At 38.8% G+C, this 133,456-nt stretch overlaps 4 protein-coding genes and 1 long non-coding RNA gene across 8 annotated transcripts; 2 read left to right on the top strand and 3 right to left on the bottom strand.

The window, feature by feature from the left end:
* Nucleotides 1–3,380: 3,380 nt before the first annotated feature.
* LOC139150324 (thrombospondin-1-like) lies at nt 3,381–49,005 on the bottom strand. 2 transcript variants are annotated; one of them, XM_070722625.1, is made up of 22 exons: nt 48,440–49,005; nt 18,533–18,701; nt 17,496–18,055; nt 17,128–17,218; nt 12,111–12,268; nt 11,797–11,925; nt 11,572–11,665; nt 11,144–11,314; nt 10,730–10,903; nt 10,145–10,318; nt 9,888–10,015; nt 9,403–9,555; nt 9,157–9,261; nt 8,826–8,942; nt 8,545–8,652; nt 7,838–8,255; nt 7,505–7,600; nt 7,121–7,348; nt 6,596–6,792; nt 5,991–6,163; nt 5,628–5,778; nt 3,381–5,133 (listed from the first exon to the last, which is right to left on the bottom strand). In XM_070722625.1, the coding sequence occupies exons 2-21, from the start codon at nt 18,612–18,614 to the stop codon at nt 5,634–5,636; spliced, it is 3,501 nt and encodes a 1,166-aa protein (XP_070578726.1). In that variant the 5' UTR covers nt 18,615–18,701; nt 48,440–49,005; the 3' UTR covers nt 3,381–5,133; nt 5,628–5,633. The 2 variants fall into 2 exon arrangements, with proteins under 2 accessions (XP_070578726.1, XP_070578725.1); XM_070722624.1 differs by lacking the exon at nt 48,440–49,005 and adding an exon at nt 18,825–19,031.
* Nucleotides 49,006–60,665: 11,660 nt separating this feature from the next.
* On the bottom strand, nt 60,666–119,673 carry LOC139150321 (WD repeat-containing protein 27-like). 3 transcript variants are annotated; one of them, XM_070722620.1, is made up of 23 exons: nt 119,469–119,673; nt 116,679–116,876; nt 115,297–115,438; nt 114,869–114,993; nt 114,453–114,566; nt 113,123–113,174; nt 112,606–112,800; nt 111,348–111,549; nt 110,975–111,078; nt 110,486–110,580; nt 108,697–108,914; nt 107,718–107,900; nt 107,278–107,358; nt 106,760–106,865; nt 106,451–106,540; nt 105,516–105,694; nt 104,639–104,775; nt 104,297–104,394; nt 103,428–103,549; nt 102,409–102,506; nt 101,453–101,555; nt 73,526–73,624; nt 60,666–61,642 (listed from the first exon to the last, which is right to left on the bottom strand). In XM_070722620.1, exons 2-15 carry the CDS (start codon nt 116,817–116,819, stop codon nt 106,517–106,519), a joined length of 1,782 nt encoding a protein of 593 aa, XP_070578721.1. In that variant the 5' UTR covers nt 116,820–116,876; nt 119,469–119,673; the 3' UTR covers nt 60,666–61,642; nt 73,526–73,624; nt 101,453–101,555; nt 102,409–102,506; nt 103,428–103,549; nt 104,297–104,394; nt 104,639–104,775; nt 105,516–105,694; nt 106,451–106,516. The 3 variants fall into 3 exon arrangements, with proteins under 3 accessions (XP_070578721.1, XP_070578722.1, XP_070578723.1); XM_070722621.1 differs by having other exon boundaries at nt 104,639–104,800; nt 105,463–105,694; nt 119,469–119,672; XM_070722622.1 differs by having other exon boundaries at nt 112,615–112,800; nt 119,469–119,635.
* Nucleotides 68,719–96,386, top strand: LOC139150323 (uncharacterized). The gene is made up of 3 exons (XR_011556220.1): nt 68,719–68,806; nt 96,011–96,066; nt 96,251–96,386. It is a non-coding gene; the product is annotated as an uncharacterized lncRNA (long non-coding RNA).
* Nucleotides 119,674–119,739: 66 nt separating the features above from the next.
* Nucleotides 119,740–128,149, top strand: LOC139150322 (katanin p80 WD40 repeat-containing subunit B1-like). The gene is made up of 10 exons (XM_070722623.1): nt 119,740–119,895; nt 120,149–120,288; nt 120,818–120,882; nt 121,114–121,180; nt 122,208–122,414; nt 122,894–123,060; nt 123,368–123,466; nt 123,717–123,833; nt 124,201–124,294; nt 125,010–128,149. The coding sequence occupies exons 2-10, from the start codon at nt 120,151–120,153 to the stop codon at nt 125,037–125,039; spliced, it is 984 nt and encodes a 327-aa protein (XP_070578724.1). The 5' UTR covers nt 119,740–119,895; nt 120,149–120,150; the 3' UTR covers nt 125,040–128,149.
* A 6-nt stretch (nt 128,150–128,155) lies between these two features.
* LOC139148844 (palmitoyltransferase ZDHHC22-like) lies at nt 128,156–128,881 on the bottom strand. The gene has a single exon (XM_070720274.1). The coding sequence runs from the start codon at nt 128,879–128,881 to the stop codon at nt 128,156–128,158; it is 726 nt and encodes a 241-aa protein (XP_070576375.1).
* Nucleotides 128,882–133,456: the final 4,575 nt, after the last annotated feature.

Here is a 133,456-nt window from a genome sequence, read left to right as displayed (position 1 = left end):
GAACCCAGTAGAAACGAGGTACTGGGCTTGTTTATCATTTGTTACTTGCAAATTTGTTCTTTCAAGTAAATTATCCTGACACAACAGTAAGAAAGAATTAATTGTATATTTTTAATTTATGGTAGGTGGTGTTTGAGAGACCTCCAATTTTGAAACATTAAATCTTTATAACATTTATCATACATTCCAGGCTGTGTCTTTAATTTACGTTCGACCTCAACATCACATCTCCCGCCCCTTACAACTAGCCTGTATTTGGTGACCGTTTTAAACAGCAAAGATATCTTCATTAAACATCTTTTTTGCAAGATATGAAACATGTCAGCTTTGTTGAGATAAGAAATGGCCGTAAGATGCAATATAGAAGATAACGACAATGAATTATAGTCCCACTAAACTTCCCAATGGTCAATAAAAGATATCGAACTGCAATTCGGTCACTGACCGGAATACTGACATGTAAAATGCCCAATTTACATATGTCAGCATCCACTCAATTATTTTTTGCTCTTTGACTGCCTTTCCATAAATCAAAACCTGGGTGCTGTATCAAATATTACTCGAGTCAAGATGAAATTGAAGGGCTGTATCAAATATTACTCGAGTCAAGATGAAATTGAAGGGCTACGATAGTACCATAATTACTTTCGCCTTTTGGTAAACAAAGCGCACAGCCCAGCATAAAATATTATGTAATTATTCCTTTAGCGTAATTCAATACAGGTATTTTTCGAGATTCTTCCGACTAATTCTCGTTTTCTCTTTTCGTTGCTTTTTACCGTCTTTATATTCACATGACAGTGGTTCCAAAATGACTAAATTTCAATCTTAAAGAGAGGACAATCTTATTTGTACCCTGCAAGTATTGTTTTTGATTGGTCCCCAAGTCTACATGCCTTTTATTATGGTAGAGCTACTCAAATCTTCGTTTGGAAAGACTGACTCATTCACCCTGTAGTTCTATTAAAAATCATGATTCGAGACAGCGTTCTCCTCAACGTCATCATGTCACCAGGATACCATACAAATATAATGATCTTTTATCGTACCAAATTATCACCAACAAGCCATGGTATCGCGGAAACACGATTGCTGACAAATTAAGAACTTAGCTCTGCCAACGATCCGAATGTAATAGACTCAAAACCAGAGGCATGCTTGCTAAAACGTCAATATATTTGACTTCAAATCTCGAACGAAGGGTTTTACAAACGGACTCATCCTTGACGCGTAGAGTATGAAGTACCAAGCCAACAAAGATGATTCATGAACGAGGTCAGACTCATGCGGTGAAAGTCATAAAAATTCAACAGATGAAAGAAAACGATTAAAGGAACAAACGGAATTAAACTTATTTTTGATGATAAAGTTTATTATTATAGTTTCACATGAGTGGCGTCCTTGTTAAGACACACGTAAACATTATATGTAATTCAGTAACATGCCTTAGGGCAATGTGGTTAGTCGGTGGTGAACATATTCCTAAATTCTAGTTTTCGCGCACTGCAGCCTTACTAAACCTGTAAAATTAACTGAGTTTACGGGCTGCGTTTAACATGTGACAAAAGTTTAAGGTAGATGGGAATAGGGTGCGTAGATTTACCCTAAACGTACGTATTTTGTATTTATTCTAGTAAACTGTTTTTCAATATTCAACACAGATCATATCGTCGAAATCATAGCTTGTTTTGCCGGTAAAGAACAGATTTATGGGTATTTACAAAAAGTTTTTTTTTTTCAGCGGAATGAATTATGTCTCTACCCGGTAGAGGAAGCGAAACTAACATAAACGATGTCTGGCACATGTAGGGTCTCCTATAGATGCACAGAATATTCTACACCTTATTTGCTCAAATTATCGATGATGTTTGCCCTTATCATGGCAACAACATGCTCTTTACAGGAATTGTTCATCATGTGTTGACAATGTCTTTGTCACGCAGGGAAATGAGTATCAAGTTGTACCGTTCCTTATTTGAATTATACGCGAAGCGAATGAAACAGCTATAACAAACTAAATAAAGTTTCCAGTAAGGCAAACTTTGACAGTTGGAGCTAAGTTCACAGATAAGTTTTCATAAGTTTCAACAGTACAGGAAACCGTGATGTATTAATGTTTTGAGAAATATTTGCTGGTAGATAGTAGCCGCCGTCTGGTATTCTAGCCCAGTGTAAGACAAGTCTGTCAACATCGTGGCGGGAACACACTTGTTTGAAAATTGCATCAGCTTTAACTTTTGATTATTCCCCCTATCCAATGTTCTTTTTTGTTTGAAAATACAATTTTTGTTCTACTGCCAAAATAATGTCAAAATACCTAGTATTGAACTAATAAACACAGCCTTTGCGTGCAATGCCAGCTGCTATTGTTGACAAATTGGATTTTACTTCCTATCGGACTAGAATTCATTTGTCAACAACAAAATCGCATATTGCATTCAAAGAGTTTTGTTAAGGTAGCATACGCCTCGAAAGTGAAAGACTTAAACTTTCCTCAATTAAACATTCAACCATTCTCTTAGCTAGCAAAGAATAAAAATCAGGAGGGTCACCGTGCAAAGTTTGGTACTAGAGAAACTAATTGACTAATATTAACCGATATTTGAAATTCAAAATGGCCGCCATCTCTATGTCAACTCTATGAGGAAAAGTAGAATCCTTTTGAAAAAACCAAGACGGTGACAATGTTTTTCACTTCAAGAGCTTTAACATGAGCCACAAACGGTAGACCACAAAGGTGCATAACAATTTGAGAGTCCGAATATCTGTCCCCACGGCGCATCCTACCTTAACAAGGCTAAATAATTGTAGTTCAACATGCTTTAGGGAAAAGAAGCTGTATTTGGATAAAAAATGATGACACAATTATCAAAAGCTGCCGCTACTACTTAATTACGTATACAGAATATCAGTGAATGAGGTTTTGTTTGATTTGAACACATTTGATAGCAGCTTTCGTTGATTTAATCAAATCCCAAGAAATTGGAAGAAATCATCAAACACAATTAAAAGTGAATAATTGGTTTAAATGCAAATGACCCCACTTCTAAGCAAATGTTTGAAGTTTTTACAATGATTCTTTTTGGATTATTTGGACAGATCATGATCGACAAAATATTAATGACAAAATCTTAATCTTAATGGAGTTGGAGTCAGTCAGTGGATCTGCGCTGTCTTATTACTATTACCTTTGACCCCTATGTCTGCATTCAACTCTAACATTTTATAATCAGTATCTTGACGTATTTAAGATGGCACTCAGGATCCCGCAACTATGGTAACACGGTTGCCTGACAACTATTCCTTCTCGCCCAATCAAACTTGAACACGTACTTCCCATCACACGCAATTGGAATTGTACACACTTTTCACGCAATCTGTTATATATTTCATGACTTTTATTCAACTTGAAGTTAAATGAACATCTTGTATTTCTTGAAATAGGCAGTGTCACGTGAAATGAACACAAAATATTTTTTCACAAAAAAAAAAAATGTTTGAAAGGAAGAAAAAATGTTCTCAAGTCTAATGTAGTAACATTACCAATTAGCACCATGCACAATATACAGAGATTCTAGTAAATTTAGACACGACAGAGATTTGTGATCGAAATATACAACTAAATTTATGTAAACGAGTATTTTCGAACAACGGCTATGTTTGGGCTGGCTCTGTGACGAGGAGTTATTTTCATTCCATGCAGGTGTCGATGAAGTCAACGCCTATGCTAAATGATTAATAAATACAAGATCATGGTGCTGGCGAATCTCGACTATCTCGTCGAAGCCGATGAACGCTACATAAATACAATACCCTTGTTGGTGGAAACATATTCTGTCTTGGAAAATACATGTTTGTTTTGAAAAGATGAAATGGACGAAATCGGAATCATAATGAAATCGAACATAATTATGTCTTGCTAAATTTAGCACCATATAATACAACTACGCTGCGACATTATGGTAAATGATTTTTTCTCAAAATTCAAAAAAAATATATATTTTTAAATCAATTGCAAAGTTCTCACTCTTCATGGACTTACTCATATAAGATTAGGATACCCTGTTTGTTAAGGCAACGTCAGAGTGGAAAGCAAATTTAAACAGCTCTTCCAAGATTACAAATAATAAATGCAGCAAAAAAAATTTAAAATAGTACTCGTATAATCACTTTCGCTTACTCAATGCTCCAATCAACGATATCAGTTGCTTCGCTTGGGGTCTACGTCACATCAAAGCTGCGCATGTGCAGTACAAATGCAAAGAAATAAAATAAGATAAAAACAAAAACGGAACAAAGAAATTGACAAAAGCCCCACATGGCAACAGAAAAACCGCAGAACCACCAGGAAGCCAAACTGGTAAATTTCAGTATTTCATCACAATAGCGATTGCAAAGATAGACGGAGAAACAGACAACAAACATTGACACTTAGCTAAACTAACACTCATTCGAAACTCCACCTCTCTTTTGGAGGAGTAGTTCACACATCCAACAGATATAAATAAATAAGTTCTTTAAGTCTCGGAGGAGAAAAATTTATACAGCTCAAGTAATCTTTAGAACTCCGCCAATCACGAAGAGAGTCGAGTTTATAGAGATTGTAATCGAAACGAAGTTTTTAAATTTTTTTTAAGATTCATCTGAACATTGCAAAATATATAAACGTTTAAGATGTGATGAATCAAACATGTGTTTCGACAGAGAGATAATATTATATTAATAACAATGACAATAATAATAATAATAATTATCCAAGCTCTGGTATACATACTTTTTAAAGTTCATAATAAATAAGTATAGTTTTCGTTTCGTTTCTTTGTCCGTATTTTAGTCTCTAGTTGGTGACGATAAGCCTGTAATATAATACAAAAATAAATATCTTCCCATTCCGCTCCATGGCTGTGCTTGTTTAAAGCCGCTGTGCTCTTTTTGATAAGTTTGTACATCGACGCTCAGAAGCCCGCGGACGGCCGACGAATGAATACATACATAGTTGACAGGCGTTCTTCTCTCGCAGATAATGCTTTATATGGTACGAGACGACACATCACAACTACTCTTTGGTTATGCCCTTGGTAGTACTTTATTTTTACACGCAAAGTATCGATAAATCATCTAGTACAAGGATGGCTGCAAGAAAAATGGAAATAAAAAACCCATGAGTCGTTTTTATTTAACAGTGGGAGTTTGGAGGTGACTCAACTCATTTTTGCCATAGGCAGATTAAATTCCGTTTCGTCACCTGCCATGCTATACTTCATACAAGATTTATAAGTGCACCTTACTTTTGATGATATAAATTACATGTTGCTTGAAATTGAAATGAACAATATACAAACTGTGTCATATTTCGCCCGAATTACTGTTTTTAATTGGTCGCGTCTCCCTCGCGTGCAGAGTACGAGTCAATTTCCTTTATTGCTAAATTACGATTCAGTAATTAGGGTATCCGATTTAGGGCATTCGATTTAGGGCATTCGATTTAAGATATGCGATTTAGGCATAATTTGGTGAAATTAATGAGAGAAAAGTAGTGGGTAAAGTTATTAATTTACAATGTAAAGTCTAAATGGGTAATGTGACGGTATTATTCGTTGTCATGGCGACAGGTAAACAACACTCACCCGAACTTATGATATACATTCGTATTTCAGATCGGAGAAGAAGACCATCTCTTGAGAGAAGACGAAAAGTCCGAGTCTACCGCCACTCAGTGTCATATCATGGAGAGGTCCGGAGTCAGACATGACCTCACTGCCTTCGTACATTACAACCCTGCTCGTGAAAATAAGGAGAAAAAACCTTAGCAACCTAGTTTACATTTCTGAGACAGAATTAGCTCAACAACTTTGCAAAGCTTCTGAAATCCGAGGAATGTTCGCACAGTACACTTTCAGCTGTTATTCTATATGGCACCTAATCGGAAAGAGACAGAAGTCAATTCGACATACGATATCAAACGAGGCGGAAAATAGGCTATAGCTTACCTTATGAAACCTGTTGATGGTACGTGCGTCAGCTGCCATCTGTAAGCTGTGTAATCCTTCCATCCGACCTCTTTGGGGTCATGCCAGAGCAATTTCACTTGGCCAGCGGTATCTCCAGTGTGCCACAGAGCATTGCGAAGAGCCTCGCCGGGTCCTGTCGTGGAATTAACCAACTGTAATAGCAAAAGGGAATACACTATTAAAATTTGTGTAAAACAAGAATTATTAGGGCTGCCATCATGTGCTTGTGTACATGAACTAGTTTTCGATGTACATTATTGTACATTTTATTTAACGGTTGGAAATTTCCATTAGTCATCGAAGAACTGCCATAAACTAAACATTTATATCAGCAACGAAATAGAAAGTGAAATACTACATTAAAATTAGCCTCATGAAAATTATTAAGACTATTTTTATCCTGTTTCAGTTTTTAATATGTCTACATTACATCCGGAATAGTTCTGAAATTTATACTTCAATTACGTTCCGTAGGTGGCTTTCGCATAAGCTTGTAAGACCTGTGCCGGTGATATTGCATATTAGTGTTAGTTTACTGATCAGAAGAATCGAGCTATATTAGGTGATGTGATCAGGCGACATACCTTGATCTGGAGACCGGCATGACCAATTGCCTTTGTTGGTTTCTGGACAATGTATGGCTGGTAGATTTGCTTCCACATGACAACGTAGAATTGACTGCTCGACTGGAATCCGAAAACGAACCCGGCGTAGTCGTCGTCTCTCTCGGTGTTCACGTAGAAGGTACCGCTGAACTTCACGGCGTCGAAACTGTCATAGCCTGGAGTAAGAGAATATCAGAAAAGATTAATGTATTATGTTTCCCAACATGGAAGAGTATTCTTGCCTTCAGCATATTTTGAACTTATTTAACAAAGCAAACAAACTAATTTCGATAGCAGGAAATTTCTTTCTTTTATCGATACCTTGTTCAAATTCGATACGCCATTGAAATTTTAGAAGTCACGGTACAACTTCAAGCGACGTCTGTGACAGGCCTGACAACAAGTACTGCATCAAAAATGCCGAATCTTCGCAGAAAATCGGAGACTGTTTGACAGTTCCGTCGACAACTGTCCGTAAGGAGAAAACAAAATTCAAAAACTCACCAACAGCGAGACCTGGATCACTGTTCACTGATTGCACGAGCTCTTTTCCTCTGTTTCTGACTATCCAGTGAGGGTCGGTCTGGGCCATGCCAGAGGGGTCTAGCGAGATGGTCTGGAACTCCGTGAAATCTGTCTGACGAATCCACTTGTGTTCTGGGCATGCGTCGAGTCTGTTCTCAATGCCATCACCGTCAAAGTCGTTGAAGCAGGCGTCGCCGATACCGTCATCTTTAACACAAACAGGGAACAGAGAGATAGCATCGTTTAGTCCTTCCGGTCAATAACTTTAATGTTAGAAATACACTGCGCTCTTTGGCTGAGAAATATTTCAAACGAAGACAGAGAAATGGTCAAAGACTGAGAAACAAGAATTCCACTACCTACCATCTGAATCGGCTTGGTCAGCGTTTGCAACCAATCGACAGTTGTCTAATTCGTCGGGGATACCATCATTGTCGTCGTCATCATCGCATGCATCACCTAAAACAGGAAAAGAGATCAATTTTATTTAAATATTGTCATTCCAATCGGGCTTCTGTTGCATTTGTCTGTGCAAAAACAATGTAATAACAGTGACCCCGTACCATTTGCTGGAATCTAGCGGGTTGGTGTAAGTCGGGTTACAGAATAGCTATTGACAAGTATTGTTCTTTTCAACTGATATGAACTTATTTTATTAACGCACGTTCTATGTTGAATACTAATTTTGAAACTCACCAATGCCATCTTCGTCTGTGTCAAGTTGACTGGCGTTCGGAACATCCGGGCAGTTATCGATATCGTCCTGTCTGCCGTCGGAGTCTTTATCTTTGTTGGTGTCGCACTCGTCACCGACGCCGTCGTGGTCTTTGTCGTTCTGGCCCGGGTTGTATGTGCTCGGGCAGTTATCGCAGATGTCGCCCACACCGTCCCTGTCGGAATCCACCTGGTCGATGTTAGCTTTGTACTGGCAGTTGTCGTTGTAGTTCAGGATACCGTCGTCATCGATGTCTTCGTCGCAGGCGTCTCCCTTGCCGTCGTCGTCTGTGTCTCTCTGGTACACGTTAGCGTCGTAGACGCAGTTGTCGCAATAATCTCCCACGCCATCATAGTCGTAGTCTTGCTGGTATGGGTTGGCAACTCTGGGACAGTTGTCCTGGTGAAGAGAAGTGAGAAGAAAATCAGCAATCATACAAACATATATATAGCCAAAAAAACAACATGGAAATCCACAAAAGGATAATCTGTCACTGCACGACTTGGTCCTCTTTGTATCATCTACTATATATGTCATCAAATATGCAAATATAGTCAACATACACACTGAATATCTACAAAATAGAAGCTTTTGATTACACAACCATGCTTTATATCTGCATAAATATTTTTTTTACCTTTGCCAACGTGTCTTATAGTAGATATTTTAAAACATCATGGGAACTTACATAATCATCATCATATCCATCGTTGTCACTATCAGTGTCGCACGCATCACCAATATTGTCATTATCCATGTCTTCTTGCCCGCTGTTTGGCAGAGATGGACAGTTGTCCTGTAAAAGAGGGGGAGCAAGGAACGTGTCAAAATGGATAAATGTATTCTCTCTCTCTCTCTCTCTCTCTCTCTCTCTCTCTCTCTCTCTCTCTTGGTCTCGAGTGAATTATTTGAAAACAAGTACCCTCATGTCCCATAAATAAAGGTTTTTAATGTTCGAAGTGACAATACCTTTATGCAGTGTGTGGTCTCATCGACTTCAAGGCAGTTCAGCGACTGATCAGGCCAACCATCCAAGTCACTGTCCCGGCCACATTCGTATCCGTCACCAGCGTAGCCTGTTTTGCACTGTCGAGATAAACGAAATACGTCCAAAAGTTATCGCCGTGTTAATTACCTCGGTGAAAAGCTAGGCTAAATAGCAAAATGACTTCAAAAAATGTTTACTACATTTTTTTCGGAAATCACAGAGAGTGGTATATTTTATGACAAGGCATGCATTGATGCTGAACACAGAAAGTTTGACCGTCGGCCCATGAAGTTATACGGTATATTGACTGACCTTGCATCCAAATGGAGGCTGCGAACTTGGTCCATAATAGATACATTCGGCATTTTCGTCACAGTTATGGGTGCCATCCTCACATGGATTAATTGGATTACATTCCTGGTAATCGAAAAAATACACAACTTCTCATTAAATATCTGAACTTTGCTGATCAAATCGGTGCAAATGAACAAAGAAAGTTTCTCGCATTTTTTCCTTAAAATACTTCAGAAATGTAAAATTGGGTAAGTTTTGCTTTACCTGCTTGTTGTTTTCGGCATAATCCACTCCCGATCCATGAGGCTGGTTGCCCCGGTAACCAACCGGACAGGGTTGGCAGTGATAACCGCCCTCGTAGTTTTCACACAGGTGTTGTCCACCATAGGAGAAACAGGCGTCAGGGACAAGACGACACTGAGAGGAAAAATGGAGAATTAGGACCAGGTTTAGAATCTATCAAAATTCCTAAACAATCCAAATACATCGCTAAAAAAGCAACTTCATCGACCGATGGACCGAAGACGGAGATGGACCATTGGATAATGGGACGGGTTGTAAGGATGCTGACATGTACATGTTTTTTGATTTTTTTTCGCCTTTTGAAATTGAAAAACCTCAGTATTTTAGAAATTTTTGTTTCGTAGATTTATTCCCCATTTGCATTTTCGACCACTTCCGCCTATGATCATCAAATGATGCAGTCCCAAACAGACATGCAAAGGAGCTCTTCAAATTTGTAACCTCACCTCATCAATGTCGCGACAAACATGGCCATTACCACTGTAGCCAGTTGGACACCTTCCACATGTGTACGTTCCATCATCAGCGCTTGTACACTCCACATCCTGGAAGCAAGGGTTGGACAAACAGCCGTCTGGTGGGAAATGCATGATCCGTGTCATTACATGCAAAACTGGTAGATTTCATCTTCACATTTCTGTACTTATTCATCGTAGCAAAATATGTTTAAATCGAGTAAAATAATGGAGAAGTATTTACTTACCAATCGGACAGGCGTGCAGGTTACATTTCCTGGTAGCATGTTCGCGTCCTTTGCAGTCTCGGCCACCGTGAGCTGGAGCGGGGTTGTTGCACATACGGCTGTGTTCCTGGGTTCCACCACCACAACTAACAGTGCATGCACTCCAAGGAGACCATTCACCCCAACCACCATCAACTGATACAAAAAAGGTCAGAAATAAAGTTCGTTAAACTTGCCAACCTCGGACAGTATGTCACCTTGTCTTTATATCTTACAAAAGCACTTTTATGGTTTTCCCTATCGGCACTCGAATTTATTTTTTTAAGACAGCCTAGTTTATTTTTCAAGCAATTTACGTCGGCGTCGAGGGTTTCTTCTGAGCAGACCTGGAGAAGCATTGCGCACGCTAAAATGCTACCTGCTCCCAAAGAAATAACCACAATACAATGAAACTGTTCAACTGGTAATCAAGACGACCCGAGTAGTTTACTTTGACTGCCAGTCTCATGTGGTTTTACATAAACTACAGTATACTTCAGGGACGACCATCTCTAGTCGGCGCTGGGTGATGTAAATTTTTGGAATACTTCTTGACTTTGTTCTTACCTGGACATGGGTCCCTGCTGCACGGTCGGTTTTCACGGTTAAGTCCTTCGCACTCGGCACCTCCGTTCTGGGGCAGCGGGGAGTTGCAGGAACGAACGCGAGTCTCGTATCCTTCACCACAAGTCACGCTGCAGGTCCATGGAGACCACAAGCTCCAACCGCCATCGACTTGCACTGAAACGAACAAAGAAATTGGATCCCGTTATTGCCTTGTTTTAAGCGCACCTTGCACACACTCGGCTTCAGATGGTGTCAAAAGATATGTTCCCACGAGTTCTCATCATTACGTCTGCTCGAAAGTTAATTGCATATTAATTATAACAAATGTCGGATGAGCAGTATGACTCATGAATTAATGCAACGGCTGTTAGCTTTATAGCTCCCCTGCGACCAAAAAAAAGAGTCACAGCTAACCTTTGTTGTCACAATCTTTTTCGTAGCAAACTTTGGTCTCGATGCTACTTTCTTCGCAGGGATAGTTCACTCTATCACATGATCGTCCACGCTGTTGAGTTCCGACTCCACAGGTTACTGAGCACGGGGTCCAATCCGACCATGCACTCCAGCCATCGGATACGTCATTGGCTGGTGTAAAATTAATACGAATATCAGTTAGATTGGAACAAATGTTTTACCTGCCTATCTTTCAAAATATACTCCGCTTAATTGAAAACACCAGGTTACATGCACTCTTGCAAATTGAAATGGTGAATAAATTATTTTTAGCACAAACTCGTCACTCCTCTCTCGTGATAACGTTCGTGCTCCTCAGCAAGCGAATACGATAGTCTCAAAACAAAAGAAACGAAGGAAAGGAATTCAACGTGAAATTTTCTACTTACGATTGCAGGTTGGGCAGCATGCGTCAGGTAACTGTACAGGTTCTTTGCAAGGCAACACTGGGCACTGAATCGTACTGCAGATTACTTTAGATTTCTGTAAGAGAATGACAATTGCAATTTATCATCTAGAAAGTCACGTCTCTTTTCCACCTCATGTTATATACATCAGTTTGATCGCATTTTACTATTTTCCTACACAACGTAAACTAGTTTTTGATAACTCACCTTGCATTCGCATCGTTTACATTTGTTCACGATCCAGTCGGTGTTGTTGCTGTGGTAACGGCCGTCGTCGAAACACCCGCCGTCTGGGGGCGCTCCGATCAAATCTTTCAACTCTTTGTTTTCGCTTGACTGTTGAAGAAATCCAAGAAAAATATTTAAAAAAGATTCAAACTATAGTTTACGGTTGTCTCGGAAAGCAATCCCAGAAGATTATATGACAATGTTTGGACTGATCAATATTATGTTGGAAATCAACCTCAAGTTATTGTGGTTTCGACACTCCTCATCTTAATAAGAAATGAGCGAATACTTACCAGGTTGCCTATTCTCATCTCTAACTCGTCAGTGGTTGCTTTCAAATGATTGAACCCATCAATTATGTTCACCATCTGATTACAGGTAAACTGACATTCGCCCTTGTAACCCTCATCTACACGCTTGTCCGTCACGATAATATTTGATTCAGTCGGCACTGAAAAAACCAAAGAAAAAATATAATTGACATTATACTCTCAAACTTTACATGCGGATGCCGGGGCTTTCCAGGTCCAACTTTTATTTCGTTCACAAGATGCAAACTTTGGAAATTTGTGAATTTATCCGACAATGACAGAGTTGTCAATTAATATCACTAAATATATGATTTCTTTGCGAATGAGTAAACAAGGATTGGGAAACCACCGCGTACAACATATAAAGGCCTGCGCCATGCGAGAAGTACGTCGCTATGATAAAAATAATCGATAAAACTAAAAAAAATCTCAAAATAATGTCGGTTCGTTGCTAGTCCGAACAACTTTTAACCGCCGGTTTACGACAAACATGAGGAATTGCGTATGCTACGTGCTAGTCGTTGGATGAGGGTCCGATGGACTCGCTGTAGCAAGGGGCGTGCACCTAATTGACATATTAGTGTGCGTGTTCTTAGTCTGAAATACGTGTGAAACGGATCGACTGTTAGGTTAAGCGGTTTGAGTTCGCCTCTCATTAAGACAGATAATTGAAAAGTCATGTAATCGGTTTTCTGAATTGCCCTATAATATTCAGAGGCCACCTGCACTTTTAGAAACACATTTCACAGACATACATCTCTACGATTGACACTCAAGGAAGTCAAATGGAGCTGTCTCCCTGCCCCTTTTTCTGCCAAAAATATTCTGAAAAACACATCTTCAGGGCGTGCGTTTTCGGGTAAATTAGCCGTTCCCTAGAAAATAGCGGTCACACAGCTAGATGGGGTTGTCAGTCATGTGATCGACGCATGGTCTCATTGGGTTATGAAACAATTGTTCACGCCCTCTTTGCTCCTGCTATTACATCTTAATGTTCGGAGTTCGCATTACCGCTGAGATTCTTGCACATTCTTCCGTCAAATAATTCCTCCATCGCTTTGTCCGGGCGGCCCTGGTCTAGTCTATGAACTAAAAAAGATAGCGACGTTCGAATGTAAACGGTGATCGATCCAAAGTGTCGAACAATAAGCTATTTTGATATCATGGAAGTGAGGACTCACAAGTTCGTCATTTTTACCTCCTTGGGCCTACTAGCCATTTCGCTCAAGTTGCCTGCTTATTTGTACCCCCAGTCTGTACTCCTCTCCGCGTTTGGAGTGGCAGCCAGCGTGCAAACCCTCTATACTTGGCCATTAACTGCACAAAATAGCATTGAAAGTCTAATCGGCCCCTGAAACGAACAAGCAGCACAATACTTTACCTAGTCATATATTTTCTGCCTATTAAATGACAGCTAGGAGTTTTTTAACAGCCATCATTGTAACAGGAAACGCGTGAGTAGAATAGAAATTCGATTTCAATGAAGAATGGCGATTGGCCGATACAGCGCGTGACATAGGGTAATCAGCTCAAGGAAAAATTAATTTGGTTTTCAAAGACAGTTATGCGCCATACATTCAACGCGTTCGATCATAACAGAATAAATAAAAGTGCGTCAGCGTTTTAAACAATGGGACTGAATCTGTTTTGGATTTCATACATGGACGTTACGAGTCGCATTCAGTACCGAGGAAAAAAACCGCCACAGATATTCTTTTGAACTGTCGTTCTAGTTGAATGTCACCTTTTATATTCGAATTATATCATCGAGAATTAATAGCAATCTGCAGTATGCTACAACGCTTGGCTGCCATCATCCGACAATCACAGCAGACAAAGTACGGGACGAGGATTTATCGTGACGTGGGGATACGCGAAGCCCTACATCATCAAATCACGGCAAGGTTTCAACTCATAAGATTGTGTCACTAAGTAAGTTCAACTTTGAAAAGTAAGTTAGCTAATAAGTTTTTGCAGTAACGAAGAAACTTCGACACGAACTCCTCCGACGCTTTTGGGAAAATGGAAAATGTGTTTAAATTTAAACATCATGTTCGCGTAATAGGACAAACCCTTGCTGTATATATAATTTACCACGTTTCCGATAAATATTCACATTGGTTATTTTCTTTGCTCTGCCCATAACTGAAGTAAGGCGGATAGAATATTAATGATTCTTCGTTCTGGTTTACTCTGTAGAGTGCCACAACATTTTAAAAAGATCTGCGCTGTGGGCTGTACAGTTTTGTCGGGTTATGGTAGTTTACTGACTCGGTCACAAAGTAGGGCGATTTTCGCAAGAGAACTTGGTGTAAATAATTGTTGATTCAGATTTCTTGCCAGACCCCCAACAGTTAAGCTGCTTGCAGGTATTTTTCAACCAACAACGGACTGCAGTGGGGACAGATGACTGTGGTTCCTCTGCTGACGGAATTCCAACTGTTTCGGAACCGAAAAATGTATGTCGCCAGGGGGAGGGAAAAGGAGGCATACAAAAACATCCGCTCTGGCGAACTCATAGCGGGCAATTCGGGTCAAGAGATCTCCTAATTGATGGCATCTGCGTTTTGGAGAATTAGCCGTGGTACTCATGCAAGGGCGCGATTTTTGGCATTTTTGCCATGTCATGGCGTCGCATTTTTGCATCGGCAGGGCACAAGATCGCAGGCCGCAAAACACAACCACTTGCCGGTAGCGATATTTGAGGTATTTCCGAATATCCTAGTCGAATGGAATAACAAGTGGTCTCTACATGACCAGAAACCTTCAGCCGGTTAAGGTCTCGCCACATTTTCAGAGCAATGTGAAATCACAAGTTTGATGGATTTCGCGAGCTCTTTTCTGGTGGAGTCTATAGTTTTTTCAGTATCCGGTTTCAGTTGTTTTGTAACATTAACTTTTCATTCATTTTCATGTATGATTCCCTTCAGACTGGATACTCATCAACACTAATATATCCTGACAGCGTTGCATGGTGCGAAATGATGTGAACATTAAGCATCCCCCGTACTTTCACTGTGTCTATGGCAACAGCGGACGTACAGACACTATGCTCCCTGACATTTGGTATTCTCTAAGCGTTAGTTGTACAGCTGCAATGCTTCTCTTTAGACTAATTCTGTTTCAGTAAGATATCGGGTCTAACGCCAAACTACACCCAGAGTGTGGATAACATTTGCTGAGAACAGATAAAAAGGTGTCGGGTCAAAACGTGTGGACATGTTGGTCCACTATATATATTTCAGCTTGGGGGCAAATTTTACCGGTCATAGAAAAACTGGAATGCAGCCGCAATTATTCACTCTGCTATTTCGAGAGGTTTAGCATATTACATGGGAACTTAAAGGGGGAAGCGGAGAGCTTTTAGGTGTCGGTTATCGAATTCGAAGCTTGAGTTGTCTTTGGAATCACACGGGACAATTGTGCGGGGTACCGGGAGACAAAGTTCGCTCTCACCGTGGTCATAACGACTCGCTCGGTTTGACTTCCCATCGTGTGTCTGTCTTTGATAACGCAAAGCCGCCCGACAGACAGAAACCTTTTCAAATTCGTGCATGTAAGCATAGCTGCGTCTTCACGTCGACTTTTGCTATCCAATATTGCGCTACCAGTTCCAGTGAACCATGGTGCATATTTCGTCGACCGGTTTGAGAAGCTCATACACTACACCTTTTTCAGCGCAGACGCAGAGCCCACTAGTTTATGATAATCTCAGTATCTAAAGTAAAAGTGTTTTCCCAGGGCAAGTCTGAGTTACGTTTAACTGAAAAATCGAGTCGAGAAACACCTGTGGATTTCCTCAGTGTTGCACTTAATTTGTGTGCCTGACGAGACTACTGTTAACCATTGATTGTTCTGACAGATTTCAACTATCTTTGCCAATTGTGTCAGATTGTTAAAATAGCTTGGTCTAGACTGCTGAGTTCAAACTAATTGAAGATAACAGAGTATTTGTCCCTCTTGTCCGCTGAACTTCCTGATGCGGTTGCCGACGGCATTGTTTGGTTGCCAGGCACAACTGGCGAGGACACTGGCAAAAAATCCAGGCCAAAAATTCAATCGAGTTTGAGAAAAAACTGCGACACGGTTTATTTATCGGAGATAATGAATTATTTGAATCATCACTTCCTCGAGTAAACATAGAGGGAAATGCCTCGGCTAACATTTTGCATGCCGTATTTGGAGGTTTGGATCGGGGTCACTCTTATTTTGTCGGAGTCGCGTACGGAGGATGACATAAAAGCCGTTGGAGTTTGACGATGATCCCCAGAGGGAAAGCTGCTGTTGATTCTCCAGGTGATTTCGTAAATGGGTTTATTCAGAAAGTTAAGACTGCATTGTCCCAGTAATTTGTCCACTTTGGACTTATCGCATTTCGTAAACCTGTCATCAAGTGGGCTGGACTCGGGGGGTCACTTCTCTTGTCGCACTAGGGTACAGTATAGTTGTCACGCGCCAAATGATCTCAGTGATAGTTTACGTAGCGACAGTTGCATGGGTTTTGTTCGATGTGTGAAATCATATCATTGACAAACCGAAAAAAGAATACTATCTCCAGGACACCAAATACACCCAAAACAGGAGCGCCCGCTCGGTAAAGGCGGACCCCTCGGACCACTCAACGTACATTGTAAAACTAGAAGCCAGTCGCGCGTTTCTGGAATCAAGCCCAGTTCTTTACACACCCACCTCTCCACACAAGCATCCGTCTTTCCCTTTGAGTTTTCGATTTCAATGCCTGAAACGTGGAGCTAAATTACCTTCCACTCCAAAAGTTAGAAATACAACACAAACGACTTTTGAACCAACGTCTCACAAGAGACGCCACTTAGGGCACCACTCGTTTAATTTTGTTTCTCAAAGATGATCTCATGTGTTGTTACCACCGTGCTATTGTCTGCCGATGTTGACAGACTATGTGCATTGTGTAGATGTCTTGAAGATGAAATGTGTGATGCGTCGACCTAGTTTATCTCTTTTAAACTACACATGTACTCACCTACTGGTTCCAGCTCTGGGGGGCATCCATTCTGGGACAGGAAATCGCCGAATGAGACATCAGTGAGAAACCTCATATTCTGAAGCAGTCCCTGAAATTGCAACCAACAAATAAAATGGTAAAAAGTTCGCTTTTAGATCGTCCCTGGGAAAGACAGTAACTTTAAAGAAAGCATTCAAAGAAGACAGTGTTACGATTTTATGGCGCAGAGACGTGCTAATGCCTTGTATATAAGTTTGCCTAAGGGCTAGACTAAATTTTCTACGTGCACCGACTATCTAAGTTGACGGACGACCATGTATTCGCCCAGGGCTCGACCATGCAGCCGGTACGTATCAGTTTTAAATCAGCCACGACTTTCCACTCACTTTGAAATTCCTGACGATTGAGCGGTCCGCTGTTCCCTGTACGATCTGCAGTTTGTTTCCTTCAGCCGTCAAATCCATGTAAAAAGGCGTCTGCAGCCGAAGAAGTCCCCTTTTTTGGCAGTCCACGTGCAAAACGACTATCGATTCAGTCACAACCACAGACATGTTGTGCCATGACCCGTCTGCAATGCCCACGTCTTCGAAAGTACCCTTCATATCAACAACCTCGCCGTTGTCATCTTCTACCGTGTAATAGAATTCCACTTTGTCGGTTTTGGCAATACTGTGCAGTCCGAATAAACGCCGACTCCCGGTCTTGGAATCAATGGAGACCAGGCTACCCCTGTTTCCACCATCTTGCTTGAGGGAGGTTGAAAATACAAATCCATTGTCAGTTTGTATCGCGTGGATAAAGTGTTTCAGCACTTCATCGTCGGCTGCCAGGTTTACCGGTGTCTTTAGACTAAATTTTAGCGCCAGTGATGACGGGTCTGGACCGTGAACTTTCTTCACACCGTTTGTGTTCCTATCAACGCCAACTGCTTCGAATAAATCGATTTCTGGAAAAGGAAAGCATAGGAATGAAAGGGAATTCAACGGTGAGTGAACAAAATAAACGGATAAAAACTAAAGTTTGCTATAGATATGAAACGTTGCAGTACGCAGGTAGGCTCGTATACTGCCACTTGTTGAGAGAATTCACTCTCAACTGTAGGGCATATGTTGTATGCTGGACTGTGAAAATATTTGTTCGCTTTAAACACGCTAGCTTTCTTTCAATCGCACTTTCTTTACTAAATGCTATAGAGAGAATAGTAATTCTAACTGAAGTGTCTTGTTCATTGAAATGGTTTTCATTCAAATTGCAACGCGTACCAAACCCATAATAAAACCAACTACGAAGCGTTGGCGGCCCAGGCAACTACAGTGCGGCTGCCACCACAGTCTGGAGCGCGCAATTTTTCTGAAAATTTCATTTGCGATTCAAAAGTTGCAAAAAACTTGTGTAGATCTTCAAAGGGAATGCCAATACTCACCACCTGAATGGCAGGCTCCGAGGAGGAATGCAAGGTAAAGTAACGTTGCCGGTAAAAACCGCGCAAATCCTGTGGCTCTCATGATCACCTTGTGTCTTTAGCGATCCCGGTAGTGCAGAGCCTATGTGGTAAACTTTGGTACACAATATGACCTCACAAAACAGCTAATCTGAAAGCATAAGCAAAAAGAAAAAAGTTCCGATAAGACTAGGATTTTGTAGACCGAGTGAGTCTGTCGGCAGTCTCCAATAAAAGCGAAAGTTATGGCAGTGACGGTCACGCGTTCACTCACTTGGTCCCAGTTTCCAGTCAAATTATAAGGTAAGTTAAGCCAAAATGGTCCACTGTAATTCTGCTGTCTACAAATAGTGTCTCTTGGCTCAGATAGCACAGAACTGGCTTGCGATAGTACTCAGTGCTGTTTATATAGAAAAATACGAGCTGTTTGCGTGACTGATGTCAATCATAACGTTAAGGAAGTGCATATTTGACTATGAATGCGAGGCGAACGAGGAGTCAGTCTGATCCCTGGGGGCACTGAATCATGTTACACGCCTTGGTCGACACCAGTTCCTGTCAGTACATCCGCCTTTCTGACACATTGCAATCTCATCGGCCAATTGTTGGCCGCTACCCGCTATCCTCTTTCACCAATTTTCAGTTACAAGAGGCGGCGCTTGGCAAAATACCAGACATTCCACGCATCTCTGTACGACCGCATAGTCACTCGTAGGAAATAGGCGGTCCTTAAGGGGCGGGGTCATCTTGACTCTTCTAGCCAATCAGCGTCCAACCTGGTCCCCTATCAGCGCACACCTACGCTCTCCGTACGTAGCCTCGTCAGGCGACATGTTTATCGCCTGTCTATAGTACACGTTGTGCATGCCAACTACCTTTGTATCAACATTTTCCTTCAGTGGACGTGTCCGTTTGCCTTAATAGGGCCTCAGTTGTTTTACTGTACTTAACATAATTTAAACGTTGGAATTCCACACATGATGATGTCACAGGCTGCTACATGTGTTGTTTATTAAACTTCAAATACACCCAAAATAACGCACTAATTGCTCATTGTTTCTCACTAATTCATTCTAAATTTACCCACAGTTATTGGACTTTAAGAGTTGCACCTCTTCACACTGTCGCCGGCTGGGAAGGTGCTTTTTCACAGATCTGTCCGCTGCAAAGAAGCTAGGCGATTATTTGCACACTGAGTAGAACAAGCCATTACCTAAAGCGCATATAGGTAACTTTCTGTGAACGGAGATCACCTCAGGACGTTAGACTTATTTGTATTATCAAAAGTTTTAATCTTTTTAATTCTATATAATCTTATTGATTTGTTCAGTTGCTCGTTGTTTTTATCGAGTTTTGCATCACGGGGTTCAATATAGCTTTGTCGCAAACAAGAATATTATTGGTCGGAACTGTTCCCATTCATACAAGTTTGTTCACAACCGACCGACGGGAGACCGCACGTTAAAATATTCACCGGAATTCCGGTAACATTTTTCCTTCTTTTAGGGGGGCAGTCTATCAGTATCATAGAGGTCGGTGTTGTGAGAATGCACTCACACAGAAAACGCAGGGCAGACCCAGACTTAGCGAGGACACCGGAGAAAGGACTTCCCGGGTCGCGACCCTTCTTCTTGTAGCGAGGTGCGTAGGCGTAAATCTCTAGGACTACAAGCTCAAAAGTCGAGTGCAAAGCCTCGCCTGCTATTAACATGAGAAAGGAATGCGACAGTTCTTGGCGTAACGGCCGGCGAATAGGGTCATTGAGGACATGGCATTCAGTCTTCTATTTCTGAAGGTCCCTGACACTATTGAACATGGAGGCAGAAGCGGAGCCTACCTAAATTGTGTGAAACGGGGACTGTTTCACAATCAAGAAATATCGCTAGATGCCTGCGATAGCCCAACCAAACAGCCGTTGCTACAAACTTTTTCGGAAATAGGTCAGCTTCATTCTCTCTTGGCAGTCTTGGGCGGCTCTACGTGTAAATCACTAACCTACTAGTATTACCCTGTAGGGGAAATCGTTGCTTTTAATGGTGCTCTTTTAATGCGCGATGGTAGACAAGACAAGTCTGACTTCTGACGCGTGGTGATGGTCAGCTATTTTTATTAGGTGTCAAGTAGGTCCTAAAGAGGAACAAAAATAAACAAGATAAAGAGATTTTAACAACACTCGTAGGGCGAACTTGATAGTTGAAGTTTAAACACGCGTAATGCAGGTAGCGATCCTCTTCAAGTCTGTCAGGAAACCGCACAAGTTATTTGCAAACAATTCTTCACTGCAGAATGAATTTTATTTCAGAGCCGGACAAGTTACCTATATTCTTATTCAATACATTTAAACGCTAATTTGTCGTTAGAGGGAAGATCTCCCACTATGATAACCCTGTGATGGAACAAGTGAGTGTCCAGACACGAGTTTTCGCAAATATTGTCTATGGCCGAGACGTTATTTTTGGTTTATGGTTTGGTCGTTGCGTTGCTAACGGATGCGAGGTGGGCTTAAGGTAAAGTGTTTATTTGACAAGCTGCTTTCAACTGTTTGATTTGAGGAGGACATCGGAAGTGGTCTGGTCGATCGTCGTCCGGTGGAATACCACGCAAAACTAGAAAAACAAGCACGTTCGGCCCGTGGCTTCGGCCGTAAACATTTTCTGGAGTGTTGTATTTCTAAGGCCATGAAGCAATGTCATTGTGTTTATTTTAAATAAGACGTTCTGGTTTACCGTTGTTGAATGTAAAGAGACAAGTCTACCACTGAATTTACAATAGCGGGAGTTGGGCCGCAATAAATATAAAAGCAGCTGCAAAAAAGAAGTCCAAATGTTGTATAACTAGCATTCGTCGCAGTCAAAAAATCACCGATAACCATCGCTACTAAAGTCTCTTTGACATAAATTTTCGCACATTTTCGTATGTTATCATGTTTTCTGATAACTTCGGAAATTTGGTGACGCTTGAAACGGCATCACATAATCGCCGTCCGGAGACCTTGAAACACCCATAATTGTCCGTAACAAAATAATTCCCTGCCTTACATGCTATGATATTTCACGACGAAGAACTGGATTTTTGAACAAAAAAAGGGCACAAATATTATAAAAAATGACAGCCATTATCATTATCTTTGTTATTACGTGGTAATGTTGAATCAAATCATCCATAGATGAAACTTATATAAGATAGGCCAGCAATACGACTGTCATAACACATGTATGTACATTTCGCGAAAAGACGTGACGTCACAAAGCGGTTATCGAAGTGGCCTCTGGGATGTTCCTAAGTAAAGCTGAGATTGAGTTGCTCGCCGAAACGGCTGGTTTGGTTTCCTGAACGTTTTCTTTGCGCTATCTCACATGTTCATTTAGGGTAGAATTTGTGCGCGTTTCACGAGTATATATTGTGGTCATTTTTAGGTTTCTGACTTTTCTATGAGATACGCTTCAAATATTTCCCACTACATATGATGGTATTAATGCCTACCCTTGCGACTAAAGTGAACACTTTCTTTATTATTCAGCTGTTTTCAGTACAATAAAGACTTACGACCTTGTAGAGGAACTCAGAATATTTGAAAATGTAGCAGTTGCGTTCATTAAATGATTTTGTGTCGGATTTCTCAAGAATGAAGAAGATAAAATAATTTTCTTACACTATGAATGCCACCGTCCATATAAGTGCGTGTCACGTGATCGGCAGTCACCAAAGCTCGTATTTGTGTACAGACAACGAGCGGAGACTTCGGAATGTCAAATATGTTTATTTTTTCCTGTGGCTTTGTTGTTTATATTTTTCTTACTTTCATTCAAAACAAAAATTATTATGTCAACGACCGTCTGTTATTCTGAACAAAATAAGGGCTTACACTCGATTACACTGAAGGACACGTATAAGTTTAATTTTACTGAATAATATCAACGGGTTGAGTGGGAAATGTGGAAACCAGAGTTCCGATACGATCTAGGGTCATGTTTCCTAAACACGATCAAAAACAACGTTTACTTTTCTATTTCTTTGTTCACTCATTATGTTATTGACAATTACACGGAAGGCTCCCATGACAGAAACGACAGCGAGTGGGAAAACCACGCTTGTCGTCTGCGCCCTGCACAATAGCGACCAGCGACAAAGCTGGGCATTACCCGTTACGCTTTACGCTCATAGGGATGGTCGGGGCGAACAACGTAAATTGCTTCCGGTTACTCACCGTACGCGACGCAAGCTACCCCATGCTACGAGAAAGCTATCGCTTTTTGCTCCTGAACTTTCACAGACTTAGAAAACAGAAGGTTATTGTGATCACAAAAGCGTATGCCACACACAAACTCTTTTTGTTGAACTGTGCTATGTGTAATACGCACGCTGCAGACACTGGGTGGCCCGGCAGACAAAAAGCGCTGAAACCCCGCCGATATTTTTTTGTCAATGCCATGGTAGCTAAGCCATGGTTGACCGGTACAAGGCCGGAGATCGTTACTGGGCGCTCGGTGAGGAATGCAAGTATCTCCGGGAAGCGACTGAACCGCTTCGGATCAAAACATCCCATCAACAGGTGTCAGCGAGTTCACCGACTACGGTGACAGTCGGAAGTCCCAGCCACCGAGAATTAGATAGCTCCGGTTTCTTTCCTTTTTGGAGCTTCTCCTTTGGTTTACCATAATAATTGATAGATAATTGCTACTTCCAGTTGTTGCGGAAATTTTAGGTCGATGCCACAGTCCCTCCACCCACATGATGGAGAGACTATGCTTGTGCGCTCTCTTGGGCGGTGAACTCCCGAGGCAAAGAGTTAAACTTTACACGGATCGAGTTTCAGGGATGCGCCCAGGCGACCAACTCACGTCAACAACCGCAGTGACGACGAGAGAAACAAAGTCAAATAAATGATAGTAGGGTTAATTCCTAAAATACAAAAATAAGGAGTTTTTGCACAGATTAAATTACTAACTAATTCTGGGTAATTTTACACATCTCTCATAATTGGAAGTGTTGGGTGATAACCGAAATATCTATTCTATTACATATTCTGTGAGAGAAGAACTTGTCAGAAAAAATGAAAAATGTCCACTTTTATTATTCTAATTTGAAATTTTCAATTAAGGTACAAACGATTACACGAAAAATTCTTGATAAATTCATACTACTCGTTAATCAAAACCCACGTGTGAAATCTACAATCCCATGTGTACATTTGGTAACATAGAAACCATTGCAAGCGTTAATTGGCTATGAATCAAGAAACCAAGCAAATGATGTCTTGCTATCAGACCTGAACAGGCCCTGCATTAAATCAAGTTATAATTTCCGGAAAGGATGCGGACTTCTAATACTTGCAAAGTGTCTGAGATCACGGACTATAGGAACGTGATATACGGAAGCACCGGGCCCGATACTCGGTCGTAAGTAAAGACTCGGCGGCCATTAAGTGATATAGTACGTTTGATCGTGTCGATAGCTACGAATACCGTTCGCACCCTGGACAAAAAATTACGCACCTGCAGGGCGGAAGTAGCGATCGTCAAGCGCGGTTTCAAAAGTGAGATTACAAACTTCCTACTTAAAGCGAATCCTAAACCACACTAAGTACCGTGGTATCATTTAAGAAGGATAAAAACATAAACTTGAACGTTTAGAGCGTGAGTCACACGCATGTGTACGTCACCCTTTCACGCAATTAAAGACAGGTACTCTCGTATGGACCTGGAGTCGTTCCGATCCCTCCTCGGATTGATTTAGTGATAAAAAGGTTCAAAATTGATTATTTGAGATAATCCTATCTAAAAAAATTTTGTTTTGCTAGTCTGCTTTGAGAACTGCCAAACGGTTACATGAAACAGTTGATCTTCAAACGCTAATCAGTTGAGCTTTTATGTCTTTATTTGTGTAGTTGGTCGATCGATCAATTGAATCATATTTCCTATCACAACACACTTTGTTTGTTTGTTTGTTTGTTTGTTTGTTTGTTTTCCTTTTACTTTTCAAAAATGCTTGCATTTTGCCGCTTGCTGTTCTGTGTCTATTTCTTTTCTACTATACCACTTGTGTGGGTTCATTTTAAAGCTCTTAGTGTAAGAAAACTTTTCACCAGCTTATTTTTTTGAAATTCGAAATTTTTTTTATTTTTCTCCATTGAGTTAACACAGAGATGACTGCCATTTTGAATTTAAAATATCGGTAAAACTTGGGTTATTTGTTTCTCTTGTTCCAAAATTTGCACGGTGACCCCCGATTTTTATTCTTGATTTTGAAAGAGAATGGTTAAAAGATTCCTTAAGGAAAGTTTGAGCAAAAGTTTAAGTCTTTCACTTTCGAGGCGCCCACAACTTTTTATATAAGTGAATTTTTTGATAAAACCATGGACGTTTCATGGATTGCTTTTGTATTTCGTCATCGATGCTGTCGAAAAGTTCCGTCCGCACGATTGAATTCGCTATCAACTCTCAAGTCAAAGTTATGACGTCATCATTCAACCCTGGTGACTTTTTCTCGCCACCGGGGAAGGGGACTGTGTAACTTTCTGACAGTCGAGACATGCTGTCATCATTTAAGAGTTGTACGTAAATTGGATTCTGATAACTAACCGATATATGAATTTTATATTTGAACATGCCAACGTTCTTAGCGACGTCAACAGTTTAATTCAGTCTCCAAATTGCAAAATGTTTTCATATGACAAACTTCCTACATCTTAATGTCAAACGTCAAAGAATTTAATGTTAGCTCACACATTACACAGGCACAGACCACTAGACGTGGGCGTCAGCAAAGAGACCGAGTTAGGTGTTTTTCTTTGTCTAAAACATAAAATAAAACAACTTAAAAATAAAATTCGTACAATAACGTACTTCCACTTGTGTGCAGACAAGTCAAACAAAGTGTAGGAGCGTTTAAAATTTACAACCGACGAAGAAAACGGTCCGAGAAAGAATGCACTATGCCCGTTTTTACACATAGCTTGGGGAGATTTTGACACGTCTTTTTGAGTGAACGGTATTTCACCTCAACCGCTAGCCAACGAACGGCAAACAATATCGTATACCCACATGGTTGCCAATTGTTTCTTGTCTGAGCTGACAGCTCTGGCGACACAACAACACAGTGCATTGCTTTTTAAGTTGACGTCGTCGGCTTGTGAGTACACAGGTAGCTTGAAACCTATTGCGCCGTCGGATTTTAGAACAACGGAGGTCTGTGAATTGTAGTGAATGAGTCTTGTGTGAGGTGCAACGCGACGTGTGTAGAGTTCAACTTGCCGATACATTTTCAACAAACAACGAAAACCTGATGTAAGAAAATAAAAGTTCGAAGAGCTGACGTGATTTGTTTGTTTTTGTTCCCACTTGTTTTTTTATATCTGTTTGCGTAGTGACCCTTGAGACGTGGCATGGCCTGTCCGTAAAGACCGGGCCGAGATGGGTCACAAACGTCGAAGGGGTGGCATTCTCGGATGAATGAAATCGAATTAACGCCTAACTTTCGGCATATTCACAGTAAACAAATAACTACGAAGGTACAACTATATATGATGACGTGGGTGAAATGCTAACATCGGTAGAAAGAAATTTGCCTCAGGTACATGTTGTTCTAAGTCGTCCTTATATCCCTGACAACCCAAATGCACTAAGATGGGATATCTTTCCTTCACTATGTTATGATGACGTAATCCATTTTCAGTGTCGATACTTTTGTTTTGATTTTCCATCGTGTCCGCTATTTGCTTGAAATGTTCTGTTGTCAACTGTAAGAACGTCTCTTCATTATTTGATTCCTGCCCTTTTTTTTGCTTCTTTTTCTCAACTTTGATTCCTAATCGGTCAGGCCAATCTCTGTACGCACACTCAAATTGTGCACCTTGGATTGATTCCATGGAGATGTGACTTAGAGAATTGGAGAAATGGTGGAGTTACTATCAACCCTTTGAGACGGACTACTTCAACTCGTGAAATTTCCACGATCTGTACATATCCACGATCGACAAACGGTTACTCAGGTAACCAGCATGTTCCGCATCCTCTGGGGAGAGAGAACTTGGTCCGAAGTGAGGACAAGGTGTGACCTTTCAGAAATAAGGGGTCATTCACTCTGTGGGAATGAAGTCCCACGTCAATAACATACCTACGGGTTTACAGAATACAGTGATTTTGGATTTCGTTGCGTAAAAGGGCTTTACGTTTTTCTACTCGACTTTCCCTCATTAGTCGGGTCCCACACTTTGTCAACAAGGAATTCGCCGCATGCGATGTAAACATCGAGCGATGCACGGGCATCGCAACGTACACACTCAGACGCACAGCTCACCTTGCCGTCCAAATAACTCACGTTTGCGTAGCGATTCATTTCGAATTGGACAAACATGAAAATGATGACCATATTAATTTATTTTAAGTCTATTTGTTCCCTCTACACAATGATCCTGAGAAGCTTATGTCCCTTGACGAATTAATAAAAAAAAGGCAAGAATAAGATGTACAAAAGCTGGTGATGCGGCACGTATGAGTGTTTTGTTTGCCCAGCTGAAAGGATCAAATGATTTTGACAAGCAGTTAAGAAAGAAAAAAAAAGAAAGATTTGTTTAGGAAGAACTGACATGCTATTATTCTAGTTCTGCTCGCCTTTCGTTGACGTCACCAGGTAAGGTAACAATGCCTCTCCTTGTTTCATCCCCGACAACTTTCAAACTTTTAAGGGATGGATCAGAGATATAGAACTCGTAAGGAGAAAAAGTACCCAAGGATTGCTTTCAACATCTCTTTGTAAGGCACATGCGCAAGCTGCGACAGATTTCTGTACTCTGCGAGTAAATCCGCCATGTCTTAACCTGGACAACTTTCTGTTGGCAGAAAACAGCCTTCTTGTGGCGCCTGAAGTACTTTTTAAACTGGGGTGACCGCCAGCCAGCCAGCAACGCCAGTTCACTGATCACGAAAAAAGAGTGGCGCCCCCGGGGGACTAAACCACTCTGTGACGATATGCCTGTTAAAACGAATGGCAGGTTTCAAACAAACAAAGACACTGTTGGAATATCTTCATGTTAGGATTCTCTAAGGGAAGTTTTGCTTAAACTGATGAATGACGTCGTTATGCTCAAAGAAGAAAAAGTAATTTTCTTTAATAAAGTAAGTCAATTATCATTTTGAGCATTTACCCTGGGCGCTGACAATAATTATTTTTTCAACTATAATATAAGTTAACATTCTTGAAAATGCAGTGAAGAGTACTAAAGCAGCGGAAAGTATCCCGCACATTCGCTGACGATATTTTAAATGTCATATTCATGTTTTCCCGCCAAACCTAGATTAAATCATCTCGTCTATAAATACAGCTTTCACGTTATACCTCCGGGGTAATTTCGTCAAATCCATTGAATTAATATTCTTTCACGGAACACAAACTTGGGGAAAGGCAGTTCAATATTTGAGTAGGTTGTCTATTTTAAGAGTGCATAAAACAATCCAGTCATCTGCATAATCATAAATGGTAAAGGCGTTAAAATTCGGTTTTTGCTGACGTAGAATAATATAATGTTTGGAATACTCCGTGCATGAGAGAGACGCCTCCACGCAGAAATCTCTACCCGGACTTCTTTTGTATTTTGATATTGGTTCAGAAGGCATTTCTTTCCATATTTGAAGCATTCCGTTAACATCCGTTTTGTGGAAAGTGACGCAATACATTTACCGATCCGCAAAATTGCTATTAAAAAGTTTGAAAGAACACCCAAAACAGGATGTACTAGGCAAAGTGAGGTGAGTTTTGGGGGAGCAAATTACAAGATGTAGTGGTAAACATCAGAGTTACATTTCCAGTGGAAAGGTGTTGGATTCAAAAGATTTAATTGAGTAAACTGGTAAACACTTGAAAAGACATTGACGCTGACTGATTTCTTTTATGGACTGGGAGAAAATAGGTATTCTCTGTCCCTGTACCCAGTGGAATGCGCGGTGGCGGATGCACTGGCCTTAACCGAAAACAAAATCCATCCCCTTCAGCATAGCGCGAGTACAGGTTGTTTAGAATACACATTTAGTTGGGCCTCGGGGAAGTACTTACGCACAGCGGGTATAGCCTGGAATCCGCCGCCGGTTAGAAGCGGCTAACAAAACCTTGTTTGGCTTGCAGTTTTCACTTCAGGTAGTGTTTCATGAAAAAAAGAGAGTTTGGAACCCCGGTTGTTATGAGCTGTGTAAACAAGCTTGGCTTCTCAGTCAAGCATGAAGTCTGTACATGGAACAGTTACAGATCGTGTAAATGGTGTGTAGCTATTGCTATGATCGATAAAAAGTTAATCTCTGAAGAAGTTTACCTGCTTTGCTCACCATTCTTAAAAAAATAAAGGTATATAAACTTGAAGGAGATTAAACAGCGTTCGTGTACGTTCTCTCCGCCAGGGGATGAATAAGTCGGTCTCTCTTGAGTCGTTGACATTTCAGACACCCTCACAAGACTGTCCTTCATTTTATTCGTTTTAATAAAAGAAAGAACGCCATCCCGAACATAAAAGTCGTGTGGGGCCGAAAAGACGAAACGAAAGTCCTTTGTACACACTCTGTGAAAAATAATCTGGCTTATGTTTTCTTCTGTCTATCCAAGCATGGCGGGTTTTGTCCGTGTCAAAAGTAAACGTATATTCCTACTCCAGTCAATGTCAGGAAATTATATCAGCATTCTGTGGCAATTATAGTGACGAGGGGCTCGTTGTGACGTCACACGTTGGGCGACATTTATTTAATAATCGAACGTTTATGGAATAGAGAAGCAATCTTAGAGTAAGTGATGTCACCCGAACGGTCGACTACCTTTCAAAAGCCTGTCAGATGCTTGTCTGTCACACGGTGCACATTGTTGTCCGGTGTTTATCATTGTTACCCTTTCATGGTTCCACCCTCAGCGTACCTTTTGGGTGTACATAATTTGAGCAACTGTTCGAACCCCACAAACCCTGTAACTTTCCCGACTGTAAGGGTACGCTTAATCGTTTCTTGTCTTAGACAGTGCTGTTCTTTCTGAAATGGTTTTTCAAGTTTCCTGTTCATTCGAGTTAGACATGTGGACTCGACCTGTCAGAGAGATCACGTTACTAGGAAACAAGCGGCTGGGAGTTTAGAAAATAGACCGGTGAACGCAATAGCCCAGTTAAGGAATATAACCATTCGCCGCCTTTGCTTGGTGAACACTATGCCCTTCAGTCAGTTGTGCTGGCACACCGTTCAAAAATGGTGATTACATAGGCTAAGGTACATGCCATGTAATTGATCGCAGATGATAAAGGATTTCACGCGTAATGTTACAGTATTCGTCATCCTTTGATAAATTTAAAGGTTTTCAATTTCCAGACGGCTCATTTAACCGTTTTCATGATGATCATTGTATACTTGTAGGACAAATTTGATTCCGTTTTTTGTTATTATCTATTTGAAATTTGACTCTCACTGTCATCACTTCCCTGAAAGTAAGAAAATGAAAATATGGTATTCTTTACACGGCACTGAACATTGACTAAATCAATCAGCTTATGGAGACAGTGACGAGATACGGGAGGTGGAGGGTGTGGCATGAAGACTTGGCGGGCGCGCATTCGCACAGATTTTTTTAACGAAAATCTTTTAGGGTGGGGTGTATCTTGAGAAGAGAAATCTGTCGGTTTTTGAATCGCGCTATTTGCTTCTCTGGTCCTTGTGGTCAGTATTTTTAGTGGCAACAGGTACCCTTGGTGTATAGATAATTTGGGGAAAGTCGATCCTATTTCTTCGAGATGACTTGCTAACATCATGACTAAACTAGGCTCGTAGTAATAACCACCCTTTGTCAATACTTTAAGGGTCACGGGATGGCCATTTGCCTCAAAAACTTCCTGTCATGAATAAATTTGATAAAATACGCAGTCCCCCCTCCCCACGTTTCATGAAACGGAGGAGTTTCCAAGGATACTGACGAGTTCTCTGGTAAAGTTTTACAAAAAATGTGACGATTAAACCTGTCGAAAAACACGGCTTTATTTCTATGGGCTTTGAAGCTGATCGTGGAGTTGTCCCGTGTTCAGCCCCTATCCTCTGTAAAGGGATTATTTTGTAAACAGGGGGTGGGGAGTGACGCTGCTTTGTTATGTGTCTGTATTTCTCACTTCGGTGAGGTCTCTTCTTGTGTTGTCCTCACCCGATACCTGTGTAGCCAGGTGGAACGCTATTACCAAAGACCGAAGTTTATAAACAACGTAAGAATTCAAGACCCCCGAAGGCAGATGAAGCAATCAAGATCAATCGCTATTTGTTCGCTTTCCCCCGCTGTATATATCTCACTTCGCGATCTGCAATTTGTCAGTGTCCGGGGCAGAGAGAGGGCATTCCGTCAGAAAAGACCTCGCATACAGGGTTGCCTGATTTGGAAACCTGATCTCTTTCTGGTTTATTATCACGAAGTGCACCTTTTACAGCCATTGCTCGGTCCTGTCAACCTTAATCTGACGTCGTATTGACAGGTTTTCAAAAAAACAGCTATAGTCCAAGGTACAGGCTTGTAGAGGTTTTTTTTTGCTGGACCGGTCATTCTCTGCGGAAAGTCCGAATAAGTTTCCGTGCATGATCAATTAACGGTGAACCGCCTTCTCTCTAAAAAGACTGAAGAGGGAAATGGGTATTCGTAAGAAGGGTTCGAAAAGCAAACGGTCATAGAAATACCTGAAAATATGAAATGCCAGACTTATGGGAGGTATTTGGAATTTTGGTCATTACCAACAAACAGTTAGAAGACCTCTTTGAGCAGTTTAACGGGCATTCCTGTATGAATAAACGCCCCGAACCTACATTGAAATCCAGTGTTCGGCTATTGTTCACGAAACAATGAATTGTCTGGACGCTCTGTGCCATCGCAACCATGTACTTTTGCAATACTTCAAAAATATGTTTTGTTCCGAAGGTATTTGCTTTCTTGTAAGACTCTGAAGATAAAAATAAGAAATCAACTGAGATGCACCCTGAAAGACAATAAGTGGCTGACTGAACGCCTTGTAAGTCGAATACTGGGCGACTGTTGCGAACCAACATACAGTGGAATGATTGACTAGACGAGGACACATTTTGAGACTCTCTTTTTTCGCCAGTCTTTAAATAAATTTAACTTTTTAATCGGGATACAGAGATTGGGCTGGCAGAATAATGTCCCTGATAAAACTTACACGAGCAAAGTGGCCTTAAACACAAAGGAAATGACGGGACCACACAATACCGATTGCCTTTTGTGTACGGCTGCCTGTAGGTATGTGCCACGTTATACAATTTCATAACAACTTTTCAAGTAATGTTTGCACCCCTGGCTTGTTGACAAATATTTTGTCTCTCAGAGTTTATTCTCCCGCCGACCTCTGACCTTATCTATGGGTTTCCAAGTGGCCTCTCCTAATGTGATCACGGTAGTTAGTCTTCCACACGTCTTTGCCTCACTGAAATTGACAATTGATGCACTCAATCGAAACGTGACGGACACACGGACTTTTGTGGACCGTGCACGTTAGATGCCAACGCTGTTCCATATCTTCTCCTCCCCCCTGTAGACATTTTTTTCTGTTGTCACTTTCCCCTATTCGCGTAATGGTGCGTTATAGGGATTAAGAATTTGTTTCTATACGGACCCTACGGCTAGAAATTCCCCATTTCAACTCCTCAAAATACCTCTGCCACAAAGTGCAAGCCGGAACGGACGACATAACACACATTACCTAAGTTTCTTTGTAAGCTCCACGTGTTCGTCTGTTCTTTGACATGTCTCATGAATACCTGTAGTGCACGTTGATAATATCTCTATCACTGGACTCATAAAAGACCAATTTATGTGCATGTTCAGAGAGGGAAAAGTTATTCCAAACTAACGCATTGAGTTACCGCTTAAAATTCGATGGATGGTTCACTGAGGATACAGAGAGCATAGGTAAGATTTCTGACACCACGTCATCCGTAAAACGATGAGAAAATGAGGTGAGCCCTTCTTCTGGGCTTATTGTACCTCTCGACATGGTTGGCGTTGAAGCTTCCAGGCGCGACGAGAGAAAGTGCCTTTCCAAGGTTGGCTAATCAAGGGCGTAGAGAGCGGCTCTAGTCCCCAGCACGGCGGCACAGTAGCACGAATCTTGGGGAGTCCAAAGGGGGAATTAAAAGTAGCGGTTTTGTAAGTAGTAATGTATTTCTCTTTAATTCGCTGAGTAGCCGATGATAGATTTCTGATAGTATGATAGTGGTTACACAAGCACGAAATGAGAACTATACAAGCTTTTGCAGGCTTATATGTTCTAAGAAATGCCATGAATTTCCAATTCCCAGACACACTGGGGACAAACGGGTCATGGGGGACTTAAAGAAGGAGCCACGACTTCTGGTAGAATGAAGTGCACGGTCTAGTGGAAACTTTTGAAAAGGGAGCTAAGAAGCATAAAAAAATTCTTGGTAAGGCGTGTAACGTATAGAAATCAGGGCTGGCATTCCCCACCCCTATTTACGGTACTGAAAGATTTGAAATTTTGACGTTTCAATATCTCTATAAATTACTGGCGGCAGCGGGTGTCGGGTCAATGAATGGTCCCTATGCTCCGAAGATGAATTGCAGACTATTTCGTTTCAAAATGATCAAGAAAAGAGACACGTGACTTCATTAGGCAACCAGTTGACTTGGTCATCTCTGATGTACATCTCTGCTCGTGTACGAATGACATTTGTCTATCTGATGTTGTAAAACTATAGAAAATACGCAGCTTTGATAATTTACCGTCAAAAAAGCCTGTCGTAGGTAGTCAGATGAGTCAATTTTCTCCCTGGGTATATGACTCGACGCAGCTCTTAAAAAGCAGAGATAGAAACCATGGAGACGAAGAAGGGATATGGTGTTCTGAGTTAGGTTGACAATGAAGAAACGGACACGGAATCTGAGCTTACTTGACCTCTGGCAAGAAAAGACCGGAGCGAGACCGGCTATTGATGATAGCCTGGTCCGAATGAGTCTGTAGGGGGCTCCCTTCGGACATACAGTTTAAGAGAATCGCTTAAGAAATTGTTGCTAATATTTGAGGTTTAAATAAACATCCCTTCGTTAAGGACGAAATACGCTCTGAAATGACGTTTGCGTCATCAGTAAAGCTATTACGAAATAAGTGTTCCTCATCTCCATTAGGATTGAGCGTGTGACGGTCAAATGCGTCAAAAAGTCTCACCAACATTTCAGCGTAGATTTCATTATAACCGTGTTCCACTTTAAGCCGGCCGCACACGAGAGAAATTAGCTGAGCAAAAATCCTCGCGAGGAAAATTGCTCAGCAAACTTCTCTCCGTGTGCGGTCGATTTTTTGCGCGTTGCATCACTCTTTTGCGCGTTGAGTAAAATATCCAACATGTTTGATATTTTTTCCTCGCGAGGAAAATTACTCACCGTGTGCGCTCGACTGAGTAATTTTACTCACGACTTTCTACCTACGCGCATGCGTGGAATCACATGACAGTACAAAATGGCTGCCCCAATGGAAAACGATAGTTATATTAATGATGCAGTTATTGAGGATAAATTAGTTGAAATTAATTTTCAGGGTAAATTTCCCTTTAATTATTGTACACACCAATTGGTTTCTGATTCAAATTGACATTTCGGCCAATTGTTTAAAAAATTATTTTTTATTAAAATGAGAGAAGCCATAACTAATTTATAAAAGTAAAATATACTTCCTGCAAACATGCTTTTCCTTCTCTCCACCCACCCTTACTTGATAAATCAAAAAGGCGAAACATTCAGATTTTATCCTGATCTTTATGAGATAAATATAAAAAAAGATTATATGCTAAAATTCATGATTGGTTTTTTTCCTATTTCTTTTTCTGTTTATGTTCCCCTTTTTCTGAAAATCACATAATTGCCTATGAATGCCACAGTATCGAAATGAAAGGCGCCATACAACAATAAGATATAGGCCCCATTTAGCATTTTTGTAACAGGTGACAAAGTGCTTCGCCGCCATAATAAAATTAAAAAGAAAAAGTGACACCTCCCCACCGAAGATACTTACCTGCCCCTTATGCTAATTACCAAGTCGCTGTGCCTTTATTATTATTCAAATTATTTTGTGACGGTCTTCGCATCAGCTTATAAGTTTCGTCGAGCGGCGCACGCTTCGTGAGGGTGTCCCCCTTGTTGAAAACATATTCCAAGATGCCTCACTAAATCAGTGGCCTTTCTGTACGCAAAAACAAACTTGCCAAAACTAACACGCAATAAAAAGATCCATTAATCTAATTTAAATACCTGCTAAATATTGAAAAGGGATTACATTATGTTAAAATCACATTGATCGTGATTTTCGTGTATTTAGCCCGCGGTTACTCTGATCGCTACGTGCATACTTGGGAATCTACACACAACCGTACACAGATTTTCGACACATTGATATATATAAACGGGGTTGCATAGAGTAAGGTTGGACAGTTACTATCTCACCCCGATAGAAACCGAGAAGTTCTAGGTGTACTAAAATAGATGTTTATCAACATAAAAGTCGCGCAAGTGCGGCACGACGAGACTAACAAATGAGGGAATTTTTAGGGGAGAGGAACTCTCAATCTCCGGAGCGGAGTTATATGTTTGACTTGAAAGAACACAAATATGCGGATCTCCCATTTTTACCTATTTTTCCAAGCTTCGTCCCTATCGCTACAAGTGCATGTTCTTTTTTGTCCCTATTCTTAAAATCGGGTGATCTAAAGTCGTATAAGGCGGGATAACTTGACCAGATTTCAACTAATTTATCCTCACTATCGTTTTCCATTGAGGTAGCCATTTTGTACTGTCATGTGATTCCACGCATGCGCGTAGGTAGAAAGTCGTGAGTAAAATTACTCAGTCGAGCGCACACGGTGAGTAATTTTCCTCGCGAGGAAAAAAATATCAAACATGTTGGATATTTTACTCAACGCGCAAAAGAGTGATGCAACGCGCAAAAATCGACCGCACACGGAGAGAAGTTTGCTGAGCAATTTTCCTCGCGAGGATTTTTGCTCAGCTAATTTCTCTCGTGTGCGGCCGGCTTTAACGATCGGCCATGAAAAGAAATGTACATTATTACATGATTGGAACGCTGCAACAATTTGCTCAGGGGTTTATTTTATGCGCCAGTCTTCATCCCGAGCTCTGAGATTCTTTGACTCGTTGTTATGGAAACATCAATGTATTTTACATAGTTTTTGTCACGAATTTCTCTAAATGAAAACCGTTCACTTGAAGTGACAGTACCGGTCAAATAGCAAAGTATTCGATAATCACGCACCGTGGAGAGTTTTTACAATTTCGGCGTGCATGGTGCTTCTCTCAAGTATTGCGTGTTTTTATCTTCCGTTATATGACATCTTATGACGTACTCTTATGTGCGCAAATAGCCAATGGTATCACTACTGCACTATTATAGCGTTCATATTCAGTAAATGAAAAAATGCCATGGTTACGGAGAGTAATGATTAGTGGCATCAGTGTCTTTCAAGTTTGTTTGTGTTTAAGAGCTTTCCGAAGGAAATTTTACTGGTTGGCAAGGTGCTTCGATTTTATTAGATTCTGATTAAAACTAAAAGTCAAAGTTTCCGTTTCCGGAATTATGCGAATCAACTACTCACACACATGCGTAAATTAATGTTCATTGTAAAGCTATAATCCATAATTAAATACTTTGACATTTACCAACCTTCTGACTTTTCCCATCTAGAGCGATAGACCTATAGCAGATGTAAAATACATACATACATACATACATACATACATACATACATACATACATACATACATACATACATACATACATACATACATACATACATACATACATACATACATACATACAGACAGACAGACAGACAGACAGACAGACAGACAGACAGACAGACAAAGACGGACAGACATACATACATACATTCATGCACACAAGCTTATAGATGTGGAGTGAATCTGTCTCGATTTGTGGAACAAAATGTCAAATGTTGAATTAGTTCTTGAACTTTGATCATTTTGATCACATAAGCAAGAAAGTCGATAGCACTTCCGACCCAGCTCTGTGAAACCAACAGACGAGGAGTGTAACACGGTGACGGTACCATTACTTAAAAGGTGTCGTGTGTATGACACTGAACAAGGGTACTAAATATTGCACAAGCTTTTACTAGGAACCGAACCGGTACACAGGTCAACATGTTAAAAGTTCTGCATTCTGTACACGAAGATCCAGGTACCCTGGCACTGAAACCCGAGGGAGCTAGTCTTATGTCAACCGAATTCCTAATTAACGATATCAAGTTGCCAGCGCCGGACTTAAGTGGTCCCAGCGATACAGACAATTATGATGGCTCAATAAAATATGACCCACAGGGTAACATTCAGCTCTTATTTGATGTGCTACGGATGAGAGATTCGAAATAGCACTCTCCAGGTAAACACTTTTGTGTTATCTACCGCTCAACCTCCGTTGAGTGCTAAAAATTGTTTTTCATGTGTATACATGTGTGCCATAGGGAGCGTAACAAGTCCCCTCCCTTCTGATTGGTGCAGAGGATCACATGTGTCAAAGCGGAGTTTGAACATTTAAGGAAAGGCTCTGTAGTATCGCGCCAAAATCATATAAATGCAGATCCCGCATTTATTGTTGGCCATGTGAAATGTGTATGCCCAACTCGCGTTCACCCGTTTGCTGTTTTAAAACTCTCTAAGGGAGCTTTGAAAGTTTGAGAACAACGTTGCAGAATGGGTCGTAATTTACATTTTGTGTAAAATATTTTATAAATGTATGGTATTTTATAAGTATGACTACAAGTAGATGACAGGGATACGACAAGATACCTAACTATTTGACTCAAAGTGTCTATACATAAATATGTCAGCAGACAGCACCATATCCAACACCCGAACGTCGGCACAAGAATCCCATACAGGCCTATGATGTTAAGCCATCTTGCATTACCATTGAAGCAGCAAGACTACTTTGACCAAAGCCTGATCGAATTTATAGCTAAATGTATCCATTGACGACCTACTTTGATTTATTCGGCAACTACCGCTGAATTATTTGACTTGTTTGCTATTCAGGCTTATCTAAACAGTAAAGATGTGGCATCCTCTAAACCGTTAATCCACCTGCTTGTCACGTGACAGTATATTAAGTTGTTATTGTGATATCGTTTTCATGCTAAACAACGCCGCCTATATACCTCATAATCTTTAATACGCTCAAAGTCAACCTATCAATTTTTTTTCGGGACCAGGTCCTTTTCTGGACATCAGCCTTTGACCCATTACATCGAAGTATATCGCTGTTTTAAATCTGTCTGCCGACAGAACTACAGAGACACACAGACAGTTTGGCGACCCAGGCACCTCAGTGTCTGCGACACAAAGTATCTAACGTCTCCGAACAGGGCGTTGAATGCGGCTAGACTTTCGTACCCGAAAAAAGAAAAAGGCATGATCATCTTAGAGGTACTTGTCGCTGGAAACGCTATACGCCGAAGTTATACCTACTCTCAATCTTTCCTCGCGTTATTTGAAAGGTCTTACTACACAAGTTTTGAGTCCTATCCATCTAACACTCAAATTTAGAGGTAAATGTAGACTCCGACGTCATTGTTCCTAAATGTTCTCTCTCGGACGTCGTTATTGATCCGACGACAGAGCAGTCTTGTCGTGATTAAAGTGCAAAAGGATACCATCAACATACCGATATGTCAGCACGTAGTAACTAAACTTGTTTGATTTTTATCTCGATGCTTCAACAATCCTTTTGAGTGTTCCCTTCTACGATAAAGTGTTGGCAACGTGTCTCCAGGAAGCAAATTTTCCATAAATTGTTCAACAAAATCGGGACAATATAAGTCAAGAACCACTTCAAAGAGTACCGACTAACTCTGCCTGTCCATCACAGCCGTTAAGGAATACCAGAGAATGGTGAAATAAAGAATCAAATTGATCAGAAACGTGTTTCGATAAATGCCCGATCACGTCTTCACGCTGCGGTAATTTGGACCGCTAGCCAAGGTACACTATATCAGCTGCTCACGAACGGTTCTTGAAAGTACACTTGGCATTGGCTTTCAATCACCAATTATCGCAAGTTACTTGTTAAGTAGTACACCGCTTACGCCTAACACCAATGCTTTAGGCCACATCACGCATGCTCTAAATTTGCAGCCAACGTCAGAGTTTACATTCTGAGAGCTACAGAGCATCAGATAATCACCATCCTTGGCGTGAGTATAAAGTCGCGCCTCTTCTGAATGGGTGTCGTCACATCCATTGTCCACCTTCCCCTCAAGCGGACCAGCAGAAAAGTAGGGAACATTTTGAGACTACTTGACTTTGGCGGTTACCACCTGTAGTCTATAGTGCGACGAAAAGGAGGTCAGATGCCCTCTCTACTCGTTTTTGCTTCACTATTGCAGATCAGGCGCGACTCAAAACACTAGGAAGAGTCAAGAGTGCTTGACTTGCACTGTTAAACCATCTGCCAATCAAATCGAGCCGGAGCGGCAGAGGTGCGATGTGTGCAAATTATATAGTATTTGGATATTCCGTTAGTCTTTCATTAAAGCACGGGTGACCTCAATGATAAGTCATTTATTCTCAACACACTTTTATACTAGGTATACATGTCTGCCAAACACCTAGGAAACCCCAGTCTTGCGGAATAACCTAATAAGTACATCGAGTGATTCAGACAACGACACAGGTAAATGTTCCCATTCCCGACTGTGTTGTGTTTAATTCTAGGGCGACATGACAGGTATGCAGGCAAATGAAACAATATGCCATCGGGCCCTGGTTTCAACGCTGACCTTCCAATACAATGTGTGAAGAAGGTCAGATGTGAGGTGGAAAGTTATAATTAAAAGTGAATGCAACCTGGTTTTTTTAAATGCCATGTAGGACAGCGGTGCCTCAAACTTTAACCCGTATAAAGCCTGGTGGGTAAAGCGAAATGCAGAAAAGCTGTGCGCTAAGGGAAGTTTTAGGGCAATCAGACCCTTTTACTGAAACACTTGTCATGACGTCACATTACCGGTACCACTCTCTGAGGTGGAAGCCTAAACCACGGTTTAACTCTACGTGCTGCGCAAACTACAGGCGCATGTCACATTTCTGGAATGATGACCTTTTTTGAGTCATACGATTTATACATAATTTTGTTAAATAAAAGATCAACTCTCATACATTGACACGTTGGTGTCCAGAAACATTTAGCTGCAGCGATATCGGCCAGCGCGTAGCCGACGTGCAGTTTGACACATCCATACGAAAACTCACGGAACACCGCACTTACGCTACGCGCTGACCGAATTTCGCGCGCAGTGCGTCACGCATGCAGGAGGTGCATTGTTTTGAACATCAGCAGGGTGGTATATCAGAGATAATCTTTATTTAATAGAGTTACCTATGAAATCGTATAATGATATAATAATACGCTTCCATATAGTCTGCACCTGTGGCGCATAAAACTAGGAAGAGTGAAAGATAGATAAGATTTTTTCGAATCATTCTAAAGAGGCTACCTTTTCTGAAAATCCAGACCTTGGAAACGATATCAAGCACGCCCTCCCCCAGATGACAGGTATCGCGTTTTTTGCACCTGCGGGATTTTACCCTGTTAGCGTGAAATGTGGACGTATGGGAAAATTTATGATGATTTGCTTGGAACAGACGAGAAGACGTGGGCGGACAGTGTTCTTTGCGATAAGGAACGCTAACGTATAAGTAGCGGTATCGTGTTCGAGCATTCGGGCGGACTATAGTAGTTATCTTATCGAAAAATTCCGTCTCATAAATCCCGTTGCCTCAAGCAATACCAAAATATCCAGATGTTGGCGCAGTCGATACAAAAACAGACATATCGCGAACAAGCAAGAAAGCGGTGCCTTACTTTACTTCTTTCGTAGTTATCAAGAAGCTATCCGTAAAAATCCAGACACTTGCGGGAGGGATTACCATACTCCAAAATCATATCTACGGTAGTGGCAAACTGTCAATCAAGTTCAAATGTTAGAATTACTAACAACATTCCCCATGTATACAGATGACGAATTGACTCAGTCAATTTTGGCGAAAAATGATTATTTACATTTATCTCATTCATATATCAGTAATGTCATGGAGTGTTATGTCGTCGAAGGCCGACTTCCTTTGAAGGTTAAAGTGACTTGGACATTTGATTTCATCGCGTAAGGGTGCCTTCACAAACACTTCTTGAGGGGTGGGAGACTCTAGAAAATATTTTTCTCCGATTTTTAAAAATACCCCTAAGAACCTCAGAATTCAAGTAACCCCCTTCAAACGCATGATTATTGTCAAGCCTCCCCCAAATAAATTATATCTGCAGTCTGCAGAGGCGGTGGCGGTTCGCAAAATACATGTTCTTATGAAAGCAGTAAAATTGATAACAAGAAAAGAATGGAAACTAGGTGACCTAACCTGTCGAAAATAGTGTACATGATCAATATAAACAAAAACTATATCTAGTCTGATATTTGAATGCAGGGTTTTCTTACTAAAATATTGTGTATAGATGGCAAAGGGAGACAATTAGGCAGCCAGTTCACTTTTAGCTGGGGAGGGGGTATTCCCTCTCTAAGATGCTTTATCTGAAACTGTAACATAGCATGGGGCAATTTCATTCATTTCTATACCTTGGAAACTGAAAAAGATAACTTTGTTTGCAAGTGATGATTAACATGGCCATGGGCGATGATAAACGGAATAACATACTTTCCAAAAAGGCTGAAGGAATAGAAAATACATTACTTCAGTCTAACTGTAGTGTAGGGGTTTGCAGAACCTGAAAACACTGGATAATTTCTAAAAGTCATTTACATTAGATGAAACAGTCCTCTAATTTATTTTCAATTCCTCTCAACCCCCCTCCCTTCAGAAGTGTTTGTGAACGCACCCTTTATAGGTGGCTCTCAAGGGACGTTCAAAGAAAAGTTTCTATAAGCCGCATGACTGTAACTATAGTTTATTCATTGATTTGTAGATTGATTGACGGATTGACGTCATCTGTGACAAGCTCAGTTGAGTTCCCATATAATGTAGAGATACAAATCAATGATGTAACAGATGGCCGGAAAGTGCAAGCATCCATTCTGACACGTTATAAAGTTACGCAGACAAATATTTCTACACATTTATTCAACTTCATTAAACGTGTTTGTCAGGTCTCTTGTGAAGGGCTCCCCGAGTCAAATACTGGTTTTGGACAAGTATGCTATGTGTTTAAGTATCCTCCCGAAGACGAGTAAATCGGCGGTATTTCCAAATCAGTATCCCCGGGGTCGCTAGATTTTATTTCGTATGACCAATTACAGTCAGATAGACTTCCAACAGATAAAAAGACGAAATAAGTTGGTACAGTGTTAACGACGTGCGATTTCATCATTCTGAGATGCTGAATAGTCAAAACGTTGTCGCAAAATATGGACCTACGCCCCGGTAAAACATTCAGTATCCCTTACACTCTCTGATTTACATGTATCTTTGAGTTACACATTTTCTATCTTACCATCTATTTTGGAAAAAATTAGTAAAACCTTAATTTTCTGAGACACCATCGTTTAGTATGCTAGAAGTAAATGACACCATGGAAAGCCGTCTGAATAAGTCGGAAAAGTCGAGGCAACCAACTTAGTTTCAGTTCAAAAGGGTTAGTTCATGCCAAAGGCTGCAATATTCATGTGTACACATTTGAATGAATTGTCTGCTTTAATACTTAAATGTTGTCCTTCTCTTCTTTGAAAACAAACACATCGCATCGACGTCCGTTTCTTTTTGCACGTTTTTATTTCTTCCGTTTCTTTTTGCACGTTTTTATTTCTTGCGCACTCGAAAAGTAGTTGGAAGTACATGTACTGCTATCGGTGCATGTACGTCAGTGAACATGCCAAGGGTGAAACGTAATCACTGCTTGGACACTGAAACGAGGGGTTTGACCTGACGGACCAATCACAGCTCTTGTTATTGGAGGATACAGGTATGTATGACTACACGTTATTGATAAAGGTCAAGAATAACAGCTCTAGTGGGTTGCTCAGCCTTGGAAATGATTTCATTTCTAAAACACCTTGCTTCCACAAAAATTGCAACCCCTAAAGTATTTGACCATGAAGCAGATAACAGCTTGCCACTAGCCTATCGCAGAAGTCGGTCACATTTCATTCACACACAATATAGAGAAACGCTCCTTCTTAATTTTATATCTTTATCTATACACTGAGATAAAGTTGTATTTTCACTCTGCAGAGAAAGGGTCTTCACCTTTCAGGAATTTGGCACTTGTGCAAGTCACTCTGGTCAGTTTGGCCCACTTTTGAGGTCATTTCTCCATTTGCTGTGCTGAACTATGTACTCCGTCTGATTAATGTCGCCACTGGGATTATTAAAGTATTATTTGCTATTGACTGCAATTTAAAAAAAAAACTCCTGGGGTCACATGAAAAGCGAGATGCCAGTCAACGCCAAATAATTGGTTAATTATTCAACACGGTTTCCTAGGGTGTTATGTGTAATGCCTTACTGCTTGCCCACGGAGTAGATTAGGTTTAAAATATTTCTGGAGCAGTAAATTACTTTTATCATGTACCATGTCTTTAAGATGAGTCGGGCTGATTCGTAAATTACCACAACAGTTTCAGCTTACGACGGAGTCACCGCGTACCGGTAACTTAAGACAACCATACTAAGGGGCATTAAAATATATCGCGTAACTTTTGATAATCGGAGTAACATTTAGTCGCGTTTTGACGGAGCACTCGAACCAAATAGCTCTTTGTTAAAACTATTAACTTTTATTACTTTTTTGAATACCAAAACCAAAATATCATGAAGGAGTGAGGACTTCCACCGTCTACCCAATGATCGCTTACTTTTAAGTTGTAATCCATCGAATGTAGTTTGATATAAGGCCAGGAAAAATAGTTAAGTTGTTCCTAGGCATCGCCACTTCTACTTTAGCAAATTTGGAAATATTTGTTTTTGAAATTACGGCAAATATATTCTTCTGCGTTGCAATTATTTGTTGTGCATATTTGTACTGTTTCCTATTTTTTTTCTGGGAGTGTGTGGTAATGCTCAGAATTTCTTCTGTCAACACTGCCAGTATATGTAATGCCTCTATTATTGTTAACAATTTGTGAAATCTAGACTCCAAGTCATCAGTAACAATGTTACTGGTGGGAGATTTTTGCTTGTTCAAAAATAAAAATTAAAAAATTCCGCTTTCCGCTCTTATAGCTATGCTAAGAAAATCCGAAGAACAATAATTTCTCTCTCTCTCTCTCTCTCTCTCTCTCTCTCTCTCTCTCTCTCTCTCTCTCTCTCTCTCTCTCTCTCTCTCTCTCTCTTATCGTGTTTCTTCGGTGTGAGATTTAAAAATGGAACATAATGCAAGTTTTCCTCATAATCCCTTCAAATCAAGCTCTTACACACAAAAATGTGAAAATAAGACACGGCGAAAGTGCCACCAGAGGCTTAGTGAATCACAAAATCCCAGGCAGACATGTAATATACTTCAGAAAAGATGCATCCGTTGCAATCAATATCAATTATAGTGGTCAAGACTAGGGGTACAATTTCATTCAGTTTCTCGGCCCGACGCACGATGCATATCTCTCCGTGCACGTCGCTAGTGTTCTAGCTTCGAAATTGAAAGCACTAAACGTGAAGACGACTAAACACTTTTGATGACGTCATGGAAGGCAAGGTTATCCTTCCTATCTGACCAAAAAAATAACTTCTAAAAGGTCGTTATATCTTTAATTAGCTGAGGAAAGCATGGACGACAGCTGACGTCATCGACACTCGACATTTCTGATAGGTAAGGAAGAGCGCTGATGCAAGATCACGTGACGTCTGCGACACCAATTAGCGATACAGGTGACACCGTACCGAAAGTCAAATATCCAAGGTCAAAACTTTCCTTTCTCACGCGCTGCACCAAAGGTATAGTTTTTACATGAAAGATTTTTTTCCAGTGTGTAATTTTTGTCCTCTTGAATACGCAGACATTGTTGTGCTAAAACATTGGCATTAATGTCGCCAAATGATGCAATGACGAGAAAGTTATTATCATAGCATTATTTCAACCGTGCCATTGCGAAAGAAAATCCTTAAAACTCTTAAACCGTAACCAAGATCAAGAAGATTGGGTATGTGTTTACAGCAATGTTGCTGAACATAGCACATCAGTATTGGGAATCATCTCAGTTTACGCGGAGAAGACGCAGTCTTTCTCTTGTAATCATTCACTGATTAATTCATCTTGGCAGCTGAACTGTAGATGTCGGGAAAATATTTGGCTAAGTTGATGGAATTATGTTTATAAATGACCACTTGGGTGTTGTGATGTACATGATGCCAGAAGTATCCTGTGTCGTTGTGAAGCCTGTACAAATGAAATAAAATAAATGTTTGTTTGATGGTTATTTTACAACTGGATGGTGTTAGGACTTATTTGTTGCCGGCCGGCAAGAAAGTCGTTGTCTCCCGATCTCTCAACTTTAAGGTTTCGTAGACCGTTTCATTCCACACGGAAGGAGTATGAGCCACTGCCCTAATCTGCAACTTTGTCGTTGACTTCACCGGAGAGATCTCACGTCGTTGAATGTTTGTTGCGGTTTTCGCCCACCTTTTTCTGTTATAGGAATGCAAAGTGTTTGAAGCTATTGACGCCATAGATGTGTTTGGTTCTCTAATGGCGTTGGATACACGTACAACGGAAAAGAAAGGAACCAATACTAAATGGTATACTCCTGTAATCGGAATTTCAGGTTACGCTCTGGTGTTCTCAAGTCAAGGCCTCCCAAATACACTGTTTCCGAGCAACTTTTCTTCTGTGTTTACACAACCTGACCCAGGGGGTGTGACACCTATGGTCGTAATGCGCTGGTCTGTGCCAATGTCTCCGGGCCAAGCTGACACGAAAAATGCAACATTCTTATTGACTGTTTGTACTTTTCAATGGCACGGCAAATCGTTGACATCGCTTGGAAATCGTCCAAAATGTGTCTTCATTCCTCTTAGATTAAAATAATAAGATAGGCGCTGGGATTCGTTTGACGTGTTAAGTGTTTCAAATTGCCGAGGGAAGAATATCTGGCATATGCGAGTCAGTGTATGTCAACCATATATGTATTTGACAATATGCTTATATATATATATATATATATATATATATATATATATATATATATATATATATATATATATATATATATATATATATACTATCTTCATAATTTCGACGATTCAACGATTTCTACGATTTCCATTTTGAACAGGCAAAACACTGCAAAACCTTTGCTCCTTCTGTTCACTGACGCAAGGCTTATGCAATCCCGGGATGCAATCATGGTTTCACGGCTTCAAATTAAGAGATTTGGACAAAGTGTGACGCGTCTCTGAATATGTGCCCCTTTCTTTTGAAGTGTTCTCCTTGATCGTTAAGATGGAAAAATAGTTGAACACAGTTAATCTGTTGTACAAACATTGAGCACAGAGTTACTCCCTTTAACCTGTGCAGTGGAGCGACTGCGGTCTGCTAAATTATCAAACTGAGCGTACATTATCAGGTCATATCCAATTAAAGTCTGTAATTTGCTGACACGCAGTCTTGTTATTCTCTCTCTCTCTCTCTCTCTCTCTCTCTCTCTCTCTCTCTCTCTCTCTCTCTCTCTCTCTCTCTCTCTCTCTCTCTCTCTCTCTCTCTCTCATATTCTCATTCTGTTGCTGTCTTTGGTTACACTAAAAGCCGGCCCCCACTTATGACAAAATTTCTAGTTTCTACAAGCGAGCACAGTAAGAATCGCTTTACCAAAGTGTAAACTTACATACATCAACATTATTTGAGCGGGTTATTAGCAATTGTATTTCATTTTATGTACTTTTTCGGACACTAAGAGCATAAAAAGAGCGACTTTCCCCCCGACTTTAGCAAACAGAGTTACAGTCAGTCATTCAACTTTGATTATCGCTGAGCAACAGCGTTGTTTTAATCGTTTCCAACACTGCCGAGGGAATCATTTATTTTTATCTGGAAAAAAATGGAAACCTTGCAGCAAACACACCCATTCTTTCTTCTGAATGAATATTTGTCAAAACAGTGCCGGTCCATTTGTTTATCTCCTCGTGTATTCGATTTTGTTCTCTCGCAGCGACATTGTAGAGGTCTCTCTGAAGTGTGTACACTGTTATGACCACACCAAGCGTGGTTGTTTAGCAAAAGCAAGGTTATAAAAACTGGTCATGAAAGCTTGTAGTCTATATTACAACAAAGACATTTTCTAAAGGTTATTCGAAGTGAAAAGTCTTAAACATTGGAACCAGAGACACAGAGAATAATCCCATTCATAGCCTCTTCTGATATGCAGTATTTTATGGGAATTTTAGAGCGACACTAAAAATTTGTTGCTATTTTTTAATGTTCAATCGACGGTAAAATGTACATTTCATTGTCCGTAGTGCTCTCTCTGGCTGGTTTTCTTAGAGAGAAAAAAATGCACAGTGCAGAATGCACAAAGTATATTCCAACGCATGCTGGGTGTGGCTTTCGGCTGTCCTTGATCAAACACCTTGCTCACCTTTGCAACGACCACTGCGTATCTCTGTCCTTTTCAAATGTGAAGGACTTTGGGTAGAATAGGTGTCCTCTATCGGCTGATCATGGGCGGTCCAGAAAAGACTACAAAATTTGAATTAGTATCGGAAAAAAATTTATGCACGGTATGAAAAAAACTGTGTGTGATTTTTCGATTTATCTTTAATATGGTAAAGACTCTCGGGCATGAAGTCTCGTCTATAACAATTTTTTAGTTCATTTCTCAAGTTTCGTGTCGCCGGTAGTCAAACCATCTAAGTGCGGTCGCCCCAGATGTTTGTACTAGTTTTGTCGAATATGTTAATGGCGAGACACCTGATTGGCTGAAACTGTTAGATTTTACACAAGAAATATGCAACCAGTTCGTTATGTATGCAAATCATGACGCACAATTTTTGAGCGCGCAAAATGCCAGACGTTCAGTCTCTGTACTTTCCTTTTAAAGCCAGGGAAAGCCGGCCAAAAGCCACGGGGTGCGAGCGAAATGTTGCAACGCTGTTATAATACAATTTGTGGAAAACAAGCCCATACAGTGTTAGTGATGTCATAAGCAGGTAGTAAAAATCGCGCAATCAGATTCCTCAAATTCCTTGACTAAATATACGCGATAGCACAGAGAGCGCGCATGCTGAGCATGAGCAGTGCCAGCCTATTAAAATCAAACTGCAATATCGAACTATGGACATTCTTATACATGGAACCTTTAACCTAGGAATGTCACTTTCACACCGTGACGTCATAAGGGGGACGTATATTGTTAAGTTTCTGAAATATTTGTTCCCATTCCACTTCGGTATTACATCTGACGGTCAAAAGTGTATATTACACGGCCTGAGCGAAATCTCGCCAGAGCGATGGCGATAGATTGCGCGGACAAACTAAAAGAAGTCGTTTCATGTGGTTAGATATGTTGCAATTAACATGCCTACCCTGGCGATGACAAATTTGTCATCCCCCATTGCGGTCTATGGGGTTGTAATGATAGGTGCAAAAGCTGGAGCTGGTGATCGTCTGTCTGATGTAAAATGACTACCTTTAGCTGGCATCAGGATTGTGGCTTAGTTTATATCAAAACCAACGGAGAGCAATACCACAGGTAAAGCAGAGATTTAGCAAAGCTTGGGAAAAAGTGTATGCAAGAGGGCATTGTGTAAACATGGGACTGTTCCCTTTACACTTTGGCCAAGAACCAAGCAACTGATCCTTGAGGCAGACATACTTTGATCTAGAAAAGCTTAATCGGTATTTTTTACCTTCAAATTGGCTTCCGTTTTTACGCTCAGCAAACAAGTTCTCTTCCGCGTCTTGAGGCAAGAAAATATTTTTCTTCTCGAGAGAAAAGTCCAGAGAATTTGCGAAGTTGATAAACAGCTTCAGGCCGGGCCAGGGTCGGTGAAAGTCGTCGAGTTGTCTTCAGAGTCGCTGCCACTCGAAAAACCACTTCAGGAAGAAAATGTTGCTCCACTTCACTAGCCCTTGGGGCGGAGATGCTATCGACAATTCTGATGCCTGCGCAGCTCCGCCGCGGAGAGTCGTGTCTCATAGATGCGATTTAAGAGCAAGGACGCGATTGGCTGGATCGTATCGCTTTTGTGCTCTGTCATTGTGTCAACTGAACTTTTCCAAGTTGGTTGACCAGTGCTCTAAAATGACATCGCCGTTGCCATGCCTGGACACTTACAAGGACATTCATTTGAGATTGCATCAATGTTTCCCACCTTGAGGGCGAGTCACGACGCTTCGTGCATAGGACAGCGTCCAACTTATGTGTATTCGCTATAACTTTACTTCATACACAAACTCTGGCTGTTCAGTGACTATGCTTTCCATCAGTTATACGCGTCGCTGAGAAAATGTTTTGTCGCTTCGTCAATCTTTGGAATGTATAAAAACAAATATAAGATGCATGGCTATTTTAAGAACAAAACTGATAACCTATGACTAATATTTGAAGAAGTTGTTATTAACTGTGCATCATCGCAAGACAGAACCCAATGTGGTCATGTTGCTAATATTCCAGGAACAATTTGGCGTTACATTTGCATAACAAAGGTCGTACACATTGCTATATTGCCATCAATTTATGAAAAAAAGGAGTTATTCGCTCAAATGCCGCGAAATCGAAAGTTATTCAACTTTATCAGCGAGGGGGGTCTTTTAAATTTTTTCCTTAGAAAGTTATTTATACGCGGGGTTCTCTATTTTGATATTTACAGAGCAAGTGGTTGTCAGCCGCTAAAAGGTGTATATAAGCGTCGAAGTCATGCACGTAAATGTGTATGTAGGCGTCATACGTTATGTTTCTTTCGGCGGCACTGTGTAATGAAATCGATACCATTGGAAATGAACAAATAACATTATAACATGTATTGTAAATTTGCCGAAGCAATTTTCAGACCGTTCTTCACTAACTGAGTGGTGTAAGCGGCGGATATTGTTTTGAATCAAGAACTGGATCTGATTGCTTGCACTTATAGAAGAAAATACGAGCAAATATGAACTCAAACATTGCCGTCGAAATGGTGTTTTAACATCAAATTAACTCTCAGTTTGTCGCGAAATATGGTTCAACAACCCATGAATGACCGGACAGCCTAAAAGCATAGACCACCCAGATTTTTTGCCCAATTATAAATCACACCTCTACAAGTCAATGTCAATACATTGTATTTATCTATCAACTCGAGGTCGTGAACTTGATTGATATACACTAGGGACGTATCCTTGAACGACTGAGAGTGACATCCTAACTATATTCAGTTTGCATCGAATTGCGTCCAGGGACTTTTTTCTCTCTGTAGCAATGGCTTTTCCTCAACTGTTGATGTTGCCATGGACACCGGAAGGAGAAAGTAATTCCGAACACTTGATGAGCTTGCATATTAAAATGAAAATCGTAACTTTTATGAGATATTCGCTGTCTGGGTGCAGGTTTAATGTCACTGGAAATCCATCGAAAGATTTGTGATTTTATCGTTGCTTTGTAGAGGTCGAAAAACATTTACAGTAGACACGGAAGCGTTTAACAAGCTCTTGCAAGGTAAATGAATTGGACATTAACTGGGGACAATCGAAGGTTTACAATCACTCATTGATAAGCAAGGCAAGGTTCAACCTCAGTCAATGTCAAGTATAAGTGGTGCAGAACTTGACAGGCAGCGTCGAGGACTCGTACACTGTAGACAATCACGTGCTGTCACCAGTATGGACTGTGTTGAGGTCAAACGTTCAGGTGAGCTCAAATGCCTTGGGCATTCAATTATATAATTGGAAATAAAGTTATTATTATCATCGTTACTCTTTATTAGAACGCTGGCTAATTAATTTCGGAAACGTTTAAGAGGTTGTCGTGGTATTTATACCTTTTACATTAAGTTTTACAGACCTGAATGACATCAAGGGGCCGCAGTTCGGCGTAGCTTATGGCGAGAGGGAGTCAGGACGCACAAAGAAACATATCACCGCGGCCAGGGCCATAATTAGCATATTGCTCAATCAAAGGCTCTCTCATGGGATCTTACTAATGGATGATTTCACGTTACTGCCGAGATCACCTTACAGAGATCTGTTATCTGTAGTTCACCGCGTCGCAGTTTTAGGGTTAACCGTATAGAATTCCACTGAAGATCGCACCGTTTGTTAAAGGCTTTACACTTTACAGGGAGCATTCTGTTGTTGTAGCGGTGGGAGGCCAATAAAATCCGGGGGGGGGGGGGTCATCCGAAATGAAAAGACTTCAAAGGGTAGGGGAGGGGGTCATATCTTTTCACAAATTACAGAGGGGGCTTTTGATTTTTTAATATATCAACCCTGTCAAAAAGCCTTATTTCAGGGTACAAAAGTAATCTGCGAAACAGAATGGAAATAATTGGTTCCTGACTGCGGTTAAAGAAGCCACTTGTCGAAGCTGGATGTTGTATTATAGTTTTCTTTAAATGGTTGATATATTGCGATACGTATTTCAGGTGGTACAACGGTGCAATTTTTCCAAGAGAAAATGCATCCATGTGAAAATGCAAAGTTTTGCTTGAATGTGGGTGCCTTTTATATAAAACTTAGTGAACATGGTTGGGGTTTTCAGATATACACCGAGAAAAACAACAAAACTTATATGTGCTGAACTAACGAAAGAACGAAAGCAGGGAAACAGAGAGAAATATCTCAAATAACTTCGAAACTGTACAAAACAGTAACAGTGACATATCTGAACCAGAGACAAAGATGGTTACGACACCGTAATGACAAAGTCATCAACATTTCTCTAGCAATTGCATTCGAGTTAGGGTCATGACATTTGTATCATGTTGTAGACGGGGTCATCAACTTTTTTTCAGTTGGACAGGGGAATTCACTATTTTTAACTAAGGCACAAGAAAAATTTGCCGGCCCACCCGTTCATAGTAACTGAGCGCTTCCTTAGCAAAATGAGTTTCCGAGTTCCCGTAGTTTGGTTGTAATTAACCACTGAGAAGCACTGCAAAATGTTACGTATTAAAAATTAAATCAAAAGTTCGTCATTTTAAAAAAGAAAATATCTGAAGCCTGGAAACGTTAGGATGTATTACGCGACTATTATGACTCATCAGTGAAGTAGATTTAACTGGGCGATGAAGTTTGACATGAAGTGCAATCTTGCAAGGTACAGTGAAGTGTTTTCATTTCCGACGAGATGATTATGAAACGTTTTACGAATGTCACGTTTCTTTCCATCACATCATGCCTTTTTCTTGCGCATTTTGCGCGTTTTAAATTAATTGAGCAATTTGAGTCTCGTTCTTCAAACATGCCTCACACACCATCCAACAATTCAAGCTTGTTTTATTCCAGCAGAATTGTAAAAGTCGGCCTTTCTGCATAGATGGACAAATTTCACACGCTGTCATTTTGGCAGTTGAATTGACGATTCTGCTAACCTCGCTATTCAATATTTCTTTTTACTTTCACCAAATAAAAAAAAGCTCTTGCCATGGAAAGTCAGAAAACAACAGAACTTTGATACATTTGTATTTTATTTGTCTGCACGTTTTATCCTTGAGCACCTTGAACGCGCATGCGCAGTTAGTAGACTGCGTTGATAGAGAGCGAGATTCTTCGGTGGAGCCTTAAAGTGATAATGGTTCAGAGGGTCCCTAGGGCAAATGATAGGGCATTTAATTATAGTAAATGGAACAGGTAAACATTAGCTTTTGACCTTTCCGTTAGACCATTGCATTGGTGGACGAATATCGATTAGGTGACGATTTATGTGTAAATTTCAAGGCACGAGCTGTGTAAGCTTATTACTTACACTCTTTATTGTATACTTTTTACAAATGTTGCACGATATTTTCCGGTAATATCTGGAGAAAGCGATTAGAGAGGAAAAAGCACACACCTATTCGATGATTTGCTGAATTATGTTACTTGTTTCCCATCTCAGTTTCATTCTGTCCGGCCCTTCTTTTTTCGAAAACATTTACAAAAAGAACCAGTTTATTACCAGTTCTGTATTTTTCACAACTGACTGGTTTCTTTACTTCGAACTTCACCATTTACATTTAGAATGTCAACTTGTGCAGTTTTTGCTCACACGACCGCGATGTGGTGGAATTTCAATGCTGGCTACGTTTGGGGTTGTTGAAGTTTCATTACGCTGTTTGCAAAGTAAACAATGCCAGCAGCTATTCGTGTACGCGCCACTTGACGGCCACAATAAGAGATCTGTATAAAGTATTTTTCTGACGTGAAATCGCAAAACACCTCCTTCCTAAACTATGACAACATGTGTTGCAGTAAAGTGTTTCGTCAACATGCGCTGGGGAATACCTCTTTTTAAAAACGTTTCCATCAAATCCTAATATATTTTTATATCATAAACATGAGGCAAAGTTTGGTTTCATCGCATGGGACAATCTACCTTTCTACCCCCAACACAAGGTTTGACAATATACAAAGAAATCAGCAAAGAACACGCATTAAAAGTCAATTATTTGATGTAAGAGGAGACTCAAAGTACCATAAACAATATAATTATTAAAACATAGAAAAGTCTCGATCAAATAAAAAATGGACAGTAATGGCATTCTGCTTTCTACTATTCTTATTGTCCAACATACAATTATACTGCTTGTGAACGAAGCAAATGATACATGTGCCGCAATTTTATTTCTGTGTGGCCTTTCAAACCTCACGGGAAATGATGGTGAATGCAAAACAATTTTCTCCGAACACTTAATGTGGCGTATCGCAACCGAATACGCGCCACTGTGACAGAAACTGTGTTTTTTCGAGTTACCATGACAGCACGGAAAACTTCTACTTCCGTGAATTAGGTACGAATGTAGCGCTAGACGTGGCTGTTTCCTTTACATTGATTACAGGAGTTAAATTGGTCACCAATGCACATGCTCAGAAGGTTCGCTTGGCGCACTTCCATTCAGATTGTGACGTCATTTGTTAATAGTTCATTTCTTGAAGTTGTGAAGTCGAAGAGTCTTATTCACTTTGGAGATGTAGAATGCTGAAGTAGCGTCAAAGAGCAAGAAATATCAGTTTTGCCAACCTGTCAAAAATTTGACATTACATGATTGGAGCAAGGTTTTTACATCATCACGGTTTTAATACAAACATACGTCATCGCACTGTTTGTGCCGAACAAGGGCAAGGATCGAAAACATTCATACCGAATATCATCAACGCTTTAATATTACCTTGAACAAAATTCTATTTCGTTCACATACATGTACTATGCGTCTTTCGTATCTCTGATTCAGAGGGAAGATGTGTCGATAATTTTGAAAGCAAGCACGCCACGTCAAATGACTCACGCACAGTTTGTAAGAATATACGCACTACTGTACGATTCGTGGTGAGCAGCCATTGACATATCACGTTCAGCCTTCAATGTTCTTGCATCACAGTGTTTCGTGTCAAATCTTTCCAGAAGTCACCACAGAAGCGTTTTAGATTTGTATCTTTTTCTCTCTAATGGACTCGCCACTTTTAAATTGAATTCACTAGGTATCGCTTATTGACGTCAAGCTATCTCTGCAAAGGCAGTATGTTTTAATTGGACGCCGCTTTTGACAATAATTGTTATCACGTGATCAAAGTTTACGCATGAAGTTACCTATAACGCAAATACTATTCATAGCATTTGACCTCTCCATCAATTTTCCAAAATGCGTCGTGACCAGTCCGTCATGCATAGATACAATGTGAACCGCAAATATAAACGTTTTCATTTTATTCATAGCTACCGTACCGCTGGAGAATAACAACTGAAAATGGCTGTTTGGTTATATTTGAAATGATTTCTTCTTTGTTATAAAATGAAGTTTATCGATTACTGTTGACATAAACCTCCATAATTTCTCAATACTTTAACTGTAATGCCGACAAGGTGAAATGTTTGTGGTACTGCAAGGAAAGCTTGGGAAATCTGAACTTCCTAAATATTCACATCCAGAGACGACTATGGGCAGAGCAGTGTCAACAAATTCCGTTTACTTGAAATGCGGAAACTAGAAATGAAAGGAAGTGCTGTAGTGATATCGTCCTTTTCTTCAAACTTTCAAGAAAGAGGTGGTCAGAGAAGTGATGTATTCAAACAGCTATAAGACATTCTCTATTTCCCGATAGAATGGACAATAAGTTTGTCTCCCCTTTGGCTCTGTAAGAACATGACTAAAATGCTGACTCGGCGATTTTAACAATATTTTCAGAGATGTGATGGTTTTATCTTCACTACCAAGCTACTAGCGCATTTTTTAAATTTGTGTGAAAATCACTGATATTGGAGTGTTTAGACGGTTTCGACAAAAGAAATTGACATTGTTTGTATCTCTGCCCGTTTTGTGAACTTTGAAGGCTGGAATTTGTCATTTAACCATGTCAATTTCATATCAAAGATATTTTTGAGAACTGGGCTGTATAAGCTATTTTTGCAATATTTTTTTCTTGTCCACTCAACATATCGATGACAATGCTCTTGATTTTGCACTGTTCTCCATGATTCATGACTTTATGATGTAAAAAACAAGGGGGTTAAATGGTCGCAAATAGGAGCTGAAACTCAACCTATACTCTTAGCATGCGTAGAACAGTACAGTGCATGTGATATTGAGAATGGGCCACGGGCTAGGACCACAGCGAAGACTCCGCACATACGCGTTACACAGGATGTAACACTGTGGCTCCAGGGCGAGAAAAGTGCACGGCAATGCGAAGGTTGCAATCTAACACCGCCGGGCCAGCAAGGCTCTCCGAAACCTGTTGTATGAGCGCTTCACTGGGTGGGGCTGTTGACGCTAGGGCTGTTTAATCAGGAACACATGTCGGGCACACTTGTTCGACACGAAGCAATTTGACATTTAAACGTTGCAAGTGCATAGAAAACATACTGGCAAACTCTAACAGATGTCATTGCTATTTAATATTTGTTCCATAGCGCCAAACAATCAGTTGATGTGAGCCTGCCCGCAAAGGCTTTTCGTTTTCTCTTGTGCTGAAAAAGTTTTGAAATCAAACTTCACAACTTCGTGCTTGGGTCTGGATGGAAAACTCTATTCAGCAGACCGTAGAAACCATATCTGCTATAAACTTCCTCAACAATTTCTTAATGTGTGGTAAACTCCACATTCACCGAGGAAAGTTTCACCCGACCACAATTCCATGCTGCTAATGCCAGACCTTTATCTTCGAGGTAATTCTCATCTTTCAACGAGTGATTTTCATTCACCTTTCGCGGTAGGCTGTCTGACTTTTTAAAATCCCATGTGTGTACATTAACAGCTGCGGCGATTACGGTAACTTGGTTCATACTCGGCCCATTAATGCCGTTGAAATGTTTCCAACACCACGGCTATTCGAAGTATTTAACGAACGAAATTAGGCACAGCGTACTGACTTGGAGATTTTGCGAAAATTCCTTGACCGCTTATTAAATTCCCATTTTAATTGGTGATAGGCGTTCTGTTTTGTTTCAGATTTTCCTGACAGCGCTGAATTCAGGCGACGTCTAATGTGAGCAGACTGGCCATTTTTCTGGCACTTAATAACTTTTCGGCGTCAGTAGATGCGCGCATCGGTTTTCCGGCGCACACACTGTCCTTGTTTGTGTATGTATGTATGTACATATACATACATACATACATACATACATACATACATACATACATACATACATACATACATACATACATACATATATATATATATATATATATATATATATATATATATATATATATATATGATTACTTTCTTGGCTTTCGGCGATTCACCTTCATTTGCATAAAAATTTGCATAAGTGCCATGTCATTTATGACTGCACGTCCGAAGATCACAGCCTTGTAATGTGACTGCTCTTCATACGAGACACTTGAGGTCAACTGGGAAGGCAAAAACCACGACACTCGATAGAAATACTGGCCTCTCCTAATTAATAGGAGTACATGTTGAAGGTGGAGCGTGTGAGGAGCCAGTAAAAGCATTCACTTTTGACCTTTTGGTGTAGAAGTGGACTGCGACACACTAATGGGTTTACATTTCAAACGTTAAGTCTGTCAAGGGTTTGCGTTCACAGGATAATTATTACGACATTATTGATATCCATTTTGTCATGAACTCAAATACACCGTTGTTCCTCATCCCCGGTAGCGTACATCAGTGATTGCGGGTAATCGCTTCATCGTGAGAAACTCGCCAACTTTTATCGAGTCACAGATCGGTGAGCCTTGAGGAAAGCATTGGACACGGCTAATCGTACTTAAGTTGTAACCAATTCGTTCTGGTCAAGTTCACTCCAAGGCGAGACGGCTGTAAATAAATGGCGGTGAACCGTGGTGACAAGTGCCCGGCAGAATGGAATTCTATCCCACACTTAAATAACCAGCCATGTTTACTTGGCATTCATCGGCCTTCGCCGACTAATCCTATTACTTGGATGGTACATACAATGTGAAGGTCTGTATCCAAGTACCTGAAGGAGATGTCCAACTATTAGTATTATTTTCACGTCACTAAAAACCCAGATAACGTTTCAAATGTAAACTTTTACAAGTTCAAATATTCTACTATTATTACTCACCTTTGTGAACTATGTTTGTCAAGAACATTGGCAGGAAACTCAACGATCTGTTCAAGAAATAGAATGGTTTACAAAGAGTTGTAGGCTCTAAAAATCATTCTTGTCAGTATGGGCTGAAATCTAGGGAAATTGCCGAAGCAGGGTATACTATTACAACACCATGACAAAACGCGTCATTATTTACACACTTCAAGTAATTTCGTTTTGTTTTATAACCTTTGCATGCATTCCACGAGACAGTTCACCGTTGATGATACACATAACGGGTACGTGCAAAGAATCTCCATACTGTCAAAACGCCAAGACTGGCAAATATGTAAATCCTTTCCGATGGCATCGTGCCACTGATAACAGTCACAAATCCGTATAGCCGACCAAATTTTCGGAGGATTTTAGAACCGAACATAAAGCCGGTCCAAATAATTCCGGTTTCGGTCTTAAGGTACCGTTCAGTTTTACGGCCGGGGGGGGGCCGGCAAAATCCAGGGGGGGGGTCATCAAAATTTTGGAATCCGCAAAGGGGGGGTCATCGCTTTTTCACTGGTAAGAAAGGGGGGGTCACCACATTTTCATAAACATAATACCAACAATAAAGTTCACTTTATGCCATTGCCATGATCGACCCTCTTTACCGCGGGCCGCCTTCGGCGGCCCACTACAATAAATATACATTATGTATTACCCATGACCCTCTTAACAGGCAGACGCCTTTGGCGGCCCACTCCAATTAGGTTTACTTCATGCAATGGCCATGATCACCCTCTTTACCGGCGGGCCGCCTGCGGCGGCCCACTCCAATAAATTGACTTTATGTAATACCCCACGGCAATCTTAATGGCCGTGCGCCTTCAGCAGCCCTGTCCAGTAAAGTCTACTTTATGCAATAGCCATGATTGACCCTCTTTACCGGTAGTACCGGTGGCCCACTAGAATAAAGTTGACTTTACGTAATGGCCCATGACCCTCTTAACCGGAGGGCTGCCTTTGGCGAACCACTCCAATAAGGTTTACTTTATACAATGTCCATGGACATGAGTTGTCTATTGAAATGAAGTTAAAAATTGCCTTACAGTCGTCCTAATTAACAGACGTTTCAATGGATGTGGCTGAGAAGTTTGTGCACTGGCATCTCTGCTACACGAATAAAGTGCGCGGCGTACCGGAGTTCAAATCAAAACCATGCGGGTAAATTTGACGTATGGGTTTTAGTTATTTTTAAGCGGGGGGGGGGGGGGTCATCAATTTTTTTCGTCTGACAAAGGGGGGTCATCTTTTTTTCACGAAAAATGCAGGGGGGGGTCTATATTTTTTGAACACCGGCGACAAGATTTTGCCGGCCCCCCCCCCCCAGCCGTAAAAACTGAACGCTCCCTAAGTCCTTTTCAGAGATATGATTCTGTGGTGACAAGGACTAGGTGTCTGGAGCAATGTCGGGAATATGGTGACTTTCGCGTTATCAAATTTTTGTCCGGCGCAGATCTGTTAACGATTATGTGTTAAATTCTTTAGTTCTATTAGGTAGGGGCAACCTTCGATCTGGCGGATTTCCATGGGTCACGGCTCCTGAAATAGCAATGAAACCCTTTAATTTACGGTGTGCATATTCTCTTCCCGAGACTCTGACTTGAAACATTTGTGGAATTCTGTAATTCGACGCGTATTGGCGCTATTCACAAGGTAACAGTCATAAATCCCCCACAGCTCCCGCACTTGGGAACCATCAACCTTGAGCTTGAACTTCAGTCTGTCATTGTGTCCCTTCAACCCGAGGTCTTCCCTGACTCTCTAAGGAATGCAAGTTCAAATGCAGGACATATGTCTTCTGTGAATGAAGGCTCTTTAATTTCTCAATGTCTGGAGTAAATTGCCATTGAGTATTATTCCTGAGCTCTGGCAGTTTGACATTCCTGTGACAATAGCACTGTTCATTCTTCAATATATTGAGTGTATATTCATGAGCTGTATTGGACATCTTATCAATACTTGTCTGTTTCGGGAAATAATCGTCATCACAAACTTGTTTTCTGTTTTCGATCCATATCAGGAAAATTCCTTAACTTATTAATGTATGCATACACTTTGAATACCATGTAGAGTTCACAACTAATTGAATCTACATGGCAATGTTTTCAAACCAATTGGGTTGTAAATGTTATCTTCCGAGATATTCAACCTATTTGTCAAGAAATTGAAATCCATTCATTTCCTATTTTGCACAATAGGTTTAACCCCGAATATGACTGGACCACTGTACACGCATATAACCACATGCACAAACGCCAACAGAAATAGGTGTATTCATATTGTATGTGGGTTTGTTTGTACCACCATCATGAGATTTCCTGGGCGAACTGAGTCTGCTAAAAACCGTGTATCCTTTAGAACAATTGATGAAGGCATTCCCTTGCAGCCTTGACAAATTTAGTACTGTTGCTGTGTAAGGTTGATTAAGTTTTTGGCATCGACCATTGAATTTTGACAAAACAAACTTCAGAAAGATAATTTATGAATGCTTATCAAATATAAGAATCAAGTGTTTATAGGCGGCTTCATGTTGGTTTCTTCAACAGATTGTCTACTACCATTGTTAATTATAAAAAGGCACTTCAGAGCTGGGAGCCTGGGAAGTGGAGTTACTTATACATGTCACTATTTGAAAAGGCACTGAACCCCTTGGGAAGGTAGGGGACCTTTACCTGTTTTCAATAATTCAAATTGTTCTAAAGTACAATACCTTGACCTGGCTGATTTGGTAGATAAATTTTAATTGAGAATGAAGATGGTCACACTTCCTCACTTTCATTTGCATACAATGATATGCTGACTTGCCACTTTTGAATTGAACCGTCATTTAATGATGTGAGAGCCCCATGGGTCATTCCACTGAGCTCTCAAGATGTCTCTTAATTCTTGTACATTTCAACAGGTCTTCCTTTGACAGACTCTCCTGTGAGTTGTGAGAACACTTAGCTTTTGGAGAGTGCTTTGGTGTATTTACTCTTCGAAATCTAAGGACATGTGCAAGACCTGATGCATCCCATGTACTGTAGCAACTTTCTCAGCCAGAGCCCTGGAAGGAACAGTGGCAGTTCATTGTTTGAAAAGTCAAATCATCAATCCTGAATTCACTGTGATACACTTAATGCTTCCATTGGATCAGATCGCACGACCCTTGGTGGCAACTAACCCAGATTATGCTAATAATAGGGAAGGTTGTCAAACATCTTATCCTGGAATGGTAAATTGACCAGGAAGCATGAGGCAAAGCACGCTGACTAAATTCAGCATGGAATGCTCTGTTTGTACAAAAAAGCTTCCAGGTACGAATTTGGAACATTGTACTGGCTAAGGAAAAAGACAGGAAAACCGCAAATCTAAATGATGACAAAATATGAACTTCACAAAAAATGTCTTGAAAACAATATTCTAGTTTATTTTTATTTGGTGATCAAATGTCAAATCACATTTAATGTGCTCTCTTAAGCTACAGTTTACAAAAATATATACATACAAAAGACAAGGCATATGGAATGTTTCAAAATGTACAGTTTCTCTATTAAAACACCGTTGTATGATCATTACTATATACAATTTGCCCTTGCTATGCAGATGGCACAGTAAACACAACCCTTTACATAATTGAAAAGATTATTCAACTTTCAAAAGTAAACATTAAGGAAACAGACAAGAGCAGATTTCTTTATTTTGAAATGCAATTCTGTGTAGTATTTCTCTTGAATGTACCAAGTCCTGACGATGAATTCTCTTCAATAGCCTCAACAGTGATAGCTTTCATCATGTCCATGTGGTTCATTTGACTCTTCTGTTAATTACACCATGTTTTGACAGCAAATATACTTTTTTGATCAGCAGAGGGAAGAACTAGCAGAATTCAAAGTCAAGACAGAAGAGTGTTCTCAGTGTTTCTATAGTCACCATTTCACACATTTCCACAATGTATACCCTGTGCACACTAAAAATATCCTGTCCACAAACATTTCATTCCAGGAGGTCCACTGATGTTGAAGGCTGTTGTACACACGCCTTTGCAGCACTGTCCTGCCTGTGAACTGTTGGATGCTATTACTGTTCACTTCATCTTGTGGTACTGCAGTGGAGAGATCACACAGGGGTGGACTGGAAAAACAGCCAACGCCGACTTAGGATTTGCGTTTGTTGATACGGATAACGGTTAAAATAGAGATAACGCATTTTAGGTGTGGTCAACATGGGTGTGTGTATTTCTCACATCCAATGCTCAGTAACCAATGTCTCTAACACAATCACTTCATAGAGGTTAGCAACAGATTCAGGGAGAGGTAGGCACTTGTTGCTATCATCTGTCACTGTAAAGTCTTATCTTCCCATCAAGGGATGCCGTCACCAACTGCAATAGAACAGAATATTCCAACAAAAGCTGTATTTAGTATTGGCACTTCACCATGACCTCAAGGAGCAATCCACATGATTTGCACTACTAGACATGACAGAGCTACCTCCGCTTTCAATGTTGGCTTTAAACTACTTGAGGCGGACTAAATCAGGTAAATGCAAATTTACGATTAACTGCCGGAAGTTCAAATGTAAACATACATCATGAAGAAAACAACCCCCCATGTCATCAAATACGTGCCAAATCCTAAGAATTTCATGTGAAAAATTCCAAACTCTTAAAAAAGTTTGAATATATCATTGATTTCAAAGTCAGATGTCATTTAGAAGTATTTACAATGTGCCCTCAGAGAGCGTGTGAGGAATATACATGAGTTCAAAAGGTCATGAAAGAAGTGTGGCCTCCCCGAAATAAACAACTTTAATCACGATTTGTCTCTTGTGCAGGCCTTTCGTTTTCTTTCATTGACCATTTACTGAATATTTTGTTTGTTTTATATATGTCTACACTATAAATACATGACAACTTAAGTTTACATGTAAATGGGTATTCAAATGACAAATCTTTGTGACCTGTGACCTCATTGATGAAAAAAGATGTGTTTTGAAAAGTGTACAAACAATCTCTGTTCTTTATTGGTGTACCAAGACATAATTCAGTTGATGAATTTGCCAGAAGGACAAAACCTTTCTAAGAGTTCTACTGCAGCGTAGTGCAAAAGTCTCTTTTAATATTTTCAAATTCTAAATTCCCCTTGACTTTTGTCTAATCAGTTTTAACAGATTATGAAATACGTGAATGAAGGTTTTAGTGTTAGACTGTGAATGTTTTTGGACGGAAATTGCTGACTCAGGTTTAAAATTCAGGGTCCTGTGAGTATGCACTTATTCCGTACCCGCAAAGGTTCACTGAACCAGGTAAGGGTTAGGGGGGGGGGAGACTATTTATTTACATACCTGTCAAAGTTTCAGCCTTTGAACAGTTATCGGAAAAGACTTAAGTGTTTACAAGATTGAAATTATGATTGCGAATACTTGGTTGATGTGAAATGCCATTCCATGCAATTCTCTGTAATGTAGGCAAATAAACCTCCCTTAACGGCTATCACCTTTTCGGTCATGATAGCATTCAGCACATTTTACAACTTTACAGGCCTCAGTTTGCATGTTATGTCTTTCATGTTTCAAACAACGTTCAAAGTTTCACTTTATTGTCACCTCTGCATTCCACAAAACGTATCCAACGGTGAGATGTTGTGGTGATGACTATTTTGTGTAAAAAAACTATCAATTTGTAACCAGAGAGGAAATGTTGGACAAAACAAGCTTAAAAAATAAATTGAAGTGTTTTCAACCGTGCAGTGGTTGGGGTGGCTTTATACTAAGTGACCTTGCCGTGACCTCCTTGAGAGAGAGGATTTATTAATGGCCAGTAATCTATGATTTTGTTGATTCCAGCTCATACCGAAGTTGTTTTGGAAAAAAAAGGCTGGTTTGCCACTGTTTTACTCCAGACCAAAGCCTTTGGTACTAATCTGCTCTCCAGAATAATTTATTAGGCGTCCCAGCTCATAACTTTTATCGGACAGTCCTGATGGGACGGGTGGGGTCAAAAAACACCATGTCATATAATGACACAGGTTGAATAGTGTGTGCACCATTACAGAGAAGATACAAAATTTTGTTTCCACCGATGATTTTGCAGTTGCACTTGAACATGACCAGAGCAGGCTGAGTGAACATGAAGTCTCCGTGCCTTTCAGATGTTCACCATTGGCAGGATACAAACACCAATGTGGTAGATGTATCCATGACAGGTGTCCTTCATTGGAATTCCTGATCATTGTCCCTTGCAGATAAAACAGGCATACAATCTGCATCCTGGTATATCCACATAACAGAACCACATTTCTGTCACTTAGTAAACATCTACTAACAGCACAGTTCCACATATTTTCCAGCCGAATGATTAACACGCAAGTAAATTTCACCTCTCTCTTTGTCACATTCATTTTGTCATCAGTAACATTCCACGGCAAGAACTGAATGTAACAACTGGTTTAATTTCCCCGATCAAAACTTCACAAGATAGCATGAATCTGTGAAACACACAGCTGCATAGAATGAATGTAAAGTGCAAAGGCAAAATCGCCAGTCTTTGTGGTCTTGCAATGGTCCACAAAGCAGTTTATATGTTTCCTGAATGGCGTCTTAACTGTAAACTATATCTGGAAGAGTTCTTAAGTGGCTGACTTTAAGCTTAGGTGTGGCTTTATGGCTGGAATTCACATCACTGTGAAGCAGAAACCACAAACAAGAATCCAGCCATTACTGTCTGATATGCCTTTCAAAAATAGTTTTTATAATGTCAGTTCTCAACAACAAGTATTTCATCCAATAATATAGTCTTGCAGCAGTTCACAGTGACACTACACATACAAAACATGGCGTAACTCATGGAATTTATAGTCAGCAGTGAGATACAAGCCATAACTCAGCATTTAGATATAGGGAACCACTTTCTTTTCAACAGCAGAGTTCTTCCAAGATAGAGACCAGCCATACAAGGACACTGACAGTTTTCAAGTTTAACTTTCCAGTAACTGTTGGACTGAGTTTTTTGTCTTGCATGGATTTTTGATATTTCCTTGTTCATAATTATATGCAAATGTTAGTGCACACATTCTGAGCTGAAACTTGAAACAATTTTTCCTCCTAAAACCTGTTCAAAAACCAACTGTTTCAACTGTTACAACTGATCAGGGAAGATGCTTTGATGTTTGGGCACAGTGGTTGAGGGCCTGTGGTTCAGATAAGTCTCTAGTACGTTAAGAAATACAAGGTATTTCTATGCGGTATGTTGTGATCACAAAAGGTAAAAGTCTAATTACACATATTGACCTCTGTCAACAGCTGATGTATTGATAAAACCACCAAGGGGCCTGCTGGAATGTAACTCATTACGTACGCTATAAACACAAAGAGAAATTTACTGGTCTTTTATCAATTAACAGAAGCACTAAATCACAGATCTGTTTTGGCTCAACCTGACTGGGGGAGGTAGTGGGTGAAAATTTAGATTGTGGTTGCTCGTTGTTATAATGGTTATGATCTTTTGACAGGCACTGGAATGAGATTCACACAAAACTGTTCATTATTACTCAAGTACGTACATATATTGGTTACTTAAATGTAACATACCGTCAAGTGGTCCACATACCAAAGATACATGCACCCATAATGCATTGCAAACAGTAGGAACCATGTCAACTGTACTGGTGAATAAACTTGTATGTGTAAATCTAGTTCATTGGTTCATATTTTCTGGTTTCACATAAGATGTGTGGTATCTGCTATTCTAGTTGATGTCATATAATATGACATTGTGTGAGGACATGTGAGGTCAGGTCAGGTCAGATTAGGTTTTGAAGTGGTGGTGTAATGTTGCATGATATATATGTCATATTGAGGTGGAATATCAATTACAGCTAGAGATAAATTTGATGCATTTGGATGTGTGTAGAGTCAATGCCAAGTTCAAGAAAGTGATATGGTATGTTGCGGTGCAGCATGATGTTAGATGGCACACTGCGTGGTTGAAGGTGAGGTGATGTGGAATGTTGTGGTGTGTTATCATCAAAGGAGGTGCAATTTCATGAAGCATTATAACATCGAATACAATGAGTTTCTGTAATGGTGTGCAATGCAGTATGCAAGCATCATAGGAAGAGTGTTATCACTGTGATGTAATGTGTTGTGCTGTGATGCAATTAAGCAATAAAGCACACCCAGCGATGGTATACCACGAGATTTTGACCATTTCTCGACATATATGCACGAGCGATAGCGAGTGCATATATGAAGTGAACTGGTCAAAACCAAGTGGTATACCGTCGCTGGGTGTAATTTATTGCTATTATATCATAACAGTATATTGGAATTCTGACATAAAACGCCAAAAAAGGACTTTTACTCTTGCCGAGAGCTCGAGTGTGTGCCAGCTGTGGTATATACCATGGTTCTTTTTGTGTCTCGACCAATAAAATCGCTGTATTTGTACCATCAATACACTGGTATGATATAATATATGACATGACAAAGAGCACACAGAGAAAATATTACAATGTGAACTTGACATCATGCAATGGCATCTTCACTCTTATACAATGCAATACGGTGAAATGGATCATTACATGTAGAACATGTGATACCGACTAGGTTGTACAAAGACGCTATGCCATGAGAGATGTGTCATTTGATGTCATGCAATATTAGTTCATGTCATGTTTAATGGTGGCTATCAAATTTCATGAAAGACTTTGACAGTATGAGAATATCAGACTATTTATATATTTCTGAATATGATATGTTAGTACACAAATTGGTGGATTTTTGTGAATTAATGACACACGGTATCTGTATTGACACTGGATGACTCTACAGACAACAAAGTGACAGGGAGATGTTGAAATCCAGTGTTCAAATTTGATGTGATTAGTAATATGTTAACATAGAAATTACATCCTAAGCTGTGTGTTTAATGCATTATAAGTGCAGTAATATGCTAACGACACACACACATACAATTGGAGGAAAAAATCATTTATCTTTATACATGTACGTGCACCCGATACCATGTCTTTGGCTCAGTATGGTAAATAAACCTCAATCATAGCTTTTCAAACCATAACTGTTATCTTTGGTCTAAAAAATTCTCACACAAAAAATAGCAATATCATTTCACAGTACAAAAATATGGCCCTGTGACTGATTTTTACCACCCGGGGAGAAGACCCAGAGCCCCCTAGACTTTATACACTCTTCATCACTGTGCACTATATCATCATAGATTTCTCACTTGTACTTAAAACAATCTCTGAGTATTGTTTGCCTGAGGGATTCCCCTTGGTGATCAAATCACCACTAAAGCAAGTAAAACTCTGGGTCAGTCTCAAAACAAAATATCTGTCATCAGAGCTGACTGTTTGGCTTGCTGTTCAAAACACTCCAAGCGTGCCGGAGCAAAATGTCAGCCATCCCGCGGTGCGTCCAGGGATTGAAATCCCATGGCTATTTTTGGCCAGCAGTCCGTCTATAAATAAGCTATTATCTCCAAGTATGAGAGACACTTTTGATGCTGTAATTTAAAAACACTAGAAAATGAGATTAAATATTTCAGTGGTTATTTAGAGATCGGCGTGATGTGAGCCTTCAGTTGAGACCTGGGCAACAAGATGGACAAGTGCAGGATTGGTGTAGAGTTACACTGTTTATCACAATGAGGTAAGTTTAAACTTGTACAGTGGATCGTTTGCTCTTTGGAGTTACATTTGTTGGCAGAACTTGAGACTGGCTGTTGAGATGGTTTTTAGCTGATAATAGTGTTTGATAGAAATGTTCTTCTGAGCAGTGACGTTGCGTATATGTATGTATTCAAATTTGGCATTTTCTAAGTGCAGTACTTGTCTATTATCCTTTAAATGGGAAAACGTCTGCAACTTTTCACAATATTTCATCATTTTTGTTCTACGGAACCTAATCATTATTCACCTAGACTGCTGCTCAAGGTATTTTGAAGTACAATGCATTAGCCTGGCCAACGCGACGCATTGTCTACAATATGCAATGTTGTTTTTGAGAAACGAATTGTAGTCTGGATTCAACTTCAGTTGGCGGAAAGAACATTGGATATTATATACATATCCCCAGGTTGTGTTAACAAGTTGAAAAGCAAACGGTTCAAAATGCTTTGTTTGCAAAAAGAAATATAATAAAACTATATTTTACAAACATAGCAAATATATTAGAAAATCTAACATTTACTGCTAAATGCATATTTAGGTTTGGTTAACTGACCATGGTGAGCTCGTCAAGATTCAAGATGAGCAACCTGCAACCTTACAGAACACAAAGTTATCATCTGAATGTTGTTTTCAATCCCACTACACATAGATTGGTACAGGCCTGCAGCATTTGATTCTGTCACTGGCCCAGAACACAGGAAACTGGCAAGGGATCAGAAGAGGTTAACCGCTGATATTAATTAAACGACTAGTTTGTCTGTAAAATCACAAATGCAGTAAGGAAACGAAACTCTAATAACAGCTGTATTTTTCTAGCAATATGGAAAAACCCCTTTAATTGAGGATCTCATAGAATATGGACAGCAGAACTGTCGGATATGGAATTTGCATAATTCAATGTTTGATTATGTATGCTCATGTGAACACACGGAATAAATTCTTGTTTCAGAGTATCTGCATTCATAACATTTGGCCATACTATCGTCTTTATGTCTTGGTTCACATGCTTTTAAATTGTCAACTATGTTTACTACATCACACTATCGCCGTGACAGTCTGCAATCTTGCTTTTCAAGTAGGCTACGTGAAAAAACTTGGCCAACGTGCTCCTTTCCTAGTCCCGGGCTCTTGTTTCAGACTGTTTGCCAAGTGCAACAAATGAGAAGAACTTGTCAAGTGGTGTGTGCAACTATGCAATTGTATAGTACTTTTCACAGACAGAGGCAAAACAAATCCACTATATGGAACCTACAAAAATCAAAATTTCATATGTTTGTTTGTGTGTATATGTGTATGTGGGGGAGACTGATGAACAACTCATGACTTTTGCTGGTTCCTATCATACAGAGGGTTCATGCAATACCAAACTGCTACAAAGAGTCAAGAGGTGAAAATTAAAGAAAATTGCTGAAGTCTCTTATAGCGAAATTACAGTGTGCTGGATGAAATTGCAGACAGTGTGTTGATTTTTCCCGGAGGCAAAGCTAACGCCAGCCTATATATTGTGCATAAGTTTACACCGAGTTTGACAAGGTAAGCCATGTGAGGTCAGCTTCTCTTCAGTCGGAATAAGTGAAACAGTAGTGTAGCATGATTTGTGTCTGCTCTGCTGTATATTAAGCTGACAGACACACACATGCACACCACATCCAAGCAATACATCTGCTATCAAGTTTAGTTTAGTGCATGATAGTGCACGCGGTGCTACATACAGGTAATAAATTAAAACACGGCAGTGTCTGCGACCTCTGTCAATCCATACTGACACACAAAACCATGGAACAGCAGTGGATATGGTGTGGACATAATGAGTCTAGGAGTGGATATCTGATGAGACTGTTGCCATCACAGACATGGTGGGTCATATTCTAAGTGGTTAGAAGTGTTTTTTCAATATCATATCCCCTGGAGCTATCGACGACATGGTGGGTTGTATTTTCAGTTATAAGGAAGAATGTGCCTCAGGGACAGATATTCAGACTTTGGAACTACAGTACTTTGCTGGTATGCTACTTGTCTGGACCCATTTATCAAGTTTGTTTTTGTGAAAATTGAAATTTTAATCACTCACCTTGGAATTAAAATATCAACACATTATAGGTGATATGTTTGTCTCGTACCAAAATTTGCATGGTAAGTTTTTTATGAAAGAGAATAATTATATAAAATTTCTTCACGGAAAGTTTGAACATCCATTTTATTATATCTCTGGTACCTTACAAAATTAACTTTTGGGCTGTATGTATGCCTTTCTTCAAAGAACACTGCAGAATGCTTTATTTCCTAGTTTTTTTATTATCACAATTTTCATCTGTTTTTGCTACGCTTCCACTGATTTCTATTTTCAAAACAGGCTAGAAAAGTATGCATCGATTAAATGGAAGAAATATTTCTCTTGTACTTTGCTTTCAAAGTTCAATCATTAGCACCATACGATACCAGAAGCTGTGAAAAAAAATCCCCTAAAAATAAAGATGACACAGTATGGAGTTAATATATCTGGGATCCTATAATGCCACATGATATAGAAAGCCATGATGTCACGAGGCAATACTCTAAGGGTGTCAGGTTATTTTATACACCATCCAGATTGCAAAGCTGTAGTTGCCCTCACAGCTAAGCTATGCCTGGTCATAAATACCAAGAATAACAATACCCAACCAGAATTACACACTGACAACTGTGCATGATGGGTCTTAAGTTGGGAGTCAGCACATAATTTTCTTTCATAAATATCAATAGAGCAAGCTGTGATCGGTCACACGCACACACGTACACATGCTTAAAGAGATCATAGCAGTAATTGACAACGATACTACGCTATTATTAAAGTCAGATATATTTGATGGATCAGAATGTAGCAAGACAATCAGTGTTGTATAAACACCATCTGTTTCTATGACAATGCTACCAGGCGGTTTCAATGAGGATCTGACATAGACCATTTATAAGCATCTGTTTCTACCTGTAGGTTGGAAATAATCGATTCTAACTTCGTAAGGTATTGAACTCCAAGAATGCCTGCAGCAACTATGTTGGCTTATCAGTTGAAATTCTTCTGGCATTCCAGCAGGTGTCAAAATATGCAACATGTGTCTTATCGCAAGAATATTACCGATACAAAAATATGTGTAAAAATGTGTGTGTTGCCATGATACAACTTACATAATCAGGTCAAAGTATGCCATTCTTTGTGAGTGCTAATTTTGGATGCTGTCCAGGAATCATATAGATTGTAAGATATTGATTTGGTTGACTTTGAATATGGATTTCCTAGTAGAGACTTTGTTTACAGATTTCTCAACCATTTTTGGAAAATATGGTTTAAAGAGAAAACTTGTGATGTACTGCAGGAGTACACAAGCTGTCTGCAGACTTTATGTCAGCAACAATACTGATGTGTTGAATTTGCAGGGGACACACAGAAACAGCAGCTACTGCACCAGAAGAGGTGGTTGAGAATTACTGTGAAGTGCCTGGCACTAGGGAGTCAGCTATTGTCAGCTACCTTCAACTTTCAATGGTGGCTTTCCTTCACTTCTCAGCGGAGAATTCCAAACTCTGGTGCTAGATAGCAACACTGTCATGTCTCACAAAGAAAATTTACCTCCTGCAAAAAATAATGGCCTAACAAAGCCCCCTGGGAAGACAGGAAAGCTATGATCAAATTATAAGGTCACTTGTTAGGCAAGTGTGATATATGTTGGTCTGTGATCTGAGCATTGTTGTTTGATTAACAGTCTCTCCCAGCAGTGTTATACTTCCACGCCAACTGCCAAACACAATAAGATATGAGTTCCTTGACCTTTGTGACCTGGCAGTCTAGCCTTCGTCTCAAGGTTACATGCTTCCCCTGAGATTTTAACTGCCCTATATATAATGAATTGCATACCATCATGTCATATGTACCTCAAAGTGTTCAATTTTAGTGCCCACCCAAAGCTTCTCAATCAATCTAAACACCTTTATAGTGTCTTTATCAATTCATACAGCTCTGATGCCATGACAAGTTTTGCTATCATGACCAGTATCTGACACATGCTGTAAAACTTCAAACTGTTGAACAAGCAGAAACAGACTTTCATGGCAATCAAAACTGCAAGGATGTACAATTAGTTTTAATAAACTTAAAGTTTTTTGAGACAATGAATATATGTAGTCATCAAAAAGCTAGCCATACTCAGAATATCAAAAGCTGAAATCAATGGGTAAGTTTTCTAATTTCTACCTTAAAAACCATTTTGAGTTAAACATTCATACTCAAATCTGACTGCTGTAGTAATTGACAACAGGTAAATGTCATGTTTCTTCATTGCACACTTGTTGATTACCCAGACAGAGGGACTGTTTTTATCTTTGTATGACCTTTGAACCTCAATCATGTCTGCACTGCATTGGGAGACTCATGCACAATAACATTTACATGTCTTCAGTCAGAATAACAAGACACACAGTATCTATGCTTCTTTGAGGTTTCATACAAATGCTGGGTGGCAGAAGATTAAATGGAATACACAAACTGGAGTGAAAGAATGATAGAAAGTGAAAGAAACGAATGACAGACTTTCTGTGAAAGGTCAATGACATCCAGAAAAGAGAAAAACACTGACTAGCAAGTAACAATGATGAAACCTTCAAGAACCTAAATACCTTTAATGATGTATGTCAAAGAAACCACAATACCGGTACTTTCAAATATTCACTAAAATGTTGTTTTTCATTCAAACTTCAGAGAGAACGATTGATCAAGGAAGTGTTATGGGGGCACACATGAAAGGAACAAAAAAAAGACCATTTCAACATAGTGATCTATTTGTAAAGTAGTGCACAACATGGAAATAGTGGTGTACACCATCTATGAATGGATAGTAGACTTGTGTTAGAAAATGAGTCTCAGGACCAGAATGTTTTTAACAGTTTCTCTTAGATGCTACAGCTATGTTTAACCTCAATGTAAAAAACAATATACAGATAAAAACAGAAAAAAAAATACCAAGTATAATTCAAAAACTCCTTATTTTGTAAGATATCAATGAAAGAAATAAGATTTTAACTTTCAGGAGAAGTAGCAATAGAATACTGGACAAGATTTTCTGGTAAAGACATGCACATACAAATTTACTGGTGTGCGCACACACACACACACACACACACACACACACACCACACACACACACACACATATAGATAAACAGAAATCATATTGTAAATTAACACTTCACTAGTCTCTATCCATCACACCAGCATACACACAAGTAGTCTAGTTTAATGTAGTTGCAATTACTGAGAATCTGAACTCTCTTGTTAACAGATCTTTTTGAAAGATTACAGAGATCATAGCTGATCATATTTAGCCATCACCAAATACTCCTTTGGCCGGCAATTAAAGATAGCTCTGTCACCGGAAGATGTTGCTCCACATTTTAGCTTGTTTTACGTTTGTTGATCTCTTAGGTGAAATGAAATGTAAATAGGCAGCATATTACACCCATTTCTGCTGGTATTGGGTTACATTGGGAGTATACACACTGCCACATCTGTAAGGTTTCCAACTTTTATAATATAACTTCGATCTTCTCTGAAGGGGCGGCAGTCACCAAAAGTCAAATGAATTAGAAGTGTTTACGTCAACTGGGAATTTATCACACATCCTCAGTCGTGGAATCTACATACGTCCCTTGCATTTCTAATCGGGCAAGTCACACAACCATTGTGGCACGAATGAAATAAAAGTACGAACTTCTCCCACGTAGCAAATGCACTGAACTCTATCACAATGCACGGCGGCCATAGGTTCACCAAAGATGGTGCTGGGTACCACTGGGGGGGGCTCTTTCCTGTACATCTGTCTGTCATTTTTGACAGATCGTCAGTGATGTTTTCCTGATCAAGAACTATCTACATGTAATGGAAGGCTAATTGTCAGCTGGCATATTAGTATCAGAGACTCATTATAATACTTGCTGGAAGCACACGGCACCTTGGCATCACACGTCACAACAATAGCCGCACTGTTCTATGTGGTGTTATCCTCAAGGCAGCGGCCAACATTTGTAAAAGTCACAAATAAGTGTTTCCGAGCTGTTGCATAAATCTAAGGCCTACTTTGTTATATTTCTTGTTCTTTTTTCACCTGCAAGTCATGTGTTGAATGTAAATATTGCATCTATATTAAGACTTGCTCTCTCTCTCTCTGTGTCTGTTACTCTCTTGAATTAATTTTTTGGCTTATCTACTGAATGCACTCTTTTGTTTCTCAGAATATCAGACATTGGCAAAATAGACACTAGAATTGTGCAGGGACACTAGGTCACTGAAAAAGAAATAATTGTCAGTTTCAGGAAATCCGTTCCGAAGCGTTTGATGTCTACAACATTACGGAAAATCTCATCCTTTGAAAACTTAAACACAATGAAGCAATTCAAATTCGGTGACTCAGTGATTTGAAAAAAGTCTTTGTTCTGAGATGAAAGGAAAAAAAACAGCTGTGCACCTGAAAAGTTTCATTGTTGTGTTGTGCCTTTGCTGCATCTCTGCAACAGATAAATACAAATTTTTGACGTAAGATGACCTACCTCAGGATACAATGGATGAAACTTGACATCGGAAATGACATCAGTGTGTCCCGTCAGCCTATGCACATAGGTTCCAGCTCTGATGTCAAAAATATACGCCTGCAAAGACAAGAAACACAAAACCTTTGAACGTCAATTCAATGTGGCTTTATTTTTTGTTCTCTGGAGAGCAATGGTGTATCAATTTACTGGGTCATATTTGACAGTCTCTAAGCCTTTTCACTGGTTAGAGTGAGCTCCTACATACATGAAGCACACACACAATACCTGTTACACCATGGGTCTATGAGCCACAGAAACTGTACACCCCCCAAAGTACACAGCGCACTTGCTGAACAACAAAAGTTTATTTACCCCACAAATGGCACGACATCAAAAGTTTATTTGCCTTGTATTATAGCAATTTTGAGGGACAAGAATTGAACAGACTTTCGTATCATTGAAACTATTCACATACATCACATGACTTGGTGAGCCAACTAGCAACTTTGGCAGGTGCAAAAGACTGAAACTTTGACGAGTGAAAAACTGAGTGCAAATAATGTCAAATTCCAGGGTGATACCATTCCATTGGTGTTAGTCTCTACAACGGTATTTGTACAAACAGGTTAAATACTCATGAGCATAAGAAAAGTGCACACGAAATCAAAATTTGCATTTTGTTGCCATTTCATTATTCCTATGTTGGAGATACCCACATGGCATGGAAGTGTTGGTTCCATGACAATATTCCAACAGAAATCAGTCAAGAAGAGGGTAGTACTGTCTGGTGCATTTTATTCAGTACACTACCTTTAAACATAGTGTACAATCATGGTTGGATGTACTTTCTTTCTGTCTTTCTCTGTGTATCTGTCAGTGTTTGTCTCTATCTCTCTGCCACTGTCTCTGTCTCTCCCCTCCCATGTACAGGAAAAAATATGTTGTCCAAAATAATGACGACAGTTTCAGGAACTATTGTTTCCTGACTGAAGTTCTGGGGAACATACTTCATTGAGAACTAGCTGGCAGACAGTATATCACAACAAATCGTAGCAAGGGTAGGCAATACAAGTAAGTGGACTGTACAGAAGCCTGTACATATAGAGATTTATGGTTTGTACATGTCACAACTGTTTTCTTGTAAAATACCAAGACATCAGCCTTGTTGAAGTACACAGTAAAGTTCTACCTGCTTAAACACTGACATAAACCATTGAGAGTAGCCAGCTGCCAAATCATACAACAAAATGGTGTGGTATTTCAAGTGAAATCAGTTAGCAGCCCACTAGATAGTAATTGGTAGCCAGGGAAATCATGACAAGATGGAGGACGAAAGTTGGAAAGCCTTAAAAGCTACAGACATATTCTTTTAGTGTTAATGAATCTTCCTATATTTTAAATGCACTTGTAACAACACACCAAGATGAAAAGTGTGCCATAAATTTCCATAAAATTGTCATATGACATATCTCGGTTAATCGGTTCACGTATATGAACCACTGACCCCAGTGAGTGTCAGTTCTACAGTTTTGCATATCAAAACTTACGATTACACCTAAAAATTGCTCTACGGATTTCAAATCTGCTCTTGACAATCAAACAGTTGAATCTGAGTGTTGAAGACATGATATCACAAACAGTCAAATTTGATATGGCAGTGACACCCCTAGCACTTGCCAGGCAATTTGCATATACCTGTCTTACACCTGACCTGTAATCTAACAGCCTAGCCAGTTATGCAAACATCTGACATCAAATTCTTGTTGGCATAATGTAAACAAACACCAATTACCATGCTGACATAAAACATTGAAGGCAAGGAAAGTTTCCCATCTAAATGTTCCCCCTGCTACCTGAAGTACCTAAGTACTGATAGCTTTTCAGGAGAAAATGGAACACAAATCTCTTTTGAACAAAACATGAACAAGTACAGTCAATGAGGGGATTTTTGTAATACCAGATTAACTTTCTTAAGACTTTTGAAGTGTGTGGGGGGAAATAGGTCACCTTGTGTTACGTGGAAACCATTAAAAACAATGTACACACTGATAAAAATTTGCTGAATTATACCAAATACCGATTAGATGAATCGATAACGGCATTGATAAAGATTCTGTTCCTGTTCGAGAAAACTTGCTCCACAAATTGATCAAAGGAGTACAGATGACCTCATCTGCAAAATAGGTTACATTGCCACAGTTTGCTTGTTTAGTGATTTTACATTTTGACATATAAATTGATATGCCTAACTGCTGAAAGTCTGTCAAAGGTGAAAATGAATCAAACTGATGACATTTTGTGTCACAGAAAGTGCAGAAATGTAATTCCTCTCTTGTGTCTGATTGTACACAACGCTTGCCATTGGAAAGTACAGACAAGATTTCATTTCATATGAGTTACCAATGGGGAACAGAAGGTTAAAAGCCAACTTTGTTTGAATGACGTAGAAGCTTGGTATATTGGTGTGATTGCATATTAGATTGGCACCTTGAAGTTCAAACCATGAATCACATTCATTTTCAAATGCCCACCAGCTTGACAGAAAGACCTTGGGGAGGTTTTAACCTTTATGATGTAAGACTTAAGGATTAATAACAATACAGTTATTGTTGGGGACTGTGTGTTCGTTTTTGTAGTAACATTTACATGCATGGCAGATCCTGAAAGCCAAAAGTGACTCTGTGTATTAAAATCATTTTGAAGTTTTTTTAGCTCCACCTCACTGAAGATTTGGAAAGCTATGGCCAAAATTAATTGATTTGTTTCTGGTCACTGCCCGCATCACTTCAAAGTGTGCGTGTCAACTCTTTTTTTCCTGTTTTTCATTTGCCCCTATGCAAAAAAGGGAAAAATGAAACAAATTCCACGAAAACTAAAAAAAAAATAGAAAAAAAATTGTGTTGCCGCAATACTTTTGCCACATGTCAATTACCAGAAACAAACCTATTATTTTTTTGGCCTATTGTGACTGATTCTGTGAAGCTCTGTGCACTTATTTCAGAACAGAAAGAGTTTGCTGTTTACAGGACAGCCGGGGTTGCTGGGAAGCTTTCGCATTGTTTAATGTCCTTGAACAGACCTACACTGCTGTCTAGACAGTCACACCTCATAGTACGGTACAACAGTGTTGCAATGCTTAAACAATACAGAAACATCATCCTATTTCAATCTCTGCGAATAGATATGTCAATGGTTTGTCAGCAAGTCAAGTCAACACTGTCATAAAATTCTCAGTTTTCAAAGCTTGTTGAGAACTATTGCCCTTACAAACCAGCTGATATTTTACTCTGAACCAGGCACGCTATAGGAAAAGTTTAAATATGCTTCCAATGGTTACTTTGCAACTTTTACAGCTCCCTTTGCTGTAATTTTTGATGAATTTTTTTATCATTTGCACTGCTTGTACAATACAGATTCTTGGTCTCCAAATACAGGAAAAAATATACTTGTTTCCTCGCTCAAAAATATTTCATTTAATGAGAAGAGGAAAAAAGTTGATATTTCAGCCTTCCACAATAGTTTGCAAACTTGACTCTGACCAATATTCATGAAAACTTTGGTAGCTGCAACCAGATTGAACATTTTGAAGCCAGTGTAAGATTGTTTCACATGCATCACTGAGGTAAGCTGTGCTCAAAGGTCGCTTGTTGCCAAATTTTACAGCGCATCCTTTACATAAGTATCAAAGTATGTTAACTTGCAATGTGAGCTTCTTGCCGCGTCACGGTGTACTGCACAGCTAGCTCAGGCTTTTGTTCCAAGCAATTCACAGACCCACTGTGACAAACCTGGGGCTCATAAAAACCTGGACAAAAATAAAGCCCGCATTCTATGAAAGATATTTTTTTAGCTGAAAACGGATGCAATAAAGACCATTTCCACTTTGTTGGTTTTATTATTCTTGAAGACAAACAAAGATTTGCCCTGGGGGCAGCTTAGAGAACTGGGTAATTACCAACAGGTATGAGGTTTTCAACTTAACAATCAAACTCCCTCTAAAAGAGTAATAGCAAGAGCCCAGATAGCGGTAACAATGGGAGTTGGAATACAACAAGACAAGGTTGGGGGAGGTCCTTTATATGTAAACTTGACCCTATCTGACCTAACTGGGATGACTAACTGTCCATCAAGTCTGACAGCTGCAGGAGACCATCTTGTAGACTGTCTTTTATGTCTTGAAGAGACACATTGAAGTTGACGTGTCACTCAGGACAGACTTGTTGGGAAAGTAAACAGAGCAATCTAATATTTAGCGTATGTTCATAAACATAAATCCATCAAAGGCTATTAGGGACAACAAAGAAGTGATGTTTTCAGGCTTTTACTGCCAGCTTGTCATCGAACACATGTAAATACATTTTCAAAAACTCATTCACCCTTTCAAAGAAAGAAAACAGACTTTATGTTTCTTGATTTCTTTCTCTGTTTCAGTTAAAGGTCTGTTCTGACTTTTCTCAGCAAGGAAGATTTTGTAGTCAAGGTGATAATTTAATTGCATATCACTAATTGAATCATTGATAAGCAACAAATGACCCTCCTGCCACACTGCTGATACATATGCAAATTTTTTATGCTGCCTTTCTGATTGGCTGATTGTGAATGGATATGTCACATGACATCAGATTACCACATAATTGGCTTACTCGAACTCAGAATTACTCCCTGGCTTCCATGTTCTTGCTTTGCAGATGTCAATATTTTTATAGAAAAGAGAGGTCTTTCAACAGTCAAGACAGAAAACCCAATCAAATCTCTCATCTGTTGCCAGACATGCTTGACGGTGTTATTTTGCACACAGCTATTTATTTCAGATTAAACCCCCCCCAATCAAAAGAGGTAATGACAGAGACTGTACGGCTGGTTGTGGAGGACTGTTTTCTTGTGCATGGCTTGTCCATTTCAAGGACACCAGGTCTAGTTTCACACATGAAAGAACACGTCAGTTGCTTGTGAAAGCGTAATCACCTTCACCAGGAAAAAGAACACACCTGCAGGGGATCCATATCAGGCAATAATTTCTAAGATCTTTAAACACGATTTACTGGTCCCCTGGACTCGTCCTGATAAAAACCCTCTTTGCTTCTATAAACAACTTTTCCAGTGCTCCATATTCACTACCACACAAGTTCTCCCTTTGTTCCCTGATGACAGATTGAACAGAAAATCCTAGGAAAATGCCAGGTGATGGAGTTAGGGGCAGGCATCTAGGGTTGAATGGCTCAGTCTCACCAAGAAAAGGTCTGCAACCTTTGTGAACAAAGGAATCTTGACAACATAAAAGCTAAACTGAACAAGATGAAAGTTATGTCGGACAATATGAAGATAAAGTTGACATCACACATCTGTATGTCCAAATATTTTTACAAACAACATGGCAGGTAAAATCAGTGACGACAAAACAATTTCAAAGTACATCTACGGCAGCTATTTCAATATATCTGACTTTGTGTAAGAAGTCATCCAGCCCAGCTTCATCTCATTATTCAGCTCACTACATTATCCTAATTATCTCTTTTTTCAGTCCAAACCCCTCAGGAATGCATGTATGCCTTTGTCTGTTCTTCATCAAAGGAATAAATCAAATCACCCTGACAACCAGAATGTTACAAAAAATTCCATCGAAAATTCACCTTCAAGAATGCGAATGCAATTTCACTTTTCTCCAGTTTATAAACGTCTTAGAGTAAAATTGGTGTTTTACAAGATGGTGCATGAAATGTGATGGAAAAGCGTTTAACTGGTAGCAATTGATAGGTTTGTTTGTCTGGATAAATGTACCCCTTGGGTGCTCCACTGATGACAGACTGTATTTCTTGCACTTCCAAAAACGAACCAGCAGTCCTCATTAGAACATTACAATGGGCCTCAGACAGATGTTATTAAAAGTGTCTGGCCCTTTTCTTCAGCTTTGGTGACACCGACATGCCAAAATGGAGCATTTCCTGTGAGTCCAAACCACAAATATGTCTGATGTTGCACAAACAAGAAAAAATGGAAGGTGGCGATGGTGGCATCTGTTGACAGTTACTCCCACACACTCATCCGGACAGAATTAGCAAATCCATTGATCAGCTTGTAAATCAGTGATGTGCCACCTCAACTGCTTCATCGTATCTCTCTCTCTGTCTCCAATGCTCTCAGCTGTGTTTTTTTTAATGAAAGAGCTGTACAGGGAAGAGGATGCACATGCAAAGTTTGAAGAAAAAATGATAATCACAAGCTGCAACAAGTACAGTTTTCCCATGTGTGTTATTTTTTCCTGATGCAAACAAATTATGATAAGTATGAAGACTTGGAAGGAAGTTATTTAAGGTAGTATGCGCCTCGAAAGTGAAAGACTTAAACTTTTAGGTCAGACTTTCCTGATTGAAACTTTCAACCATTCTCTTACCAAATCAACAACAAATATCAGGGGTCACCTTGCAAAGTTTGGAATTAGAAACAAATACCCAACATTTTGAGATATTTGAAATTCAAAATGGATGCCATACCTGTGTTAACTCTACGGGGGAAAAATAAAATTTTGGATTTCTGAAAAACTATGCCAATGAAAGTTTTTCTTTCTCCAAGAGCTTTAAAATGAGCCTCCACATATGGTAGATCAGAAAAGAATTGTAAAAATTTGAGAGTTTGACTCTCTCCCCGAGGCGCATTCTACCTTAATCACAGTAAATTATTATCATGGTTACAGCCCCTCCCCCCTTGAGAAAAACAAAGTTCAGTATGACTGAGGATCTGAACTACATTTCTCTCACCTAACATCACGTGTACATGACATAACATCATGAAACACACAGGCCATTGTGTTCGTTCTATCTTCCTACTCCTCATAACACTTCCATCAAAAAGATGGTTTGGTCTGTGTTCATTTGTATGCATTGGTGAGCTGGTCTGGTCTGTTTTAACTGATTTGGAATCTGCAGACACATGTTGATTTCCGGATGAGAAAAGAGCAATGTTTACAAAAATGTCAAAAATTCAACCTGTATAGAGGCACAAAAACCAACACTTGTCTGAGTCAGGGCCTTAAACTGTTCACAAAACACATTTGGGCCAGATTTAAGAACACATCAAGTACAGAGAACCGACATGGGAATTCATAGGAGCCCAAAGGCAAATACCTTCTTGACTTTAAACTTAGAGATGCTGTATTTGATTTTGATATACACTATTTGATGTTTATAGTCTAAATCTTTATTTAGTTACCAAAAGAAAACAAACATATATAAATATTTTCTGGGTATCTTTTATCACAATAAGTTTTTTTGGCACACATTGAAATATTAAATGATCTGATTATCAGTAAGACTATCACTGTATATTATATTTTCTTTTCTTTTCTGAAATTTATTGGTATCAGCAGTTCCTGACTGCTCCACAGAGACGTTTGTAGACTGAAACATACTGCTGAAGTATAGGATTTTTATAAAATTTTTGCTATTTTCTCATACTCTGGCACCAATTTATCTGTCCAAATTTCACATTTTCATGTGGTAGAACACTCCATTTAGCACAAGGATTAAGTAGAATCATACAGCAGTGAGATAAAAAACACTGTATATACCATTACTCTATTAAGCAGGTGAAATGGTAACAGGAAATTCTGTAATACACTAAAAACAGAAATTTTTCAGTCTGGTTTTTCAAGTATATACGTGTGGTATCATAACCTATCTCCAATAAATTCCGGAAATTATTTCATGATTAGTGAAAAACAACATATAAAAAGACATAAATTTCGATAAAACTTATTTGCAAATACAAAGATCATGCATTTTTTTAATAGTTTACTTGTCCTCGAAGAGCAAAGTACAGCGGTTGATTCCAGTTTTGTAATACCAATAGAATAAGGTCACCATGGACTGATAACATCCATTTAATGACAGATCAATAAAAGTGATGGATGTTTTGAAAATATATTGATTGTTTTCTGTTTGCCTTGTTAATCTACATCGGGCCTTGTTTGTTTGCATGACTGAAAGCAGTCATGTCCACAGATACAAGGCACTCAGATCTAAAACGACTCAATGAGATCTCCCAGCAAACAAGTCCAAGTGCTCTACAAATTATTGACTCTACAGCAGGGAAGATAGGCAATTCATTTGTAGTGATCAAATAACCCCTTGTACCAATTGACCGCTTTAAGGGGGGGTCATTTTTTTGAACTGATTCTAATCATACATCTCATTTCTTGTCAACAACTCAGGAGGTGTTTGGCCAAAAGATCGCCCTAGATAAAGCGACATCTATTTTAAGGACAGAAATAGCCCGGTAATGATGGCTTTGTTGAGGGAAATCTTTGCTGGAGAAAACCACAAAACATTCATAGGAAACGATAAAATAAATACAGAAAAAAATGGAAGATTGATGAGGTTACACCCAGTGGTTACTCCCAGTGGTTACTCACTTGGATCACATACACATTCTTGTCCAATGCCAGTCTACAGATATTGACAGTTGCCCTCATTAATTAATTTTCCAAAAGGAACTAAAAGATCCACAAGCTGTAACTTTCAATGTATTTTAAAGAATTTTTGAACGCTTTGTAAAGTACATGTACAGTCTCTTGTTTTACACAACCAAAGTCACATCAAAATGCTCCTTTTGTTGAACTTGTTCATACAGTCTGAATGCGACAGATGGAAAATGTTTTATTTCAATGAAATCTAGTCTAGACAAGAATTAATTTGTCATCAATAAAATTGGACATTGTATGTGAGTAATGGCAGGGCTTCCACATATTATAGGGAGGCTGTGAAAAAATATATTTGTTTTTCTTGAACAAAAATATTGAAAATACTATAAGAAGTTTTAGTTGCTTTCCCCTTTGACACAAGGCAATCTACCACATACCAGCACTGAGCACTGAAAACTGAGCTAGTTCAACTCTCCACGTTCTTCACAAAGTGTTGAAACATATCACTGGTGGACCTTCAGGAAAAGCACCCCCTATCAGTTCAAACAGTGTCATGAGAAACAGTCTGTAAGCTTTCACACTAAACAATCACATACGCACCGGGTTGAACAGAAATCGAAGGCCATTAAATCTATTCCCAGTTGGCATTTTGGCGAACCAGCCACAAAAACAATTTGTAGCTGCACCAAGACACCGAGGAATGCAGTCTCAAGGGGGAAAAAATTTCAATTGCCTTGACCTCCAAAAAAATAAGAAGTGGGTCACCAGACATTGAATATAACTAGTTCTCATTAAAAGCCCTCCAGATATATACTCTAATACCAACCAAGTTCAGCCATGTCAAACTCTAGGAATTCCATCCATCGGCAAAAAAACCCCACTTATTATATTTTCTTTGCCTTCTTGTATCATTACACCTGCTTCTCTTAATGGGAAAATATTTCATCCGTTTTCTTGTTATCCTTCAACCTATAAAATTATCAGTACGCATGCAATGCTGCAGATTGTCTATAAATCAGTAACAGACTGTCCACTTTGCACAACAAAAGATTCTTTCAACGTTCAATGTTAAATTGGACTGAAATATTCCCCTGATGAAAAGTGTCACAAAGATTTAGCCTCGGTGCGGTGGGTACCAATGCTGATTTGAATAAACTAATAACATCAAACAGAGCAGGTAAATAGGGCGTTCAATTTTGGGTTTTGTTTGGCTATGAAAGACATATGAATTGACTACATGAGTGTTCAAAAAGTCAAATAAAGAATTAATGAAAGCTATAAGCTTATCTATTATATTTTTGTCTGAGTCAATATTCAAAATCTACTATACTCTACTTTTACTCAGCCCTGGTTTACAGGCATGATGGCATAGTCTTTATTTTTTTCAGAGTCTCTTCTCCCTGTTTATTTCACCATTTTAAAATTTATCAATTTCTTCTGTTTGTCTTTCAGTGAGACTCACAAACTGGACATATGCAATCCCTTAAGATTTATTTCCAAAGAATAAATTTAATTTTTCAACAAAAGATCTACATTCTCCCCTTGTACGAACTTTACAGTTAAAGAGTTATAGGTGCGAAAGATCTGCCACATCAACTAGAATGGAGTATGAGAAATTTTCGCATATGAAATTCATCAAAAGTCTTCAATCTAGAAGTATTTATTTTCAGAGAAACTCAACACTCTGCATAGGAATTTCTGCACATGCTCTGTGGTCACAGCAATAACCCTATTATCAGCATAAAGCAAACAATTTCTAAAAATGCCTTGGTGAACTTAAAATTATTACAGACTGTACTGACAATTTCCACGTAACTGAATATAAAGCGATATAATTACCAGATACAAACACTGGAGTCCTGTATAAATCTTAACTCTGCAAAACCCTAAAAGATTACCAATCCCCTATGATTATAGATGATAACAGTTTAGTTCAAACCCTAAACCACATTTGGAACAAGATATTCAGTTAATTCATAACAGTTTTTGAATCATCACTTCACTTCCTATAACTCATATTTTCCTTGCCGCCTCCAGATTATCTACACTTGCAATGCTGTGACCTTTGACCCGGTAGCTGTCGACTACCGGGTAGAGCAGTGTTCTGGTTGAGACAGGATACCATTATTTCCTCATCAAAACCCCACACTGGCTAAAGGGCAAGACCCTCTTTGGTCTGGTCACCACTTTTTTTTTACCTTTAACACTGCACATCTGTTTATTTGATGATTTGTTTTCTGCAGAAAATTTGGAATAAAAAATCGATGAGAATTGCCAGAGACAAACGTGTGATTGGTATACTTGCTAGGAAAAGGTCATGGTGGCAAGGGTGTCTACAACATTCTGCTTTATGTTGGGTGTAAAGTAAACGAATGCTTCCCTCGCCATTGTCATCCATAAATGGTATAGTCAGTGAGTTGAATCTGTATCAGTCAGAATCTGTGAGTCATCAGTGCCTTGTATAATTGAAATCAACTTGCAACGATGAGAAATCACGCTTGATTTTAACATTACTACAAACTTTTTCGGGCAATTCTAAATTTCCTGGTTGATTGGCTCCAGCGGTTTTCATTCATAAGAACATTTGTTTTCAATGGAAACCAGAAATTATGCCAATCTTGAAAGAATATCACTAATGGGATTCACAAGATGTGAGCTTGAACTTTGCTGTATGGAGAGGACTGGAAAATATGATTTCTGAAGTACCAAGGTACACTGATATACGATATCAATTAGATTTCAGAAAAGTAGATACCATATTTCACGGGATGCAGTAGAAGTTTCCTTCCTTACAACATGGCACTCAAATTTTTCCAACAAAACCACAAAATCGATTATAGACTGTTCTGGGTCTTGCAAATGCAAGCTTCGCTGTTCCTTAAAGGCAGCAGATTTTCTCAATCTCAACTTTTGTATGATGTATAAGATACCTTTAGCTATACCATTGTGATGAAGAAAACTTCTGAAGACATTTTCCATAGATGAGAGACCTGTATATCAGGCTTGTTTGAAGATTGCATTAATTCTTCCAGAGAGTCTTATTTCGGTAAGGATATAGAATAAACAGCGTGAGTTATGATCTAAATGTGTATCTGGTTTCTGTAAGCCCACTTGGTGGACAGCAGTACCACAACAACAGTTTATATATAAACAGTGTTTGAAATGAAGAGGACATAGAAAAGTACGGTAGCCAACGTGCATTCTGCTACTCTTTTACTCAATAGAAGGCAGAAATGTAGACTCAGTGACCCACAAACATATTGGTTTCACATAGATACAAATCTAATCATACATCATCTCTGTACCGACAGAGCGTCAGTCAAACCTGCCACTTTGAATTAGGAGAAACATTAGACCGGTCCTTTTTCATCCAGGAGTTTCTGCTTTGTAAAACCAGTCCCGATCTCTTTTTCTACAAATTTGACGAAAAAGCAATTGGTCAGTCAGACAGCTGTTTCATGTTAGCATTGCTCACTATTTCGGTGGAGTACACTTTAGGCAAATAGAAAGACAGAGTTTAAGACAACATGTTCATATGTATCCCAGTGCGCACACTTGATGTTATTTCTCCTTTCCTTGTTTAATGGCCATTACTTGGGTCCAGAGCGACTTTAGTATCAACATGTTGATAATAAAATGCTTCTGAAAAGCCTACTACATCGATTCATGTACCACAAATGTTTTCTCCGAAAGCCAAGCCGGGGTGAAAAAAAGTCACCTCATGGCAGATTCAACAGTATTACATTCACCTGATTTACCGTGGGTCTCAGTCAAGGACAACTCTATGTAGGGCAGATCCCAGCTGCATACCGCCCAGCTTTAATGAAGGTTCCCACAAGACTCACAAACCCTAGACTTTAATTTTGTTCAAATCTAAATAATACTTGATGTCCAAGCATACAATAATTGTAACTGTCAATGATATAACTAAAACAGTTTTTCTTCTTCTCAATTTATGGAGCCTCTGATCACACACAATCCTAGCGGTATATTGTTTATGATTCCATTTCCCTTGAATCATTCACACATTCAATAGATTTGTTCACTGGATAACCATCTCACCATCCCGTCACGCTGTTCTGCACTACTTGACCAGATTCTTGAATACCATCATGACCAACCCAACTCTTCTTTTAGGAGTCCTTGATAAGCCACAATGCAGCTTGTGGTTTTAAAATTTTTCCATGGCCACTACCATGAATGTTTTGCTCTGTATTTCCTATGGGAATAGTAAAAGCTAGGGTACCATTGTGTACTTTATTTTGCTGAGTAATGCTCCGCAATCTTTTGAATTTTGTCCTCTTATCTCACTGGCGGTGAAAGTTGAGGTATCCTGCTACCAGCTTTCATGATGTAGCATTTTATTTGTAATTATTTCTCAAACATCCACCACGACTATAAAAACACAACAATCATTCCAGAGAAGTTTACAGCAATTTTTTAACAAGGAAGATGGATTGTTTAAATGTGTTTTAGAACAGTTAAAAGACTGGGCACTGAGACTTAACACTTAAAATAATTGAAGTCAACTGTCACCAATAAATCTGCCCACAATGATGATACATATAAAACATGAGAGGGTGCAAAAAAATTTACATAATTAACTTTTTCCTGCACTCTCAGTTGCTTGGTATTCCACTATTGCAGCATTCCTTGGAAACTGGCAGGATACTTTACCACTTTCCACTAAATCTCTACAGTGGAAAAAAAAATTGTGCAATGATGTGGTAACGTGGGTTGTGACAGATACAAGCTTGTACACAGATAACCCAAACGACCTAAAGGATAGTGTTTATGTCTGAAGTGATACGAGTCAATGTGGATCAAAGTCTGAGACTCAACACAATAGCCGAGTTTCCGTCTTACACTGGGCTGGAGTGGCTCTTGCCAATTGCCTTGGTGGTCGTCTGTATGGAACAGGTGCACGGCATGACATATCATTATAAATGGTCTTTCAAGTCTGCACTCCCTTCTCTTCTCTAGACTTTTAAAGGTATTGACTAAGGTGTGTCTTTTGTCAGTTGGGCAGAGTGGGTGGGTATGAGGCATACTCATGCAATACTTGCGTGAAAAAGTTGAATGGATTTGATATAAGATCCATTTCTTCATTGAATTAATTATCATGATTTTTTTAACTATAAGCATGCATCATAGGTGGCACTCATAGTCACACAGCAGCAAAGAAATCTACAAACTTTCTGACAGAATTTTCAAATATCATTTCTGACGTTCCTGGTAGAATATCAATGACATAAAATGTGGGTCAAACTGAAATCATTGGCGCCTCTCAGTGGCAGAAAGGTGTACTGAGTGGGTGTATGGTAAATGACATTCAAGTTGCTCTTTTGATGAATTTCCTGTTGTAAAAAGATTCTATATTTTTCAAATGAAGGGGGAAAAAATCACGCCACTGGTACTCCTGACATTATTCTGCTCCTCATCACGACACTGAATGGAACAAAAAAAAGGACAACTGCACCCACTGTGAGCATACATGGGTGGTACCATCATTGCTATCGAGGACTCACAAAACAGATGACCTGGCACACATAGGAATATAAATCGTCTGTGATAACAGTGGCAGCACAATTCAGGCAGACACCTCCTATTATTATCCACGCTTCATTACACTTGATGAGGTATTGATTCTCAACAGGGTTCTCTTAATACAGGAAGGATTCTACCCTGCTTTTGCACTGAGATAGACACTGTGACATTTTATAGGTCAGCCTATTCTGTATCAGCTTGACTTGCTTTTTTAGGAAACTCTGCTAATTATTCGTTTCCTTCTTTCATTGGAAAAGTACATGTTTTATTACAGCATATGTCTGTCTGTCTGCCTTTGTGTCTGTGTGTCTGTCTGCCTGTGTGTCTGCCTTTTTATTTCAAATGTTTACCTGCATATCTCCCCCACCCTGTGCGTCCATTGTTGTTCTGGTTATTTTTAGCTTTCTAATGGTCTGCATGGCACTATAAATTTAGCCATGTCATCGTCTAGAAATGTCTGCACCAGTGCATGTCCTGTCCGATTTGTTTGTCAGTCTCCCATGGTACTTCTACAGTAGAGCAATCAGACTATGAATCTCCAGATAGAGACCTGTACATCAGGTTTGTTTGCCAGCCTATCAAGTCTCTATGTTTATGTTTGTATATCCATCTTGGTTTATTTCCTTCTCTGTGTTTGGCTATCTATCTTTGTCCGTTTCTCTGTCCCCCTCTCTGTCTGTCTGTCTGTCTGTCTGTGTATCTGTCTGTCTCTTTCTCTTTCTGTCTCTGTCTCTATTCTATTGATTGCAGGTTACATTGGTTAAAATCTCCTTGTTTCATCCAAACTCAGCAGGTTGTGGCGACTTTGAACAAACTTTTCTCGTTGCCAAACTTTCTCAAGACAACTATGAATATGCCCCGCCCTTTACTCTTTTTTCTTTTCTCAGAACTCCTATTGTATGCAAGAACATACACGTCTTTGGCTTTAGATAGCAATAAGGACACCTTGTATTCCGAGAAAAGGAGTTTCACTTCCATCACTCAGTCTAATATTAGAACACAGCAGATAAAGCACAGGAAGAGAGATCCCCCTTGAGGTTAAAACCAATGAATTATTTGGCTTGCCCATCCTTAGTTGGAACTAATTTTCAGAGAAATGAAACTGAAATATGACCAATTTGGAGTTAAATGCTACTTATAAACAATGACTGCACGAATCATAAATATTGTTAAACAAGCGACCTAGCGGCCGATATAGCTCCGCTGTGTTTATGTAGAGAATAACTATTTTTGACACATGTTGATGAAGAAGGTGGAAAATCTTTGATAGCTCAATGCAGTGGCCACAGAAAAGTGGCTAAAATAAGCTGCAAAAATACACATTGAAGATTTCATCATACTTTGAATATATCACATTGGATCATCCCTAAGAACATGCCAACCAAAGCTATCTGATGAGTAGATTTGTGAGAATAAAATTTTCTGACCAAAAATGGCAACAATTGCCCCCAAAAATAAAAATTGCAGATTTCATCATAATTTTAAAAGATCAAATTTAGTTCATCTGTAGGAACCTGTATACCAAATTTCAAAGCTATCAGATGAGTAGTTTTGGAAATACACATTTTTTGACCAAAAATGGCAAAAATTGCCCCAAAAGTACAAAATTACAGATTTCATCAGAAATTCAATATATATTACTTAGTTCATCTATAGAAACCTGTATACCAAATTTCAAAACTATCAGACCAGTACTTTTTGAGAAATACATTTTTTGACCAAAAATGGCAAAAATTGCCTTAAAAATGCAAATTTACATATTTCTGCACAATTTGAACAAATCTGAAATAGATCATCCCTAGGGACATATGTACCAAATATCAAAGCTATCTGACCGGTACTTTTAAAGAAGAAGATTTTTAAAGATTTTTTTTCCAAAAATGACAAAACATTGCCTTAAAAATACAAATATGCAAATTTCACCATGATTTGAACAAATCTGACTCAAGTCACCCTAAGTAAACTGCATATCAAATTTCAAAGCAATCGTTCAAGCGGTTTGAGAGAAGGAGATTTTTTTACCAAAAACACCAAAAAATGCCCCAAAAATACAAATATGCAAATTTCACCGCGATTTGAACAAACTTAAGTGAGGTCACCCCAAGTGAACTGCATATCGAATTTCAAAGCAATCTGACTTGCGGTTTCAGAGAAGAAGGCAATTGTTGACAGACGACGAGGACGGACGACGACGACGGAGAATCAGCCTATTTGATAAGCTCCGCGTCGCTGACAGCGGAGCTAAAAAGTTGAGATTTTCTTTCTCATCTCTGGTTTCACAGAATATTTGAAGACTGACTTCCTCAGACGCACTGAGTGTATTTTTAAAACAAGTGATGAAAGCTAATAAAATTGTTATTACCCATGGTTAGGTTGGGTTGTGTTTATAGTCTGGACACTGTTTTAAGTGATGGGCACGGACCATCATGCACATCCTAGTCACCATGCTGTGATGTGGGAATAATTTCGGAATCCTGAATGTTTACTGTTCCCCTAGCATGTTATTACTTTTCATGATATATTGACTTGAAATAAATGTATGGCTGACCAGATATTGCTTCTTGACACTAGAGATTCTCCCGTTACTTTAATAAATGTCAACGTGTTACAGAGAAATGCTATCAGAAATTTATCAAATTTGAACCCTACTTTTTAAAAGCAGACTGATTGAGTCACAGTTTCATATCAATATAGACATAGTGTTATATAATTACTGAAGTTTCACATTACATTTTAATTTATGACAAAAAGTCAAAATGTCAACTTTAATAGTTAGGATTTCTTGGATTCTAAGTTCATAATTAAAAGCTGCAGCAATTTTAATGTCAAACATTAGTTGCCCGGCCCTGGAACATGTATTTCTGGATTAGGGTAGCTTTGTTGGCTCCGCCTACATGACACTCATCAATAGCTCATGCATCAATATTTCTTAATACTTTGACTGGCAGGTCTACCCAAATCACTGTACTTTTATTGAGTCTGTCCCATCAGTGTCCGATCATGTGGGTGGGAGTTTTCATTTATCTGATGGAGATGAGCATGAGTTAATTGGTATAAAACAAACTAGCAATCCCATATTTCAACTCACGGATCTTAACAGGAATACTCTGAAATCCGGAAAATGAGCATTCTTGGTGTCACACCTTGTTAGTGTTCTTCTTGTCCGCAGTGTCAAAGAGCAGTCATCATCAGAGTCTAGACACATCATTCATTGATTGAAAGAACTATCCTATAATGCAATTTAGGATTTCAACGGCTTTGTCCTTACTTCAATTTTTTTTTACCCGGAATGAAGCCACCGTGTCTCAAGTAGTATAGGGGCACCACGCAAATGCAAATTAAAATCTAAAATATATACTGACAAACAGGAAATGACAGAACTTTCAAGATATTTGCTGACAGATTTTTTTGTGGCAAAAGTAGATTACATTCATTTAAAAGGTGCCATTATGGGATCAGGTAGAGATTTTGACTTTGTTCGACAGAGATATCAATGATGATGACAACTTTAAAGTAGAACTCCTTCATCTGAGAAGGATCCTCAACCTCTTTTCATCAGATCTTAGAAAAGTTGCCAAATTCTCCAAGTTGTTGTTTTTTTGAGATAATTCTTTCGATTTGCCTGTCAGAAATGAATAATGAAAAACATACACTGAAAACTGATTCAATTACATGAAAAAATACTGACAAACAGAGTAAAATTTGAATGAAACTACACAGCTGGCAATTCGCAACATATCATACATGTATAGATTACTGAGGTTTATTTTGTAATTTTGTATTTGTATAAAGGTACATGTAGCACGCACCTTGAACTTGAAAGATTTAAACCTTTGTTCAAAAAATTTCCTCAAGGAAACATTATACCATTTCAAAATCAAGAATAAGAATTGCACTTTGCTACGCAAATTTTGGAACTGGAGAAATGAATTACCCAACAATTACTGAAACTTTAATAAAATTCAGAATGGCTGCAGTCCATCAGTTCAGTCTACAGGGAAAGACTCACATTTCGATTTTTACAAAGATGGAACAGTTAAAACTTCATTTATTTCAAGAGCTTCAGAATGCACCCACACAAGAGGTAGACTGGTGAAGTAACGTAAAAATTTGAGGGTTTGAATATCTGTTCCCAAGACGCACTAATGGTATGAATGATCAATTTATGTTTTCATGAAAGTGTTCGTGACCACAAGATCTGATCCTACCGGTACTTTATTTAATGAAAACAGTCTTGAAACACTTTCCTCGCTGTAACTTTGAGTCTTCTCCTTCTTTCAACAGCCTTTACAGCGTCTGAACACCTGTGTGAATTGGTGATTTGGAGATTTTCTTTCACAAGGATGCCTTTGAAAGGAAGTTGCTCATTACTGCCTATTTGTGTAATGGTGAAACACAGTGAAGGAGGGTCCACTAGGCCATGAGTATGCCGATATAATGTTATGAGGGTGAAAGCCAATGAAGGAGGGTCCACTAGGGCACAAGTATGCCGATATTATGATTCAATTCTGTTCTGACCTGTGTCTCTTGATCACTGCAAATTCCATGCAGTCAAAAGGGATACTTATGTCACTATGCGTATTTTGAGATTACCTCATTGAAACTTACCGACTGTTGACAGAAAATTGCTCAAAACGGGACTTTTTCTTGGCTCAGTGTTTTAACATACATCCTGACCCAACTACATGAAGGGAAAAACCATGGGTAAAAACCACTAATGATGGGGGAGTGTCCGTACATAGTCCCTAAGATTTCCAAAAAGAGGCTGGTAGTACTGTGAACTTTGGCAGTTCTATTGACAGTGTGTTGCTGGGATTATGCACGTTGACACTTGAGATCTGCTGTTTCCAAAATTAGACAGAAATTACCACATTAATGACCTACCTTTGATCAGCAAATGTACAATCAAAGGAAGTTCAGAGGAATATTCTCTGTGTTTTTATTCCCCACTGAAACTTTTCAGAGAACTGATGGTAAACTTGGGCATGGCATTTCCAATTCATGAAACTGATAACAGAATTGAGTTTGAATTTTCACCAGGGGATAAATAAGAGATATTTTCATGCAGGTCAGAATTTGCTCTATTTTCATCCTTTTTTTAACATTATCCAGCACACGCTTCATTAAAAGGTCAAGTGAAGTGACTTTTGACAATTTTTCATGGTTTTTCTTCTAGAATACAGTTCTCTTTTCTTTTCTTCTGTTGCTCCTTAGAGTATGTTAAAATACCAAGTATTAGTCTTGCATGCATAATGCATTGTATATGTTAGTAGTTATTTCTCCTCTCCCTCCCAATCCTCATTGACTCCCCTCTTTCTCTGACTCTGTCTGTCACATTCCCACTCCTTCCCTCACCATCTCACTGGTTTTCATTTTTTATTTTTTCATCACACTGTTTCGGTACAGGATAAATTGAAGATTCGTGGGCCCATATCAACCCGTATATCATCATGCCCATGGCAAGGCATTCAAAGTTTATCCTAAAAATGGAAAAAAGATTTCGTCCTAACGTTTTAATAGAAACTGACTTGTTGACACAGGATCCATTCCAACTATACAGTGGGTCATTTGTTGAACTTGAAAATCCTTGGTTCAACTTTACACTGAAAAATCAACATACTACCAGTATATGCAGTTTCCTTTGATGTAAAATGCTATGACATTTTCTAAGAATTTGATTCGCAAAATCCCCCTAAATTCTGCATAGAGCCAAATTTAAAATAGAATACTCCAAAAGGAAAAAAAAAACTGTGAGAGACATAGCAAGGTAACAATCCATACTCTCTGAGGGGGATATGGTATTCAAAGTGCTTAGGAGCACAGCTTCCTGTTTTTGTGGTTTTCTTTTAGACCGAGCCGAACTGGAGACTTTCGGGGAGGTAAATTCCATGTCAAACTGACCGGACAAATCCCCCAGGATTTTCCTGCTCAAACTCTGAACGCAACAGAACAAATGTCAGAATTCAAATACTATAAATATTTTCATGTACAATCTATTGCATAACTGTATAAAATGCGGTGACAACCATTGCCCATGGGATAAACACAGTTGTGGTATATTGAAAGAAGGCTTCAGACACAAAGTTTTTGAAAAGTCTGTATCATGTATATGCTGAACTAGCATAGACTTACAGTGATTGCATGTGTGTCAGCAACTAGCTAATTTTAACCATTTCTTAAGGTCCAGCTGAAAGCTTGAAATCACCTTAACAAATGATACGGAAGCCAGTGTTTGATTTTGGTCTGATTGGAGGATGTCAAGCCAAAATAGGCATCTCCATGGAGATATAAACCAACACTGTTGAAAGTAGGTCCTGATTGGGGTGTAAAATGAATTAATTTTCAGCTGCGGTTAGAAACCCCTAAATTGATTTGTTGTCATATTTGTGCACTGTGATGTGATTGGCTACTTGAATCATACATGATGTCTCAATACGGAGATGTGATTGGCTGATCGCATCACACACCATCTTGAAGTACAGCAATGCCATTGGCTATTTTAAAAGTCTTGCCTAATGTCACAGCTTGAAAGAAGTATTGGGACATGTGCTTGTATTGACATTTCTGCCAGTATTCTGAAACTGTTGGCCTTGATACTGAACTTGAATGAAGACCTTAAATGAGTTTTCTACAGTAATCTGGTTACCTGGGGAGAAGGAACAAGCTTTGCTCTTGACCTAAATTACAACATTATTTAACGTTTAACGCACACTTTTCAAAAATTAACATCTCATCTGACATGAATGTTTTCCACTCATGACTAAACAACAATTCACGGGAAGTCACAGTTCTCAGAAAAGGGAACGTGGTCAAACATGCAAGAATGCATAAACCCTTCTGTTTTCCTTACATTTAGACGGAGGGGAAAAGCTCAACAGTGTTCATCAATCCTGGACCAAGGCAAACAAACATACCCATTTGTTTGGCTGTACAGTCAGAAGAGCCCATGTACATGAGAAATTATAAATCAAGAACACAAAGTCGACACCCCTCTTGGGACTTTCAAAACTAAGCAACCGGAGTCCTTTCTTTTCCATAGGTGCTGCGTGTGATCTCTCCAAGGGCATCTCCTGGGTCTGAGCTTCCGTTAAAATGTACGAAGTCGGCAAACTCAACTGTCTACAATTTGACAGACGTGAATGTACTGCACCGTATGTTTTGTTCTTGATGCTTTCAGAGAAATGATTGGAGGACAATTACTACGAAACATGAAGTGCCTGTGTCTCTGGTTTGAGTTCTACCAAATGGTATAACCTCCAGAACTCTGATTGAGTGAAGGACTGCCATCAACATTCCTGTAGAAGAACTCTGTCTCACATATGTAATTATTGTGCCACTTTTATCAGTGACATTACTGAGTTCCCCTAATGCTACAGTGACACAGACGTCACCGTGACTGACTTGGAGTTTCCATATTTTCCAAACGGACAATCATTACCAGTAAAAATTCCATACAATTTATACCATCATTGTTGTTTTTGTGATTGAGGCAAAAAAACCATGCGCTTGTTTACCTGCTTCCTTTGTGAACTTTTTAATCTTACTGATATTTATGAATCTTTGGACTGCGAATAACACACTTCAATACTAATCCCAAATGTCGCAACAAAGCCTTTAACACACCAACTTTGACAAAGAGTGGTGCAGACTGAATTGGAATGCACAAAATGGTGCATTGTCTGGTGTGTTGGATTGTATTTGTTTTGGTATGTCCTGAAAAAAACAAAATGGGCTCTTCACCTTAAACCGGGTGTTTATTTTTAATATATACACTCCTGTCTGAATTTCATATCTCACTGCAGTTTGTTGTTTCCGCTCAGGGATCAACACCTTGCTACAACAGCAAACCCCAAACCAGCTGTGGGGAGAGTGTTACTGAGGTTGACCGGACTGACAATCACTGAACCCTATGAGACATAAAACCCTATCGGCCAACAGTTAGATGTGTAAATATTTCTATTTAGTATATCAGAGCATGTCGAACATTGCTTGAACAGATTTATTTCGATCCATTAAGACAGCACTTTGTACAGAAACAATCGTTCCCCCATGACAAACAAGAAACCTAACATTATGTTATGGCAACTTCATATTGATTATTCAGCTGTGCAAACAAATACTTTGGCTTCAAAACTCAGCGTACATAACCCTTTAACACCAAGGTTCACAAATCATCAGTTTGCACTTGTTGCACCTATGATTGCTCTTCTGTCACATTGCTGGTTCTAATATGCTGGTCATTGAACACTATCCGACTCTTTATTCACCAAATTTCTCAATCACTGTAACTGTACAGCGACACACAAAATACTTGAAATTACCATTCTTTGGACTTATGCCTCCATAGGTGATGTATGTATGTGTTCTCGACAGTACAAACTCTTGTGAACATTAATCTTACCTTTTTAAAAAACAATAATTTAGATAATTTAAATTTTTCACATTCCTTCTTCAGTTTTGCCTGTCTAACTCCAAGTGTCAAACAGAATACTATCAAAGATGACATAGACTGGTTAAGACTTTTATCATTCTTTTTTCAGGATCTTTATGGTTAGGGCAGCTCTCACGGAAGTAGAATGGGCCAAGGTCTAATCCAGTGAGTAACCTTTCCTTACAACAGAAATCCTGTATGACCATTTCATATGGATAATTCTGTTTTAAAATATTTGAAATGCTTTGGTAAGAATTAATCATTAAATATTTAAAAGTCCCATTTTGGTAGCAATATCTAAATAAAGATATCCACTTAAAAATGTCTATTTTCATACTCTGATTCACAGAATGATTTGGCAATGCAATGAAATGACTGCTTCCTTGAACTTCAGAATCAATGACTCATACATGCAACTTTCGAAGATCATATTTAAAATGTGCAACCTAAAATGGTAGCACTGCAAACACACAGTCATTGACCAAACCCTTCAGGTTGTGTAAGAGGCTTTTCAAGAGGTTATGATCTGCTGACAATGCCAACCTACCGAGTCAGACCTAAGGATAGGAAAACAAAGCTGAAAGTCACTGCCAGCCAGACATGTCAGGGTCAAAGGTTGGTGGCGCTGTAAAACTCTTAAATCAGAGGTGTGATGAAGGAGACAAAGCAAAGCTTCAGTCAAAGGAGAGCAGACGTTTCCTGTTTACCTTATAAAACTTTACTAGCAGAACAGGTCAAAAAGGTCACCTTCCACTTGCTGTAGTTTTTGGTACCTTTTTTTCTCTTTATCATAAATTTTGGAATTTTGAAATACCTTACGACTGATTAAGATTTAAAAATATCAACAAGATTTGTCATACTAATTAGATGTTGTCACGCATGATTAGCATGATGCCACGCATGCATGCATTGGACAGCAGAAGTCAGACACATTGTGAACAACTTAAGACTGTGATTCTTCAAAGGACTGGCCATTTTACAACCTTGTATTCAGAGAAAGTGTATGGCATTTTTAACTGAATAAACTCTGTCCAAAAATTACAGTGATTGGGTGTTATGGAAAGTAATGAACTATGATGGGAGCATGACAGCCACCATGAGTGAAACAAAAATCTCAGCATTACAACATGAATGTTGAGGTTTCAAGTGGTGAAGAAACGGGCAACATGGCAATCAATACGCTAATTACACATGACCTTATCTGACCTCTCTTGGTTAGACTCTGCATTGTGACTTGGGTGATTTCTTCACTGACACGGCTACTCTGTTGCTAATTGCCCATTACATCAGAGCTAATTTATGGCACCCGGGGGTAATTTTGATTTTTCAAAGGGGGATAGGTGGCTGGGACAATAACAGTTGATCAGCCTACTTCTAGAAAAAAATAGGTCTGAATATTTGTTGGTTGCATGGTCACTTAGCATCTATTCAGTACCACATCACTTGGATTACATGAGTTATTTGTGGAATTCCACAGGAGTGTTTTTGTGAGAGGTTACAATGAGCCACACTGGGAATGGCTAAGTTCACCTCACTTTTCAAAAGCATGGTGGGAAGGATAATAAAAGACGACCACGTGAGGATGAAACTGCAATTGTGAGAAAATCACAGAGGATTTCACTTACATTGAGTATAGCGCCCTCTATAAAGCACACTGTGTCAAAAACATACAGTGATCAATTTTGGCATTCATATATACTTTCAAAGATAACCTGCACCTGGCAAAGATTACTTTAAAATTTATCAAATTGGTGACTGCAAATAAGATCGATTTGGCTACGGGTCAGTTATTACGACATAACTCAAAAAAATATTCAAGGCAGGTATTTTTGTAACTAAATCTGCAAAAGATAAACGGAAGTAACTGTAGTGTATGAATGAACTTAACTGTACCATTGTAAATGAAATGACTTTACAGCTAATATCAAATGACAAAATATCAATAGAAATCTATTTTCAGTACCTTGATGAACACAGGTGATCTATTGTACTGCATGAAAGAGCTGCATTTTACACAAGCTGAAAAGTTGAAGGTACTTTTAAGATAAAAATAATTTATTGTGTCTGCAGACTTGATTTTAATTGCTCTTTGATTTCTTTCGTGCGTCACAAAGACTTTAATAAAATACTCGCGTAGGCGACTATTACAACAATTTTATGACCAATTAAGTGACAAACCATTAATATAAAATTGTTAATTAGGAGATCTCTTAATGTTGACTTCTGACGATAATTTATGTCACATTTCACTGTTCAATGGCTGTATATGATTCATTAGAGGGACAGTAGCTTTAATTTTAGACAATATTTTATCATTTTTGTTCAAGAAAACAAGACCATTATTTTCTTCATCTTCAACAAATACATCTCAATACAAAGTGTAAGTCTTGCCAACATAGTGTACTGTCAACTAACAAAAGAAAATCGTTTATCAACAAAGAACACTACATTTACATGAATACACACTGTATTGATCATTTGATGAGTTGAATACTGAATATTTTGACATAGTGAATCGAACAAAATATCTATCCTACAGAGATAGGACAAAAAATACTGGAAAATACATTAAAAAGTTACAGCTGATGTAGTTTAAAAACATTATCGTCTGACAATGTTGACAGCCATAAGTCTGCAGGGCTGACATATTTAAACTGTGCTTGCTTTTTGATTCTCACATTTTGCTTAAATCTTACTCTGTCAGCTATTGTGTCACTACGCAAACAACACCAAAAAAATTCTCATCACATCTGGTTTATGTTGTATCTCTCCTGTTTGCCTAGTTATTCCGCGTGTTGTCCAGAGGATTTACTCAGTAGTATGTTGCACCCAATTTCACAGATACAGCACTCTACATGACCCCTGTACAAAACCAGTTCTGTTTTGAGCCAACTTTGGAAGGGGTCAGCAACCTTGGGAGTACATTTTTTCTTTACAAGAGAAGACCAACGTGACCTCTCAGTTGTGATCACACTGGTATCAGTGGAATGGTTCTAGGCGGCTATTAAACATGTCTAAACATTCTGGGTTTTTTCCTGAGTGAAAGGGAAAGAAAATCCTCAAGGCAATGCACAAATAGAGAATAGCTTGGTTGCTAAGGAGTAAAGGTCACAGCATGACCCTTGATCTATGAGGTCGAGAACCAGAGAACTTTTGTGACCACTGCTGCCTATTTGTTCTTAGTCTTCATTGGTTTTGTTTACAGTTAGCTGATAACTACCATTAATTTATCATAATCACACACAGTTAGAAAGAACAGGGACTCTGGCTGCAATGTTTGATGTTTCGACTGATATGTTCAACGGAACTGTTGACAGCTCCAGCCAAGACCTGAGGAGCCAAAACTATTAACACACTGTGTCACTATGCAAAACGCAGAACACTATCAGAATTTTACACAAACTTTTGATGCCAGATAATATCTAGTTTAGTGGAGTCTAGACACCAGAATTTCACATGACACATGAGAAACTAAACTATGTTTACTGGTATCATCTGTAATCTTTCAGTTTCATCAGTGATGACATATTCCAACCTAACTGCCACTGCCAAAATACTGAAAAATCTCTTTTGTTCGCCACTTGGTGGTGTACTTCATAAATACACTGAAGGTTTAGTTTTTCATGTAGGTCTGTTTAAGTGCTGCTCTAACAGTGTTTTTTGACTTACTGAAGAAGCCCAAAACATGTTCCCATGACTTGTATGAAAGAGATAGTGGCATAGAGATCCTCTCCTCGTCATATCATCATCAGAACAACTGCTGTAGAACTTTTCCATTTTTGATCCCTGCTATCATAAAAAAATTACTATAACGCAAATGTTTATGAAAACAATCCAATTACTATATAGCACATTTAGAATTGTCTCAAAAATTTACAAAATCACGAGTGAAAGCTAGTTGATAAACCTCTAGAAAAGAACAAAAGTATTTTCCTGGGGACCATTCAGCTATGGTGCATGTACTTGATTCCTGTGTCTAACCCTATGTGGCTCCATAGTTTACTGGTGGCATGCTCTAAATTCAAGGACATAGGGCTTTCCAATAATGTATAGACCATGCACAGACAATGGAGAACCAATATGCTGACAATTCAGGACAACCATTTAACAGCGACTAGACTGAGGGAGGGAGGCCTTTCCCTGTGAAACTAAAAGGTTAGCATTAAGCTTGAAAGCCTGATATTAGAGTGAGTCTGATAACTGCTGGTGGGTGGTTAAATGGCTGGGCAGGGCTGGATTGGAAAATCATCAGCTCAAACCACAAGATATAACCATCAGCTTGTAACAGAATGGCATTAGGATGAATCAGATGACAGCTGGAAGGCTGGGTGGAATGGAATGAGATTGCAACATTCATCGTTTGAAAGCACAGACTCCGTGAGACATGCTGGACTATCATCTGGATGTATTTGATGACAACTGATGTAAATTTGGAATAAGAAATCATTTCAAAATGACAGCCCGACTAATCTTCTCAAAAATGACACTTTGAAATAAATCGGCTGGATTCATGATGACAACCCATAAGTTGGCCACAAGTTCACAGCCATTTGGCCGACCACAAATAAACAATAATTAGCTCGCCACCATCTGACAACCATCAGACAGCCTTCAGTTGGCTGGAGATTGACAACTACAGCTCGGCACGAATTGACAGCCAGTCACTTGGATATATAATAGATATCTCAGGTAGATACATGGTGATAACACTACATTGTAAAAGAGTTGAAAGCTTACAGAACATCAGCTATTGAAGTACTGACAGACACTCACCAGTTGGCTACTAACACAACACCATGGGCTGGGTAAGAACAGACAGCCAGAGGATGGCCACAGAAATTGGCTACATACTGGCATCTGTCAGTAGCCAGGTAATGGCCGTCTGTCTGTGATCCCATGATGGTGGGCACAGACTGACAAGCCATTAGGTGGCTAAAAAAACAACAAACATCGGCCAATCACACACATACAGACAACCATTAGCCAGATTCAAGCACCCCCACTGGCCAAAAACTGACAAGCCTCAGCTGGTTTGAACTTCGAGATAAATCAGATGGATAAAATTTAAAAATCTATCATCAGCTGGCATGGTTAGTCTTTGTATGTCTTTATGTTCAAATACATGCTCAAGTACAGCATGGAAGTGCTTAACATTACTATACATGTTACTCCTATTTAAAGTTCAAAGCAATATTTCTACATTTTTAAGCAGGACACATGAGCTCAAACATTCACACACACATACTCATAGAAATTTCTGATATACAGACTTTAAAACTCCATGTTGGCCACTCAATGGGGCTAGGAGCTCTTGTAGTGTTGTAGCACTAACATCAAGTAGATAATTCAAATTTTCCAGTGATTAGATATATGATATGTACCAGACAAATTTTTGAATACATGTAGCAACATTTTACATTTCAATCATCTGTTCCTCTGTTGCTTTCGTTTTCTTCACATGTGGTACGGCAGACAACGGATGAAATAGCTAAATGATAGATACAGATTGTAAAAAAACAATTTTTTTAATATTTGAATATTTTTAACTTACACTTCTGTCTTCTGATCCTGTCACTATATACTTTGCACAGGGACTGAATGCAAGTCCGCAGCTATGGACTCTGTTCAAATGACCATCATATCTCCTAACACACCTATGGACAAATACATGACATGTCGGATGTTTGTAATACGTTCCAGCATGTGTGTTAATCTTACAAAGGATGATATTAGAGGATTCAACAACGATGATTTTTATGAAACTGAACACAAAACCCATGCAGGTGATAAATGTGACATTTTGAGAACATGACACATCATTTGGTATGCAGGCCACAGCTGCCCAAATGTGACTCAAGTTTTTGGAATGCCATTTTACACTCAAGAAAACACAATAAAAAGTCTAGTATCTCTGAATTTCTATTTTCCCATCATGTAATCTATTCTGCAGAAATGTACATCTGTCATAGATTTCGTTTCTTGTAGGTTTTGTTTAACCCCTAGACTAGATAAATAAGAATATTGGCCCATACGTGCAACAGAGAAAGTGGTTATGACTATTTTCATTCTGTGTTTGCTGTCATAGGTTAACAACTATAGTAAAAGGACAATTCAGAAAATATATCCCACTTATTTCATTCCTGACAATCCAATAAAATAAAATGCTTTTTCAAGCTGCTGTTCATGATACAATCAGTTTTATCTTTTAAATTTTAAGATTGGTATGAAATAAAAATTTCTGGCATGACTTTGAGATGTCATTTTGTGAAACATAACAACTGAATTAAAGAGCAGATGAACATTCCAGGTTGTTGTTCCCTGAGAAATAAGCAGTTAAACCATGTTTGTCAGTAAAGATGGAAGAAAAAATTACTTTTCTACAACTTTTTGGTTTGACATTCCTGCTGGTGGGCAGTGACACATTCTTGCTAAGGCCCACCTCTGAGAAAATGGACTCTGCGGGAGGTGACTTGAGGTAAGTAGACCTTTCATCAGGTGATGACTGACCTGTTTGTTCTGAGATCCCAGAGTTTGATACCGTCCGTAGCAGCGGCAGTCAGGAAGAGATCATAGGCATTGGCTGGATGAGAGACATAGGTTGAACCCTGGAAAGCAAATTGACATGTAGCTTCATTTGTCAGATGTTTGTTATATGATATACCTTCACATGAGATAACAAAGCTAGGACTCCACACAAGGTAGAGAACAGGGGCTAATGGTCTGAGAACCCTAGTAACATTTCTGCTATCTCTTAGCATAGCTACAATGTAATATCAAGAGAAGTCCAAGACAAGCGGGGAACCCTGATAAAATTTACTGGCTTACTGACTTAAAAAAAAGTTCACAAAATGGATTTATAAAAGCATCTCATATTCCAAGTTTCAATGTTGAATACTTCAAATCTTCCCTAAAAGATCAAGACCATCAGTGTAATTTTAAATTCATCACATCCTGCGATATCACTCTTATTTTTCTTCAGTGAGTTTTGTCCCTTTCACTGTGACTCTTTGGTTTAAACCTCTGTACTACCTATGCTGTGGTTGGATCAGTGCACTTGAAACTGGGTTACAACACTCTAAAGTACATAAGCCATCACACAATATTGGCAATGTGTCTTGCTTTCTTGATAAACAACAACAATAAAAAGATTTCCATACACTACACGTCAAGTATGTTTGCAAATTATCAAAGTAGCAACTCATCTAGTCTCACTTGGTCTATCCTTTCTACAAATGGATTTTTGCAAGTAGCACTTTTTGTTATTTTATATGACATGTGTCTATAACCAATTACACATGATTTGCTATTTGCTGAATCAATTCATATCACCCTAGTAACTTGACAATATTTCAGATGGGAGTGAAGCTAACTATATGGTGCATGCAATGTCAAAGATTTTATATCAATTATGCAAATCTAAGTTCCATGGGGAAAAAGAAATGATTTAATGGGAAAAAAGAAATGATTTAGAACTGATTTTAGGAAAATGAAACCACAAGAACACAAAATACATGAAATCTCTGTACCTCATTCTGACAGATTGTGTGGACAGGTTTTGTGTGGACATCTTCAATAATCCTGGCACTCCTAGCTTCATTCATGTCAAAGACTTCAATGGACTTGTTGGAACCACCACAGAGTACAATGTCTGGTATGCTTTGCTAAGGTAATGAAAGTTAGGATTTACATATTTATGTTAAACAAAACATTCTGCAAAAGTTACATACAAAATGCCACATGAAAAGGTTCATTTGACATCAGGAAAAAAACAAATATCAAGAAAAATCTGTATGCTAATTCTTTAAGTAGCAATGAACACTTTCATTTTACATGATTCAAATGTTTTCAGGTATACTAGTATTTCAACATGCATGTAACCAAATTCTATGCAATTTCAGTTCATTTCTCAACATTTACCTAGGACTCTATCAAAACAAATGCAAGCATAAGCTTTCATTTTTGAATAAACAAGAGAAATGAGGTCATTAGTATTTGAGGGCAGTATAACGACTTGTGGTCATACAGCTCCTTACTTGATAATCAGTAACAGGATTTGAGGCTTTATGAAATACGAATGCAGAACACGCCAGGTTTCATACAGATATCTTTCTTTAAGTAATGGCTCAACTCAGTGGCAATTAAAGTTTATGGATAAATGGTTTGCAACTTTAATGACATATTCTTATGAGTCCAAGGGAACTCCTTGCAGTTGAATGACATTATCGACCCTCATGATAATTTTTGAGCTATTCAGTGTTGTGCACTGCCATCCTTATACATCAAAGCTATGTGAAGAATTTCAATCTTTTAAACAACTTTTCAGATAACATGACTTGTTGTTTGATTTCAATGATTTGCAATTATTGTACGCAGTAAATCAATATAGGAAGGATACATGAGTGAAAGCCGTTCACTGATGACAAAGCTGTGATGTGTTGAGCTCTGTCCATCTGAAAAGACTTGACAAGCTTGTATCGATTGTGGGTTTGATACCTACAAACAACAACAAAGAAACATTTAAGTTGAGGCATCACATCTTGCAGTGATCAGGAATCATTTCACACATAGACATGCATAATATTTTCTTCCGTATTTAATACTGAGGCAAGTATCTAGCATGTTGACTTTTTCCACAATTTTCCTTCATATGATCCAAAAAAGTATATATCCCTCATGATCTTGTGATGTTATGCTGTGGGTCAAATGTCAAATGTCAAAGTGCATTCAGTGACCTCACCTTTTGATGTCATCTCTGGGCTTGTCATCCAGGTGGTACTTGTACATGTTGAAGGCATTGCCAGCAGTCAGCAGAATGAATTTATCAACATAATAAAATCTGGAATGTTTGATTTCTTTTGTAAATGATGGATTGCTCTGAAATACAGAAATAAAATGCACACTAAAGTAATAAATGATGAAAAATTTCACTCTTGTCATATGTCTATAAAGAAAAGACATATGGATTTGTTGCTTATCACAGAGTCAGAGAAAATTATGTGAAAGAAATTTTACATATTGCAAACATTGAAAGCTGTACATTCAGAACATGCCAATGAAATAAAGTTAAAAAGTCTGATTAAGAAATGAAAACTGTTCTATCACCAACTGTCCATGAACATCATTAACTCACTAGGACTTGATCAATTTGTTACATTGGATGTTGTAGCATGTCACACTATCATGTTGTGGTACAGCCAACAGAGGAGGGAGGGAGATCTTTGGGAGTTGGGGAGCAATAGTGGTTGGCAGTGGTAACACACACTAAAAGTATATCAAATTAAAACTTTACAATAATAATATGAACATTTGTGAAATCCTGCATACTGGGTAATACTATACCATACATTATTCCAAAATTGAAATCTTGTTGGCTCACAAAAAAAGGGTAAGTAACCAGGAGAGGATACGACCCTTTCATTCATAGTTCTCTGTGCATACAGTGTATCATCATTACCATCAAAAAGCCACTGGATCAAAGCAATCAGCAGAGTGAAAGTTTTGTCACTTGAAGGCACTCTAAATGATCCAACATTTTCTGAGATTCATTGGGTGCCTTCAAGCGTCAAATCTGGAAGTAATAGTGACGGGTAGCAGAGGTACAAATGCATGAATACCTTGTCTACTTGTTTTGGCCCTTCTTTATCAGCATTGAAATTGTTGCTGACTTTGTCAATTGTCATTATCGGCTCTGTTTGACCTTTGCACCAGAGTCTAGCGGTCTTGTCATCTGATGATGTCAGTAACCAGTGGTTGTCATGACTCCAATGGACAGAGTTCACCGCACCGTTGTGACCTGATGAAAATAAGCCACAGAAGTTTACTCATGAGTTTTTACGTAATGGTGATTTACCAAAAGTTCTGAAATATTTGTCTTTGTTTAAATAGAATTAACAATTCCAGCAGCCATGTCTTAACCTGAACTTTGATATTCTATGTCAAGTGAATCTCATTTGTATCTCAATATAAAATGCAAAGAGACGATAAAATCACAAATGCTTAAGGTGAACACAAATGAAACAAGAATGATGTCATAATACAATGTGTTCACTAAAGGTCACTTTTAATGTTAAATTTAAGCAAATTTAGAAAGACTGATCAATGTGTGTTTTAAATTATTCATATTCATGTTCCTTGAACATGAGTCAAGTTACAACTCTGGACCTTGACAGGGTTGACCATCAATTGATTCAGAACCTCAACTCTTGTTTTACTACACTCAAATCACCACTCTTTGAAGCACAGCATGTCAAGTAGTCACGATATCTATGACTACAAACAGGAAAATGATTCTTATAAAACAACTGTTATGTCAAAGTCTCCACAATATTAGAGTACAATATCTTTTACTAAAATATTTCTTTTAATGTTCTTCAAGTAGTGTGTTCACTACAATTCATGATTTTTCATAATGACTGCGTAAATTAATTCTACACTTGTACAAATGAAGCGTTTGAAAATTCATTACATTTCTCTCTGACATAGTGAATAAATTACAGCAGGGAACTTGCATTTTAGCATCATATTAGACAAAGTTGGTCAGCACTGATACCTGTAAATGCTGTTCCTTTCCCTGTAAGCGGCATCTTAAACACTTGTGAAGATTTGTTGGAGAGAGCTACAGCCAAGTTTTGTCCATCATCTGAAAATCAGACAAAAAAATCTGGTGAACGGAAAGCTACATTGTAGCATCAAGCTATTGATAGAAGTGAGATAACACACCACTCTGACCCAACTCCTGAGAATGGTTACATTGACAGACAAAAGAATGCTTATTCCTGGAAAACATTATGTGAACCACATAGATATTCTTAAGATTTTGATTTGAAAAAAGGACAAAAAGTTTGTGATCACTGCATACCTGAAAACGAGATGCAGTTGAGGGACTTGGTTGCTCGGAAACCACCAGTTTGACTTTCACAGAGGTTGGATATTCAGCATCCATGGGATATTCCTTGATAATAGTTCTGTAAAAAGTTAGAGAATGGAATATATCTTCAACTAATGATTGATTATATCAGTATTCATGCATGCAAAACCATAAACATTAACTATCTTACAATTCTTTCTTGAAGTCTCCAAGAAACAATGCTTCTCTACATAGACATCGCAGTACAGGACAGAAAATCTTTGTATACAGATTATAAACTGTTGTCAACAAAACCAACTGGTTAGCAAGAAAGTTTCCACTTTCACCAACTATGATGTAATTGTGTGCATTGTTATTTATGTTTTCAAATAATACTAGAAAATCAAAATGTTTGGAAATAGTGAACCTGGGAGAACAAACCTGATAGAATTGAATCAGAAAGTAAAACTAATAGGGGTGACCAACATAGAAATACATCAAAACAACAAGTCATTAAAGTATATCCTAACCTGCTTGCTGATCTTGACTTTGCATTTTTGGAACTTGCACTCCCTTTTAGTCTGTTTGTTTGGGGTGAAAACATGTTCATCCTGTGGAAACAAATAAATTGAAGAATTGTCATCACCATTCTGATTTGTACAAGCACAAAAATCTGAACATTTCAGTTTGGAAAATTTTAAACACCAGTTTCAAAAAACAGGTCATGTTAAGTGTTACATAAAGTAAATGCTGAAGTAAAGTTACAAGTTTTACATATTAAACATCATTACTGATAAGTTGATAAACAGACATCTTGGTCTGAAGTTGCTCCATATAGGAGGAGAAGACATGAACTGCCTTACAGCCATTCAGGCATGGTTTGAACAAATCTAAACCACATTAGAACTTCACTATAGCATACGGTATGTTGGAAAGAAAGAATATTCTTTTCAAAAATTTGTCTTTATACCTCGGTGCATCTGAATAGCCTGAAGATTTGATTTTGTTCTTGAATGTCAGAGGTTGGTCTTCAGTGCTACTTGTTCTCCTCGTTCCTGCAGACGGCCACAGCTTGCCTTTCTTTGGTGGTGTTGTCTCTTTGACCTTTGGTACCAATTCTGCTTTCAAGAGCGAATTGGTCTTGAGGGGAGTGCTGGAGAGAAAGTGAGCAACAATCAATGATTGCCCAGTGGTTTTGAGCTCTTAATGTAAATGCTATGTTCAACCTGAAGCAAGCACAATCTATGCAAATGAGAAATGCAACTGACTTGAAATGCCAATATGTGCACTGCATATGCATTAGAAAATCTGTAAACATTACTTAAAGATATACATGTAATTTCAGGCTGTGATGAATCTCATTTTTGTGATCCATCCTGTCTCTTTGCGGCATGTCTGAGCAAGAGTAAATCAACAGCAAGATCAATGCACTGGCAGAAGCAGCCATCTACATTGTCTGCATGTTGACTGGAGTGATGTGAACTGTATGAACTTCATTCATAGTGGGAATTAATTACACAAAGCAGAGCTGGCAGATCAGTATTACCGTAAAACCATTCTGAGTATTGGCATTGTCAACCTTTCGCCTTTTTTGAAACTAGATATTAGTCTGCGTGTGTTGGCCTTCCAAGATTGCTGGTGTTGAACCATCATACGGTAATTGTAGTGTTATTGTACAGGACTGTGAGCAAGTTTACGTCACCAACTCAGGTGTTGAATATCCTCTTGTGCCTTCTGCGGCACAAGACATCAGAAACGTTAGTGATGTTTCAAAGCTATGACCTAAACCTTGTCCTCAACAAAAATGCTGAATGTAGACTGATATGTACATGTAACGGATACAATTTATAAATTATATAGCTGATCAGATACTAGTTTTTAAATGCAAACAAAACTGGCAGTGATTGGAGAATGGGAAGTTAAAATTCATACGGATGACATATAACTACCTTGAGAGAACTGTTATTTCTCTTTCAGAATCAGTTTCTGATGAGATGTCCTCAGATTGATCCATCATTCCCTCGTTTCTCCCATTACTAGCTCCAAGATGCAAATTTTCAGAGAAAAGCTCTGTCAGTTTTTTATCCTTTGTGGGTACACAGCTGGGGTGTTGTATTTTCAGAATGTTGACTGTTTTCTGGAAGAGACTTCCAGCTAGACACCAAACCTGTGAATAGTGTGAGAATCTTGGGAGTGAATTGAACTTCTTTAGAGACCAACTAGAAATTTGAAAAATAACTTTGCTTCTAGACAAAGCCAAAGCATGTTGACCCATGCACACTGTCAAGACAGTCAGTCAATGTCTCAAGGTTGTTAAAGGTGGAGCCTCCCTTTAAAAGGGCGTGAAGCTATGGCAGCGTTCATTGTGTTAGTGGACACCAAACAGGCAACACACGGGCACACACTCCAGAAAATGCCACTTTTCAGTTTTTTCCGGCTGCAAAAACACAGACAAACTACCAAGCAGTCGGCGCAAAGCTGCTGCTGATCGAAGTCTGTGGTTATATGCGACTGGAAGATGATTTTTTAGGAAATTTGAGCGCTGGTGGTGGGGAATCAATGACTGCTGGTGATTTGAACCGACCGTCAATCAAACGCTTGTATAAACTCTGTTTGCAAGATTAGCAAAAGGTGCCAAAAGGTTGAGATCAGTTTATGTAATTAATGTTACAGAAATCAAACATCGTACTGGCTAAGTGTTTGACTGGGAGGATTTGAGTAAAAACAATGCAGTGGTCAGGGTTATTGATATCCTTGTTGCTAATGTGCACAAAACATAATTTCAAATTATATCCTGAGATGTACAGGAAACATCGATCGATAATTTGCTCTGAACACAGCAGAAGTTCAACTGATGGACTGATGAAACACTAAGACATTTTTTTCATACTGAAGATATGTCTGTTTTGCTGTGATATATCTTGAAAATTGAACTTTCAAGTATCTTATTCCTCTATAACATACTATAGAAATAACGGGCGACGCGCTGACCATTAACGTTTATTTGTGGGCAAGGGCGAGAGGAAAGCCAAAAATTAACGGGTGAGGCTTGCCGAACCCGTTAATTTGGCTTTCCTCGAGCCCACGCCCACAAATAAACGTTAATGGTCAGAGCGGAGTCTGTTATTTCCATATATTATCAGCGAACCCGAGAAAACCGTCAAAATTTCCGAAAATTCCCAGAGCGAACGACAACTGGGCCCAGAAACTGAGCAATATGCGACGAACTGTCACGCGCGCTGTAAAAATTGGCAAATCCGGAGATGTTCTCAGAAAAAAGTATCTCAACTTGACCTACAAGTGCTCCATTTTATTTTGTGATTGATTATGATTTACGTTTGAGCTGTAAAGTTATGATACTTTTAGTTGTTAATCTTATTATTTATATTCATGGGCATGTAAACAAACCATTACTGTGTATTTGTGGTCAGTCATGTGGTTCAGCTTGACCATCAAAATGCGACGGGCACGGCATGGTAATATAATGTGCTATACTGTGTCTGTTTATCTGTAATGTAACACATTGATAACTGTACTCTGAATTCTACAATCTCATTGACCATTGTTATTCTTCTGTAATTAGATGGTCATGTTATATTATTGCATGTGGCCACACAGTTTGTCTCACAAGGCACTTGTGTATTCTATAGACTGCCATAAGGATGACTAGAAGCTTCTACACAAAGTGTGACACGCAGACCTATAGCTCAGCACTGATGGTCAACTGTTTCTACTGACCTGTCTGATGTCTTCTGCTTGTGCAAATGCAAATGAACCTGACACTGATATGTTCTTCTCTGTCTCTTCTATAGAGCTTTCTGATGGCAATGGATCTGTAAGCAGGAAAGAGGATACAGAACACAAAAGATGAAAACCCTGGCTCTTTGTTGATTTATTTCATAACACTCAGAAATGTTTAAATATGCAGCAAGATCAAGGTCTGTACAGTCAATGATGATATCATAAACAAAATCACCCTCTAAAATATGCATGAACATAGTTTCAGTGTTACATGATAATTTTATGTTTCACTATTCTGTTGCAAATTTACACAGTTCCTGTTACACAGAAAACTGTACAGGTTTTAGGAAAACCAACACAATGTTAGATTTTTGTGAATTCAGTTGGAAGATAATATAATTGGAGAAATGATGTCCCCAAACATATCTTTGTAGTATTAGGTCGAAAGAAAGCAAGAAAACATGATTTGAAAGATTTTCCTCTAACCTTGAAAGTCTATGAATGAAGCCACATCAAAGCTATGTGCATTGACTTGTAACATAGCGTTGTTAGTGGCAACCAGCAGCATTGGTGCTTTCTCTAGTAGGTCCCTGTGTAAATAGAATAAAATGTATTTTTCAGGCCAGGTCATGCATTCATGTACGCTAACCCCCTAGTGATATCAAAGCGACAGTTCAAAGGTCATTAAGTCTTTACATATTTAAATGATCAAACATGAACGGATATCACAGCATCACAACAGATTAATTTTATTCTCTAAAATCAGAAGTTAAGAATGAATCATGTGACTTGTATGCCTTTATGAGATTTTTCTAGCTTGGTAAAGCACATATTACACCTGATGTAGTATGATACTTACTGGACAAGGCTGTCGTCTGTCTGCAGGAATGCCGGTACTTTAGGACTGCTGAGGTGACTTCTGGTACCGCTTGGTCTGAGGGCATAGTGTAAACCCAGAACTGCAGACCCCTCAGATGAATTGTCAAAATACACGGCGGCTGACTGGTCATCGGACGGCTGCTCAATTTGCCAAGATGGACGGCTGCTGATTGTAGTTGGACCTGAGAGGCATCAACAAACAACATTTGTTTTCAGTGTCATATGCAGGTGACGTCTCTTTAGAAATTTGTCTCTGTGGATACCAATCTTATCACAGCACCTTAGTGAAATGGACAGATCTTCAGACCAAAAGAGGCAAGTTGAAAGGGCCAATGTTTCATCCAGGATGGCATCAACAGGGGGCATTATCCCCTTTACCAGAAACTTTAGGGGGGATTTCACTAGTTCATGTGTTCTACTTGTATCTCTAAGGTGTGACTGACACCATTTCATACAGGGCTGGTCCCCCTTGACAAATTACTAGGGGATGCCAACATGTCAACAGAGGAGGAATCGCCCCCCCCCCACCACCCGTCTACATGAAACACGGTACTGAAGGACACCTCTCTACCACTGACTTTTGCCACTCCGAAGGGTGTCCTTGCCAGACAAGTTTGTAACCGTTAAGATATCAATTCCACCCAGCAAACTACTAATCACTTTACAAAGTTAGGAACAAACAAACAGAGATAAAAATTGAAAATTGTTGATTTCATAAGAGTGTAAAGAAAGCAAATGATTAACCTTGAAATAACTTGATATTATTCACCAATTAAAAGGATCGAAGCATTGAACTTAAATGATGCTTATTGCCTGATTTACTTCACACTGTATTTTTGGATTACATGTGCTAGCTGGTGGGTCTGTATTTGCATTACAGAATTTTGCATTGTGTACTTGAGGGGGCATTGAAAACTTAACGAAAGCGTGTGTCAGGTATGTTTTCAGAGGATGAAATAGGAAGTGCCTTTTTATTCAGCTTCCTGATACACATGTCTACAGAGCAAGATAAGGGTTGTAGGAACTGTTATAGGAGCCTTTATAGAAATACTTGTACCACCAACCACATGACAACATCACTTTTGAAACTCCAATATTCCAAAATATTGATGTAAAGCACCAGAGGGCGCAAGACACCAGAAACAGCTGAGTGCCATGCATCTATGTTCACGTCAAACACCAACGTCAATTATAAAAACCCAACAGCTTCAATTTAAAGTGTGCTGTGCTTATCCTACCTGGCTTACTTTCAATGTTTACAGTCTGTTCCTTGGCCTCTCGTTGTTTTCTCAAAATCTTGGCCACATCCAACTGATGAAGACATCTGAAACCATTGCCATCAGTTAGATCATAGACCCTGAGTTGCCCATCAGATGAACCCACAGCAAACTGTGGATTCAAAAGATCCATGGTCAAGCTGATGAATGGAGAGGCTGAAAACAAGAATATACAGTTGTATTAAGTTTTCACAGATATTAAAACACACACACACTTGTCTAATGTCAATGTAGTACTTACAGTTAGCCCAATGTCGATGTAGTACTTACAGCTAGCCCAATGTCAATGTAGTACTTACAGCTAGCCCAATGTCAATGAAGTACTTTCAGCTAGCCCAATGTCAGTGTAGTACTTAAAGCTAGCTCAATGTCAATGTAGTACTTACATCTAGCCCAATGTCAGTGTAGTACTTAACTTACAGCAAGCCCAGAGTCAATGTAGTACTCACAACTAGCCAAATGTCAATGTAGTACTTACCGGAAATGATAGTTGACTGGTAAACTAAACATGAGTTTGAAATGTCCCAGATCTGAAATATAAAATGAAACAGTGCTGTGATGGATGAAAAGCAACCAACCTGCTGTTCAACAGGGGATGTTATCTTTGTCTTTCTGCAACTGTGTCACAAATATAAAGTAAATAATAGAAGTAATCGAATATTGTAGACTAAATTTAAACAAAACACGATTTTTTTGATGTATGATAATGTAATAAATTTGTGCCTAAATTTATGGGTTGTCAGTGTGATACATTTTTTACTGAAATGCTTATAGTGGACTTAGTGTGAACACTAACAGACAATAATAAGCCAAGCGCCCTTCAAAAACACTTCACACTGTCCTCTACAGTTTGCTTAGGGACCGTCTCAAATTGTCGCAGAAGTTCAAAAAGCGAAATTCATTCGTTTGGGGGGGAGGGGGTTTGACCTCCATTCAATTAGTGAACTTCACTTTCGCACTTTTATTTTGTGACCACAAGTTTTCGTGTGTTTATTTTAAATTAAAGAAAAAAATGCACACTCGTGCCAACAACTTTGTAACTGTTTCCATCTCGTTCGTTCCCCAAACACAATTTACCGATGGTAACATTGTATCATAACCTTTCATTCATCAAATCATTCAAAGACAAAAAGTATCATTGTTTAAAATGTGCTATTTATAAGCGTCTGCTCTAACCACTAAATAGTCGTTTTAATATGATTGAACACGCCTGGGCCCCCATGTCGAAGTTTCTCGCCAGAGTGACTCTAGCTATATGTCGATATGTCTATCTGGTGAGGAAAAACCACCGTGTAAACAGACTAATATAACCGAAGCCCAAATTCGCTGTAAGGAATCAAAGCAAGTGTCTGCGACAACGCAATCAAACAGTCAATGCATACTGGAACGGCCAGAACTGGACAGGGTTTCCTATAACAAGTGAGGGATATCCGTATATGGGTAAATCGCCTGAACCGTATGACGATTACTCGGATATTACTGCATTTGCAAGTGCTGGCATTAGGGCATTGCAGACCAAGCCTCGGTTTGTAATGTGGCAAGGGGAATACGTCTTTAGTAGCAAATGCAACATTGTACTCTCAGGCAGACATGAACATTTCGCACTTTTGAAGTTTCGTTTAGGGGGGGGGGGGGGGGTTGATCTAAACGAAGAAATTTCGTTTCTTGAACTTCTGCGACAACCTGAGATGGTCCCTTACACTGATGAAATATAGAACTATAGTATAAAGTATCATATACGTCTACATCATAAAAAGGATAAACAAGTCTTGTGTTCCTCTGTAAACATATTTCATGGGACGACTCACCTTAAATGTCCTGTCATCAGACACGGAGACTACAGTGGACTGGTAATGTGGACAGAATTCAGCACAGTTCACTCTGGCTGTGTGACCTTCTAGTGTTGTGTCAAGTCGTTCTGTCTGTTAGTGTAAAGCATACAAATTTTCCTTTGTGATGTAGAGGCAATAGTCAATTTATGCAGTGTGATTTTTTACTGTACTGTTTAAAACTGTTAAGATAGTATACAGTCATTGGTAAACATGTCTTTTCTGAACAGTTTTTGTAAAAATGTACAATTACATCTTTTTCATTAGAAAGTGATGTGTTAGAGATGAAAGTGATGTTAGTGATACGACTACTGAAGTGTTCATTCTTCTGAGAAGGAAACCTGTTACCATTAATATATTGGGAATCTGACAAAATATTCCACCTCTGCACCTACCCCTGAGTCCAGGATGATTACTTCTTTGTCAATGCATGCTGCCACTAGATTGTCACTTGGACTGAAGCTGACATATTGCACATAACCTTGACCTTTTTTGATCACCTGACCACGTATCTGCTGACCTGTGATTAAAACAATGTTATGTACATACCAATTTATACACAGAACTTCAAAAGCCCTCATGGAAGTCACACACAAATTTGTAACAACTTAGGTCCATCAACTGAAGTGTTTTTCAAAAAAGGGATATGGCTGAGTGGAGATAGATTCTAACGTCTTCACTACTTGATTTGCTAAAAACTCTCTACTGCTACAATTCTATCCATTGTAGTTATATACCTATACGTTCGGTTGTGAAAGGAATCTAATAGAAGTTTATTTATTTACATAAAAACAGATACATTGAAATGGATAGAAAATATCACCTGTATCTATTGCACTTCTTCCTTTCTCTATATTCCACACAATAATGAAATCGTCTGCCGCACTGCACAGTAGTGTTGGATTATGTTTGTAGCCAAACCTCAAGCACGTGATCTTCTTCCTATGGCCTTCAAGTTGGAGAGGCTGGAACAAAGCATGGAAAATAGAAACCACAATTTTATCATTCTCTATACGTTTGTATTTATCATCACTCACTGTGCTCTTTATTCCTTGTACATTTTCTGACATCTAAGCATGACTAGGCAAAGAACAATTATGGCACATCTAGCAAACCTCAGTGGAAACAGTTTACTATCAATCTTTGTGCAAGTTTCAATGATATTTAGAGCCCTTCCTCACATAGTAAATGTTGTCAGTGTTTTTGCTAAGGGTGGGGAATATTGGTAAATGATTTGCAAACCCGAGTAACATTGCTGATGTCTCCCTATTTGATTCTATTGATATAACAAGGAGAACTCAGGTAAAATGACTGGGGAACCCTGGTAACATTTACCTATTTACCGCCCTTAGCAAAAACACTGGATGTAAACAATCAGAACATAAGATCATTTATTCACTCTGCAATTTATTAAGTAATATTAATCAATAACTAAAACTTCAAGGTTGAAATACTGCTTCTGTATGTTACACATATTTTGGCTTGATATCACACTTTACTTTGCGACAGAAATTTAAAATTTCAATTTAATGACAGATTTGAATTTTAGCTCACGGCTAGCGATCTGAACTTTTGCTACCTGGTTTAAACACTTGGTTGCCAACACAACAAATGAAATTCCACATCAACATGGAATGAAATTCCACGACAATAAACAGGTCAATCATGTACATGCATGCGTGATGCACAGTTAAGAGATACACTCTGACAACTGATGATACAGCTGTTGGGAGATTAAAATTATATGTATGCAATGAAACAAAAACAACAGATAATAATCCGGAGCTTCATCTGACCCAAAATACCCTGCTTTTTATCCAATCGCAGAAAATGTATCTGATAGCCAAAACCTAAGACTTTCTGTTTCAGAATCAAGTTAATCAAGGATTGAATATTCTATAGTGGAAAATTGTTACAGTGTACAAAAGTTAAATGTTGGCACTTTAAAACCTCCAAGGAAGGTTCCACTGAATTGAAAGACTGAAATTTTAGTGGCGAATGATCAATAGATCATACCACTAAATTATGTGGTCCTGCTATATTCAATATCCACAGTGATTTATTTTTTCAACTTCTGACTGCTCCAATAGACTGAACATGGCATAGATAAAAAAAGATGGTCCTCAAAATCTGATCACTGGCTTGGGTGTGTTACATGGTGTCTCTTGTAAATAAAGACAGCACGGTTGGTTTGACAATACTCACCGATGATGACAGACTTTGTAAACTCCACACCCCTACACTTGCTTTTGTGTAAGGCAACGCGGCATAACTACCATTGCAAGCAATTTGTATGTGAGATGGTAGAAATGGTGTTCTGATGCTGTACTCATGTATTGCCGTCATGGTAACATGAATGCATAATACAGAAAACTAGAACAACAATGTCAGTGCATCCCAGCCCTGAAATTAAACATACATTTATCAGCACATTAACAAACTTGTGTCTCTTGCAAATATGCATTAAAAGCTGAGTGATTTCAAGAATGTCTGCTGTTTGGAAACACGAAATGATCATGTCTGACATTGACTTTGAATAAGTGTTTTTCATCATTTGGAACATCAATGGACAAAGCAGAGACTTTCCCTCAAGTGAACATTTCCCACCAGCCTTTATAATAGAAAAAACTATCTGTCATTTCAAGAGGAATGAAAACAGCTCAGTTTTCTTGTGACTATATAATGTCAAATCATTTATATAATGTACTATCAAGTCTGAACCAAAGGATTTGGTCGCTTCAGCCATACCAAGGTACTTTGTTTGGATTTTGATTGGCCTCTTTATAAATACTGTAACTCACTGAGCTGCTATGAGTACAATGCAGCACCTACCCATGCAGGACCAAGAGGTCTCTTTACTGTCCTTGATGCCTGATGCTTTTTAATTAATACAAGTATAGTTTGTATTGGTATGGGCCTTACACAATGGAATTTCAAAAAATTCGGTGTTATTGTTACTATAACAATTGCTGTTCTTTATGTCAAATCATACTAATGATTACTACACTTACAGTGCATGCAGCAGCAACTGGAAAATGTCTTTGAAACTTTGCCAAGCTGTAAGTTGTTTCATCATTCATGCTCTGTTCACAATTAGCTTTCTTGCAATCGTTAGTGTTTGTTTTATGTACTGTGATGTTAATTGTTATTTTGAACTGCTGAGTTCCTGGACTGTGAATTGACTCATTTCTTAAAGAAAGATCCTCACATAATACAAAAGACAGTTTGAACGTTTTAACTGGTTTCACAAACATTGTGGTATATCGCAGAAAAATTTATTCTGTTCTCTGTAGTTGCTTTATCATCCTGGAGTTTAATTGAAGATGGTAAAAAATACATGATCAGCAAAATGCATAATTCTCCATAAATCATTTAGAATGATCCCCAACATGATTCAGTGACAGGGACTCTAATAACATCTCCTACCATTGCTGCAGTACAGTAGCTCAAGGTTTTGACTGGGGTAGCAGGTTGGACCCAACCATAGTTTTGATGTTCAACCTACAACCCTATGCAAAACCTTCAGCTACAATACTGCAGCAACTCTTTCCCGGGCAAAACTGTATGCATTTGCATGAGAAGTTTAGCTTGTAAAACAAGTTATTTACCCAACAAACAAGAAACTGATCCAAATAAATGTTTTCCCATCAATATTTTGTTGCCATGGTAATCAGACAAGATATTATTATTGTGGCGACCTTATGCACATGTCCAATCCCAACTTCTGAAAAACTTTTGAAAGGCTGCTCACAAAACTACGGTAAAGGATTGATCCAGAAAAGTGTCTCTTGTCATACACAGTCCTGTGAAGGTAAAAATTACTTCACGCTGAGAGGGACTGTGATTCGTAGACATAGCATTACCTTCATGGTAGTAATAAAGGGCTCTCAACAACGGAACTTTCAGGGGTAGGCACCCCTTTTTGGAGCAACCTTTTCATAAGTTATTAATAACTATACTAAATAATATATTTTCACAACAAAATGATTATGAATTATCATGTAAGCTGTGGACAGCAGTTGATAAGGAAGTTATAAGGAGCTCTCCCTACTACCTCCACTATGGTAGTAACTACTGGTCAGTATGGCAGGTTTCAATACGTGTAGATGGAAATCGCAAAAGTTTGTCAAGGTAACTTGTAACATTGGTGACATTTGTATGATTTGTAGTAGCCCTGCGTACGATGCTGTGTGTTCCGCTACAGCTAATAGCCCCGCTCACCACAGCCCTGCAAAGACCCGTACGTAGAGTTGGTGACTTCAAATCCATTTTTGGACTTGACGTAAAAAGCCAATTACTGCCGAAATTCAGCGTTCTTGGGCCCAAGTCGTATCCCTGCCTACCTCAGCTACTCGATCGCTTCCAAAAATGCCAGTCTTTTATTCTTTTTTCATAACGCAGTGTACGCTGTGCATTCCCTGTGTGCGTTCCTAACACACAGCGTACACTGCGTACGTACGCAGGGCTAGCGAGAGAGTTGCCGACATCGACGGTTATTTACGAAAAAAGAATAAAAGACTGGCATTTTTGGAAGCGATCGAGTAGCTGAGGTAGGCAGGGATACAACTTGGGCCCAAGAACGCTGAATTTCGGCAGTAATTTGGCTTTTTACGTCAAGTCCAAAAATGGATTGAAGTCACCAACTCTACGTACGGGTCTTTGCAGGGCTGTGGTGGGCGGGGCTATTAGCTGTAGCGGAACACACAGCATCGTACGCAGGGCTAGATTTGTAGCTCCTGCCTGGGCTCCACGTTCACTGGCATAGCAACGAAAGTTACTGAGGACGAGCGAGAGTCAAACTTTACAATGTCGAATCGATCGAAACAATTGACGAGATTATAATCGTGTGTCATATTGATATATACTTGGACATAGTCATTATGAAGCGTCAAAGCGATCAGGGATGGCGGGACATCATGTATGAAACACAGACAGAGGCTTTGAGGCTGTGTACACTCATGGAGGTGGTACAAAAGTGTGGAAAATCCAACTCACCGAGCTACGAGTATGCCATTGTTTTCTCTCGTTTGTGGACTATTTATGACTGATTGACTTGCCTGAACTTGACAAACGATAAAGGTTGAACAGGGTACATATAAACTTTGGTTGGACAGAAAAACAATGCAGAGTGCAGTAAGATTGTCTTTGCGTGTTACCCAGGCCGGGCGCCCCGCAGAAAACCGGAAATGGCGCTTGCAACAGATTTGTTACACAGTCATTGATTGGTCCGTCGTTATCACTCCAAGCCAATGGGGCGTTATGTTTTATTTTTTGAAAGGGATAGGTTGTAAACAAAAACACGGGCCAAGCTAAGAGGAAGCGGAACGGCTTCACCAGTACCACCGATCGATGAAGACGTATTCGGTACGGTAGAAGGACGCCTTGAGACGATTTAACATTTCACAACTGAAACCCTTACAAGGTAATATTTACGTTCAACAATTAGCGGTCGTGTTTAACAAATGTTTTGATGAAGTAGATGTCATTATTTCCTGAGCTGGGCCTACCTGTTTCGCCTCATATCATGACCGTCTACATACATACAGGACTGTGTCAAGCAATGTCAAATGTGAGAAATAGACGCCTTGCATTTGGAGAGACAGGGTGATATTCATTTTAGGCAATCGTCTTTGTATAGTAAAACATTATAATATCAGTTTATTATTACACTACAGATATGCCCCGACCAGACTCTAGGAGACGAGATAAACGAGGTATTTTAGACGCTGGAGCAGGATTTATGTTGTGGAATTCACGAAGGCAGAAGTGGGAATGGGTCGATAAAAGCCGACTTTTAAAAATCAAAAAAGAAAAGGTAAAAGTCGACAAAGATTCGAAATTATTTCTGTACGAGGCCAATTTTTCTTTGGGAACCGATATATTTTACCAGTTTCTTACAATTTGCATTTTGTCTCAGAATAGTTTCATAGTTTCAATATCATACATAGTTATTTTTGGAACCCTGAGTAATATAATGTGCTATTGTTTGCATTTATTGTGTAGGAGTAGAAAAAACTGCCGATCCTTTGTGTAACGGTAAATGTGGTCAGCTGTTGAGGAAAGATTTGTATAAAACCATAGACCCTCGAGAAGGGTGATAACATTGTGATAATGCATTAAACTTCTGTATATACAGAAAGTTTGTTTTAAATACCTACTCTGGGCACCTTGTGAACAAGTCAAGTTGCTCCAAACCTCCTACATTCGTTGCTGATTTGTCCTAAACATGGAATTAGCTAGCACACTGTGTGGTACCTCCATATCATTCGTTGAATGCTTTCTTATGTGCATACCGTAGATGTAAAATTGTTCTTCCTAATTGTTCTTATTTTTTTCTATTATAGGGCAAAAGACACCCAATCCAACCAAGTCCTTATGCAGAATATATCCCTCAGAGTCCAAAGAAAAGGTAAGAAGATACCCATGACATAACTTTAATAGCAAATAGACTTCGAAAAAGATATTTATTTTAATATACCTTTTTACCATTTAAACATTGAGTAATTACTGTTGTACACGTAGACAATACATCACCTGCAGGTTGCAACTGCAGATTTAACAATATATACTGCAACATGTATATGATTTTACAAATCAGTCAGCTCTGATCAATGTATTCATTTATCTTTCTTATTTTCAGACAAAATCCTTCTTTCAAAGTACCTGGCAAGAAAGCGTGTGTACAACCACTCAAAAGTTATAACAGGGTAATCTACCTCTATACACTTAAACTTACTGTTTTTTACTTCTCTTCTTGATTTTAGATGCACAACATCAACCACATTCAATAACTGTTAAGTAAGATCTCCAAGCAATTTCTAAATGAAAATATTCTCATCAAATTTCAATTTACGTGATGTTTACAACAAAACACTCTCTCATTAAAATGATCCGGTAAAATAATTATCAAAGCTTTAATACAGTTGCTAAGGGATAAGTGTTGCGTACCTGTTGTTTAACTACTGAAAAAAAAACTTAGAATTCATCTAGAAAAAATAATTACAATTTGGAATCATCAAATTAATAGGGAATTAACACTGCCAAAATAATTTACTAGTTGAATTTATTGAGGACAATAATGAAATTTCACAAGAGACAATGTTTGTTATGGGGAAACTGCTTCAATGCATGGGTGGGTACTTTGACGGTAAAATAGTTGAGGTTATTCTTATTATGCATAAAGGTATATGAATTTTCAAAACGTAAACTGCTCTTCCATAATTATTTCTTAATATGCCATTGATATTCAGTGAGCCTTTTTCATAAGATCTTTAAGGATTATGTATAATATTATACACAATTATTCACACATGTCATGTGATATGCAACTGTCTGGAAAATATCCCCCAGGCTGCGTTTAGATAAAAAAGATTGATTGCATTAAAGATTTCTAATTTGTCAAACAAATTTAGTGAGACAGGAATAGCCATAGTTAAAGAAAAGGAAAAAATAACATTTCTTTAAAGCACCGGTTGAAGCCATCAGATTCATGGAATTGCCCATGATTCAGATGTAGAGTTCATATGTGGTAATACAAGGATATGTTATTTAATCATAGTTGACATGTGCTAACACCGATCAATAAACCTTTTACTGACAGCATTCAGGGCCAAAAAAAACATTTATCAATAATGTGAGGTGAGCATTAGTGGTAAATTAAAAGCAGTAATTTGATTCCATAGGTCCTGCACCATCCATTGCATTTATTTCAGTCACTCTTCCGTTTCATCACAGAAATCCCCTCACAAACGACTCATGAAGCCAGCGCAGTGCAACGAAACAGAGCACGGTGACCAGTTCACACCAGAGTCCTACTCTGAACAAACCGATACGACTGACAGTGATGATAAAATGGAAGGAAGAATCATTGTGCACAAACCCAGTGATGTTCCTGTCACAGATATTGACCGTGGAGCAGGATCCAATAAGATGTTGGATGAGGTAGGGGCATTGATATGTACACTTTTACTGTAATTTACATAATGAATAAATACCATTAAGTACACTCAACTCTGAGTGGTGTTGATTATTATCAAAATTGGTTCTTTTCATAACAAAGTTGAAAAATCAGTTTACTCCTTTCATACCGTGTAGTAAACATCAGATATGGTGGGTTACTTGATTTTATTTGTGTATGATGGACTGATATATGTACTTAGTTTTACCATCTTTACCGATGAAAATACAAAAGGTACATAAAATAGTACTGTACCATCAGTGTTACATTGTCTACTTTATACACTGTCATTTGGATGTACTGTACTTGAAGTTCAAGTTCCTCATCTTGTCCGCAACAACTAACACAAATACTCCAGTTCCTTCAAAAGAATTTAGCATGTCCTTCTTAACATTGCAAAGATCATTTTACCATTACCCTTCTCACAATCTCACAAAGAGTGACTCATATTATCTGTTGACAGTTGATCAGTGGACATGACACAATGATGAAAATCATGTCAACAAGACGACTTGAACTCCGGGCAGCTGAGACCTTCTGGCACAGAAGTCCAAGTGCATTGGTGACCTACATCCTCAGGACCAATGATGACGCTATCACTGTCGACCTCTTGCCATTTCTTACTAAAAGGTAATGTGATGAATAATTTCAATTTTTCAAATATCTAAATCATCTAGGTTGATGAGCTTTAATTGAAAATACAGAAAGTGTTGTTTTTGCTCTCTCCCATTTGAAAAACTTTAAGACATTCTCCTTAACAAATGTATACTCACAACCAGAAAACCATGTGCATTTCTATTTTTCCCGCCTTAAAAAAAGAGGTTTTAACTACAATGTTTACACGCACAATTCTTCTGAACCGTGATATATCTTATTCACTTGATATGATATTGTAAATGCTGAAATTGCCTTTTTCCTGTTAATTTCCTTACCCCAGCATCACAGACAAAGCCTGGAATGGTTTGACATTGTCTATGGGGGCTTGTTTTGACCTTCTGCCAACACTCAGAAGACTGTTGAGTAGTCAGTTTGAAGAGTAAGTACTAATGTCTTGTCAGAGATTAACATATCACACACGGTGATGACTGCTTTGAACAGCCAAAGTTATCGATGTTTGTTGATTTAAATAGCATGAAATAAACAAGCTCACAATGCAAATAGGTGTTTACTCTTGTAAGATCATGATTTTGATGACACATTTCAGATTTAAGTTTAAAATTACATATTGTCACTGGTGCTTAATTTGAGTGTTCACTTCATTTTTTTTTTTCACGTTTTCTTGCCAGTTACATTGTTGCAGCATTAGACATGCTGAGGACAATTATCAAACACTGGTGGAAACAGTTCAAAACAATGAACCAGCCAATGGCACAAATGAATCCCTCAGATTTCCTTCGAAGTCAGTGAGTACCTGTTCAAATTATTTCAAAATAAGTCATGTCGTGCCTGCAACAATATGAATCAACAGGTGGTATGTGACTTGCCGTAGCTGTACTTCACCAATACTGTGAGAAATGTCAACTTGTACTATTTCATAACTTCACCAGTCTGGTCTGATGAGATCATGTCAATGATGACATCATTCTCAGTATTATCACCATGCAAAGTTATTTAAAAATATGTACTCAATTTTTCTCCTTAAATATGATATCAGTAAAAGGTGGCTACTACATCATGTCATTCCATAATGCATATTTCCATTTGTGCACAACTCAGGATTTCTGTCCAAACTGATATGATCAATGTTATGATTTTATTTATTTTTTATAGAAGTGTTAGTGGAATCTTCACAGTTATTGTCTCAATGACAGATGATATCAAGGAGCTTTCAAAGCGCCCAGGAAACCTTGGCAAAAAAGCTCATGTAAGTGATTAAATGATTTCAAAAATTGCATAATTCAAGAGATTAATATGTGCCAATCGCAGTATAATTTATCACTTATGAAGTTAGATAAAATCTTGCTGGAAACTATTTTGTTATAATATTGTGAGGGATTTATTGGCTTGAAAGAAAATTAAAATTATTTTTTTCATATTCATATTTTAGGGGAATGAATGTTTCTCCTTTGGATTCACTTCTATCATTAGCTGTCTGTTTAAGAGATTCACCGATACTTTACCACAACAATTTGCACAAATTGCACAAAGCAGGGAGCTGCAGATGTGAACAGTTGCAACGACCCTCACTGAACACATCTGCCACTTCTCTGAAAAGACCACTAAAATATGCAAGGGCCTCGAAAAGCTTAACTCAACCAGATTACACTGGAATCACTTACAATGTTGTTTTAACGGTACGCATGCAGATTTCACACTGACTGTCCTGAGTCATGAATACAGATTTTATGTGATCTGACTTTTGTTTTCCATTCTTGACCATCATGATTGTGACAGATCAGAGTGGGCATATAAACTTTGTCATATTGATAATGCCCATCCTCAAATTTGAAAATGGTTATGAACAGGTTGTACGAGAATGAAACATTTTTTATAAGCTTCACATTACCACTGATGATTTGAAATGTTCCCAGAGTTCATATATTTATTGATATCTTTATATGTTTTTTCATACTCTACAGGTGGTCTACACTCTACTGTCACAGCTTTGAGAAGACACAAAATACTGCTACATTTTACATTCTTTCTAAGTTGCTTCTTTTCTTCCGTCCACATATTGATTTGCTATTTCTATGACAAGCATGTCTTGTTTATCCAGAGTTTATTGACACAAAACACTATCTATTGGTAAAACTGAAGATATGTTGTAACAAAATATTTTTGTTATCTGTATATTACCTGAGATAGTCAGACCAGATGATGCCTCACTTACAGTGTCATCATGAGAGTTTACTATTCACATAGCTCATGTTGATGAAACACCATACATAGTGCAGACTTTTGAGGTGCCTGTTTGTAATGGTAAACATTTTTAACTTTTCCATGGTTCAGTGCTAACCAAATATTCACCTTTAAGTCACATTGAAAGGCTTACCTTTTACATTTAATTTCGAAAAACAATAATGTTTTACTCAATTGCAAAATGCTGCCAAATGATGTTCATATATTGTATCTGGAGATGTATTTCAGGATGTGCAATGTACATTACTTGCACACACTAACTGGCCTTTTTTCTCATCAGAAACAATTATTCCAAAAATACAGAGGCATACCTCTATTGTTCAGATAAATGTAAATGTACATTGTATGTCTGTTTGTCTAAAAATGTACTGGTGCTCGATTAGTGCTTGACCACTCTGTATGAATGACACACCTCACATCAAGTTCAGGCTTATTCACTTCTTTCATGTACTATTTATTTGCATAGGACCACAGCGGCAATGCAAGAGAGTGAAAACATAGGTTTATAGTGCCCATGACATCAAAGTTATACAGTGAATTTTGATTGAAAACAGAAAAGAAATTTAACTATTACTATACTGTATGGTGCTGTACCGTACCATACCATTGATCAATTCCATAGAAGTGCAATTTAAATATTTCAGAATTGATGTTCTTGGACTTCGTTTTAAATTACACTTCTCCCCCTGTGGACTGTCAAACACTTTGGACTTAAATAGTAAAAAAAGTCAGTTTTTCAAACAAACTTTGATTGATTACACTATGCACCGAGTGCAACATCGCATGGAACAAAACTGGAAAAAAGACGTCACTATTGATTTAAAAAGTACACAAGTTTCATAAGCTGGAACAATACTTTGGTACAGTAAAAACATAAACGATTATGTTTAAAAAGTTCAATTGAAATTCACAGTTACATGTACAGTACAAAATATTTAAATTTTTAGATAAACAGCACTGCCTTTTTGTTTGACATGGAATAAAAATCAAGTCTTCACATGCACTGCATTTGACTTATGTTCCTCAAGTTCACATACAAAGTTTTACAGAATAATATATATGTAACTCCATAGACAAATGGCAAGATTTTTCACATGGGATACAAACAGCAGTGTAATGAAATTGTAAATTTAATGTAATTATAAATGTATGCAGACAAGTACAAATATCGTAGTACATCACGACAAACAAAATAAAACACAAAAGTTTGAAAGTAAATGTATTTTGTCTTTATAAGACTCATGTTTCCATAAAAATTATGAACCTCCAATTTTCCAACAAAGTACAGCCAAGGTATGGTACTAAAAATACGGTCCCCTGTAATATTACTGGTAGTACTGTAAATTGTATCATTTCCATTTTAAGGATCTGTTTGATTGTAATGGCAAGAACTACTGTTGGGTACCTTTAAATATTGGACGTAAACAATGATATTGTAGTCGTACTTTGAAGTGATTGAATCTATTTAGTGACAAGAATTATAGCTCGACATTGAAGTAAGTAAATGTATTGTGTATTTTGTGACCGACTTTGGTGTAGTGTGGCAGATGTATTTGAATCCTCTGGCTACTAGAAGCTTAAGGTTAGATTGATGAGGAGCATGCCAAATTTTTTACTTGACTTTTGTTTCTTTAAACTTGAATTTGTAATGTTTTTGGAAATGTCATTTGTATGGTAGAAACTATTCAATCATAGTCCTAGGGTCTATGATTCAATGAACATCAACTCCATGAAAAGAGAATTGTATTCCGCCCTTTGATTGTACACAGCTACTGTTAATTTAGCATGCATAAAATGGCAAGTACCGGTATTGCTTGTTCTATAGTTCAAACTTTAATGGTCCACTTGCATACTGCCAACATCCTACAATGGCATGGGTGTCACCATGTATTCTCAGTGTTTTTGCTAAGGTTTGGGTACATAGGTAAATTGTTTGGGAACCCAGGTACCATTTCTGTAGTCCCTAATATTCTGAGGGAAAACCCTGGTGTGCATGACAAGGGAACCCCGGTAAAATTTACCAAGGTACTGCCCTTAACAAAACCACTGATTCTGTCAAACATAGACAAGCCATTGTAGTCTTGCTTTGTTGATATATGTCAGAGATAAAAAATTGACATAACTCAATGATGTCTGAAACCTGGCATGAAAGTACTTTATCTGTATTGGTCAAATTTGAAGAACAGTGTAAGCTTTGCTCTCAACAAAACACTTCAACTTTCATTGGCATCACTGAGCACTGGCCAGTTACAATAGTTGTGATGATAACAACTGAAAATTCCCAGTACAAAGATTATTGAATTTGGATGTCAAGTTGGAACAGTTCTTTAAGTTTATGTGTATGATGTAACATATAGAAATAATTGTAGATTTTTTGCCTGTATCTCAGACAGGTTTTTTAACTTGTGTGATAAACTAGGAAGTCATATTGGGTTCCAAGATCATTTTTTACTGGTGTTTCCCCTTGATATGTAATGTCCATGAAAGTGAACAGCAGAAGTGTTACTATAGTCCCAAAATCAATTACCTGTGTTCCCAAACCATGGTATATGAACATTGTATAAGGGGATCATAAATCAATCTGGGTAGGATTGTTGAAATGCAGTGAAATAATCAGGTCAAGATTGTATCATGTCACTGTATACAGATTGTATGATACGCCACACTTTTACATTCCCATATTGTACAAGATGTAAATTAGCCATTTCAAAAGTTTAATCTATATGCCAATTACCTGGCAAAGTTTTCCAAGTAATTCTTTTCTAAGTTTGATTGATTTCAGCATGCATAGTACTAGTGCAAGTGCATCATCTGATGTTTTATGACATCTTGGACACAAAAATAAAATCTGCAAAAACCAGCAGTTTCATTTGTTCTTTTTGCTTGTATCAGTGGCGTTCTTGTGCTTCTCACCACAACTACAACTACCACCATTTCCTTCCCTTGCTTTAGTAAGATCTCCATCATCATCATCATCATCATCAACCTCACCATATTTGTTGCCGTAAATACCATTTCCACACTGGGGGAGAGGGATTGGAAAAAGTGCTCCCAGCATCCAGAACTTTCCAAGAACATCACTCAGGTTGCTCCACAGACCATTGTCAAAACCCCTCACGTCGTTCATCGCCTCAAATGTCGTCAGACCAACTGTCGAAATCCACAGCTGCCAGAGGAAGAAGCCCAAGCAGACGATACCTGCAGTCAACGACAGGTACATAAATACAACCAGAAACATTTCGCCAGAGGTTGTGTTCTTGTACCACCAATTGAGTATGGTGTATGGCCCGAGAAAGATGAATGTGGTGCCACCTGTGAACTTTGTTCCATACACCCGGCTCGTGTACATTGCATTTGTGATAACAGAGTAAGCAGTACCACAGAACATTTGTATACAGTACCACATAAAATACTTCTGGTTGTAGTAGCCTATACATGTATTCATAAAGAAACAGTGGTGATCGCGCTTGACAATACTGGCATTGCACAGTTTGCAACGATGGCAACGGTATGGCATTGTTTTCTTGGACTTGTGATAGTCTGTTACTTCCTGGGGTAGCTTCTTGATAGACGTGTCGGTAGTGGTTGCCATAATGTAATTCCACATGATGTTTACAAACAGATACATTGCAACTGCATAATGGCGGTGCAACGTTTTGGACGAGTGCTTGAATATTTCGGGAAACGTGACGAAAAACGCCAGAATGATTGCGAGCACAGTCATTGTCAGGAAATAAAGCGGTGCAAGTGAGTTAAATATTGCCATTAACTTGAGCCTTTTTGAGACATCGTTGCGCCGAAATACTTCTATGAGCCCCATGTTTGTACTTGTTACCGTTGCTGGCTTCGTTCTTGAAACTAGAAGGTCAATGCCATATTCAGTTTGTTTTCGTCTGTCACGGAAGCAGTCGCCGACACTAAACTGAAGTTATTTTCGTATTCGTGTGCAAATTCGTATTCACTTAAGTATCACTGAAGCATTTGTAACATTATTCCAATAGCTTGAACAATAACCTTAAACCTATGGAATCTTTCAGTTACATGAATACTTTATCGATAAGCAAGTATGTCTGATGTCCCAGAATTTCGCCTGCCACATGTCCTATCTTTTGAAATTAAGCGAAAAGGGAGGGTTTTGGTTGGAGGAAATAAACGCAAACAAATAAACACCCCTTTCTGTTGGTTTCATGTTCGTATTCGGAGTAACTGCACACGCCGGGATGCTCCCACCCCCTCCCCCCGCGATGTTTTTTGTATTTAAATTGTTTTATTGGTAACATTTTCTTTAGTAACATGAACTTAAATTAAAATGAAGTACAGTGCTTAGTTATCTACAATTTTGTGTAAAATTGAAATCCATTTGCTGCAATGTTTCTCTAATTTGTCTTTTCCAGAGCTATTTCGTACTCTAGATGGTAGTTGAATTTCACTTGCAACATAAAAGCTGAAAAGTGTGGTTTACTCTGTTTCATTTTCATGGCAAGGATGTGTCTTTTGGCTAACAGTAGCAAGTGATTATGAATGTCAGAGTAACCGTCAACACCAAAGAGCACTTCATTTAAGTTATGTCTAGTGAACAAACTGAGAGATTCCTCGAAAATGTGTGAAATTCGTTCCAGAAGGTCTCAGTGAATTTACAGCTGTAGAAAAGATGATCTAGTGTCTCGTTGTGTCCCCCCGCGATGTTCCTGGATCCTCTGCAGCTCCGCGTAAAGTCATTTAACGGAGGCCAAAATACCAGCTGAACCACAAAGAACTTTCCGCGTCTTTATTATTAAATATGTGAACCACCCTATGATAAAGTTCAACATTTATAATACATTTATAATAATCGATACACGTTATAAACAGATAAAGGCTGCGTTCAGATAAATGGTGGGGGGGGGGGCTGGAGGAATTCAAGGGGGGGAATTCGAAAATTTTGGGGGTAGTAGAGGGGGGACTCGAAAATTTTGCTCTGCCTGTAGGGGGACTTGAAATTTTTGTGTTCTCTTTTGTGTTTTACATTTTCCAATTCCCGGCAAGTTTTTGTAGGTAATTCAATGAAAATGAATACTATTTTTATGTCATCCAATTGTTGTAATGTTAGTAATCATTTAAGAAAATCTAGAACTATTTTGTCACATTTCATGACTTTTATCGAAAAAATCGAAACGTGTGCAGTGTTCTCAACGGCGCCTTTTAAGTGGGCGGTGCGCCCACTTTAATTTCACGGCCGCCCAGATAAAATCTACGCCGCCCAGTTTAATTTTCGGCCGCCCATGCTTTTGAAACCACCGTCAGCCTTTGTTCTGGGGTGGCGGATTTGGTTCACGGCAATGTTTTTATGCCGTGCTTTTGTTTGTTTCTGTATTGAATTTCAATAAGGTGTCAATTTAAATCAATAAGGCACATTTTGCTGTTGTTGTATGTGTGAATTTGTCATTTTAATACCTCGTCAAGATATGTCACGACGACCATAGCGGAAGAAAGACCGCGAGAGAAGCTCGACCGACTTGTCAACCCATTCACACAATCACCGTCCCGCCACCCGGACGGTGACACAATAAACTGTGCGGTCGCATCAAGATCTAAGTGTTGTCTCGATTGATTCTGCCGAATTTCCCCCCAAGAAAGTACACATTCTTTTAACACCATCATCAGGGTTCTCCCAGCCCAAAACAGCGTCGCGGCCCGCGACGCTATTGTTCAACCCTTGACTCCACCGACCCATCCAAAGAAATTGTAAAGGACAGAAAAATTGATATAAAACCATAGTCAAAAGACAGCAAAAGTCAGCGACGATTTCTGCTCTTAATTGACGAAAAATTTGAAATCAAACTGATTACACATTCCCTAGATACAGAAGTGGCAATTTGGTGAAATTTCTGTTTGACTCACATCTTGAAATAAAAAGTAAACGTGGAACGAAGACATGTATGCTGCCGATCAACAGCGTAGCATAGCTTACGGAACTGTCTGTCACTGCACCGGCAATGGGTTGGCTGCACATTAAAGCAACTCAACTTTCCAAGATCGAACGGTCAGTATCTTGTGAAAACAGCATTATAGCAATGAAAATTGTTATAGTCAGCGGTAAAAACTCTTAACAGATGGAGCGTTACTTGCTTTAGACAAATGAAAATGCATGTGAAGAGAATAAAATCCCAGATCGCGTGCGTGAATGAAAATATACCGTAAACAATAGCGGATATGACATCAGAGTGGGACTCTTCTATTTTGGTACCGGAGGTGCGCATTGTCAGAGAACCCTGATAAACGTACTGAAAAACGTAGTATTTCCTAGCGATGCTGTCACGGGAACTTCGATATCTCATTGTTTTACATCTTTTAATAGTTTCTTTGATCTGAGCAGTTTTACCAACTTTAACGGTATATTTTACTCTCCTAACCTTTCTTTATTTGAGTTAAACAAGGGTAGGAGCTTATGCAACTTAGTGAGGATGTAGGTGAATTTTGAAAAATCAGTGGAGGGGCTCTGCTTCATGAGTACCCTGTTTTGTCAATTTTTGCTGAACACAAACTATATGTAAATATTATGCAAATGATTATGTTAATATTATGCAAATGATTATGCAAATTAGCCACCCACTTAATTTTTTTATTTGTGGAGAACACTGGATTGTGATTTGTTATAAAAAAACCAAACGAGCCTACGTAACAGGGCAGGAGCTGCAACTGTTGATGATTTTTGCAATATTTCTATGTAAAACAACTAGGCCTAGGCCTACAGTTTTTTGCTGTCTCCCTACAGCATATTAGTTTGTCGACAAAAACTGTATATATAAATATGTATTAGGTGATAATTTTAAATAATCAGTAACAGTCAGTTGTCAGTGATACAAATGCATGGTACACATACACAGGCTGTGATAGTAGGCCCTAAGCTAAATACTGGACATGATGTAGTGAGTAGAACAAGAACGCAGTTGTATAAACTGAACAAAAATATTGTCAAAATTATCAAAGTTAATACAGCTACTGCCTACGGGAAGTGTCACTATCAGATACTGCCCTGCTACTGCAGTGTCACTGTCTCTGAATACTTAAGCAGTGATAGAGATAGCTGATAAATCCAAAAAGTTCACTGATGCATTAAAAATGAATCAATTTAAGAACTTGCCTTTATATGACTTTACAAAGTACTAATAAAAGTAATGTTGAACATCTGCGAGCGGAATGGAGCAATACGTGTTTATTTTGTCTGAGCGCACATCCTTTACAAATATGCGTGCTTGTGAAAGTTGGGGGGAACTTGAAAAATTTTGATCATAGAGAGGGGGCATTTGAAGTTTTTTAGGGTATTGAGGGGGGATCTGAAAAAAAATAAGATTTCAATTGCGATTCCTCCAGCCCCCCCCCCCATTCATTTTTTTGTAACGCAGCCTAAGGGAAGCTTGTCGTTGAAACTGCACGTGGGCAACTTTCTTGTTTATAAACAATATGTAGGCCTAAGCCTTAGCCCCTATTTCATACGCTTATCTAGATGCATGCATCAAGTCAACATAGCTTCAACATTTTACGGCATTTTTTAACTTTCATCAATCGCCAACGTACCCTAGATACAGTGTTTACATCGGTCGTAGGGGTCCCTGGTAGACCTACCATTTGAGCAGAGTTTAGTTAGTTAGTTAGTTAGTTACTTAGTTAGTTAGTTAGTTATGGACCAACAGGTTGCCTCAATTACAGGTTCATTTCATAATATATTAGTACGATAAGAAGCAGGTCTAAAAAGAACAGTACACGCAGAGCTATAGGAGGAGTATAAATATTAAAGCCCCAGTGTACTTTGCAAGTACATCATGTTGTTATTAGAGTTTACAAGTTTGTACAGGAATGTAGTATCTAAAAATGCCCGTCTGCTCTCCAATGTGGGCAGCTGAAATTTTTTACAAAGGTTGTTGTACATTTCATTAAAATGGTTGTGAGGATCGGTAGCAAAGATGTTTTATAAAAACTTTTCTGGACTCTCTCTATTTTCACAATCAAGTACCTTTGGTGAGGAGACCAAACTTGAGAACAATATTCTAGATGGCTCCTAGACTGTCTCCCTTTAAACATATTTTCATTTTATCTTAATATTTCATGATAACAAATATCTTAGGGAGCCGTCAATGTTTACGGCCTGGGGGAGGGTAAAAGGATCGAATTTCATTGGAAGCGCCGA

Source organism: Ptychodera flava, chromosome 14 (assembly GCF_041260155.1).
Source record: "Ptychodera flava strain L36383 chromosome 14, AS_Pfla_20210202, whole genome shotgun sequence".
Taxonomy (NCBI): Eukaryota; Metazoa; Hemichordata; class Enteropneusta; family Ptychoderidae; genus Ptychodera; species Ptychodera flava.
The sequence above is the reverse complement of the archived record's forward strand: the minus strand, read 5'-3'. Positions and strand labels throughout refer to the sequence as shown.

What these genes read in the sequence shown, in the direction of transcription:
- LOC139150324 (XM_070722625.1), bottom strand. Translation starts at nt 18,614, where the DNA reads ATGAGAGCCACAGGATTTGCGCGGTTTTTACCGGCAACGTTACTTTAC. An exon ending in CGGAGCCTGCCATTCAGGTG is followed by an intron (nt 18,056 to 18,532) that starts GTGAGTATTGGC and finishes TTCCTTTTCCAG; the next exon opens with AAATCGATTTATTCGAAGCA. An exon ending in CCTGCACGCCTGTCCGATTG is followed by an intron (nt 10,016 to 10,144) that starts GTAAGTAAATAC and finishes ATTTCCCACCAG; the next exon opens with ACGGCTGTTTGTCCAACCCT.
- LOC139150321 (XM_070722620.1), bottom strand. Translation starts at nt 116,819, where the DNA reads ATGACGGCAATACATGAGTACAGCATCAGAACACCATTTCTACCATCT. An exon ending in CCAGTCAACTATCATTTCCG is followed by an intron (nt 112,801 to 113,122) that starts GTAAGTACTACA and finishes TCTTGTTTTCAG; the next exon opens with CCTCTCCATTCATCAGCTTG. An exon ending in GAAATAACAGTTCTCTCAAG is followed by an intron (nt 107,901 to 108,696) that starts GTAGTTATATGT and finishes CTTTCTCTCCAG; the next exon opens with CACTCCCCTCAAGACCAATT.
- LOC139150322 (XM_070722623.1), top strand. Translation starts at nt 120,151, where the DNA reads ATGCCCCGACCAGACTCTAGGAGACGAGATAAACGAGGTATTTTAGAC. An exon ending in TAAAAATCAAAAAAGAAAAG is followed by an intron (nt 120,289 to 120,817) that starts GTAAAAGTCGAC and finishes TTTCTATTATAG; the next exon opens with GGCAAAAGACACCCAATCCA. An exon ending in TTGCCATTTCTTACTAAAAG is followed by an intron (nt 123,061 to 123,367) that starts GTAATGTGATGA and finishes TCCTTACCCCAG; the next exon opens with CATCACAGACAAAGCCTGGA.
- LOC139148844 (XM_070720274.1), bottom strand. Translation starts at nt 128,881, where the DNA reads ATGGCAACCACTACCGACACGTCTATCAAGAAGCTACCCCAGGAAGTA.